Raw genomic sequence first — 113987 nt, 5'->3', positions numbered from 1 at the left:
ATGAATTGTCTATGGATTTTCTGTTTATCTGATCATGAGAAGGAGCACAGGGTGGGTGTGACTGGTCAACAGGGGATGCTTACTCTTCTATGGCACCTGATCCCACCTCTGATGTTTTTGGAGGTCCGTGTTTGCTCTGTTCCAAAATTGTATTGTTTCAATGGAGTTTTGGGCTTGATTGCTGTTCAGTATCTTCATATTTCATTTCAAACTTTTTAAAATTGTCAACGTTTAAAATTGTACAATAAAAATTTTCTCCAAATAAAGCGTGTGCTGAAATAAATAATTAACAATAATTATCTTTTGCTATAGTCATCTGTCACAGAAGTAAAATGCTTCAAGTGACGATGTAATACTTTTTATGAAATATGACGAGTGAAAATGAAATGTTAAAGAAATTGGTAAAGAAGGCAAACAGAATTGTTTAGAAATATCATGATTATTGTATAGTCCTCATAATTATGGAGTTTCAAGTATAAATAACAAACAATGAAATTCAGTGAACATGGCGGCATAAATAGCAATTGCTCTGCTGGCATATTTTCCATGATGTGCTAGCATGCATCATGGAATATGCCAGCAGTGCCTTGTCCACTGAATAATGTCGTTTATTTCTTAAATGAATTTAAGCCTTCTTTTATATCTAAATGAAATTAATTTCAAGAGAAATAATTTTAAAATTATTGAAATATATAAATTTGAAATAATTATCTAATGAATTTTATTTTGTTTCAGTGTGATCACGGGATGCACAACTATAGGATCAGGTCTGCAGTATGTGTGGAATGCAAAAGCATATTTTAAATTAAAAAAGAAACATTAGTCTTGTGTTTGTTATAAATACTTCAAATTGTCCTGAAATTAAATTCCACTTTCAGCTCACCTGAGCCAAAGGCTCAAGTGAGCTTTTCTGATCACATTTTGTCAAGCTTCCGTCTGTTTAGCTGTCTGTCTGTCCGTCTGTAAACTTTTCACATTTTTTACTTCTTCTCCAACCACTGGGCCAATTTCAAAAAAAATCTTAAACAATCTTCTTCTCAAGAACAGCAAAGCCTTCATCAGTCATATTTATGTGGAAGCATCCTTAGGTAGTGTAGATTCAAGTTTGTTCAAATCATGACCCCTGGTGTTAGGGTGGGGCCACAATGGACAATCAAAATGTAGGAAAAATCTTAAAAAATCTTCTTCTGAATAACAGCAAAGCCATGGTTGGTCATATTTATATCGAATCATCCTCAGGTAGTGTAGATTTAAATATGTTCAAATCGTTACCACCAGGAGTAAGGTGGGGCCACAATGAATGATTAAATTTTTATATAGGAGTATATAGGAAAAATCTTCTCAAGAACAGCAAAGCCATGATTGGTTGTTATCTCGTCAGGTAGTGAAGATTCAAGTTTGTTCAATCATGAACCCAGGGGTAGGGTGGGGCCACAGTGGACAAGCAAAGTTATACATAGGAATACATAGGATTTTTTTTTAAAAATCTTCTTCTCAAGAACAGCATTGCCATGATTGGTCATATGGAAGCATCCTCAGGTAGTGTAGATTCAGATTTGTTCAAATCATGACCTCCGGGGAAAGGGTTGGACCACAATGAAAGTTCATTGACAAACTTATAGGGAAAAAAAAGCCACAGTAAGTTTGAGAATTATGTAAGCATCCTAAGTTAGTGTAGATTCAAGTTTGCTTAAGTCATACCCCCCTCCCCTTTTTTTAGGGGGTAGGTCAAGACCACGTATGCATTTAAGCTTTTCAATACTGAACTGGTTTTTGCTTTTTTCCTAGCCACAGTGCTTAGGTGAGCGATGTGGCCCATGGACCTCTTGTTCAAGTTTACATGTAAGTCTTCCTTCAAACAATGGCATCAAAATCTATTAGTCTACTGTGGAATCATTTTAATTAGTTGGAGGCAATGTTTGCAAGTAACCAAAATTTTACTGGTTCTTGAGAGCCTAATTAATGGCTAACTCTTGACCAAAAAGTCATTGAAAGAGTTACTGTTCTTGGGGATATTAATTCATGGGAAGGATGACCAGCTAAATCCACAAGCCTTGGTCCTACATGAATGATGATTCCACAGTATGTATTCTTGGAATGCACTTCCTTTTCTCTCTCAGTCAGTAAAACTGGATCACATTTGTATTTGAAAGAAAAATTACTGGTTTATTTTATTTCTTTATTTATAACAAGAATACAGCACATTCCAATGCTTCACTTGGCATGATTAAAAAGCATTAATTTTTTGAGAATATATCAGCAATACATGATCCTTTTAAAGTCCTAACAAATTTTAAAAATTACATGATATCTTTATAAAGTCTGACACCCAAATATATTTTTGAAAATATATGTAGCATACAATGTAAATGTTTCAAAAATGCACCAAAATCATGTTCTTAACAGGCCATATTACAATTTAAAGGACATAGTAAAATAAGGGTCACAGATGTTCTTTTATTAATGGGAATAGTTACATATGCAATTGTTTGTAATTTAAAACCTCTATTGTTGTTGTTTAACGTCCCTCTCAAGAATTTTTCACTCAATGTGCAGATGCCTCCACTTGCCTGTAGAAGGCTGCAAATTTATACATTTACTCCGCACTCAGAGCCATTGAGCAGTGAGGGATCTTTTTCGTGCCAATACCTACTGTTACACGGGACCTTGGTTTATGTGGTCTCATCCGAAGGACCGGACTTAACATCCCGCAGTGGATTTGAACCCACGACATAAGGATCAGCTCCTTACTCCGCGACTCTAGAGCAGATGCTCTAACCACTGCGCCACACGGCAACAGAACCTCTATTGAATAAAGTCATCATTGAGTCACAGCAGTTAAATATAAGAAGTTCTATTATCATACACAACATATAAATGTAATTGCAGATAATATCATGAATGGAATATGCAAATTTGGTAGATAGGCTAGCATCCATCCACCTTGCGTTTTCTGAAGCAAAATGTAAAACGTGAAAATTTCATCCAGATTAATAAGACATTTAGAATAACTGAACATTAAGTATATAGGTTTCATTTAAATTTGGTACTAAATGGGTTATATAAACCATTACCGTGTATAAGAGACATTCAAAGGAAGGGGGATGCAAATAATTTTCATTAACCTACTTAATATTATAACCAACATACATGTTCTGTAGCACTCCACTCAGAAAATTGTACAGTGTACTTTGAACTAATGAAGATGCATATTTCTGGAATCAACAGAATTCTATTTTGACTTAATTTTCAATAAGACAAGATTTCAATAGGGATTTTAGGATTGTAAATAACATGACATTGAATTATTATACAGTTAAAGTATATGATTGAGGGAGTTAGCAAGATTCCAGTTCCCCAAGACCAGGGTTATTAAATACCACTGGAGCAGAAATAGTCCTGGTCGAGGGGAACTGGAATCTTGCTAACTCCCGCAATGATATACTTTTAACTGTTTTATTATACTGATACAAACGTCAAATTTAGAGGATTCAGATAGCGTGATTTCATAGTAGGGATTAGCTCACTGAACTAACACATGGGGATTAGTCCATTCACATATCATACCAATGTAAAAGTAAAATCTAGAGAATTACGGATAACTGGGAATTAGCTTTTGATGCAGGGGTTAGCCCACTTGACTAATGCACGAGGATTAGTCCATTCATAAAAATTTCTAGGGAATTAGTCACATCTAACGATCTAATGTTTTATAGGGAAAAATCAGTAGTAGTATAATAATATACCGGTATGTTAAAGTCCTTTTAAATGGAGTCTACCTCTAACTGTTGTAAATATGCAGTGATCCAAACAAAGACATCAAAACTTTTTCCAAAAATAAATTCTGTGTTTGAGTATTGTGGAATCGTCATTGTTCATGGGGGACCAATGTTCCTGGATTTTGTGGGTCACACTTTCCCCCGAAAATATATCCAATGTATCCATTATCCGTTCATTCGATCTTTTGTATCTAATATGAACTACCGATGAAACTCAATGTCTCCACAAACCAGTCAATTTTCTGTAACCTATGAACATTGGCCCTCAGAAATTAAAATGATTCCACAGTAAAAACTTAAGTACTAGGGATTTAGTCATAAAAAGAGATTCTAAGAATGCATATTTGATCCTCAATATGTTGCAGTATACTTGTAATTTCAATTCCCCCCCCCCCCCCTTCCAAAATCATCATTTCTTTTTTATGCAGCCATGCCATGTTCAAATGAAGTAAGTGAGAGCGTAATGAAATATGATATGGTCCCTCATACATGTACCTTTTGTATATATTTTGAGAGAGAAATATCTGGCATACAGATCTGTGTATTTTTCCCTCTTAGTCAAAGTGTTGATGATTCTGATAATTACAATGTATAAAAAACCAAAAATTTCATCCATGAAGGAGATATGGGATAATTAAAATACAGGTTGTTGACTAAACGCATGTACATGTCACAACAAACCATATCACTTCTTACACATAAAAGTCAACAACACAATAGTTATAATCCAGTTATCCACCCAATCTCATTGGAGGGGGACTAATATGAATGTTTGTAAACATACTGAACATAAATATTCTATTTATTAAATGAAAGTAGTTTAAACATATAATTCTATCAAAATAATTTAAAGTACTTAAATCCAATGGTGAAAGCAATTTGTAAGCTATACAAATTAAATAAATTGATTTACTTCTGTAAATATAGTACATGTATAAAAATTTCAATTTCTATCTACAAACTGGCACGTGTTGCATGCAGATTCATACCCTAATCACTATATTATATAAATCTTTAATGAAAAGTATAATATTGTGAGAAACAAGGCAAAGCAAATTTTGAGCTTGATGATAAGGGAATATAAACTAGAGGCCCATAGGTCACAATGCTCACCAGAGTCGCCATGGCCTTTCTGTTTTTTAGAAGACTTTAAAGGGTTTTTTTTAGCTATAAATTCTTAAGAAAATTTTTTTACCCCATCCCACCCCAGAAAGTTAATTAAATCAGCATGGGCCTAGAATCAGATCCTTTTTTTAGAAGATTTTTTCCTCCCAGGGTATATATTCCCAGTTAATCTTTGATCTATTGTAGCCCCACTTTATCCCCGAGTTTAGATTTGGACAAACTTATTTCATTATACTTGAGGATGCTTGCATACATTACTAATCCTGGTCATGTTCTTCTTGCAAAGGACATTTAAAAATTTCTTCCTATAGATGCCCATGTAAAACCTTCATCCCCTATTGTGTCCCCATCCTACACCCAGGGGCTATGTATCAACCAAACTTGAATCTGCACTACCTGAGGACGCTTGCATATTAATACTGTATGTGTATTTTAAAAAGCAGGTTTCATATTTTAGTGGCTTTGGCGCAGACAACGATGCACTTATTTATAAATACTGCTAAGAAATCTTATATATACAATGCACTGCCCGGACATGTGTAGCGCTTATTCATGATTACATCAACAACTCCATGCCCAGTGATTGCGCTAAATTTTGAATCCGCCAATTTATGTACACGTACAGTATCACTCATCATAGCCATACTGTTCTCAAGAATTTTCAAGGTATAAATCTGTTAAATTATATCATTTGATTTACTCTCAGAGACTGTGAGCTACTTAAGGTAGTGATCTATATGAGTGGATCAAAGGATCTGATTTTAATCAGATTGATTAATATTGCTAATAATTACCATGCTTACTTTTTCCTGCATATCCCAATGTAAAACTTTGATCCTCTATTGTGGCACAAACTTTACTCAATGGGCCATGATTTGAACAAGCTTAATCTATAATTCATTTGGAAGCTTTCAAATAAGTGTCATTCTTTCTGATCCTGTGGTTTTAATGACCCTCACCCTATTTAAGCCTTTTTTTGATTATCTCCCCTTGGAACGGCCCATGGTCAATCATTTGAAGAAACTTCAATTACCTTTACCCAAGGATATTCTGTGCCAAGTTTGGTTGAAGTTGGCGAGTGGTTCTCGAGAAGATAAAAATGTGAAAAAAATTATGACAACCAGGACAGGCAATGAGCAAATTTCAATCAGAAAAGCTTACTTTAGCCTTTGGCTTAGGTGAGCTAAAAATATAAATTAAATATTTCCACTGCCTAGATCTTTCTGATTCTCCAGAATACATATAATTATTAAGCACAAAAACAGTTGTTTTGTCCTTGAAGCTACATACATGGTCTGGACAGCCTTTATCATTTTAGTGCAAAAATTATTCTTTCTCGTAACATAAAATTCGGGGAAATAGTGACTTAGAATCCTAGGTACCCGTAGACAGAGAGATGATAAACAGATGGGTTCACTTAGAATACTATGAGATGTACAACATGTACAATGAGATTCACGTAACTTATAACTAGAAATATGTCCATTGGACATGAATGCCCTGCTAAGGGTATATTAGTGTGACATGAAAATTTGTATTAGTGTATGAAAATTGATGAGAATATCTTGAATAGTTTCTTTAAAATTGAAATCTAAAAATTTGGATATAGATGATAAATTCTCACCAAATTATGTATAAATGCACAAGCTTACATAAATACATCTTAAATGGTTTCTTTAAAAACTAAGCAAAATGCAAATTTAGAAAAAGTTACATCAAGGTCACAGAAAGTTCAAGGTCAAACATTTTTGATGCAGTTGAATACTTCTCACAAATACGTATCAGCATATTAAGTTTGATAAAAATATTTTGAATGGTTTATTTAAAACTGAGCTAAACACTAATTTAAAATAAATGAAGTTAAAGTCAAAGGAAAGGTCAAGGTCAAAAAATGTTGATGCAGTTGAAAATCTTACATCAGTATGTATAAGCATATGAAGTTTGATAAAAATATTATGAATGGTTTCTTTAAAACTGAATTAAACACAAATTGAGAAAAGTAAGGTCAAAGTCAAATAAAAGGTCAAGGTCAAAATGTTGATGCAGTAGATTGCTTACATCAGAATGTAATAGCGTAGGAAGTTTGACCCTAATTTAAGAAAAGTGAGGTCAAGGCCAAAGGAAAGGTCAAGGTCAAAAACTGTTGATGCAGTTGAATAGCTTTCCTCAGTATGTATTAGCATATGATGTTTGATAAAAATATCTTGAATAGTTTCTTTAATACTGAGCTAAACATTAATTTAAGAAAATTGAGGTCAAGGTCAAAGGAAATGTCAAGGTCAAAAATATTGATGCAGTTTAAGAGCTCTCATCAGTATGTATCAACATATGAAGTTTGATTACACTATCTTGAATGGTATCTTTAAAACTGAGCTAAACACTAATTTAGGAAAAGTGAGGTCAAGGTCAAAGGAAAGGTCAAGGTCAAAAAATGTTGATGCAGTTGCTTAGCTCTCATCAATATGTATCAACATATGAAGTTTGATTACACTGTCTTGAATGGTATCTTTAAAACTGAGCTAAACACTAATTTAGGAAAAGTGAGGTCAAGGTCGAAGGAAATGTCAAGGTCAAAAAAATGTTGACACAGTTGCATAGCTCTCATCAATATCTATCAGCATATGAAGTTTGATGAAAATATCTTGGATAGTTTCTTTGAAACTGAGCTTTGAACTGAGCTAAATGCAAAGCACGATGGAAGGACAGACGGAAGATGGACAAGACAAAGTAACACAACATGCCCCGGCCATATTCATGGTGGGGCATAAAAAATCTTAAGGATATTCAGAGTAATGAATTATGTTTCAGAAAAAGGTACAGAAAAAAACTCTGTAAACCGGTAATTGCATAAATTTACATTTACAAGAAGACAAAGTTATTTTCTTAATAAACATTCTAGTGGTTCACCAATTCATGTTAAGAAAATATATAAAAAAAGCGCTGGTAAAATAAAAAAAAAGCTTTCTTCTCTTCCAAAACGAAAAGGATCTCTACATTTTAAAGAATTCTTCAGAAATGAAATATTTCAAGGTCAGATTGTCCTTAAGGTCCTGTGGAATATCAAGTGAATTAACACAGGCAATAACATTCCTTCTAAATCTTCTTCTGAAAAAATTCCTACAGATGGCCAAGAGGCTGGGAGGTGAGGTGGCAAAATTATTCAGAAACATTTGCTGTTGTCTGTGCAAGATGGGACTGTTGGCAGGGAATTCTCGAGCCATGATCCAGCTCTCCCTGTAGATATTGTACCCAGCCAGAGTTAGAGTCATCAATACATCAATGTTAGTCTGGTGAGCGGCCACATATATCACAGAGCGTGGTTCTGGGTAAATCAAGGTAGCCACATCAGACTGGGCATGCTGATCAATTCCACAAGAGACCACCTCCAGCTCAACATTCTTAACAATTAAATATTTGATTGTTCTCAGATCATTTTTGTACACAGCGTTCCACAGAGGTGTGGTGTTATGCTTGTTCTTACAATCTGGGTTGGCACCAGCATTGACTAATTTGGTCACCATTTCCAGATTTTTGTTAAATGAAGCATAAAGAAGTGGGGTGTCATCGTCCTTGTCTGCATTGTTGACATTACAACCCAGAGGAAGCAACATATCAATCACAGTAGTATGGTTTCCATGGGCAGCCAATGATAACGGGGTATTTCCATCTTCAGTACGTGTATCATGACTCAATCCAGAGTCCAGTAGTAGCTGTACAATGTTGCAGTAACCATTCCAAGCAGCCACATGCAGGGCAGTATAGCCTTGTACGTTTTTAGATGTCACATTAGCTCCATGTTTAACCAGCTTCTGGGTGATATCATAAGCACCTGTAATGCTGGCAAACACTATAGGTGGAGTCCCATCACTTGACATAACGTTAGGGTCAGCTCCATTCTCAAGCAGGTATGAGACCATTTCTGTGTTCTCTGAAATAAAAGTTCTTTATCAGAGTATTCCATTTTTTTCCAAACTATAGCACAGAATGGGTTTTGTAATGCAAATGACTTGATAGAGTTTTCCATGACAGTACAATGATTTAAACAAACAACTTACCCAGGTGTAGGGCAAATGATAGGGCAGCCTGATCCCTGTGGTTTAATATATTAATTTTAGCCCCTTTCTCTATCAGTGGTTTGACATACTCCATACCACGGACCACACCCATCATCAGAGCAGTATTACCTTTCCTGTCCTGGATGTTACAATCGGCCCCTGCTTCAAGCAGAACAAGGAATGCCTCATGTAAGTGAAACTTGGCAGCTAGAATAAGAGGGGACTCATCCTTAGCATTTTTTTGGTTTATCTTAATAGTTTTGGCTGTTAATAGTTTTTTTAAAACATCCACATAACGTAACTGTATGGCCTCATGAATTGGACTGGTATTGTCTGTAATAAATGGAATATTAACATCAAGTCCTAAACCAACCAAGTAGTCTATGACACATAATTGCCGAGACCGCACTGCATACGAAAGAGGAGTTCTATGACATAATTCTGTTGTAGCATTCATGTTGCAGCCATATTTGTTCAACAATGAGAGAATTTTTGTGTGCCCAAACCCAGCGGCAGCATGGACTAACCGCAGGGAGGAAAAGTGATTTTTAAAGTGGCTTGGAATTTCTGCTCCACAGGAACAACTTCCTCGTGTAATGAAGTCCAACACAATATCTAAACCTTCTTCCAAGGCATTCCCATGATTTAAAGGATGGCTCTCAAAGAAGTTCCGGCCACAGTTACAGGTAAAATTTGAACCTAAAAAATCAAGTTGGCATAAATGAACATTATTTTAGTAACGAGAGAACCTGTAAATTTAAATATTACTAATTTAAAGCAAATTGCAACACAAGATAATACGTTAAAGGGGCATGGACACACTTGCATTATTGTTTACAATTTTGAATTTCTATTTTATTTGAAAAATAGCTTTAGCTTAATGATTTGAACTTACATGAAAATCCTTAATACTCAAAGACAATGGTATTTTTGATAACTGTGTTTGTAAACATTGGCAGAATCTCTGTTATTGTTGTTGTTTATGATTTACTGGTTGTGTTCGATTTGCCAACACTTCTCACATCACTGACCGCAAGCAGAAAATACTGATGACAATCAAACATACCTTGGATTTGTAGGTTTGTTGATTTTCAGATTAACAAAGTTTCTTATTAGGTTTTAATAATATTTTGATCTGAAACACTCTTGCAATATGCAAGTCCTGAAATCCTACCAAAAATTTTGAAAGTTGTAAATTTCAAATATGTATCCATGCTCCTTTTAGAGGTGATCCTCATTGTTTTCTCACAGATACAATCAATCACAGCATTTAATCACATCAATTAAAAATCTAAATAGGCAATAAAATATTTTCTTGCATCAAACTTTTTATGACTTTAGTGCTGATTGATTGAAAGTACCGTGTAGTTTAAAATAATGAAAGAAAAAGTTGGTCTCAGTGATGAAAATTTTGAGATATTGGTCAAAATAAGCGATTTTCAGGCTTTCTTAAAAGCTAATGAGAGACATACCTTAATATTAAGAGGCAGTGTTTTATAATTAGCATTTATAGATGTTTATGAGCTCATGACACTGTATGAAACTGTATGATATACAGTTACCACACAAACTGAAATTTGAAAATTATGAAAATACATCGGAATCGGTTTCTAAAAAGGATTGTTGTAAACTGACATTGCGGTAAAGACAGACTGAAATCTCTTTTGGGGGAAATATATATTGATCAATTTATAAAATTATTTTTTTTTTTATTCCTTTCAATTTCATTTTTCATATTTAGCTTTGAGAGTTAAGGAGAAATTAATCGTATTTTTGATGCAACACATGTATTCCTTGAAAAACTCTAGTGAAATATGCCAACAACAATAGCAATTAACTTATATTAAGGCTGAACATGATTTGTAAAAGGAATTTGTCCGTCATATTCTTTTATTCAGCCATAATATCTGAGGGCCCCTATATTAACCGTTCACATTAATATATTAATACAATATATTAACATACTCTAACTTAAATGTCATAACAGTGTTCCATAACATTTTATTTGTTCAGTAGAATTTACTTGGCGGGTTTAAATCCCGTGACGTTTTGTAGTCAGTTTGGGTGTAGCAATTGAGTAGAGCAGACAGACTTGACTTGCTCGAGTATTTATAGTAGTATTTTTCACAAAGATAAAGATTTGACCAGACTTTCACATCTCTTCTGAGATCCCATTTGGTCCAGGAAGCCATTCAATCCAAACAGTGAACTATCTTGAAATTTTAAATTTGTACAAAGCCAATAAAATTTGATTAATAATTCAAAAAACTTAGTCCTTGTTTTTGTATTGTGTGGCTACCAAGCGGCCTGCCAGCGACATTTGGTGTCAGAAGTGGGATGACGAACCAGGGATATTGATCCAAAGGTTATCGCTCTTAAAGATACACATCCAAAGATACTATCCAAAGTGTACTTTTCGGAAGATGTAGATTCAACAATGGATCCACTACTATTGAAAAAAAAATCATCTACCAAATAGAATAATATGTCTTAATCCTACAGAATATACCAACAGGAGATGTTCACATGACAATCCGCTGGATACAGATCTGTCTATAGGATAGAACAACAGGATACAGACAGAGGAAGAAAATAACTGACTTTACCAGGAATTGTCAAGAAGTGTTAAATTTTAAGTAAAATTTAGACATATTAAAAAAAACTGAAACTCTTCATTTATTTCAAATAGATTGTATTTTCTGATATATTTATTCTGTTGAAGGTAAAAAGTTTTGTATTTTTCAACCTATAAACTGATGAACATTATGCTTTTCCTATGAATGTTATCAAATTTTTCATTGTTATTGCTGTAATTTAAAAAAATCTGGTTGCGAAGCTACATGTACTTCAGAGTGTATTGTGGAGACTGGTCATGGTTATGTTGTAGTAAATCAGTTGAAATCATTAACAATTGTGTCACCCAAACTCACCAGTTCAGTATTATGTGTAGTAGTAGTATGTCATACGTGTGTAAAGAGTCGTAAGTTAGAAAATCCATTTTGTTGTGTACATTTAACATTTTTGTTAAGAATGGAGTCTTTAGATGAGTTGATTACTGCTGAAGAAAGACTTGGTTATAAAGACAATAGTTTATGTAATTATGTGAGCGATCAACAAGCTTTGCAGCATGAAGAAAGAGCGGCAGTTCGTCAAAAGGAGAAAGATGAACATGAGTATCAACTACAAAGGTTATTAAGAAACCTACGGATGTACAAGTAAGTAAGATGCAAGTAAAGCCTAAAGATCTACTGCAACGACCCCAGCATCAGAAGTCTACGTTCGTTCCAGTGATAGAGAGAAAATGTTACATTTGCGGTAAGCAGGGTCATATTGCTCCGCAGTGTCATAGATCTAAAGGTAAGATTTCAAGTGCGCTAGTCCATAAAGATGAGCGCAGAGACGTTGACAAAGTACCAGAGAATTGTTCAGCATTTGTTTGTAGTCAGAACTCGTATCTCTACTCTCAGGTATGTGACAAATCAACCACTTTAACTTCGGCATGTCACGCCACTATGAAACCTATGCCACTATTGGCTGGATATGTGGATGGTCAACCAGTCACACTTCTTCGAGATTCTGATTGTCAAAACATTGTGGTAAGGAGAAGCTTGGTGAAAGATGAAAGTTTAACATGTAAAAGTGATACTCGTATTTTAGCAGATAATACCAAAAGAGTTGTTCCAGTTCTCTGTATGTCACAGGTGAATTTGAGGTTTGGTGTATGGAAAACCCTGTTTTTGATTTAATTATTGGAGAGGTGCACGAGGCAAGGAAACCCCATGATCCCAACCCAGACTGGATACCAAAGACTGTCTTAGCAGTGGATACACGACATCAAGTAAGAGAAAAGAAGAAACCTTACCCAGCTCTTAGAGTTCCAGATATAGTTAAGGATAATATCAAACCCAAGGATATACAGTGTGAACAACAAGCTGATCCATCACTTGAAACAACACATCGGAATGCAAAGAAAGGCCGAATATCACGCGATGGGAAGGTAAGATGGTTAGAAAAAAGAGGTCTTTTGTATAGGGAGTATCAAGCATCTGAAAAAGAAGGAGGTAAGATCTTTTCTCAGCTCATAGTACCTTCTAAATTTCGAACGATTGTTACAAAACTAGAACATGAATCAGTTATGTCAGGTCATAAGACTATACCGAGGATTTTGTCAGATTTCTTTTGGCCAGGTATGCAATCTGAAATTAAGCAATTCTGTCAACCATACATGCCAGAAAACTGTTCCAAAAGTTAAGGTGAGCAAAGTCCCACTGGATAGAATGTCTCTGATTGATGTACCATTCAAGAGAGTGGCAGTGGATATCATCGGTCCATTACATCCGTCAACAGACAAAGGTAATCGATTTATATTAACCTTATATAGTAGATTATGCAACAAGATATCCAGAGGCTGTAGCGCTCCCAGGTATAGATACTGAACGGGTTACAGAGGCTTTGTTAGAAATATTTTCTCGTATTGGGGTACCAGAGGAGGTTCTTACAGACATGGGTACACAATTTACGTCTGGACTTATGATGGAAGTAAGTAGGCTTATTTCAATGAAACAGCTTACGACAACACTGTACCACCCCATGTGCAACGGTCTAGTGGAAAGGTTTAATGGTTCGTTGAAACAGATGTTAAAAAGAATGTGTATTGATCAACTAAAGGATTGGGACAAGAATTTGCCAGCCGTCTTCTTTGCTTATCGTGAAGTACCACAAGCAAGTTTAGGCTTCTCCCCATTTGAGCTAGTGTATGGTCACACTGTTTGAGGACCTATGAAGATTCTCAAAGAACTTTGGACAAAAGAAATACAGGATCCACAGGTAAAGTCTACTTATCAATATATATTTGATCTCAGAGATCGGTTAGAATCAACCTGTGAACTGGCCCATCAGAATCTGAAGAAAGCATCTAAGAGACACAGAGTTTACTTCGATAAGAAAGCAAGAAGTCGTAACATGAAGGAAGATGAGTTTTAGTTCTACTACCTACTGACAGTAATAAGCTGCTAATGGAGTGGAAAGGGCCATACCAAATTGTCAAGAAGATAGGTAATGTTGACTACCAATTAGACATAAATGGGAAGCTCAAAACCTATCATGCTAATGTGTTGAAACATTATACTGAACGTTCAGAGCCAGTGGTGCAATGTCTGTTGTCTGTTCAGATCAAATTGATGAACCAGACCAGGAAGATGAACAAGAAGGGTATGTAGATACATGTACATGTAAGTTAGAAACATACAAGGATGTAGATTTGAACCCAGACCTTAGCAAGCAGGAGAAGGAAACTTTGATGGAACTTCTACACAGTTTTAGTGACGTTTTGAGTGACAAACCAGCTAGGTCACACCCATGTTATGCAACAAGACATACGGACAACTACAGACAAACCAATTAGAATTAGTCCAAGGCAAATTCCAGTTGCAATGACAGAAACAGTTAATGAGGAGGTGAGTAAAATGTTGGAGATGGGGGTCAGATAGAAGAATCAGATAGTCCCTATTCGTCTCCTGTTGTATTGGTTGTAAAGAAAGACAACACTTATCAGTTTTGTGTTGATTTCAGGGGACTTAATCGCATAACTGTGTTTGACGCAGAACCAATGCCAGATGTGGATGCTATATTTGTAAAATTGTCAGGTGACAAGTTCTTTTCACGTTTAGATCTTTCTAAGGGTTATTGGCAAGTGCCACTTACTCAGTCTGCTCTTCCTTTAACTGCTTTTCAAACTCCTCTTGGGCTTTTTCAGTTTACTAAAATGCCATTTGGTTTAGTAACCCCACCAGCGACATTTTGTCGACTTATGCGTGAAGTTTTGCACAATGTTCCAAATGTTGATAATTTCATTGATGATATTCTTATATTCACTTATACATTTGATCAGCATGTTCTAGTGCTCTCGGAAGTGATTCAGCGTCTACATGAAGCAAACCTTACAGCTAGACCAACCAAGTGTTCTGTAGCTTACAAGATGGAGGTGACAAAGTGCAACCTCAACCCGACAAGGTATCAGCAATACAACAGGCAAGTCATCCAACTACCAAAAAGCAACTGCGATCCTTCCTGGGGTTGGTAAATTTCTACCAAAATTTATTTCAAATTTTGCACATATTGCACTTCCCTTAACAGATCTCACAAGGAAATTCTCGTCAAATAAACTTCTATGGACTGAATCACAAGAAATTGCATTTCAACATTTAAAATCAGCCTTGACAAACTCACCAATACTAAAATAACCAGATATTTCAAAAGATTTTATTCTTTAGACAGATGCCTCTGACAAAGGATTAGGTGCAGTTCTTTTACAGGAGGAAGATGATATTAAGTTACCTGTTACAGTAGCTTATGCAAGCCGGATGTTGAAACCGAGTGAGGAACACTATGCTAACATTGGGAAGGAATGTCTTGATATTGTATGGGCGGTTCAAAAATTCCATCGATATCTCTATGGAAAAGAGTTCGTGTTGGAGACAAATCATCATCCATTGGTCTACCTTAATAGGACTAAGCTTGTAAATTCAAGGCTTATGAGGTGGGCACTTCTTCTTCAGCCCTATGGATTTCACATTATTGCAATTAAGAGAAAGGAAAATGTCGGAGCTGATTATCTGAGTAGACAGCAGTACTAGTGAATCAGTGACAGTCAGTAACAAGTATATTATAAGAATAGTGTTTTTAAATTATTTTATCTCAATCAAAAAAGTAAAAAAAAAATGTATCTACTACATATCAAAATAGTTTTACTTTGTACATTAATTGTTGAGTTGTAAAAGTACTTTGTACTTCTTTAAATAGGGGAGGTACGTCACAATTAACGTCCAAACATGGTTCCATATATTTTAACATATAATTTTTCGCTATGTAAATAACTAACTTAAATGTCATAACAGTGTTCCATAAAATTTTGTTTGTTCAGTAGAATTTACTTGGCGGGTTTAAATCCCGTGACGTTTTGTAGTCAGTTTGGGTGTAGCAATTGAGTAGAGCAGACGGACTTGACTTGCTCGAGTATTTATAGTAGTATTCTTCACAAAGATAAAGTTCTGACCAGACTTTCACATCTCTTCTGAGATCCCATTTGGTCCAGGAAGCCATTCAATCCAAACAGTGAACTATCTTGAAATTTTAAATTTGTACAAAGCCAATAAAATTTGATTAATAATTCAAAGAACTTAGTCCTTGTTTTCATATTGTGTGGCGACCACGCGGCCTGCCTGCGACACTTAGTCACTGTTCAGTGTAATCAGTTGTCAACTGTGTAGACGTATGCTAAATATAGCTATTGTAAAACACATGGTATCTACAAAAATAACTGTTTACTTCTTCCACAGCAGGAGAGAAAGAAATCTTACAACTGTTGCACAGGTCACTGCTGTATACAAACAAACATAATAAGTTTTCAAAACTTGTGCCCAATTCCTTTGTAATTATAAATTACAATAAAATATGTTCAAATCAAAATACAAACACAAATACATGTCAACTGCTATAAAATGTAAACAAAGGTATTGTAAGATAACCAGCATGAATATGTGTTGTCCATTCCACTTGGGTACCCATGCAGGGTTCTCATTAACGCAAGAATCTGCGTCCTAGACGCAGCAGAATTATTTGGGACGCAAGGTTATTAAAAACGATGCGTCCGCAGACTCATGAGTGGACACGTCCTCGTCAGCGAGAAAATTCGGGTGCTTACGAAAACCGGAGATTTCAGATATTAGGATTTGCCAAAGAAATATTTAATCGAAACCTTCCTGTAACTATCATAAAGTTTATCCTAGAAACAACTTTTCTGGTACCTATTTCTATTTTTTTTTAGAACAGGGATTGATTATAAGATATTTCATGTTTATTAGTCCATAGTCATAATAGTATCGCATGCCAAACTCCGATTGCTGTAAACACAAAGCGGCTTTTTTTAAAAAAAAACACTTTTGAATCTGAGTTTTATCTAGAAACCATAATTATTGCTTGTATACACAATGCCGCTTGATTATCTCGTGAATTTCACCCAGTGCAGACGACCGACAGGATTAGTTACGCCTCATTGCACATGACACCTGTGATTGTATACAGTGAACTTTTGGGTACTGATTGATTATGCAACAATTAATTTTAGCTTTATAAACACCAAATTTATTTTTACGCGTGTATTTTAGAATATGGCTTGGATGCATCACCAGTTTACATATTTGAATATGTTAATATTTCGTAAACAAACTGTTAAAATAATGAAAAATTTTTTTTGATGTTAAATGGATGGAAGGATACTACAATAATTCAGTTGGGACTCAACATAATTTTTCTGGGACGCATCAAATTTAGCTGGGACGCAACCTTGTCAGAAATCTTGAGTCCTGGGACTCAAGTTAGCAAAATCCTAGTGAGAACCCTGTACCCATGACAATAAAGCAGTCAGTTGTAACAAATGCGAAAGGTATACCCCAGAGCTGATATTGAACATAGTGAATCTAATATGACATATGCCTATTTACGAGTCGTGTTCTGCTTTAAGTTTGTTTACTTTGTTATATAATGTTTGTGTATATGTGCTCAAACCCAGTTATTCTGTGATGGTTATCATCCTATACATTTACTTCTCCATGTAGACATGTCCGATTGTTTTACATATAATCTGACATGACCATTATAACTCAGGTGAATGAAGAAGTTGAATACGTACATACAATAATGTCCGTGTCTAGGATCCCTTTGTATTTCTGGAACAATAGTTCAATGTCATCATCCCCTCGAACCACCCTCTCATACAGGTGCGCCTGGGCACGCCTCATTTCTGTAGTTATAATTCATATCTTCATAAATATACTACATGTATATAATGCCGTTTCATTTCCATTTTGAATGCTGACAGAATTTACTTTTCATCGTGTTAAAAACATTACTGTAAAAAAGAAATTCATAGTTCATAGCGCAATTAATGTTTCAAGTTTTACCCATGTCATTCATTTTTTGGAATTTGACAGCAGCTTAAACAAACGGAACTCAGCAGGAAGAGTGGCCAGTTCAGCTCAATTCACGTCACTAGCTGTTGGCATCAACAGTTGTTTCAAAAAAAAGGTATTTGTTATGGAGCTTTGAATTAACAAACGTTACTTGAAAAGAAATATATTTCTTCCAACATCAGTTTCATCTAATGTTTACACTGTCAGTGACACCTCGTCGCGACTCGAGACACCTACTGAAATTAACTCTCTAACTGGAGAGTTTTCCGGATAAGACCAGAGTTATCGTTCTTAGTCTCTCTCTCTCTCTCTCTCTCTCTCTCTCTCTGAAGAAATGAATCACAAATTGTTTTTAAGTCCAGTTTCATTGTTCTTTCATACTACTCCGTAAATACTTTTGTAATCTTCAAGAAAGAATAGAAGCAAGTTTAGCTGGGGAAGGGGGGGGGGAGAAATGCAGAGAGAGAGAGACCGGCCATCAGACGTTATTTTTAGGTAGAACAGCCGTAAATGAACTTTGTTTTATATTGCAAATAAGTAGTTTATACTACAACAATTATTGCCTACCCAAGCATCCAAAACACCTAACCACCCTCGGTTTCTGGCGGCCTGACCAATATATAATTCATGAATATGATTCTATTATGTTTTAAACATTCATCAAATTAAATTCGATTCAAATAATTGAAAACACCTTTAGGTTAATTTAAAACACACGCTTTCATCATCAGTCGGTCAGTGTATTTGTGGGTGGGTGGTGGGGGGGGGGGTTTATAATTTTTACTCATCAACACTGTCAGTACTCGTTCGGGGTCTTAGCTTTTCGTGGTCAATTTTTTAAACTTACATAACTATATCCATATGAAGTTTCCACACTTTAGCTGAAGCCAAGAGTTCCGGTCTCAACATTATGTCATGCCTGAATGTCGTCTTTGTTTGTCATGAAAATATATGAGTTTGCAACCATACGTGAATTTTGGATTTTTTGTTGAAGATGTTAGAGATTTATCTGTTTATAATAAATCATCAAAAACATTGTCCGTAGCAAATATTGACTTTTCTGTTGAATAAAGAATTGACTTTAATTTTTCATCAGTCAGCCATTTTCGAATATTTATTTCGTGACTACAGTCTCCCGTTGCAGATTTACGTCCATAAACCAACAAGCCACCCAACAATTTAAGTCCCAATCCGTGAGCAACAATTATATGCTGTCCTTTACTTGTGGAAACGAAGACCCCCCCCCCCCTTCTCCTTCCTTACTTTGAAACTAAAACCGGACTGTGTAGATCCACCAGTTGGGTTTTCATTATGAACAGTGTTAAACCTGCATCGCAATTTTTTTTTATCTTAGATTTAATGGCAAAAACACTTGTCGCTGACTTTCTGTCCTCTTCCAACATTTTTCGCAATTTTACGCAGTATATAAGTATCCTTTTTTAAATATTTCACCACTTAACTGATCTGAGCTGTAATTATTACATTTTCAACAGTGAAATACTGTAATTTATTTATTGAATAAAAGTGATATTCTGACACAGTGTGAAAGGATGTCAAAATGGTATTCTCACAGTGTGAGAATATCAGAAGTGCGGCAAAACTTAAGATTTTCCTTCCCTTCACGAAGAGTATTTTTTAAAAAATCCCCGGCCTGTTATAAGATAGAGTTAATAAGCCATACTGACAGAGACTAATAGTTATACTGCCAAAGTTTTTTTTCCAAATATATCGTTAAAAATCCATGTTTACAACGTTTTTCTATCTCGCAATCGTCTCAACCGCTCAACTACGACATCACAGCCTATGAGACTGTGTAAGACAGAGGCAAAGGCATCGTCGTAAACCACGGCCAAATGTACGATCCTCTCCTTTTTTCTTTTTCTTTTTTTGATATTTTCACGAGTGCGAAGCGAAAATATAAAAAAAAATCCTGTCTCACTAGTGAAATAAATTCCATATTCATCTACAAAACATTGAATATCCTCTAATTATTTTTCTAAGGATTTTCTTGGAATTAAGAGAAAACGAATAAGTTGTTTTTGTTGCAAATAAGAATTTTTTTTTCATGAAGTACAAATGTGCAAGATCGTTTTCTTGTAATTACATCATTTTGAGTTCTGTGCAATTACCCTTTGTGGCTTTTGCATTTTACACCAATTTTAAATACAAACCTTTTATTCAACATGACTAAAATTTTTCATGCTGAAGAATTTTCCTCGAATTTGAATTTCAGCAACACGGAGGGAAAGAAAAAAGACGCGAGAAAATGGAATCTGTGGCCATCTTTAAATAGAAAAGATTGTTTGCTCGCCCTCTCTCAACTTAGGATGAAAAAAATCGAGTAGGTAGGTAAGGAGATTTTTTTTAAATTCAAACAAAACTTATTTTCTGAAATTTATGGTATTTATTGTCTGATCATGCTAATTATTACATGAAATATCCATCAAAGAAGTCTAAAGATGACCAGGGATAATCCAATTTGAGCTGTAAATATCACTTCCTGACAGAGGCTGAATTGACCAGGTTGGATAATCTGCTTATGACAAAGGGATTAATCTCTTTTCCTTAATTTTTATGACAATATGTTATAGCTTATATATTGCTGAATTTTTTTAATATTAGTTTTTCTAAAATTAGAATTTTCTAAATAATTTAATTTAAAACAAAAAAACGAATATGAATTTAAAATAGTTATTAATGGAATGAGAAAATTCTTGAATAAATAAATAGAATAATTGTTTCCAGGAGATTACAAAAGTTTTGAGTCGGCCGTTTTTAGTCAGTCGGAGAGGGCAAACAAGCATTTCTTTAAAGATGGCCTGAAGATCAATACCATGTATCGCAAAAACGGATAATACATGTACCTTGGAAGAGGAAATCTGTTGGGTTTGATGCTAAGAGCTTATAGAAATCAGAATGAAGAAATCAGTCTGAATAAACAAAGCTAGAATAATTTTATTTAATTAAGATCCCGAAGAAAATAGGATCAATGGGAAAAAAATCTGAGTATTTCCAATTCAATTATATATAAGCAGTTCCTGTGATGTGCAAACTACAAAGAAACAAAAGGGAAACCTTGCAGCCGACCAGATTTTCATTGACCACTGTTTCAGAATCTAATATCAGATTGGAAAGTACGCCTTTTGAAAAAGACCAGAGCAAGAACTTGTATAGAATACTGAAAAAGAAATGGACTACATATATTGAATTGAACATTAATATGGCTTGACAAAGGCAGTAAACAATATAATGAGGCAAGCCATAACAAAGAGAGAAAGCGAGGAAGAAAGGAACATTTGGCAGAGAAATTCGAAGATTTTTTTTTAATAAGAGAGAGTACGATCGACTTAAAATATAATACCCCTACAAAGATGGAGGACAGAAGTCATTCCTTATAGATTGTTTAAAAGAAATCCTTGTACTTTTTTTAGAAGACGTCTTTATCTGTGACTCATCGGATGGAGACACTGGTATGTGGTAGTTCTTATTTTATTATTTTGTCAATTGTACATGTATACTCATCAGATCATTATTGTATGAGCCAATTGCTTAGTTACATCTTGAATTCCAATATTGTTTACTGAAGTAAACACTTGGTATTAGAGACAACCAAGCTGTTAATACGATACAAGATAACTATAACAATTCTTTATGAAAGGAAATTCCGGACGGTTCCTGGTTCTAATGGTTCTCTGTCTGGTATATTCCACCATAAGTAATGGTGTTTGTCATACATTCATAACATAAGAATTATTATCACGCATTATCTGGATAATGACTTACTTAAATCGTTAATGGACGGATCTCTGGACCGAGTGATCGAATTAATATCTTGAAAATAATCAACATAGAAGTATTTGAAATGATACAGAATATGAGACTAACAATGTTGAAGTTGACAAGCAGCTCGAACATGCTTTCCCTGATTTACAAGGTTAAATCTAAGATTATCAATTGATAATTAATTTTCTTGGGTTTACGAAAGGAAAGCCTTTTCCCCCATCATAGCACATTTTAGTCAGAAATGTCACAACTGCTATAACATCTTCCTAAGGATTTTTCAACGCACTGACTGCAATGCTGTTTTTGATTTATAAAGAATTACAGTTGGGGGGGGGGGGGGCAACTAAACATTTTCAGTTTGGGGGGCACTACCAAAAATTCAAAATTTCCTGACAAGCAGAAAAAAAGGTCATCAGGTGTTATAAGTGAGGGGGCACAAACATATGTTAGCTATTTTTCTATAGTAGTATATACATGTATATCGGCAAAATAACTGGGGGGGGGGGGGGGGCGGGGCAGGTTTTCTCCGGTTCCTACGGCCATGGCTCTAAACTGTCTTGTTTTGAGTTGTAGTAATAATTAAAATTATTTAAACTTCGGCCATCTTTAAAATAATGTTTGTTTGCCCTCTCCCAACTCAGGGTAAAAAAAACTGGGTCGGTAGGTAGGTGGGAAAATTCTTTCTTAGAAAATTTCAACATACATATTGACGGGATGAGAAAATTCAGGAATAAATATCGTTTCCTGGAGGTTATAAAAAGTTTTGAGTCGGGCCATTTTTAGCCAGTCAGTCGGGAGAGGGCAAACAAACAACTTTTTAATGTTCGCCTTGTCCAATTGCCATTTCTAAATTCATTCCTTATGTATCATTCGATTCTAAACGAGTGTTGAAGAGAAACATCATTAAGACGTTGGTACATTCTTGCCGTGCGGCGATAGACGAAACCCCAAATTGTGTTTATTTCTAATATTTTATAAAGTATTGCATATACATTGTGTGAAATTTAAGGGCAAAGGTGAAGAAAAAAAAGATACAGGTACATGTATTAATATATTAAGTTTCGTTGAAAACTTTTGATTAGTAAAATTTTATAGCAGGTGTGACATTAGTTTTGGATCAATCCTCGTGTATACATGTATAAACCTTCAAACTGAATATTGGCTTTGAAAGGTAATCATTCAAAGTCAGTTAAAGTGCCCCAAACAGTTTCAAAAAAACGGCTGAGGATTTTCAACACGGAAAACAAAGGAAATGTTTTAATTTTGATAGAACAATATTCGAATGATCAGAAAACACATATGGTAGCTCTTGAAAGAAGAGATTATATTCAGCACACATATGGAACGAATCTAATCTAATTTGTGTATTACGTTATTTCTAAAGATGCTATTAAAAATTTTTTAATAATAATTTAAATAATTATTGTAGCTTTCAAAATGGTGTTTCAAGCAGTCGTATTTGAAAGAGATAAAATAACTATCCAATTAAAAAAAAACATAGTGCAATTGAACATTTACCAAAAATATAGTCCATATTTACACATAGAAAGAAGAATATGGCTTTCGAGAAAATGACATTTTATTTATTCTTTGATTAGACTCGCATACTTAAATTAACAAAGAAGTTTGTATGTATTTGTATTTGTATACCTTTTATAAAGAGACTCTCAAGTTTTTGTTCTTTGAAGTTCAAAACAACAGTTTATTTGAAACATTAGCAAATCGTCTTCTTTGTAACGTAATTCAAATTCATCCATAAAATGCAAACGAATGATTGTTAAACAACAGCATTTTTACAACTTAGAGTACAGAAAATGATTATAAATATTGCAATATACATTCGCGAACTAATTTCATTACTTCCATAAAAGAAATTAAATTAGGTTTCAATGTGTATTACTTTTTAAAGTAGTCCCCTCCGGTTTCAATGCAGATCTGTCTCCGTTCTGCCCATGCGCGAAACACGTGGTCCAGACTGCTCTTTAGCGTTCTGTTCACAGCAGCAAAAAAGATTTTTCCGAGTCTTATAATCATTACCATGCAGGTTATTTTTCATAACAAGAATATTCTATAATTTGTCATAAATGGCCAAATCTCGGCAATAGGATGGGTGGATAAGGATATCATTCACCAGAATGAGCATGGTGACCATCACAACCCGACTCCTCTGTCTTAGATGCGTCGTTTATGAGGCGCCGTTTTGGTATTTACTGCCAAAAAGTGAATCACCTATTCGAATAGGTAATATCACCTATTCAATTGGTGATATCACCTACATTCGAATAAGTGATATCACCTATTCAGCTTCTGAATAGGTGATATCACCAATTCGATTTGAATTGGTGATATCACCTATTCGAATAGGTGTTATCACTTATTCATGAAAAAAATAATTTAGAATTACCAATAAATAAGACAAAATATTGTATATAATAACAACAAAGGGATAAATAACTCATTTTACCTATAATTTCCTGAATACGACCACCCTTGTTTGTGACATCCTGTTTTGATCAAATTAGGCTGAGAAATCCTTTAATTTTGCAAAGTAAACTGGATCAATACTTCATAATATCTATATCTATAAATCGATCATACCTAAACATCAAATTTAACCCCCCAAACAACTAAGATGTGGGGTTTTGTCATCAAAAAACGTTTGTGACATCGAAAACTAGTTTTGACGCACTTTAACTGACTTTGGATGAATATGCAATTTAAAAGAAGGCTTTTAAACACAAATACTGTAAAAATGTCCATAATATGGTAGTTTCTTTCTACAAATATTCTATAAATATCTTACACACACATTCACACGCAGCCAAAATGAATGAATGAATAAATAAAAAGAACAAAGTGTCCATAAGTTTAAATCACGACTGTAGATATCGATCTTGTACAAGACTTTGTTGCAGAAGATGCATATTGATTTCATTTAAATTTATAGATGCTCTTTGTAATAAATTGGAAGCATGCAGTGCAAATTTTAATGTTCTTAAGCCGTTATTGTTCAATTCCATGATTTCGCCACTTTTCCTGTTCTTATAAAGGAGAAAAAAAAACATTTTGTTAATGCATAGCTGTACTACATCAATATATTTTACTGCTGTTGTTTTCCATCTCTTAACTTCGGCTTCAAAATCTGTAGAGAACACCAAGCTTTATAATCAATGTTAAGTAGTGTTCCAAAATGGAGTATGGACTTGGACGTATAAACATGATTTTTTTTTCCATATGAAATAGATTCTTAAAAGAATAATTTCTTTCTCATGGACTTAATAAAAATCGTTCCCGATAAAGGGTAAACTGTATCCAGTTTGCACAAAAAGTGCAAAACAAATATAAATATTATGGCACTGCAAACCCCGAATCTCATAAAAGAACTTCTGTAAACAACTGTTAATAGATGCCTTGGAAGTCTGGGAGAGCAAGCAGCACACTTCTGAGTGTGACAGGTAAGTCCTAGAGCTTTACAACCGTCCGCAACACATTAATAGCGTTTTACCTGACAAAACTATTGGTCTTATCAATGAAATAAGAAGGATTGAATTAGATATTTTTATCTCCCATGGTGACCTCATTTTAGATGAAATATTTATTAAAATTTTTAATGATACTAATTTTTTTTTTAAATGATGGTTTTTATATATAATCCAAATCTCTTTGTATTGAATTTTTAGCTCCCCCAGGTAGGTTTATATAATAGAATTTAAGAAGAGGGGCACGTGATATACAATGTATAAGAATCTTCGATTATTATAACACATGCAGTATTATTAGTATGTAATTGTAGAGATCACTTCTCATTTTGCATTTTAGTATTTTGTGAAAAAGCTGCCTTAGTTGCATTTCGTTTCCATTGCTATGCTAAAATATTAAACTAGATGTCAGGCTATAATTTGAAATTCACTGGATACTTAAAAATTACAGAAGGTAAATTGCTTTTATTATGTGATTTGTATTTCGGACATTTTTACAATGTGATTTCAATTTTTTTTATAGTTGAAATATGCTTAAAAATTACTGTCTCAAGAGAATTCTCTCAAATTTCGGCTGACATGCATACTTTGGCTAAAAAAAATTGAAATACCTTCGGGAACGATTTATATTTCTTCATTGAAATTTGCACTTTTAAATATAGATTTGAAAATGAATCAGTATTTAAAAAAAAATCACTTGCGATTGCGGTTGATAATCAAGTGCTGGTTTTCATTCTCTGAATGTCAATTTAAATAGAAAAGGCAATAAAAATACCACCGAAGAACAAAATGTATATATATTTATATAAATTTGGGAACATATATAGAATAAATGCTAATCTTCCGATGAAAAGTTTTGTCTTTTAGAATTTTACATTTCTTAGATAACACTATGAACTCTGTGACCTTAACCTTTCTTTTAATGACATTTGATCAGGCTCATGTCATACCATATATGATCATAAAAATCAACCCTTGGGTCATCTCAACCTTTGGCAGTTACTCCATTAAAAAGTAATGTTATGGACAAGAATTTTACACTCCAAACCCAGTGACCTTGACCTTGTCCAAATGACTATGTTGCAGTATTGTTGCACTCCATAAGTCACAAACATCCTTTGTGCCTAGTATAATCTAATTTTTTCACATCAAAATTTTGGTAACCGTATGACAATAATTTTATACATTTTGTTCTTGTACATTGGTGATCATGACCTTGTCCAGATTAGCCTGCAGTTGGATTAGGGTCAGGACGTAAAAGAACTTTCGTCTTAGGTGTAAGCTTCTACTGTGTTGTGGCTAAAGCAATAATTTTTTACTTAAGTACCCGATGACCTTGTCCAAAATGACTTTGGTACTGGGTCAAGGCACACTTCTGGTCAAAAGCTACCTATCTATTAAAAAATTCCAGAAGTTTCTCGATATAATTAAGTTAGCCCAGACAAGAATTTCACTCGTCTTATTCTTCTCAAAAAATTATGTACTTCGAAATCTTTGAAAAGACATAACTTTATAAAAAATTTGACAAATCAATCTGAAAATACCAGGTGCACAAGTTCTAAATGTGTGGTAAATATTGATCGGGCTCAAGATCCCAATATTCTTACTCTGAGTGGTTGTCAACTATAAACAATAAGTTCAGTTGCATCGTAGACCTGACAGTGTTAACACACCATAAATAACCTGGGAGGTTTTGCGGCTCTTTGAGTTCACCTGCATAGGTGTGCATAGGTGAGCTATCTCTTTTATATTTGTATATAGTTATACAAATACAACATTGGTGTCAGAAGTGTAGTTTGTCAATTAAATTACCCCGCATAGAAGATCGTGCATTTTGGCGCCGTTTTTAAAAATATTTCTCTTTGTCTCATAAAGACAATATTTATTTTGAGAAACCCTTTTTGTTTATTTTGTAGAATTTTTTGAACTTTCTCTTTGTCTCTTAAAGACAATATTCATTTTGAGGAACATTATTTGTTTATTTTGTAGTATTCTTTTTCTCTTTGTCTCTTAAAGACAATATTTTTTTTGAGAAACTCTATTTGTTATTTTCATAAAACACGTTTTTTTCAATTTTCTCTTTATCTCTTATAGATAATATTTTTTTTGAGAAATAATATTTATTGATTTTGTACTAGTCCGTTTGAAATTTCTCTTTGTCTCTTCTAGACAATATTTTTTTTGAGAAAAGCTATTTGTTTATTTTTTATAGATTTTTGGTGGGAAAGCAACTTATTTCTCTTTGTCTTCTAGCCTTGAAGACAATATTTTTTTTTGAGAAATAGTTTGTACATTTTTTTTCTTTCCCTTCTATTTTTGTATTTTTCATTTTTTGTGCTTTATATTTTTTCATTTTTTCCAATTCATTTTTCCTAGTATACACCTACATGTTTTTCAATGCAAACCAACATGACTAAATCGTCGGATTGTCTGATGATTTAGTTAAATAAACATCATTAGGAATCATACAAAACAGGTGTATACAGGTATAGAAGCAATTACATCTGCATTATGACTACCCCCATTAATATCAATGAGGCTTCACTAGAAACATTAAAAACAATCAGAAATATAGGAGACAAAAGGGCAAAAGCAATATTAGAGATCAGAGATAGAAAGGGAGAGATAACCTTGGAAGATCTAAAATTAATTCCCAATATCCCAAGTACAATCTGGGATCCTCTGGTAGAAGAAGGATTAATTATTGTACCATCCATTCTTAGACATTCTGACAATACAGAACAAATTTCAGATCAAACAAATACATCAGACATACAAACAACAAAAGCCTCAGAAGATCCCCAAAATAAATTGTTAGAAAAAATCCAAGAGTTAGAGAGAGAGTTATGGGCAAAGGATGGAAAGATCAGAGAAAGAGAGATTCTGATTAGAGAGAGAGAGGATGAAATTAAGAAGAAAGACGAGGAACTAACTTTATTACATAAGAGCACAATTGCTAGTCGAGAGAAAGCAGACCGAATGTTTGAAGAGATGCAAAAAAAGTTTGAAATGAAAGAGAAAGAAATGAATGAGAAATTTTCTATTAGAGAAAGAGAGTTAGATGAACAAATGCAAAGATTTGTAGATCAGAAAGAAAGGGTACAAAGATTAATAGATGAAAAAGAAAGAACAGAGAAAGAGGAACAATTCAGGATAAGAATGAGAGAACTAGATCTTAGAGAAAAAGAAATTGAAAAGAGAGAAAGAGATTTAAGACAAATGAAAGCAGAGAGAGAACAGGAAGAATACATTTCACACATAAATAGGTTAGCTCCCCAAAATGTTTACCATAACGGTGAAAAAACAGAAGATAAGAGAAGTAATGCGAAAACACCTTGCAGTCCAGCCACTCCCAAATTGTCAACTTATGATGGGAAATCAGAGTGGAAACCCTATTTTGTACAGTTTAACCATATTGCAAAGAAATACATGTGGAATGAAAAAGAAAAATTAGACAAATTGATAGAATGTTTAAGAGAGAAAGCTTTAAAATTCTTCAGTTCTAGACCAGAAAATGTACAAAAAGATTATAACATCTTATGCCAGAAAATGAAGGAGAGGTTCGACAAGAAAGATCAGCCCCACATCATCAGGCGGCAGTTACAAGAAATAAAACAGAATGTAGACGAAACATTAGAGGAATTCGCTGAAAGAATTGAAGAGCTTACAACTGAAGGCTATCCAGACACCCCTGAGTACTTTAAGAGCACCATAACTATTGATGCCTTCCTAAGGGGCTGTACTGAGAAAAGAGCGGCACTGGTCACATTAGACAAAGATCCGAAAACACTACATGAGGCAGTACAACATATGAAAAGTACCATCACTAACCAGAAGTTAATAATGGGGCCTAAAAAAGAAGTCAGAAGAGTTACCTTTGAAGAGAAATCAGAAGAAATTCCACCTATAATTACACACCAAGAGGATGCGAGCATAAGGGTTATCAACAGAACAATACCTAAAACTGTACCTTCACTGGAGACAAGAATGACAGCTCTAGAAAATGACAACATAGAGTTCAAGAGAATGCTTATGGAAATTTTAAAAAGACTGAAGGTGACTGAGGCAGAGAGGGAATCAAGACCAAGATACAGATCACAATCTCCTACAAGAGATGGTCAATCAAGATCATATAGTCCTGAAAGAGAGAGACCGGTGGAATGTTTCAAATGTGGTGAGATGGGTCACTACGCAAGAAACTGCTTACATCAAACATACTCTAGATCAAAAGTATCATTTCAAAACAGATCATCCCCACAATCAGATTTAAACTTTCAAGAGCTGAGGAAGTAGGCCATTCTTCAGCTCACATCAATACACCAAGGCCACAACCCCATACTAAATTTAAACTTTAACCCCTATTTTTTTTTTTCAGTCAAACCTATCACATCTGGAGATTTTAACAGTCACCCTGAAAATTTCATTTCTTTAGAAATTTTTAATTATGTAATGCAATTTTTTTTTTTTTAATGATCGTCAAGAATTGTTGGAGAATTTTCCATCACTGACGTCGGATAGTCTGATGTTTTTTGTTGGAGGAGTTTCTGATAATTCATCTTTAATAAAGCTTAATCAAAATATACTTTTAAAATCTAGAAAATATTTTATTAAGAGATTTTACACTTAAGATTGGTAAGTTTATTTTTAGGATGTTGTAATATAGATTAGGGAACACTGATGCCGATGATATACAGTCGGATCGTCTGATTGTTGTCATTTTGCATCATGTTTAATTTATGTTGATATTTTTATCATTTTAAAGAATTTGATATAATTTTTAGTGTTTTATCAAAATTTACAACAATATAGGTAAAAACTTTAAAATATGAGGGGGAGGAATGTGGTAAATATTGATCGGGCTCAAGATCCCAATATTCTTACTCTGAGTGGTTGTCAACTATAAACAATAAGTTCAGTTGCATCGTAGACCTGACAGTGTTAACACACCATAAATAACCTGGGAGGTTTTGCGGCTCTTTGAGTTCACCTGCATAGGTGTGCATAGGTGAGCTATCTCTTTTATATTTGTATATAGTTATACAAATACAACAAATGTATTTATTAGTTTGTAATAACAAAATTGAATAGTTTCAGAGATCGTCTCCTGACAAAAAATGCTTACAGACAGACAGTCATGGATATTCCAATGTACCCCAAAAGGGTATAACTACAAATATACTGCTGCTGCCTTAAATAATATTTCGGTATCATTTCTCATTCTAAGAGCATTTAATTTGATTAAAAGAAACCTGTGAATAAAATGGCAAGCCTAACTAAATACCCCCTTTCAATCAACCTGAAGACGAACAAGTGATCGGATCTATGGAACCTTCCTGTCTGCCAATTGAAATAAGACATTCTACGTACTGCTGCAAGTTTCTGTTTCCAGCCAAGGAAGGACGTAAATGTTCGTGTTATGTAGAAATGTTCGTTGTCTTTACTGTGTCATCAATGTGTTTTCAAGTTTTCTTTATGTTCTGACATCTTTATCCTAATTTGATTTCCTCATATTATAAATTTGGATGAAAATGAAATCTACAATTTGATTTAATAGTGTTTTCACTGACTGTATATGAAATAACGTGTACAAGAGATCGTATATACCACACCATAAACATTTAATGTCGTAAAAGGATATCTGTCAACTTGAGTTCAAAATCTTTTAATTGGAATTATTATGCTTCCTGTCAGTTTGTCTCTATATAATCAATACCCAACTATTTTCGCTTAGTGTTCTAAGGATTTATATAGCGTAAGCATACTATGCCGAAATAGTGCACGGCTGTCTTTTCTAGAGAAAATGTATGTAGCACCCACGCTGGGGATCGAACTCACGATCTCGAGAACGTTAGTCCAACGCGTTTTTTTTTCTCTTTTATTTATATTCAACGCGTTAACGATTACGCCTCAAACACCGCTACTTTAACGAATGTATTTTCAAGTATATAAACGTAGTTTTTATACATTTGTCACAAAACAAGAAATAAATGAATATAATTTCTAAAAGACTGATATTATTGATAAGGATCTTAAAGAAAAATTCTCTAACAAATAATCGAATTTTTCAGTAACCAAAATTGCAACGTAACATGAACTGGTTCTTCGGAGTCAATAAAACGCTTTTTGATATAACGCTTGATTAAAGAATGTTCAAGAAAATTTTCATTTAGATTTAACGTCTGCAAACAGGTTTGGGATTGAGAATTTAATTAAATTGTCGTATACAAACAACAGTCAGCATAATAATTATAATAGTGTTATTATTTGGATGTACTATGCCGAAATAGTAGTCAGGGTTTGACACATAGTGCACTCGCCTCCGGCTCGTGCACCATGTGTCAAGCCCTGACTACTATTTCGGCATAGTACATCCAAATAATAACACTATTATATAATTGGCAACCTTTCCTAATAAATATATTTATACACACACACTCTCTCTCTTCGAGTTGTGAGTTGATCGTCCTGTATATAACATGTCCGTTTGTCATTAATAGAATATTCTGATTTATCGATACTATCACATTCCTCATTAGGACTAAGGGTTGTTGCCACATATAAGCTATTTAAAATTGTGTACCCTAATGATGACTTTCGATTTGTAATGACAGAATAGAGAATGAAACCATCAGGGAATATTAACAAGTCGCTACAGGACAACACGACCACAACAACCCACCCGATAAAATGTCTTTACATTAATGTGATTGTTGAGAAATAGTATTAATTGTTTCCATCGGAACATTTCTGCGTCATATCTCATTTCTTTGTTTTTTTAAATAGTCTGATAATAGCTCCGTTCGCTAACACTGGGTAATCTACCTGAAGGTTAAAGTCCTTTTTTTCTGCTGGTGTTGCCATTTTCCCAGCAAGCAATTAAAATCCATATAACTTGCTGATATAATCCGCTATATTTCATAAAGTGAACAACAGTCATCTTGACTGTTTAATTATTATTCTCTTTGTAAAAGTCAATATGCCATTGGGAATCAAAATCAATTAAAGTAACTCGATTCTGTTTTGGATAATAAGAATTTTACAATGAGTGACTCTGTTTTAAGTAAGACACCAGTGTTCCCTTATAATTGAGTTACTGAGAAAATTGAAAATAAGTAAGTAAGTAAGTAAGTAAATGGTTTATTATAGTGACATGTGTTATGTACAATTACAACAACTTTCTACAAATATACATATAATAGGAATTTAAACACCCGTCCCATCGGGCCTATATGTCACTTTTAACGATATAACATTCAATAAGAATACTGTGATATTACACATTGCGTTTATTATAAATAATAGACTGTCTGTAAGTACATGTATATGCTGAGTATATGAATTTTCCGATTTGTCTTGGGAAATTTACTAATAGAAATTTGGTTAACGTTTTGTCTAAATCTGACATATTGCTATCAAATGAAGTTGGTTTAAATCCAATACTGATAAAAAAGATTGCTCTAAAATTTGAACATGATGTACAATGAAGCAAAAAGTGGCATTCATCTTCTACACTATTTGAAGAACATAGAGTAGAGAGTCTATCAGATAAAGCCTCCCCCTTATACCGTCCTGTTTCTATTCTTATAGGTAACACACCTCATCGAAATTGAACAAGTATAGAACGATGACACTTTGGAACATCCATTGTTACATATTTCTCAGTCTGAAAATCAAAATTTTGAAAATAAAAACACTCTGATGATACTATCTTATGAAAATAATTTCATGTTGGATTGCTTGACCTCTACATTATTCCAGGCCATCGCAAGCATTACTGAGTACTAAGCATCTCACAGATTTTGTTCTTTCCAACATTAACTGGTTAAATTCTGAAATTCATCATGACTTCTCATTTTTTGTTAATTACAAGTTGACAAGACTCAGTGGTGTATGTATACCAATACTCAAAGTATACAATAGGTTTCACGAAGAGTTCAAACAGTGAGGTGTCTAACGGTAAAACGTGTAACTAAGCTCTGTGTCCTCGGTTGGTCTGTTCATTTGGAGATAAAAATCAAAATTCATATTCCTTGTGCAGTGAGTGATTAAATTAAAATGTTTTTCATGGCCGAAAGGATGGTTAAAATAAAAATTCAATATGCCTCGTGCAGATTACTTTAATGAAAACTCAAAACTGCAATGATGTATATCAATTAATATTTTCAAATAATATATTACATGTACTATTGACATAATAATATTTATTTATGAATGAAATAGGAGAACAGACTAAGTCATTAGATTTTATTATAAATGTACAAGTTTATGGTTTTACAGAGTTCCGGTACATACGTGTATCATTAGAACAGACAAGTTCACAGAATTTCGGGGTATTTGGTTTGTTCAAAATGCCTTGTACAAAAATTCTTTTCTTAGCCACATAAAGTATTATATAGTAATTATAATGATATTCTTCTCCAATTTTCAGACGCTTAGTGTTTCCTTACTCTATTTATTACCCCCACAAACTACTTCGATTGAGGAGATTTTGATAATAAGTTCTGGTTTTATAACATAAATTTGTGCAGATTAATATTATAAAGGGTTTTGAAATAATGTTCACATCCAATGTTTCTTTGTATTCTGATCAATCGGACATTCGTCTTTTGACCTGAAAGTATCCAAACTTCATGTTCATTGTTTAATGTTGACTGAAATCTAAATTTGTGGACACCTAAATCAAATCACCATAACTGAGTGCGCTTCAGGATATCTCAGCAGGCGCAATCTATGAAGCAGATGTTCATGTGGAAATTATCACTTGGACTTATTTAACATTTGAAAACGAGATTATATAAAATCCATAGAGTAACATGTTGTGTGATGAACTTATATGCTTATTCTGTATTTATTCATTTTTTATTTGATATTCCAGAGATCATGAGTCTAACTAACGTGAATAAAACGAATCTGCAGAGCTTTTACAGTGTCATCTATGGATATATGCAGAACAATTACTACCCAGAATGGGAACACAGTAACGGAACGTCATTATGGTGGCTTAATGAAACCGAGGAAAACACACTTCTTCACAATGCTAGACTGTTTTATTCTTATTGTACACCCTTTGTAATAGTAATTGGAATTTTGGGGAATATCCTTTCGCTGTGTGTTTTTATGACAAAGAACTTGCGTAGTCTCTCTGCCAGTACGTATTTGTCTGTCCTGTCTGTCTCAGATCTCTTGACCCTACTATTTTACGTCACCGTGGAATGGCTTCGGCGGGGACTAGTCTACCTGGATCCAGAAATGAGGAATAAAATTCTTTTCTTTGATGAAAATGTGGTTTGTCAGTTTCAGCAGTACATGGCTTACGTTTCTAGACTTCTATCAGCATGGATTGTAGTTGCTTTTACATTGGAACGGTACATCGGTGTTTGTTGGCCGTTACTAAGAAAAATCATTTGTACCAAACGCGGAACTAAGCGCGTTATTGGTGGAATAATCACGTCTTCAACGATTGTTGTTCTCTACAAACCTATTTTGAGTGCCATTTATGTTAGTGCTAAAGGGAATCGCTACTGTACTACGGCAGAAAACTACAGCTTTTTGTCTTTTATTCTAGACAGTATTTACGCCATTTTGATGAGCATGATACCCTTCTTAGTTATAGTGGTTCTCAATATCCTTACCATCCGAAAGCTTTTGTCACGGAATAAAAATCGAAAAAACCATAATAACATAGTGACGGAGGAGAGTGTAATTCGACTGGAATTCACAATTATTTTACTGGTAGTATCATTCTGTTTCATCGCCTTCAACGTACCATTTTTTGTAGTTTGGTTGCGGACCTTCCTTCATTCCAAACATCTCTCCAATACAGAAGATTTAACCACATACGCGGACCCGGATTTCGATTATTGGCAGGGAATTCTATACATAACAAGAACAATTTTCAATATGAACTATTGCATTAACTTCTTCTTGTACATCATTGCAGGTGCTTATTTCCGACGAGAAGTTAGAATGTTGTTTTCGCGCCATTCTTTTCGCGATCTACCGTACTCTCTTTGTTCTCTGCGTCTGAACTCAAACACTCGGACGCCTAAGACATATCTTTGAGTCAGGTTCTTAAGTCTGGATGTCAATAAATCTTGTAAAGTTAGCTTCACTGGTTTAAGCTTCAATGCATGCAAATCATAAAGACATTTGATTTTTCACTTTAAAAAAAAATATTTTAATTAAACTATATCAAATCAAACACACCCTCACACACACACACTTGCACACCCTCTCACACATGTACACACACAAACACACTCACACATTCTACGAAAACTGTTTCAAAAGTTCGCGGACAATGTGAATTTTGGTTATGCTGGTTTTAAAATGAACACATTATCATATGTAACAACAACAACAACAAAAATCATGTGTAAAGTAAAACGGTGTCTCAATTTGAACCCGGATTAATACCTGGATTTTCGATCGACTGAGATTTCAGATATTGAGTCTTTTTTTTTAACCTTGGACACTAGGTTTGATATAGTACAATTTGAAATCAAAGTGTTGTTTATTACCAATCTGTGGTACTTCTCTTTTGATTCCTTCTTTGGATGTTCCAGAAATTCTCCATCTTCATGTAGAGAAATTCTTTTCATTAATGTTATTGTTAGTGGGAAAAAGTAAACTTTTTAAAGATGATAGCGCGCTTCTTTGTGTTTTAGTAGAGAATGACATGAAATCAAAAACTTAAATGAGAGTGTGCATAGCTAAGGAGTGGAAATTCACTGTACAAAAGGTTGACACAAAACATTGAGTTATCACGAAAAATGCATTACAGTCGAAATTGTCACATAAACTTCATGTAATCCAACCATAATTATAACTCATTGACAACTTTTGAAATGTGCCTTGCAATTATTTCAGAAAGATGATATTATAAAGCTGGAGTGTGAGTATAATGATCAAGTTAGCTTTGTACAATGATCAATAGCTTGATCTCCCCAGTGTTGATTTAATGAAAATCAACGTCACAATTAATACTTTGTAAATTGCAAGTACAAAATTTACAGTATGTGCAAAATTTATATTTTAACTACGACCAGTAATTTAAAACCCACGTGATATTTTTTTGTAAAAAGTTACAAATAAATTTGAGGGCAGAAAATATATACCACGTCTTGACAGAGACCAAAAAATCTGAACTTGTATCTTTTCTCTGGTTAATGAATATGATTTGTAAGTACTCTCAATTAAATATATTCATTGTTCAATATAATCGTCAAAGGCAATTTTAAAGATAATTTAAAACTTACAAAGCAGATTTCTCGTCACGATAGGGGCGCCTATTGTCTTGTTCCCTTTCTGTTTTAGTGTTCTCCTGTTTATATTTAGAAAATCTAAAGTCCTGGCTGATGAAATATTGACAGAATTGTCAGAATGCATTTTCAGCGTATTTTTATTGTTTATTTTCTATTATCCAACTGTCAAATAAAGAACAGAAAAAACTGGTTGATGATGATTTCGAGAAAGTTTCAAGAACGTGTTCCAAGCAATGCCAAATTGATAATCAAATTTAACGGCGATACACCATAAACTATTTATCTCATATTACTGTGATATTTTTTTCCCTTGCAGTATAGTTTTAACTCTTAACATTGTCTTCAAGTATAGTCTAAACAGCCTTGCTGCGCCTCTTGATTTTCACTGTAGTCTAAACACCGAGAAGGTTGCAAAAAGAAGTATGCCTGTTGTTTGTTCCCGATTCGTCTCCTTAAGGACCGTCAGTTAATTAATTATGTCAAGTTTTTGTTTTTTAAATTAAACCTCTTTAGAAGGCAGATTTTCAAATAATTGCTAGGCAATTGACATAAAAAAGTTGTGAAACTGGAAAGGTTACCAGCGGACACTGTACTGACATGACCCAAGACGATGAGGTAACAGAAGTACAATTGTTTTTATTATTGCTTGCAATATTTGTCTTGGTACCTCATCAACAGTTTAATATCATGGCTTTCTGAACATTAATGAACTTGTATAACGCTTTTCTACCATATAGATAAGGTTACAAATTCTAAAGTGCTTTCCTCAATATAGATAGATAGATAGATAGATATTAGGGATGGCAGTTTGTAACCGGTTAACCGATTACTCGGTCGGAACGATGGTAATAGGTTAGAAAATCTGTAATCGGTTAGTCGGGAAAAAATAAAATGTATGTAAATTTGAACGCGACTTTCTTAAAATTCACGTTTATAAATGAAACCTCTGCATACACGTTAATAATTTAATTTCGTTTGTATACTAGCCTCTGATTGGTTAATATCCAAAAAGGAACACAAATTATTTCTGTATAACCTGGTTTGGTATGGGGACACACCCCCCTGACAACCAGCTGAATCACCTGTATCCATGCAATCCTCTCATTTCCAGTCCTCGGGATTCATGGAAAATTCCAGATTTAATTAATGTACCTTTAATTTCAAACAATAATTCGATCTTACCACATGTAACCAAACAACATGGCTGCTAGGCCTATGTATCAGTTTTTACCTCCCCTCGATTCCCATCACTTCCGTTACTTCCGTTACTGTGGTTGTATTATTGAGCGGCAAATTTGAACTAATAAAAAGTAACGAAATTTTAAACCCATAGTTATTTAATGATTTTAAAATTAAATTATAAGGAAATAATTTAATTTTGTTTGTATTCTAGCCTCTGATTGGTTAATATCCAAAAAGGAACACAAATTATTTCTGTATAACCTGGTTTGGTATGGGGACACACCCCCCTTGACAACCAGCTGAATCATCTGTTTCCATACAATCCTCTCATTTCCAGTCCTCGGGATTCATGGAAAATTCCAGATTTAATAAATGTACCTTTAATTTCAAACGATAATTCGATCTTACCACATGTAACCAAACAACATGGCTGCTAGGCCTACGTATCAGTTTTTATCTCCCCTTGATTCCCATCACTTCCGTTACTTCCGTTACTACGGTTGTATTATTGAGCGGCAAATTTGAACTAATAAAATGTAACGAAATTTTACACCCATAGTTATTTAATGATTTTAAAATTAAATTATAAGGAATGACTCTAATCCTTGGCCAAATTATTCGAGTATAACCTGGTTTGGGTCAGTTTACGCTGTTTTATAATCCGCTTCGCGGATTATAAAGCGTAAACTGACCCAAACCAGGTTATACTCGAATAATTTGGCCAAGAATTAGAGTCATTCCTAAATGACTCTAATTCTTGGCCAAATTATTCGAGTATAACCTGGTTTGGGTCAGTTTACGCTGTTTTATAATCCGCTTCGCGGATTATAAAGCGTAAACTGACCCAAACCAGGTTATACTCGAATAATTTGGCCAAGAATTAGAGTCATTCCTAAAATAATTTAGCGTTTTCACATATGTCTCTGCGGATTGCGACCGCAGGGTAATTGGTCAGTTTGTTTAGTGTAAATTACTGTTTAAACACTACATGTATGTCGTTACCCTGACTGTCCTGTAATTCTTCAACAATATCATAATTAAATAAATCACCGTTGAGCAATGTGAATTGGTATGTCTATCTTTTGCAGTCATTTATCAAATTATTCATTAGACAAACATTGTAAATTAAGTGAAAGTTCCGACTTAGTTTTGTTTATGGCAACAATGCAGTATGAAATTGTGTGACGTTTGCTCTGGAAAATTTTCAATGTCTGATTTCTCAGGCATGTTTCACGAGTTTTCTTGATTTTTTTCTTGTCTATTGAAATTGAAATAAAATATATGTACATGTAGTTTCCAGATAAAGGTAAACAGAATGTTTCTTCTTAAGTTTTTTTTTAGTCTTCTTGTGTTTATATGAATAGAGATTCGTGAAAAAATATGTCAAAAAAATGTGTATTTTGATACGATTAACCGGTTAATCGGTCGGAACGTGTTGCGGTTAACAGATTGGCATTCTGTATACGATTGTCATCCGTAATATATATATATATATATATATATATATATATATATATATATATATATATATATATATATATATATATATATATATATATATATATATATATATATATATATATATATACATGTATATATATATGGATGTGCTTGAGCGATAATCCAGTATGGGATAGCACATTCATCGTCCATAAATGAAGGAATAACCTCGAACATAGTCAATGTTGTAGTTTTGCAATGCAGATTTTTGTTGAGCATGTTCTTCAATACTTTGAAAAAAAATCTCCATCTATGAATTTCTGTATTCTATCGACCCAGTCTCCTGCCAATTGCAAAGAAATGTATGATCCAGAAGAAAAAGTTGGCCTAGCTATTCCACTGTGTAGTAACTTTTTTACAATATGTACTTTAAAAAAAATCGATTGGGTTCTCTTACTATAGATTTCCTTTTAAGAACAGACTTTGTAACATGAAATCAAGCCAAACTGCTGTAACAACATGCAATGACACTAAACGAAATACGCGAAATAAACATGTAACCGAAATCCGGAATTTTTCTAGGTCCTGTCTGGATATGATTATTCAGTAAACAAAATAATAACGAAATATTACCATAGAATCAACGTGCAGTAACGAAACACTCAAAGAAAATGCTAACTACATGTGAATGTCTACACTGAGTGGTCTACCTAACAATTCTGTTGTTTCCCGACACAACCTGCAACTGTCTAATTAACACCTTATAAAAATACGAAAACACCTAAATTTATTTACTCAATCTATATATAATGGTAGATGAGGAACAAAATTTTTTAGACATACTTGTATCATCAGAGGTACATGTATATAGAACATGTATCCTCTATACTTAGATCCTTGGATTTTCCGATTTAAATATTGGTGTTGTATATCCTTCTAGCCATTTCTCTGGATAAATGCCAGTATTAAATATTGTGTTAAATAACTTTAGGAGGCAGATGTTTAGGTATGTATGTGATGCTTTCAACATTTCGTTTGTGATATTGTCTAACCCTGGGCTTTTTTCGGACTTCAAGGATTTCATACCTTTATGAATTTCAGCAGAGGATATTTTAAAATCTAACTGGGTGAAGGAAGTATGTAGTTGATTGTTTTTTTAATTTCAGGATATTATTTTCAATAGCTGCAATGCTATCTTTAAATTTTTCTGGTACCTTTGTTAAGGAGTGAAAATAATATGCATGTGCATTAATTGTCATCTTAGTGTTGATGCCCCCTACAGTACCACAATGTGTATGTGTATATATATATATATATATATATATATATATATATATATATATATATATATATATATATATATATATATATATATATATAGTGAAATTGTAGTAAAAGTCCAAGATCCAAGATAAACAAACAAGTTCACATTTAATTATTACACTAAGCGCTTTCGCCGTGAGGCTCTTCAGAGTGTAACAAAGTTTATAAAAACAATACAACTTGGTTGTTATGACGTCGTTATTGTGACGTCATAAAGGCAGCATTATATATTGGCGCAGGTAAATGTCATTAAGGCGCCAAAAGTAGAGAATTGAACATATGTACATTGTGATGAAATAGACTGCTAATTTTAAGCTATAATGTTCAATTTACATTTAGTTTAGGTTTAAATAATTTAACAAAGTAATCTTCCTTGGCTCTCCGTAATTGTTCATTATTTTCTAGAACTTTATAAAATGGAAATATTAAAAAGTTTCCATTCGCACATGAATCAAAATGTTCACTGCATGGCGTATTCCTGACAGAAGGGTCCCGTATTCGTTGTTTATGGACTCTTACGCGGTCAGCTAGTTTGTTACCGATCTGTCCAATGTAGTTTTCCCCGCATGAAGTACAAGTCATACAGTATATTAAATTTTTAGATTTGCATGACATATTCGCATTTACGTTAAATGTTTTACCACATTTAAAAGTAAACGTCTCTCCTGTTTTTAAATAAGGACAGGTTCCACATAGGGGGTCCATACATTTGGCCACTGTGCGTATGTCTTCATTTGACGAAAATTTGGCTCTTGTAAGGAGTTTCTTCAGGTTTGGGGGTTGGCGCCGGCTATTGATTATGTTCTTCAGGTCAATTAATTCCTTTAGATTTTGGGATTGTTGTAGAATGGGGAAGCACTGTTTTACGGAATTATACATATTAAGGTTCCGGGGGTTATGTGTAACGACAAGCGGGATTTCTTTATTGTTTTCCTGGGCCCCTGCTCTTGTAGAACTCCGGAGATCTGTAGTTGGTATTGACTTGGCCCTTTCAATAGCGACGTCTATTAGATCATTGGGATATTTTTGTCTAAGTAAAAAAGTTTTCAATTCCTGTAGACGGCTGTTTCTTCTGGTTTCATCTATGACAATGGTACAAACACGTCTTGCCATATTAAAAGGTATGTTACGTTTTACGTGTGAAGGATGGCAGGAATTAAATACAAGGTATTGGTGGGAATCCGTTTTCTTGTAGTATAAATCTGTTATGATTTTACGACCCTCCTTAATTATAAGGATATCTAAAAAAGGTAGTTCCAATCCGCTTTTTTCCACCGTAAATTTAATAGACGGGTGTAGATTGTTAAGAATTGAATGAAATTCTTGTAAATCTTCATTAGATCTGTTCCAGAAAATGAAACAATCATCTAAATATCGCTTCCAATTAAAGCGTATATATTGGGCAAACTGATTTCCAAATCTTCTTTCTGTTTCACTGATCAATTTTTCTTCTAAAAACCCAAGTACTAGGGTGGCATAGGTTGGGGCAACTTTTGTGCCCATCGCTGTTCCTTTTATTTGTAGAAAATTTCTGCTGTCAAAAACAAAATGGTTATTTTCTAATACTATTTTTAATCCTTCTAGGATAAAGTCTTTGGAAAATCTTTCATTTATTTCACTGCGGTATTTATCGATCCAAAAAGCGATTGCTTCCAGTCCCAGTGTATGTGGTATGTTAGTATAGAGGCTCGTTACATCAAAACTAACCATCTCTGTATTTATTTCAACTGTATCTGGGATGTGGCCAAGAAAATCCATATCATCCCTTACATAACTTGGTACAAGTTGGCATAGAGGCTTTAGAAGTATATCCAACAAGTTACTAATTCTGTGCGTGGGGCATGCAGGGCCAGCTACAATTGGTCTAAGCTTTAAATCTGTTGGTCGAGGTAATTTTATATATAAAGCGTTTTTACCTTCGAGTCCGTCCTGTATTTCTTTGGATTTGTGGATCTTTGGTAAACCATAAAAGTTACTAGATTTATTTTCGAAATTTGTTAAATAATCCACTTCTTTCACGGTTAAATTATCCGCAAATTTAGAAGTTAATTTCTTAATCTTGCATATGGTTTTACTGTCCTCATTAGAAACTAATTCTTTGTTGGTGTCCATAAGTTGGTCTAAAACCATTTCTCTGTAATGATCCATATCCATAATGACAATTGCTCCCCCTTTATCTGCTTCCTTTATAACAATAGAATTATCACTTGCGAGGCTTTTGATAGCTTCTCGTTCCAGTCTATTGATATTATCTTTAATACGGGTATTCATACAGAAGTCATTATTTCTTGCGGAACTTTGTAAACATTTAATAAATTCATCTAAATGTTTATCTCTATTAGGTGGTGGTTTGAAGTTACTTTTATTTCTTACAAGAGATTCGTCTATATTTTCTTCATTTTGAAAATATTCTCTAAGTCTAAGTTTTCGACAAAACTCCTCGGTATCTTTTATGAGATCCACATTATCCTGTTTTGGCGTGGGTGTGAAATTTAAACCCTTTTCTAGAATTTTCATTTCGTTTTCTGAAATATCTCTCTGAGATATATTAATAATTTTTACATCGATTTTCTGTTTTTGACTTCTGAGTTGTCTAAATTTGCAGAAATCGGAATGTTTTCTGTCGTCCCTTGTGGAAGCGTCCTTTCCACAAAAAATTATTCTCCGAATTGTTCCTTGTTTGATTTTCTTGTTTACTGTTAAAAACATGTAAACTGTTTTGTGCTGTCCGCCATCTTTGGTTCCTTTTAGGGGGTAGATTCCAGTGTTGATCCCTTATTCCGGCATTGTTGGGTTGTGTCAGCCGTTGATAATTTACATTTCTCACCATGTTTCCTTGATTGTTTTTCCTCATTTGGTTATCCTTGTTGCGAGTGTTATTTGGTCTGTTCTTATATGCATTGTTGTTGTTGTATGCCCGAAATTCGGATCTATGTGGTTTATCATTGCGTACGGCATCAGCGTAAGAAAATCGGTTTTCCTTTCTATATCCGGATTTTGTTTTCCATTGCTTTTGCCCCTACGATTTCTTTGTGTGTTCGGGGAATTTTTCGTCACTTCTTTCCCGTAATTTTTCTCATAACTATTAAGCCACTCCTGCTTTTTTTTCAAGAATTTTAGCAGATTTATCCATTTCATATTTCACTTCTGTTTTCCATAAATCAAGAAGTTTGGCTTTCATATTTACATCGGTTCTCTCTGAAATTTCTTTTTCCATTCTAGCATCACATTCCTCAAACTTGGTTTGATACTTCGGGACCCTTCTGTCAGGAATACGCCATGCAGTGAACATTTTGATTCATGTGCGAATGGAAACTTTTTAATATTTCCATTTTATAAAGTTCTAGAAAATAATGAACAATTACGGAGAGCCAAGGAAGATTACTTTGTTAAATTATTTAAACCTAAACTAAATGTAAATTGAACATTATAGCTTAAAATTAGCAGTCTATTTCATCACAATGTACATATGTTCAATTCTCTACTTTTGGCGCCCTAATGACATTTACCTGCGCCAATATATAATGCTGCCTTTATGACGTCACAATAACGACGTCATAACAACCAAGTTGTATTGTTTTTATAAATTTTGTTACACTCTGAAGAGCCTCACGGCGAAAGCGCTTAGTGTAATAATTAAATGTGAACTTGTTTGTTTATCTTGGATTTTATTTTAATTTATATATATATATATATATATATATATATATATATATATATATATATATATATATATATATATATATATATATATATAGAGGATATTCAATGTTTTGTAGATGAATATGGAATTTATTTCAAGAGTGGGACAGGATTTTTTGATATTTTCACGAGTGCGAAGCACGAGTGAAAATATCAAAAAATCCTGTCTCACGAGTGAAATAAATTCCATAGTCATCTACAAAACATTGAATTTTCTGTTTATTACATTTTCTTTGATTTTCCCTTTGCCTCTGTCTTTTCTTAACACAAGTGTCATAGCTTGGCTTGACGTCATAGTTGAGCGGTTGAGATGTCATAGCTTAGCAGTTGTGAGATTGAAAACATTACATAGCATGGATTTTAGCAACATATTTGGGAAGAAAATTGCAGTTTTAGCTCTCTCAAGATGTTTAGTTACTATCTCTGTCTTATGACAGGCCAGAAATTATTTTTTTACTTACTTTGATATCCTTTCACACTGTGAGAGAATATCATTTTGGTATTCTTTCACACTGTGAGAGAATATCACTTTTATTCAATAAATAAATCACAGTATTTAACTGTTGAAAATGTAATATATATATATATATATATATATATATATATATATATATATATATATATATATATATATATATATATATATATATATATATATATATATATATATACATTGAAGAGTCATATGTCTATATGTATATGTTTATATAGGTGCATGTATGTCTTAATGATTTTTTTTTCTTTCTCTCTTTTTCTCTCAACTATATTTTAGGCCTTTCTCTTGTAAGTTTGTTCTCTTTATGCTCATTTGGGCACTGAATTAGTAATAAAACGTATCTTATCTTATCTTATATACTGTACATATTTCAAATCTGCATTTCTTTATAGGATAGAAAATTCCACACTCGAAAATCCTACTTCGTTGGGGGGGGGGGTATGTGAGAACGGGATGGGGGTGGATGGGCAGGATCCAACTTTTTCGACAAAGAACAACAATTAAAACATGGGAGAAATTGACCATATTGCCATAGGCACTCCCCATCTTAATTGTTAAAAAAAAATATATATATACTATACTATAAACATCTAAAGTGTAGTAGATATATATATTTTTTAACAATTAAGATGGGGAGTGCCTATGAGGTTGAGGGCAACATTGATTTTGTTAGGCTTCAAAGGATGAAATACTGGAGCTATATAGAGAATATAGAGACTATTTTTTTTTTTTTTTAAATTTTTATTGAATATAACGTGAAAACGAAAATAACGAAAATACATGTATAAACATTTTTTATCATTCTATAAGACATTTTTTTTATATTCAGAAGAAAATAGTCTCTGTATCTTCTTTTTAAAGAACAAGTCAAAAGAGGAAGTCGGGATCGGGATGTAAACCTCTACTTTTCTTTTCTCAATACACCTCAACATGGACACAAAAGACGTGGTGCTATTGAAACTTAACGACATTGCAGAAGTTTCTGTTCACTTGCATGGTATTATTTTTTGTACTTACTTATAGACATTTGTAAGCTGAAAGCGTGTCAAGTTAACTTTTGTCAAGTATATAATAAGCCTAGGCATGCTCAACTTTCAAGTTTCGTTGTGAATCAATGCATCATTGTGTTTCAAGTATAATCAACAAGTATATTACTCATTGACTCAACAAATCAGACTAGTCACACAGGAACAGAAATACCGGTATGTAACATTGTAAATGTTACATTCAACAAACCTGATGTGATGGTAAACATGGTAAGCCAAGTTACGGTAAGGTCAGCTTTTATGATTGCGTTTACTAATTGCTGAAGGATTTTTTAGGAGCCACTATTATATCCTGGAAATGCAAGGCCCAAGAAGTGCTATTTGTCAGGTAAGCCAGGTAATTTTTTTCCAGTGTTTGGTTAATATTTACGGTGAAATCACTTGTTTTTGTGGGGCTTTAATTTTCCTTGTTTTTGGTTTTGATGAGACCCACAAATTCATACATCCACAAAATATAAAATTTCGTATAAATAACAACTCAACACTTCTTCAACCACAAAATCAAGTCCCCCCAGTGACCTTTTTCCCCTCAAACCAAGAAGATTTGACCCCTCAAAAATATGTGATTTTACGGTATGTTAAGTGGTTAATATACATAATATATAGCAGGGTTTCTTTACCAGGTGTAAAATTTGGCATTTGACATGCTCAAAGGTATGTCAATAATTTTGGCAGATCTAATTATGGTGGACACAGTGTTCAATGAAGTTGCAAGCCAGTAACATTGTTCTGTATTGCTCAACAGAAGAGTGTTTTTTGGGTAACTTAGATTATCTTCAAGTGAGCATTCTGTATATTTGAATACTGATTTACACAAGAGGTCAGAAAGGTATGATGTTCAATCGCTGACTGATGAAAATTATTTTTCTTGTGTTCAGCACTTTTACATAAGGATGGAAATTTAGTGATTGAAAATTTAGCGGGCTAGTACCAAACCACTAAAATAAGCCAAAGTTAGCATGCACCACGCTAAAAAAATCCTGCTATACGGTACTCAATGCATAATCTTATAATTTTGGTATATGGATTTTGGCATTGTGAATTTTAATCATTGACTAAATATTTCTCCAGTAAAAATGCTTTGTTTGACAACAAAAAGGCCATCCGTGGAGGAATACCACTTGTTTTCCGTAAGTAAAACCTCCTTACCTATTTATAGCTCACCTCAATGAAGTTGGGGGGGGGGGCTTATGCAATACTCTCATTGTCTGATTTCCAGGTTCAACTTTTTAGAGCAGATTATTTCAAGGTATTACTATGCCATATGTTGATCAGAGATGCATAGACAACATCCAGTATTTTTTATTGTACCAATCAGCTTTTGCATAGATGATACATCTAGGGTGGCATATTACCAGACTTGCTTCAGATGCTGGATCCGACCTACATTTTACAGGTGATTCAACTGTTAAAGTTTTTGGAGCATATCCATTCCAAAGTAACTGAAAATCCTGATCAAACTTGCATAAATTTTGCATCTAAGGATAAACACTACCAGAATTTTTGTTGTGGAACTTGGCCTTAATTAAAGACAATGTTCGTTGAGGTGAGCTATGTAATCTTTGATTACCTATGGTTGTAATGAATTGCTTCAGTGATATACCTTTTATTTTTTATTGATCATTGAAAGATCAGAATGAGCTAAATCTTGCATTACTTACATGTACATGTACCATGTTTACTTTAAAAATTATATTTAATGCAGTAGTAAAATGTTTTTTAAAGTTGTGGAAATATTGTCAAATAAGCTTGATTAAATTTTAACTAACTTAATTAGCTTGCTTTGGCCCATGGGAAAAGGGACCTCAACATGGATTTGCACGCATAAAAAGATGGAGACAAGATTCTGAACCAAAACAAGTAACTTTTATCTTACTTTATTGATTTATGACTTTCAGTTTAGTAACATTGTTAAACATCAGAAAGTGCTTTAAAGATTCTGAATTCTGATTGAAGATGTGGCTCCTTATTAAGATTTTCTTGGTATGGTAGTATGATTTCTATTTTCCGGAGTATTATGATCTAGTTAGTGCATGTTTTGTAGAATAATGGTAGAGCCTCCATGTCATTTTCATTGGAGGATGATGAAGAGACAAGAAAAATATGGGATTATAGGTAAGTTAACTATGTATTTATGACTTCAAGTTTTGATGTAAATTATCCCCACTTCTTCCCCTGTCATAAAATGAAACAACTTTTTTTCAGATTTAAACTTGTATACAATGTTGATCTGGGAGAAAATGATTTGAAGCTAACTTTGACTGTCAACAACAATGGTAAGTGATTCATTAAAGTGATTTTACCGGTAATCAGTATGGTTTCTTATTTGGAACGCCATTTGCCATGGTCAAGGATTGCTATATAACAATACTTTTTTAGATTCTAAGGCTTTTGATTTCACCACTCTGATGCACACTTACTTCAGATGCCCTGACATAGCAGATGTGAGGATTCATGGATTAGAAGGACTGCAGTACAATGACAAGGTTCAGAATGTCTTAGTAACTTTGTTGTAAATTTAAAGAAATGCTTGATTAAAAGTCACAAAAATTTAATAGAAAGTCATATTTATGCCCCCGCCATAAAATGACTGGGGCATATAGTGTTACCCTGTTCTGTCATTCTGTCATCATTCACTTTCCGTTCATTATCTCTGCAACAGTTGCAACCTTTCAACTCGAATTTGACATATGGATATGCCATAGGAATGTGCAGGTCATGTTTGAATTTGGTCATGGTTTGATGATTTTTGACAGAGATATTCCTCTTGAACTTAAAAAAAAAATAAATTTTCAATTTCTGCTTTCTAACTTTTGTAGGGATGTATGTATAAGGTTGAAATTGCATATGCAGGTATCTTACTAGAAAATACAGGTCAAGTTCGAATTTGGTTATCGTCTAATGATTTTTGTCAGAGTTATCCCTCTTGAAATTAGAAAAAAAAGATTTATTTCTAGTTTCCGCTCTCTAACTTTTGTAGGGATGTATGTAAAAGGTTGAAATTGCATGTGCAGGTATTTTACCAGAAAATACAATTCAAGTTCAAATACAAATTTAAAACTAAATATGGCATTTGAAATTTTGGCTGCCTGCGGGGGCATTTGTGGCATTACCACACATCTAGTTTTCATATACACTATTAAATGTTAATTTTTGTTCAAATCAGTATTTGTTGTTTGATGATTTACATAGAAATATATATTTATTTTAGCTTACTCCAATTTCGGCATTAATGTACATAGTTTAATTCTTACTGTTTGGCACAGTCATGATTGAGTGTGAAGCTAGTCATAAATAAGTGAAACATAAATCATGCTGAATATAAGTGCACATACAAAAAAATCATCTTAAAACTTCTTTTTCAAGGGCAAGAAAAAGACTTTTTTCACATTTTGAATTATGCAATTATCCTAAAATAGGGTAAATCCCAGTGTGAGTAGATCATGACCTCCAGTTCATTAAGGCCAAAAGAAGGTTTCCTTAGTTTATTTCTAAGTAAAAGTAAGGTTTATATGTGTGCGGGTTTAGTAGTCTTTGGTAAATTTTGCAAAATATTCTGTGTGTTGTATAAGTCTTTGATTTTCAGTTTGATTAGTAAAGAAGAGAACTACAAATTGTCTTATAAATGAGAAACAAGATACATGTATTTAAAATTCCTGAACAGGTAGAGGGAGGCAAGATATCAACTGAAGAAAGAAAAATGGTGACTATAGACAAGAATTATGATAGGTGAAAAATTTTAACTTTGCAAATAAATGAAATAATGTATTCCTACTATATGCATGTATAAAGCAAGATGCATTGCTTTTGTGCTTTGAAAGTCTTTGGTAATTATGTTAATTCTTGTTCACATGGGAGATATAATTCTGTGTAATAGAACAAAACAAACACAATGGAACATTTAAGAAAACTTGGATATATGTATACTAGATTTTATATTCATCATTCATATTTTTTTTTGACTTGTGTATATCTATAAATATTAAATACTTTTTTATTCAGGGTTTATATGAAGTGTGGAGGTGACAAAGTGCAAGTGGAAAGTATTGGTGATGGGAAGAAATCTGTCAGTTTGCTGCTGTCTAATCTCACAGATGTGGGTGAGTTGGATCTTAATTTTAAAATAAAACATAGTACTGCTATCTCAAAAACGTGAAAACAGGCAGTCTTGGCGATATATTAAAGGTTATCTGATTTTAAGTAAAATTGGTCAAGTGTTTTGAACCTTTCCAAGATAACAGGATCTTTATGGTTTATTTAAAGATCAAGTATTATGCTTTCCCATTTCTAGTTGTTTGGAATCCCTGGGAAGATAAAGCCAAAGCAATGTCTGACTTTGGGGATGACGAGTATAAGACAATGATTTGTGTGGAAGCTGGATCTGTATCACAGTCAGTCACTGCTCCAGCGGGGGAGTCAGTGCTCTTCACCCAGACACTGAAACTGCATTAACCTTGAGAAATTTAGTGTATTACTAAGTGCAATATGTTACACACGAAAGGACATTTGGACCATCATTATTCTTGAATGTTTTAGTTTTTTTTCTGCTTTGTTATTATATTTAAATTTGTATTTTTTCTTACAAATATTGATCTATTTTATATATTCCATATACAAAGGTTTATATTTATTAATTAATTAGAGTTAGTGCTCTTTGCATAGAATGTACCAATTTTCTCTCGCTAGCATTCCTAGACTATTTGCTAATTCTACATATATGTAGTCTGCGTCATTACGCAAACAGGTTTGGAAATGAAATTATTGAATGACTGTGAGTGTTGTCATTTAGTTGTATCAGGATACAAAACTCTTATAACAGGAAGTCAAGCTCTTGTAACAGGAAGCAAAATTAACGCAGGTAGGTTAAGGCTTCCCGTAGAATATGACAGTGCACTCTGTGCCTTCACATCTCTGAACTACCAAAATATGACGTCATAATGGAAAATGACGTCAGGTCACTGCAAACTTGAGGTGTTATGACGGGGAGAGTGTCATGAACTTTACACTTTATTTCAAACTGCATGTAAAATGCTAGCTAGTTATTGCAAAATTCACGGGTCGTTAAAGGTTTTTGAAGTCTTATATGTCCGAATATTTTAAAAATACACCGCTTACCTACCCTTGATTGAAATTCATCATGTTCAAAATGCTTATGAAAAATATACTTTTGAAATGTACTCTGTTTTATACCCGTGGTTGGAGGTAGAATTTATTTTGTGTGTATAAAAGAGTCTGGCGCATGTGATTAATGAGGATTAATCTGAGAATTTTTGTGGAAATCTGTAAGAAGAGGTTGTTCTCTAACTGAATCTTGCTTGGGAAAAATGTGTGTTGGCTTTGTTTTAATACAGATTACGATATTATGTGGAAAATACCCTCAAATTTGTAGGTAAGTTGAATTTCTCAGGAAATATTTTGTACCCAAGTAATACTATGACTTTTCCCAAGCACATTTCGGATACACAAGGATACGATGAGTTTATTTATATAACAAAATGTTAATAATTATTGTGTTAAAGGCAGAGATTTTTTACCGGGTGGTAAATTCCAGGTGAGGGAGGGGCTTATTTTGTACAGGTGTGAATGCCTTGAGGGCTAGCCGTCTACCTGTGGTCGTTTGTCCTCTAATCCCTATACACAGGAAGTGATTTAATACACAGTAGAATACCCAAGAAGTCAAACTATGAAACTTTACCCGTGTTGGGATTTTGAGATTATTTTAAATTAGAAATAAAAAGTTGTAATTAAAGTTTAATCTCAATATTTTTATTAATTTATAATTGAATGTGTGTCAAAACATTCCCACCCATTAAAACAATATTATTATTTAAAGTATTTGTTGAGCTTTGAAAAAAAAAATACCTAATTTTGATATAATATATTATCATAAAGAATATCACTATTATTACAAATACGAAAGGTGTATGTGTATATACATGTATTATCAAGCTAAAAATTCCATGGTATATAATACAGCTTCTCTGTTGTTTATACCATGTGTGGTAAATATCAAAGGATCAAAAGTTAATTGGAAAGTCACCACGAGTGCCAAACAAGGTGTACAGGGTATACACAGGGACTAGTAAGTAAGTGTCAATCAAGTTCTAGCACCCAATGATGTACCTTAATGCACTTGATTGACAGGGATACACAGACCAGGTATTTTCGAAGGCGGTGCTTAAAATCTCTGCCTTTAATCAGCTGCGCCGAAGCGATTTATATGAAACACTTCAAAAAATTATAAATGACCGTCACGTGATCAACAAAGTCATGTGATATCGTAACAAATATATAGCCGAGGAAAACCCGTATATGAATTGGAAGTACTTAAGTTCAATACTTATAAATTAAAACCAGAAACCGACCTCGCAATGACATATAATGCTTTGAGCGCATTTTAAAGCTTCGAGAAGCCTTAACATAGCTGCGAATAAGCCAACTTGCCTGTTAGTGGCAGAATATCTAGATACATATATGTAACTGTTAAAAACAAAAACAGGCAAATGTATTAAAGGGGGTGGGTTCCAAATATGATATTAATGTTTTACTCTTAAATATTTACATTTCCAATGTCTTTGTCCGAGATAAAATTACAAATTGTAAAAATACTTTATTTCTACATAAATCTACTGGCTCATGGAAAGGCGCGGTTAAAAAAAAATCACGTGCGGGGCGGGACAAATAGAGACAGAAGCGGGGCTATTAGCACGGGAATTTGCAGAATCAGGAGCATGTAAATATAAGGAATAACTGTCAGATTTTTTGGATTCATGACGATGATCCATCGAGTGGCTTGCGTGATAATTTTATGCATAAACGCCTTCGGCGTTTATGCAAATTATCACGCAAGCCACTCGATTGATCACAGCATGAATCCAAAAAAATAGACAGTTATTCCTTAATTTAATATAAATATGATCATTGAAAGGCCAATTTTTTGTAGTATCAAGTCAAATCCTCCCTGTTGATATATTCAAAATTTTGTTGCTTTTAAATATTAAGTTGTCATTAATTCCTCTGGCCGGTACCTACTCTCAAAAAACGATACTATATCCTGAAAAATAAACGAGAACACAGTTGAAAGTTTAAAAAAAATTTAATATTATTACGGAAGGATTTTATGGATTTTCAGAGCTGTAGTCCTAATAATCCTTTTCATGACATTCATAAAATTTTACAAGAAATAGTTTAGGAACAATTCCTTTTTTCTCAAATTTAATTTGGAGAGAGAATGTTATTTAACAAGCATAAAAAAATAAGTTAATGAAATAAAAGTGAAACAATTAGGGTACTGAAATTGATCTTGAGCAATGCATTTTGTTATGTGTCTTTAGAATAGATGCATGATCCATGCAAGATTAGGTTGGACTTAAATAAGTATTTGTCGTTATTTTACTATGCATCGGAACGGACTTGCTCCAAAAACACATTCAGATAATAATATGACATATACAATATCCGAAGCAAATCTGGTATATGCATCATTCTAAAAGAAGAAGTTGACCCATACAGTTTACATACGAAACAAGTTTCTGTTGGAAAGACGACCATGCTGACATAATGGACAGGACATCATTAGCCGACAATGGATAGAATGACTAATATCCACAAAGACTTAAGTGTAATCCAACGTAGGAACGAGGATAACAAGTAGTCGGCCATTTTTCCCAGTGTTGAAGTGAAAAGTAAACATTAATTGCCCTATTTTATTTGAGGTGTAATTGTGTGTCTTAACTTAACAATAAACCTGCTTGACAGACATGTTTCTCACGTCTGATTTTCTTTGAGTTTATTTACCCACATAATGTAGCTTTATGTGTACATAACCTTGATAACTGCCAGTGTACTTAAGGATAAAGAACACAAACAACTTTTTTTCAGAAATCGGCAATATTTTTCATAGGTTTATATGAAGTCACATATCTAAGCACCAAAGAAAACTTACGATTTCTTTATATTTTAGAGATTAGTTGTTTTTAATTATGTCATTTCTAATCAAAATCAGTCAAAAAATATATATATCAATCCATGCATCAATTTTTTGTTTGTGTTAAGTATCCTAAAGTGTTCAATAGGTGACGTGTTTTCTAAATAATTTTTGATCAACATTTTCTTGATAATTCTTACCTCCCGCAGAAAATGTAATTCGCAGATTTGGAAAAGAGGAGGATCTCAAAGCCTGAGCAGTATTTTAAACCAAGTGCAATCGATCATTCAGTACCCAAACAATAGTCCAGATAACATATTAATGAAAACAATAGAATCTAAGTGACATTTTAGAAGATACAACTAAGATGTATTCTATAAGAGGTGGTACGGGAAAGTTCAATTATATTATTATTAATACTTTTAATCGATAATAGATGTGCAAGAACTGTTGGTGTGAATTAATTATATTTATGATAGAATAATATGGCACGCCGATTGCTTCAAAATTATTTTCTGCACAACGATCACGATTTTATACACGAGCTTGATGAAAAATATACACGAGTAAAATAAAAATGCACGTATCGGTAAAAATTGCACATAGTTTGAAAGATTTTAACACAAACATAACGAAAAATACACGAATCCGAAATTTTTTACACGATTAATTGGTATAAAATGCACAAACGTAAAATCAAAAACTGCACGAGCAGAGGAAACTAAAAATTACACAAACAATTTTACTGCGCATATCATTATTATGCACATAGAATATTCATTGTGTTCTTGGTTTTCTGTACTCTTTATCTCTTCTAGATTGTTGGATGTAATCGAGAGAAAATGGCGTTGACGATGACATGCATGTTTGTTTGCTTCTTTATTTCTTTGCTAAAACTCGATCCGATTTCTAGCTAATGCCAATCAAACGAATGAAGTGTTTTCTTGTCAACTGTGTGAAAAAGATTAAAAGTTGTTCGGAGATATTATATTTTTCTTATATTGACCGAGATCCTAGCCAAAATATGGAGGTATTATATGATGCCGGATATTAATTGTGACAAGAAAGAAATCGCGTGTTTGTGTTATAATGCGGGGAAAAAGTACCATTGCATATGATGCACTCGACTCTGAACTAAAAGTAATACACAGCAAACTCTAAATTCCTAACGATGAACAGATCTTGCTTTAAAAAATGATAGAATTATTATTTTTTTTTTTAAATATACGCTCTATGGCCTTTTAAAATTATCTAACTTATAGATACAACTTTAACGGAAATTATTTGTATAAAATAAAAATTAACACATGCATAATAAAACGATTAATAAAGTGGATTCTTCATGAAAATGATGGCAGAATTATTGCTGATTATAATCATTAAATTGTAGAATTTATTTCGGTACTTCTCATTTGTATTAATTATGATTTCATTTTTTTCATTTGGGAGTTAGCTAGATATATATTTTTTATTTTCAAAAAGATTAAAAAGTGGGGATTACCTGACCTTAGATATACACAGTATGTTTTTAAAGTCAAACATAAAAAATATTTCTAATTATACATGTATCTTTACTTATAAAGTGAAAATATGAGGATATCAATTTTGGTTGGATATCTGTAGCCTACACTGTTATGAATTCCTTCCATGATATCGCATATTTTCAGTCAAAAACTACTCAATAAAAAACAAGACATTCCTAAGGGTAAGTGTTACCCTCATTCGTAATGGCGATTACTTGATAAATGTTTTCACTTTTAATAAAAAGGACCAGATAAAGGAAAACTATATACTCTATGTGCTTCATATACATGCGGTTTTGTGTTTTGTTACTTAAAATTTGTCCAAATGAAATAACAAAACTCTACTCAAATGATCCTGGCACCGGTTAAATTAATGACATTAGTGGCGGATCTGGTTCGTGGATTGATTGAGTCGCAACATCTGAATCTATGTATTTATTAAAGTTTCAAATCGTTGGACGATAATGACACGTCAGAAATTTTAAAACATAGTGTGAATTACTAAATACATCTACGTATAATGTTACAAATAAGAAAATGGGAATGGATATTATAATAAATAGAAAGAACATAGAACGCGTTTTATCGCACTTGAAAATTGCAAATAAATCATGTTCTTTATGGAGCTCGAGGATTGACAAAGATTTTCCAAGATAACAAATTTTCTTTACATTTCGAATTTGTATGCATAAAATTTTAATTATTATCCGAACACTTGTTTTTTTGTAATAACACTTTTTTTTACCCAAAGATATAGTCATTATAAAAAGAACATGACTGTATAATTATAAAATGAAAATAATCTTCAATAACATTCAAGGAACATATTTGATACAAGCTCCACTTTTTAAAAGATTATTCATGTGCATATATCTAACATTTTTGAAAATTCAGATTATGAGTTAAAAAGCCTAATCTATGCAATATGAATTTTGTACGTATATATGTACAAGTAATTAAAAAGTTAGCTTTATAGCAATATTGTAGATGACTGTGTATCACTGGCATCAACCAGGTCTTGTTTTTACTTCGAGCATGACGACGAATAGATATAAGAAAACATATGATGAATATAAACTTCAAGAAATTTTTGTTTTATTACCGTGTTCAAATTTATTATTGTCAAAATCTGCATTGAAAATAAATACGCATGAGTAGCCAAGTCCCAGCTAATTAAGTTCATCTTGTACATCTTCTTGAATTTGGTCTTACAATATCGTTACAAATCAGTTAAATTGCAATCCTGATTTCGATGGACTATTATATGTACCCTTAAATTCTTAGAAAATTTTTCAGGCACGTAGCATCAGAAGGGGCCTGCCCCCCTTTTTTCCAAACATAACCTACACTGAAAAGCTGCCCCCCCCCCCTTGTAGGATAGTTTAAATCAAAGTAATTTGGTATTATAATGTTTCGAAAACAAAGTGGAAGCCCCCCCCCCCCCCCCCGAAATAGGATTTTGGAGTTTGGACACTTTACCTTTTTTGTTGCTTGTCAAGGTTTTTTCAGGTAGGTTGTCAATCTGGCTGCCCCCCCCCTCCCCCCATTACTACGTGCCTGTATTTTATATTTTTAAATGTTCTTCACTCCTTTATATGCATTTTAACTACTCAAAATAGACTACCGCCGGTACATTAAAAACAACATAAAATTAAGCTTTAATTCACATAAGTAAAACGACTGCATAATTTTTATACAGTTTCGTGGAGTTTTATGAAATCATCACACGTTGGTCAAAAGTTAAGACTACATGTACTTTTTTGTCACATACATATATCAAAAAGTGAGATATGCGTTTCAATATTAAAATTTCAGTTGCGCAATTATTTGCTCGATTTTCTTTACTGTTGACTTCCAAAAAGTTTTCGGTCAAATTCCACAACCCAGATGATCGCAACATTGCTTCAAAATCTTTGTATGAATTGCCAGTAATCTTTAATCAAAAGGTATTATTGGTGTGTGAAATAGTTATAAATCGATTAGCGTACAGGTGTCTTTCGTTCCAGAATCAGCAGGGAGGGATCTCTATATGAAAAGGTCACGCATGTACATCCTTAATTATTACCAAAAGTACACTCAGTGGGTGGTGGAGAAGAGTTTGATTGATTTGATTTGAACATATTTTATTGCAATAAATATATACAATGGGATTGGGCACAAGTTCAAAAAACTTAATTCGCCCTCTCCCTACATGTTATATCACAAAAATTCAATCAGACGTGTCCAACAGCATGTACAAAGTAAATTAACTCACAACATAGAAACATATACTGCTAAATTATTATCTATACACATTTTTAGAAAAATCAATTAAATCTGCCTGAATGCTGAATATAAGATTGAACAATAGAGAAGAGATATTCATTTTCAGCAATACTGAGTGAGGTATCCCCCCAGAGTAAAGTATGAGTGTCAACAATATGAACTTTATTAAATCTCAAAAACTTATCGAAGAAATCTTTCCTGGCCTCAGTGTAATTAGGACATGAGAAAAAATAATGATGTGTGTCTTCTACCTTACCACAAGAGCATAATGGACTAGATATTATGTTACACCTATAAAGATCAATGTTTAGCACACAATTGTGTCGGAGTCTAGTGTGCAGTATATTGTAGCGTCTTTTTCCAAAACTGAAATAAGGCGGGGCTATTGTTATTTTTTGTGTGATTTTACTTTTAAAAGCAGATAAGGAGCTCGAGAGTCTGGTGTCTAGCGATAAAGAATTCCACTCGTTTACTACAGTTGGTACAAATGATGATTTGTATGTTTGCAGTCTACAGACGGGTATATTATAATTTTGAGAGTTTCTTGTTGTATACGCGGAAGCATTACATCGCATTTCAGGTATAATTTCACGTAGATAATCAGGAACTAAATTATTATGAATTTTATACATGGTATTCAATCTCTGAATCTTGCGTCTATCAATGAGCGGTTCCCAGCCTGTTTCAAAGTACAAAGAGTCTCTAGATGCAATTAAGGTCAAGCCAGTAACAATCCGTGCTGCGTGTAGTTGCAATTTCTCTAATTTTTCAGAGTCGATAGCTAGACAACCACCCCATACAACTGAAGCGTATTCGAGCTGAGGGCGGATAAATGAAGTATACATGAGTGAAAGAGTCTTTCGATTTATTTTAAATTTAAGTTTTTTTAATAGACCAATTTTTTTGTATGCATTAGACAGTAAGATTTCAATGTGAGTTGACCAACTTAAGTTATATGAAAAAGTTACCCCTAAATGTTTATGAGTTTGAACATATTCTGATTGGCTATCTTGGAATAGGAGTTTGGGAGGTTCTATGTTTTTTCTTGTGCTAAAAAATACAACCTTAGTTTTGGATGGATTAAATTTTAGTAACCATTTGTTTGACCACTCTTCAAGAGATAAAAGATCATTATTCAGATTACTTTCTATAGATTTAACACATTTAGATGCGTACTGCAAACTGTTATCATCAGCGAATAATCTACAAAAGCTTGACATCTTGTCAGATACATCATTTACATAAATTAAAAATAATAATGGACCTAATACAGATCCTTGTGGAACGCCGGCATATAAGGAAGCCGAAGGGGATACCAAATTTTTGTAAATAACTCTTTGTGTTCTATTTTCTAAATAACTTTTTAACCAAAAGTACATATTACTCTCTATGCCATACATGTTTAGCTTAAACAAGAGCCCTTTGTGCCAGACACGGTCAAAGGCCTTAGATAAGTCACAAAAAATCATACAACTGGATTTACCATCATCAATATTTCTAACAATATTATCGTATGTTTCTAACAATTGATAAACCGTAGAATGACCAGGCAAGAAACCAGCCTGGTATTTGTAAAAAATATTATTACAATGAAAGTAGTTATACAAGTGTTTAAATACAATACGTTCCATGACTTTACCAACACAACTTAACAATGAAATAGGTCTATAGTTTGACAAAACAGCTGGATCGTCTTTTTTAAAGAGAGGAATAACATTAGCTAATTTCCATTTTTGAGGAAAAACACAGTCTTTCAATGAGCGATTAAACAGTAAACATAGAGGTTTGACAACAGTAAGTTTTGTTGATTTTAACATTTTATGACTAATACAGTCTTCTCCAATGGCTTTGTTAACAGGTAATATAGATAAAATATCAAACACTTCTTGTTCACAAATAGAAATATTGTCAAAAACACTATCACACTTAGTAATTTCTTTAGGTAAATCAGACTTATCATCATCAACACGGGTAACTGAAGCAAAATAATTGTTAAGTACTGTTATCTTATCTACATCAGAAAAAGCAAAATTGACATCACCAGATGCAGATGTGTATTGTAAAGGAGGAATATCTGTAGTTGATTTAGTTTTAAGAGTTTGATTTGTTGTTAACTCTCCTGTATTATATCACATGTTGTTTTTATTTATTTTAATTTAGGCCTATATGTCATCGTTTTAAACTTTCAAAAGAAATTGCTATATAGAGGAATGACCTACTAAAAAAAATCCAACAATTAAACACACAACTGTAATATGCACCCCCCCCCTTTTTTTACGTTATCTATACATGTATTCTTTGTAGAATGTTTTTTTTTATTCGGGAGTATTCATATACTACAAGTTTAAGATTGTGTGCCTGTCAATTTATCTACATGTATAATATATGTTGTACATATTCTTGAGAGTCTAGCGAAATTTAAAAGAATCTTTTTTAAAAAGATTACTAACACTTTACTCCTCCTTTTGTATTTATAGTGTGTTTCAAGCATCCAAGCTACATTGACCCGTTTTCTAATGAATATTAATGAAATGTGCGCAATGAGGATGCGTTGCGTATTATGTCGATGTTGTATTCTCACTCGTGCAGTTTTCGTTTTTATGTTTGTGTAATTTTCTCACTATATCGTGTAAATATTTTGTTGATTGTGCAGTTCTTCAATAGTTTGTGTAAATTTCAATAACTTCGTGTATATTTTCCTCACTTTGTGTAAGTTTTTACTTACTCGTGTAATTTTTGTTTAATTAAGGTCGTGCAGAAAATAATTTTGAAGCAATCGGCGTGCCATAGAATAATTTCTAGCTCTCTGGATTGGCTGAGATCCATCATTGTGGAAATCACTCTAAGTTATGTTCACCTGCACCAAACTTACAAGGTGAAAATAATTTAACATTATTTTTTTCTGCATTGGTCTAAAAAAGTTCAAAACTTTTGAAGTGAAGGTCGTGCAGAAAATAATTTTGAAGCAATCGGCGTGCCATAGAATAATTTCTAGCTCTCTGGATTGGCTGAGATCCATCATTGTGGAAATCACTCTAAGTTATGTTCACCTGCACCAAACTTACAAGGTGAAAATAATTTAACATTATTTTTTTCTGCATTGGTCTAAAAAAGTTCAAAACTTCCAGATTAATACAATTATATTTATGAAATGTTATAATTTTACCTACACCCAATGAACATAACATTTATTTTCTTCTACACGTATTGGACAAAAAAACAACAACAAACAAACAAAACGTTGATTAGATTGGTTATCATAAATTGATAACACCCGACATTCAGGTTAAGAAATCATTATTTTTTTCCTGCATCACCCTCAAAAATTGGTGAGAAAATTCCAGTTTAATTAATAGAACTGGTCTTGTTTATATACAGGTACACATACCTTGCTTCTCAGTGCGTTCGGCAAGTACTTCAACAAGAAAGAATCGGATGGAAAGATTTGCTTACCGAGTTTGTGCCATGTTATTTTTGATTATATACGAGCAGTGTAGTTAAACAATTATTGCTGTTTTTATGTTTCACACAAACTATTAAATAGGCCTAGGGCTGCGCAATAATATCGATATTCAGGTATATTGCGATTCGTTTACAAAAAATACCGTACTGCGTTACGTTTATCCACCGATATTTCTTAGTATGTGATTTTCACTTTGACAAAACAAACAGGTCTCATTGGTATAAATTCTTTACCAAAAAATCACCGATATACTGGCAAAATGATTTGGCTTTAGATTTATGAAGTGAAATATGAAATTTAAGATGTCAGAAACGTTTTCAGTCGCGCCAAATAGTACCGAACGATAAAGGTTTCTGTTGTATTGTTGCATTTCGTTGCCAAACTGTAGTGAAATCAACTAGAACTTTTCTGTTACAACGTATTTACAAAAGTTTTATACACTCTGTTTATAAATGGAGGTTAATAAAATAAGAAACAAGATGTGTTTGTGAAACATTGATGCCCCCGTATGGCAACTTATTAAAGGTTAAACTTTTTCAAATGCAAATCAAATATGTTGGAACCCAAAGTAAGGTTTTGTCCCGAGGAGTATACCTGTGAAATATGAAAGCCCTAGCAGCAACCATTGAAAAGATATGGAAAAAGGTTTAAGTTTTTCAAAAGTAAGCCAAACATCAAGGTCAAAATTAATAGTGCCAGAGGAAAAGCTCTCTCACAAGGAATACAAATGTGAAGTATGAAAGCCTTAGCACCAACCTCCGAAAGATATGGCCACGGTTAAAGTTTTCCTAAAGTAGGTCAAACTCTAAAATCAAAGTTGTTAGTATCAAAAGTAAGGTCTTGTCACACGAATTACATACGTGAAGTATGAAAGCCCTACCATAAACTGTTCAAAAGTTAGGGCTAAGGTTCAAGTTTTTCAAAAGAAGTCAAACTCCAAGATCAAGGTCAATGAGTTACAATTGTTGGTATCTAATGGAAGGTCTTGCCACAAGAAATACACATGTGAAGAATGAAAGCCCTAGAACCAACCGTTCAAAAGTTATGGCCAAGGTTAAAATTTTCCAAAAGTAGGTTAAACTCCAAGGTCAATGTCAAAGGGTCAATGTTGTTGGTATCCAGAGGAAGGTCTTGTCACAAGGATTACATAATTATGTGAAGTATGAAATCCCTAGCACCATCCGTTCAAAAGTTATGGCCAAGGTGAAGGTTTTTCAAAAGTAGGTAAAACTCCTAGGTCAAGGTCAAAGTGTCAAATTTGGTGGTATCCAAAGGAAGGTCTTGTCACAAGGATTACACATGTGAAGTAAGGAAGCCCTAGTACCAACTGTTCAAAAGTTATGGCCAAGGTTAAAGTTGGGTAAAATTTTGTAAAACTGGGTCAAAGTTCAAGGTCAAAAGGTCAAATATGATGGTACCCAAAGAAATGTCTTGTCACAAGGAATACACATGTGAAATATGAAAGCCATAATTCCAACCAATCAAAAGTTATGAGCAGTGTTAAAGTTTTAGTGACAAACAGACAGACGGACGGACAAGGCAAAAACTATATACCCTCGAATCTTCGACACGGGGACATAAAAAGCATTTTAATTTTTATTTAAAATATTGCAATACATATCGCAATACAGTTCCAAATATCGTAATATATCGCAAATACGAAATTTTCAACCGATACCCAGTCCTACTATAATAATTATAGATACAGTATCTTTATTCTAAACATGTACTGATACATACTTATGAGAACATACCAACTGTGCCCAATTTTATTAACTTGACCTTCCCTATGACCTTTGACATGACTATTTATTGTTCTTATTTTAAAACAGTTCTATTCAGGTTATTTTCATCAAACTCTTTCCATAATACATTTAAATTGGTAAGAGCTATTCAACTGTGTCAAAATCTTCCCTGTGACCTTGACCTTACTATTAATCAATTACCCTAATCTGAAACAAAGAAGCAAGGTAAATTTCTTTTCTTGTTGTATTCTTAACCACCCCTGGACGGGGCATTTACTTCCTATGGACATATTTCATTCTTTTTTTTTAACAGTCAATACAATGATTTAAGGAGTGCAATCATCGTATCGACCGCAGAAACAGCAATTATTGTATAATGTTGATATGAGTAAAATACAGAAAATATTACCGAAAGTGTTACTATATGTCTCGGACCATGTTCTTCGTCTTACTAGCTGAACATGTAACACTTAATTTTCATAAGATAAACAAACCAGATGCATTAAATTTATTAGACATGCAGCATCCTAGCTCTCCTTAATTGTCTTAGCTGCCATTAGGCCTACGAGATAAACGTACGGTTGCGCACTCATGACACTGGGGATATTAGAAAAAATGATATTCATGTGCATACTTTGCCTTCCTTCTGAAGGTCAGTAACGAGATTGTGTTTTAATATGAGGAGTAAATTCTGTAAAATTAGTGGCTGTTTTGTTCTGATCTTTATTATTGTGAAATGGCTCCTCGGATACAGATCCCTTCATCCTTCACGAAGAAAAGAACCCTTTATTGAGATGACACATAGCCTTAAACACTGTGACAGCGTGACTGTTAATTCATGCTCAGGATTTCAGTTGCAGAGAAGAGAATTGTGCCTCGCTTCGAAAATCAATAAAAATATCCAAAGCAATGCAAACAAAATTCAAAGGACAGATGTTACAAATGATACGACCATTTTATCATTTTTTACGGAAAAGAAATTAGAGAATCTAAACTTATTACTTCATTCTTTTATTACAATTTGCAAAAAGGAAAATATTCCATTCATGCTGTATGGAGGTTCGCTGCTGGGAACATACCGCCATCACGGTAAAATACCGTGGGACGATGATGTTGACGTCATTGTTAGTTCAAAGGTCAAACGAAGACTGCGACGCATTCTGGAATCTGAAATGCTTCATTCCCTCAGTGTTTGGGGAGAGATGTCAACACAATGGAAAGTGTTCAGAAAAAATGATAATCAATGGCCGTTTGTCGACGTCTTCTTTTATGATGAAAATAAAACTCACATTTGGGATACGGTTCCACAATACCGAGGACGTTTCGTATTTTTCAAGAGTGATATATTTCCGCTGGCTTACCGTTTATTTAATGGCATGTGTCTTCCAGTTCCAAGAAATATGAAAGTGATTATAGAACAAAATTACGAAATTGACCGATGTCAAAGTCCGAAATTCGATCATTTTACCAATGGTAGAATTCCGCCCAAGAAAAGATTAAACATTCCTTGTAACAAACTGTACTCCCGATTTCCTTTTGTATTTCGTGATCATGTTGATCAAGTGGTTTCTAATAATGAAGTCACATCTTCATTTTTTATCGAACGCACAAAAAAGGCTGGCCAAGGTCAGAATGTGTTAGCAGAGACATTAAAGTTAAATGACAGTATCATTCTATATTATCAAAGTAATACTTAAAAAATTATGTGAACAAGGCCTAAAGATTTTTTTCTGCAATTAGGTAAATTATTTTGCATATTTACATACCTTTCTCGCACGTTGACATAGTTTATCTTGCATTGTTTTTTTTTTGGGGGGGGGGTATGTCCCTTTAAGCTCGGTCTGTATAGATCGCAATAATTGTAAACGTTTCCTGTATACAAAAAGTGAAGAAGAAATACACATGTACTGTAAACGCGGAAATTTACAAGTGGGGTTAATTTAATTATATTGCTCTCCAACACCTTTAGACTTGTTAAAAGTTGTTTACTTTCAATAATATTTTAATCCCAGTATCGCTTACCCCATGCGTATTGTTCTTGCTCATAATTTTTTCGCGTAAATAATAACACAAGAAATATCAAAGTTTACATTATGCAGACTCAACACATTTCTGTGTATCCCTTTGTAGTTCCTAATCTTCCTATTGTTATTCTACCACGTCGTGATAAGGTTTCGTGTGTGCTATAGGGGGTGCCTGTTGAATTTTGTAGATTTCCAATGGATTTCATAAACATTGCATTATGGTGTGGCGTATTTCCTACGCCCCTCTAAACCCAATCCTTCACAAAAATGTTGTTTAAATAAATAAAGTCGAAATTCTAGGGATGCGCGATTTTATCGGTATACCGATATATCACGATTTTTTATTGGTGATACTTATCGTGATACGGAGACTATAATACCGGTATTTGGTACGTAACTATAAATTCCGGAAATTATTCATTTATCTGTTCAAACCATTGAATGACAATTACAAGAAGTGTAAAAAATGTTGAAAACAGTTAAACAACGGCATCAAAACATGCTTTATATAAAATATCTGAAAATTTAAAAAGTAAAGTTATGTTTTTATAGCATATTTTAAAGAAATATTATGGAAATTCATTTGAAATTGTAGTAAAAATTGTGTGTAAAAATATCACAATTTATCGTGATATTTTTGGGGAAAAATCGTGATATATCACGATACGAAATTTTTGCCGATACCCATCCCTACGAAATTCTTTCCTTAATCTGCTTCCCTGTTATTGATGAAGAGAAGTAGATCTGAAAGGCAATCGTATTCCTTTAATTTTGATTTATACAGATCATAACATGCCACTTAAGGTTACAATAAAAGTTAATGAAAGTGTATAATTTCCTTCTAGTGATTTAAAGCGGTCGTTACACATAAAAGCATTATCATTTTCACCCCTGGGAAACCAAAGTGCCTGAAACAGTGAAACTGCTACATAATGGAATTCTTACTTCTTCAACCTCAATCAATGCACCTAGGACGTTATTGGGGAACTTTGATAGTGATGGCCAATGGAAATGATATCTTAAGAATGATCCATGATTCACGGACTGAAAATGACAATCAATGAAAGCACATTTTACACATTATTGTAACGCCAGAAATATTGCAGATTTTATAGTACATGGCGACACACTTATACAGGATGTGCCAGAAGATATCGACAGAAGTCTGAAAAAAAAAACTTCTTGCGACTCTCTTTTCTTGAAAGTTCTGCTAATGCCAAAATTAAGTCATATGACGTATTGTCAGTTTTCCATTTTCGTGGAATTGGACATGTAATCAGACGTATTGTAATATGAAAGCTTCGGCCAATGTAAATGTAACCATATTCCTGGAAGACCTTGCGCCAGATGACAGCATAAAGATCGAAAGACTTAGAGAAACTCAAGCCATTCTGCAACAAAACAAAATCAATAATGGAGATCAACGTCTGAAGGTAAAGTGAATATTTTTTGTGCTTGATATTTAGCTCACCTGAGCAGAACCTGAATATTTTGTTGTTTGTGTACTAAGGCAATGTTTATCCGAGGTGACAACAGGCAAGTCAAGTCACCAAACATGGTAGAAATGATCTGGATTCCGTCAGCGTAGCAATATTTCAGATCTTTCAACATTGCTAAAACAGTTCGACCTTATAAAGCAATAATGTTTACAAATTGATATATGTAAGGGAATTTTCTTTGCGAACACTCTGTATATGGTCGTTTTAAGCCTCAGCTATTTTTCTGGTAAAAGCCAGCTTTCGCTAAAATAACAACTGCCTTCTATTATGTAACATTGTTTCATGACATCGATAATCTTAAGATGAAACAGATGAGTGTTTTGAACAATATTGTATACTCCCGATTTGATTTCTTTTGTCTTTCATGAGGGAAGAAATTGGTCCAATCAGTGGACCGAAAGACAGATAATTGCAAACGAAAACATTGCTCTGTCGCCTACCTCAAAGTCACTTGTCAAAAGTTAACATATATTCATTTGAGATTTAATATTAATATAAATATTTACATGAATTTTCACATTAAACATAACTTATTTGGAAAAAAGTGAGATAACTCTATAATTTGGTTAAACATTATTTTTATGCCCCCAGATCGAAAGATCCCGGGGGTATATTGTTTATGTCCTGTCTGTCTGTTTGTCTGTTTATCTGTTTGTCCGTTTGTCTGTTTGTCTGTCTGTTGTCAACTTTAACCTTGCCCATAACTTTTGTTTGGTTGGAGCTATGACTTTTATATTTCACATGTGTATTCCTTGTGACAAGACCTTTCTTTGGGAACCATCATATTTGACCTTTTGACCTTGACCTTGGAGTTTGACCCAATTTTGCAAAATTCTATGAGACTTTAACCTTGGTCATAACTTCTGAACAGTTGGTGCTTGGGGTTTCAAACATCACATGTGTATTCCTTGCGACAAGACCTTCCTCTGGATATCACCCCCTTTGACCCTTTGACCTTGACCTAGGAGTTTAACCTACTTTTGAAGAACTTTAACCTTGGCCAAAACTTTTGAATGGTTGGAGCTAGGGCTTTCATACTTCACATATGTAATCCTTGTGACAAGACCTTTGTTTGGATACCAACCACTTTGACCTTTTGACCTTGACCTAGGAGTTTGACCTACTTTTGAAAAACTTTAACCTTGGCCATAACTTTTGAATGGTTCATGCTAGGGATTTCATACTTCACAGGTGTAATCCTTGTGACATCACCTTCCTTTGGATACCAACCACTTTGACCTTTTGACTGTGACATAGGAGTTTGACCTACTTTTGAAAAACTTTAACCTTGGCCATAACTTTTGAATGGTTGGTGCTAGGGCTTTCATTCTTCACATATGTAATCCTTGTGACAAGATGACAAGACCTTCCTTTGGGTACCAACCACTTTGACCCTTTTACCTTGACCTAGGAGTTTGACCTACTTTCGAAAAACTTTAACCTTGTTCATAACTTTTGAACCGTTGGTGCTAGGGCTTTCATACTTCACATATGTAATTCTTGTGACAAGATCTTCCTTTGGATACCAACAACTTTGACCTTGACGTTTGACTTTTATTTAAAAAACTTTAACCTTCGCCATAACTTTTGAACAGTTGCAGCTAGGCCTTTAAAATTTCACAGGTATATTCCTCGAGACAAGACCTTTCTTTGGGTATCAACATGTTTTATCTTTTGGCCTGGATTTTGACTTGCATTTGAGAAACTTTAACCTTCGACATAAGCTGCCATTCGGGGGCATCAGTGTTTCACAAACACATCTTGTTTACTATAGAAATCAATGAAAAACGGAATATATTTTCACCCCACCCCCACCCCCACACTCCTTGTAACAAAAAATCCCTTTTACAGGTATTTTAAATTGTTATTTATCAAATTCATGCCAAAGCTTTTTCCGTTTCACGGGGGGGGGGAGGGGGGGGGGGAGGGGGCTTCTTACCAAAATACCCCTTGTCTAGGGTTAGTTCACAATAAAGAAATTAAATTTTCTTAGTAATATATAGGTAAAAATATTCAAAGATTCTTCTTCTCAAGAAAAGAAAGACTCTACAAGTAGGCATATTAGTATATAACCCGGATCCCGGAGCTAGGGTAGGGCCGAAGAGAGTCAAAGTTTTGTTAAAATTTTTCTTCTCAAGAAGAGAAGGACTAAAATATGATTTTTCAGCAATCTCGGTTACTGTAGATTAAAGTTTGATCAACGTATACGATCAGGGCGCCGAAATGTGGTTGAAATACTGTCGACTAGGCCTTAAGCATTCAACAACTGGAAACATTAGTTTACCACTGAAAAACATTTTTTTTTTTGCACGGAACAATAAGATTACAATTTGTAAAGCTGATATTAAGGAAATGGGATACTCAAAAATAACTTGACATGGTATAGAAATCTGCAAAAGTTATTTATTACTCCATATCAAACTAGCCTTATTTCTTTCTGTCTCCCAAAATCTATGTACTCAGTACGTTTATGTAACTATATTGGAATTCAATACAAAAACAAGAAAAAATAAAATCCCCCGATATAAATAGAAATCTACTCTACTCTACGTTTACCATGTAACAAATTAATTTGAACCTGATAAGACACTACACATCTATTTCATACTTGGATGTTTCACTGACTATAGACGATACGGACAAACTAACAACTAGTACAAATACCATTTCTGCTTGAACTTTCAGTAAGGCGTGATATTCTCGGCTATACATAATAAGCGTCTCTCATATATATGGTTTTTGTACTAAACTGTATGGCAAACGAGATGACCTCAATTTTTTCTATCATGTGACCGGACGACAGGTTATGCTTACTTCTAGGCACTTGATCTCACCTCTTGAATTTCCAGGGATCCGTGATGACTTCAACTTTTCAATCGTCAACTTCCCTTACTTATGTAGCGATATACCATTATCACCTGCATATGGGTTTATATCTCTCAGTTGATTAGATACGCAAGAGCATGCTCTACGTAGGAACAATTTCTAAAACGAGGCAAGCTATTGACAAACAAGTTGATGAAACAAGGATATCAACAGTCTCGTTTGAAGTCATCATTTTGCAAGTTTTATAGTCGATACAATGACCTTCTCAGCACATACAACCTATCATTGAGTTAAATGCTAACTGACGTTTTTATACTAATTGTTAGGCCATTATTTATACACTGAACTTTCTACGGATTTTACCGGGTTTTTCCCCCGATCATGACAAAGAGCACACGGCAGGTATGACCGGTCGGCAGGGGATGCTCACTCCTCCATGACACCTGGTTCCGGGGCCATAAAACTTAGACAAGCTCACTTTTGATCCCAGTCTCACTTTTACAAAAGGAATTATTAGTGGAAAAGTGAGACTGAGATCAAAAGTTAGCTCCTCTAAGTTTTATGACCCCGGAGCCAGATCCCATTTCTAAATTTTGAGGTCCGTGTTTGCTCTGCTCCAAATTTGTATCCTTTCATTGGACTTTCGAGATTGAATACTGGTCGTTATATTTCATCCCCTGCATGTTCACATACTTGTATTATTTGTAGTTTTTTTTTTTTTTTTTTTTTTTTTTTTTTTTTTTTTTTTTAGATAAATGACTGTTCGTTATCTTCACCTATTTTATTAAAACAGCAAGAAACAAGATGTGTTTGTGAAACACTGATGCCCCCGTATGGCAGCCTATGGCGAAGGTTAAAGTTTCTCAAATGCAAGTCAAAATCCAAGCCAAAAGATGAAAAATGTTAAATTTGAAAGCCCTAGCTGCAACTGTTCAAAAGTTATGGCGAAGGCTAAAGTTTTTTAAAAGTAAGTAAAACATCAAGGTCAAGGTCAAAGTTGTTGGTATCCAAAGGAAGGTCTTGTCACAAGAATTACATATGTAAAGTATGAAAGCCCTAGCACCAACCATTCAAAAGTTATGGCCAAGGTTAAAGTTTTTCAAAAGTAGATCAAACTCCAAGGTCAAGGTCAAAAGGTCAAAGTTGTTGGTATCCAAAGGAAGGCCTTGTCACAAAGAATAAACATGTGATGTTTGAAACCCCAAACACCAACTGTTCAGAAGTTATGACCAAGGTTAAAGTCTCATAAAATTTTGCAAAAGTGGGTCACACTCCAAGGTCAAGGTCAAAAGGTCAAATACGATGGTACCCAAAGAAAGGTCTTGTCACAAGGAATACACATGTGAAATATAAAAGTCATAGCTCCAACCAAACAAAAGTTATGGGCAAGGTTAAAGTTGACAACAGACAGACAGATAAACAGACAGACAGGTAAACAGACAAACAGACAGACAGGATAAAAACAATATACCCCCGGGATCTTTCGATCCGGGGGCATAAAAAGGTAGGATAGAATCTCACTTTTTCTGGATTCTGGGCGTCCTATAATCTTGAGCCTCGGTTTACTGTACATTAAAACTGTTTTAATGACGGATTTCAATTATGAGATGACAGAATTTTACTACACCTACATTGACATATTCATTTGTCAAGAAGAAAATTGTGCTTCAGGTGAGCGTTGTCGCATATGGGCCTCTTAGCTCACCTCGACGAATCTACTGTGAGCCCTATGGTGACCAAACTGGCATGGTTGATGCATCTAAAGACGCACACTACCAGATATGCTTCGGATGCTGGATCAAACCTATAAATTTTGGATGAATGACCAGGTTAAAGTGTTTAGGCAGGTCCATTCCCCAGTAATTATAAGCCTTATAGAGACCCAACTTGCATGGTAGATGCATCTTGGAATGCACACAACGAGACATGCTTCGGATGCTGGATTTGACCTATTTTTTCTGTATGAGTGACCATCCAGTTAACATTTTTGGAGCAGTTTCATTCTCAAGTGACTACGTGTATTAGCTCTAAGGTTACCAAACTTCCATGGATGACACATCTACTAAAGGTATGCACTACCAAACTTGCTTCGGATGTTGGATCTGAAGTACATTATCAACATGTTGAATGACCAGGTTTACGAAGTATTCCAAAGTATCTCAAATCATGCATAGATGATGCATTTAGGGATGGACATTACCAAGCAGACTTGCTTCAGATGAGCACTGGATTCGACTCAAAATTGACGAGATTTTAAGTTTTTTGGAGCAGGTCCATTCCCAAATAAGTATAAACCCTATGATTACTAAACCAAAGGAAGATGCACGTAAGAGTGCGAGTTACCAGAATATTTATTTTTTGAGAGACTTTACTTGTAGATAACATTTGTCAAGGTGAGCTTCGTGATCTTTGTTTTGTTTTAACTTTTTTTTCAGGTTGACGAGAAAAAATCGAGCAGCAACCCCAGAGGAATCAAAAGCTACACTCCTCTAATCGTGGCTATCACCTGCATTATCGTCTTCATAGGCGTTGTTATTTTTCTCTTTCATGACTTTATATTATGAGTTTGAAATCTAAGGAGAGTATTGACACGTAGGGATCGTTATACCCATTAAATTACTGAAGTTCACGCAGTGCTGTATCCATAAACCAAAATGTAACGAGATTAGAAGACGATATTAATAACTCAACATGAGTAGGTTATGGATTCTCTATAAACCAATAAATGTTTTGGACATTTAGAAAAAAAATTTTATACTCAGATTAATTATTTTACTTTTAACATAGGCTACCAGTTATTTACTCGCAGGAAAAAAATGTTAAAAGACAATTAAGTATTGATTAGCAGAAATCAATGTTGCTTATACTTAAATGGGGGAAATAAATGCATAATTATTATAATAATTATTATAAATCAATTGAACTATTGATTTCTCTTAGCCTCAAGCTTGAATTGATTACAAAATGAGTACCACGCTGTACATTTCATTTTATTTTATTGTAAATCTAAGGGCAGTATTTTTAATTTGAAAATTTAACAGATGGTTAATATGTACCCTAATCAAAAATATTATATGAAATACTTGATACGAAGACATTGTTTTGCATCGGAGTTTAACTGTAATTAAAATTATAAAAATCCATTAATTATTACTGATGTTATTATTTTGTTCTACTCATCATTGGTAAATTACTGTAGTGTTAAATTCTGATACCAATCTGAGATTTCTGTTTATTCAATTCAGTGATTGACAGTTTGGAACATTGCGAAATCCTACCTTCGCTTCGCTTCAGTTCACTCTGAGGTGGTAAAAGTCAATTATAGTTCTGCTGTCACGGAATGTGGACATTTTGATATATTGGTTCTGAAACAGGTTAATCTATTCTATGATAAATTAATTAACCAATTATACAATTTTATGTATTAAGTGTTTTGTTTTTACTTTTTTTTTATTGGAGATACATATAATGTACTCTACAAGAAGTGACATTAGCTGATTTCTATTCATACCCCTTGTGAATAGGTGGTATCTTTAAACGCCTTAGAGTGAATTATAAGGAGAAAATGACATCGCGTTCTGGACTAGTGCGTCTCTTTGGACAGTGACTCGCGTTTATGAAATGGCGGACCATCAGGTTCTTGTAGTCCTGACACGGATAACACTATGTCTATCCTGTTTAATTTATTGTGGTGTTAGTCAACCGAACGAAGCCTCCAACCGCTTATCAGCAGATATCAAGAAAAACTACAACAAAATGATTCGAGGAGTAGAAGATATGAGAGAGCTTACCCCTCTGTATTTTTCGTTTAATCTGATTCGCATTGCGGAATTTGACGAAGTGAACGGAAAACTATCAGTAGTGGGATATTTTGTTGTATATTGGATTGATTACAGGATGAAATGGGAACCAGAAAAATATAATTACACTTATAATATTCTTTTTGAGGAAAAGGAAGTATGGAGACCCCTAGTTGTTTTAGCTTCACCCCAAGATGAGTTCAAAAGACTTGGGGACGATGACAATTTCTTTATTAGATATAACAACGAGGGTCGCGCAGAATGGTATCCTGGAGATATTTGGGCATCATCATGCACACCAGATATGTACAAATACCCCTACGATACACAGTCTTGCTTGATATCCTTTGTCATTTGGGGCTATAGCACACAAGAAGTCACGGCTATTGCTTTATCCGACAAAATCAGTTTGCACGTGTACTCTTCTCATGGTATGTGGGATTTGATAGACACATCAGTGAAGTCCGGCATCGACAGTGAACGGGGACTGACGTTAATAGAGATTACTTTATTCTTGAAGAGGATTTCCACCTTTCACATGATTAACATGATTCTTCCTATTGTGTTTGTTGGATTGCTCAATATCCTTGTCTTCCTTCTTCCTGCTCAGTCCGGAGAAAGAGTTGGTTACTCCATCACAGTGTTACTTGCCATTGCAGTTTTTCAAACAATCGCGTCTGACAATCTTCCAAGCGTTTCTAAGCCTAATCTGTCTTTGCTTTGCATTAAACTGTTAGCAGACCTAATTCTGAGTGCTTTGGTGATGACGTTGACAATAATAACGTTATATTTTTATCACATGCCAGAATCTCGCAGAGTTCCTTCGTGTATTGCAGCTATAACTAGATTTGTGTTGTGCAGAACATGTTGTAGAAACAAGGCTAATGACACTACCAAAGACAAGTACGACGAACACATAATCGGAAATGGAATCGTCATGAAAGAATCTGTGTCAAACAGTGGTCACCATCAGACTGAGGTCACATGGACAGATGTTGGTAAAAGCAGTGATATTGTCTTTGCTGTGTTTTCTTTATTGACCTTTATAGGGTCAAATATCGTATTTTTGGTCTATGCAGTGTTTTAAAAATTTAAAAATTTTGTCAATAAGTCTCTGCCTGCAATGTTACTTATCAGAAGCGTCGTCTAACTAAATGTGTATGAAGCCAATGAGACGCTGTACAATTGTTAATAATAGTAATACGAAAGACATTACCTGATAAAGAATTTATTAATTATGGAGGCAAAATTTGCTGCATGCGATCAATTTATATTTCATTTTCAATGCAATAAGAAATGTATTTAGGAACATTAAGGAAATCTTTTTTTGTGTGTGTGTTAATTATGGATGTCGCAGTAAGTGCTGGCACGAAAAAAAATTGCCGGTGGAAGGCTGCAAAGAAAAAGCTATGGTTTCAAATGAGGTAATATAGACCACATGCATCGACCACAAATGTTTTGACAAATGTGATTTTTCAAAGAATTTTACACAATATTTACAAAAATTGAAGTGGGCGACGGCTGTGGAACTATTTTCTTAAGGAAAAGTACACCTGAAACGAGTCAATTTAAGGTTTTTTTAACTAAGAAAAATGTTATTTACATAAAAAAAAAACATTAAAATGATGCATGTGGTCTTTATTATCCGAAAGAAAATTCCACTGAAAGTTGATGTCTTCTGGAACTTTGTAAAAAGAATTATAGGAAAATTCAAAATTACACAACGTCACAAATAGAATTTAGAAGATACTCTGAGAAAATAAAATGGTTTCTATGATCTTACTGCATATGATTTCAACGATTCAGAAAGCATGATTTTCAATTACTTACATCACTGTAATATTTAAGAAAAAATACAGGGCCAGATTTGAATTGAAACCATACCTTTTTCTTTCCAACCCTACACCGGCAAATGGTGGCGTCTCGATATGAATGGAAAATTCTCAAAGGGACGTCAAACAAGCAAACAAACAAACAAAAAATTGCCTTCCAGAAAAAAATGTAAAAATCAACAAAGTATGATGAATAGAAATTATTTGCTTACTTAAATGTGGGAAAACACCTAACTAGAGTATTCAGTTATTCTTTATCTTGGTTTAAAATGTTAAAATACTTCAATATATTACAAGTTACAAGTATGTAGAACCATAGATTTCAGTTTATTCAAATTTAAGGAAGTCCAATTCTCAGGTTCTGAAATTCAACTTTTAAGTAATTGAAAATGCTCACAAAAATGTCTCTGATTTCACATAGTAACATGAATTTACCCATGGAATTTCTTCAAAGTTCATCATTACAGTTAATCATATTATATAGGGAAAATTATCAAATCTCAAATACATTTTCAAGAAATGAGAATAAGAAAACCAGCTATGCATTTTCTAATTGAAAATTGATTAACAGATATAATTTGGGTTAGAAAAATATAGGTATCCAGGCATTTGGAGAAAATTGTATCTTTTTTATGCTTATACAATATTTTAGTTCTTCTTTTTAGTTCAATTCTCATATGATACATAATGTAAAATGTTTGTGCTATCATTGCTAGACATCACATATCACATCGAATTTCATATCATGCTAATAAGCAGTCGTATCTAATGCTAGACAAAAGGAACTTCAATTTCTCTAGAAATGAATTAATTTTTATCTTTTATGGGGTATAAATGTCAACTTTTTACCTGACCGTTTCTAAGACTTCAAAGAACCTTGAATCATATCAAGATGCATCAAATGAAAATTGTTGCATGAAAAGATTTCAATTTCAAGCTTTATTTTGAGACTTTTTAAATAAAATAATAAATTTAAGAGTAATCCTTCTTGGCTGAGTATCGGATATCCTTAAGGACACTCCATATACGATAATTTTTTAGGGACATAAGGAGTTCTGTAAATATTGAGTTTATCTAATTCAATAATCAACATAGAGCACCGGCCATGAACCACCAGAGAAAATGTTCACAGACCATGAAGTATTGGTGTTGCCTATTTAAATGGGAAATTAACATGCAAATAAAGTGTTTAATTAATTTATAAAGGCATAATGACATGATAAGAATTCTGGAATTGATTACAAATTTGATAATAAACTGTGTACATTGCAGACTACTCAGTATTTCATTGTCAAGAAAAATTGTGGTTCAGGTGAGTTTTGTGGCATATGTGCTCTTTTTTGTCACACCTTGAGGAAGTTGAGATGAGGTTATGCTATATCCCCGGCGTCGGCGTTAGCGTTGGCATCCTGAATAAAGGTTTTGGAGCAAGTCCATTTTTTAGTAACTATGAGCCTTATTGTGACCAAACTTGCATGACTCATGTATATAAAGACCCACACTACCAGATATACTTCGAATGCTGGATATAACCTAAAATTTTTGGTTGATTGACCAGGTTAAAGTTTTTGGGCAGCCTCATTCCCAAGTAGCTATAAGTGTTATGGAGACCATCCTCACATAGTAGATACATCTAAGAATGCACACTACCGTACATGTTTCGGATGCTGGATCTGAGTCATCTGACCTATATTTTCTGGATGAGTGACCAGTTAACATTTTTGAAGCAGGTTCTTTCTCAAGTACAGTAACTATGGATCAGGTTCATCCTCAAGTACAGTAACTATTAGCTCATACATTTTCTGGATAAACAAGCAGGTCAAAATTTTCGGAGCAGGTCTATTCCAAAGTATCCCTAAGGTGACAAATTTAAACTTGCATGGATAATGTATTTAGGGATGGCCACTACCAGCAGACTTGCTTCAGATGCTGGATCTGACGCATAATTGTTGAGATTTGAAGTTAATGGAGTAGGTCCATTCCCAATTAAGTATAAACCCTATAATTACCAAACCAAAGGATCATGTACGTAAGAATACATTACCAGATTTGCTTCGGATGCCGGATCTGACCTACATTTTCTAAGTGAATGGCCAGGTTAATTTGTTGGAGCAGATCCATTCCCTAGTAACTATATGTGTCTCATGGTGACCAAAATTGCATGGATGATATATCTGGGGATACATGTTACCATGCAGAACATTTACAGTGTATTTGGTGAGGGACTTTTCTTTAACTATAGATAACATATGTTGAAATGAGCATTGTAATCTTCGATTACCGGTAATTATACCCGCACTTTCTAAAGAAAGTTCGGGTATATTGTTGTTACTCATGTCTGTCCGTCCGTCCGTCCGTCCGTCCGTCTGTCCGTCCGTCCGTCCGTCCGTCCGTCTGTCACACTCTTATTTCTCAAACTCCTCTTACATTTTACACAGTAGCCTAATCATCTTTTGGGAGGTGTTTGGTGGTGTCATGTAGATGTGCAGTAAAGTTTCGGAATTTTCATGTTCACCCTGGGGGTCAAATGGGGGTCGAAAAATGACGTTTTTTATGCAAAAAGCCCCTGGTTCCCTGAACTCCTCTTACATTTTACACAGTAGCCTAATCATCTTTTGGGAGATGGCTGGTGGTGTCCTGTAGATGTGCAGTAAGGTTTTGGAATTTTCATTTTCACCCTGGGGGTCAAATGGGGGTCGAAAAAAGACATTTTTTATGCAAAAAGCCCCTGGTTCCCTGAACTCCTCTTACATTTTACACAGTAGCCTAATCGTCTTTTGGGAGATGGTTGGTGGTGTCCTGTAGATGTGCAGTAAGGTTTCGGAATTTTCATTTTCACCCTGGGGGTCAAATGGGGGTCGAAAAATGACGTTTTTTATGCAAAAAGCCCCTGGTTCCCTGAACTCCTCTTACATTTTACACAGAAGCCTAATCATCTTTTGGGAGATGGTTGGTGGTGTCCTGTAGATGTGCAGTAAGGTTTCGGAATTTTCATTTTCACCCTGGGGGTCAAATGGGGGTCGAAAAATGACGTTTTTTATGCAAAAAGCCCCTGGTTCCCTGAACTCCTCTTACATTTTACACAGTAGCCTAATCATCTTTTGGGAGATGGTTAGTGGTGTCCTGCAGATGTGCAGTAAGGTTTCGGAATTTTCATTTTCACCCTGGGGGTCAAATGGGGGTCAAAAAATGACGTTTTTTATGCAAAAAGCCCCTGGTTCCCAGAACTCCTCTTACATTTTACACAGTAGCCTAATCATCTTCTGGGAGATGGTTAGTGGTGTCCTATAGATGTGCAGTAAGGTTTTGGAATTTTCATTTTCACCCTGGGGGTCAAATGAGGGTCGAAATATGACGTTTTTTATGCAAAAAACCCCTGGTTCCCAGAACTCCTCTTACATTTTACACAGTAGCCTAATCGTCTTTTGGGAGATGGTTGGTGGTGTCATGTTGATGTGCAGTAAGGTTTCGGAATTTTCATTTTCAAGTTTTTGATGCAGTGGAAGAGCTCTCACTAATACATATCAGCATATTAGGTTTGATAAAAATATCTTGAATGATTTATTTAAAACTGAGCTTAACACTTATTTGAGAAAAGAGAGGTCAAGGTCAACTGAAAGGTTGAGGTCAAAATGTTGATGCAGTTGAAAAACTTATATCAGTATGTATTTACTATTAGCATAGAAGTTCAAAAAAAATATCAGAAATGGTTTATTTAAAATGTAGATAAGGCCAAATAAAAAAATATGTGTGGTTCGGGTTACCCGACCTTCCCTATTTTATACCCCCGACCCTAAACTTTTTTTTGGCAATTTTCATATTTTTCCGGAATTTCCCCCAATTTCCATCAATGGCTCCAGTTTAAGTTTTAGTTTCAGCAATGACGGCCTCCTTGCAAAACATAGTGCAAGTGTTTAATAGTGTTAAATCCAAAGCAAGCTAGCATGTAGGTGTCCCCTACCAATATTGACTAGTATATTATCACACCACATCTAAATGCCATTTGCAAAGCAGTGATAGGTATTATTTAGAAAAAAAAATTAAGAAAATCATTTTGTTAAAAAAAAAAAATTTAAAAAAATAAAAATCCCTACCTACCTACCCTAATTTTTTTGGAAGTGTAACCGGAACCACACATATTTTTTTGTTTGGCCTAAACACTAATTTAAAAAAGTGAGGTCAAGGTCAAAGGAAAAGTCAAGGTCAAAAAAGTTGATGCAATTGATATCTCTCAGCAGTATAATTATATCAGCATATGAAGTTTGATAAATATATCTTGAATTGTTTATTCAAAACTGATCTAGACACTAATTTAAGAAAATTAAGGTCAAGGTCAAAGGAAAATTCAAGGTCAAAAATTTTGATGCAGTTGAAAAGCTTACATCAGTATGTATCAGCATATGACGTTTTATTGAAGTCGGACATGACAAACACTATATGCCTCGGCCATATTCATGGCAGGGCATAAAAAACTTGAATCTACACTATATGAGGATGTTTCCATATCAAAATGACTAACAAGCAAATTCAAAGAATTGTGGTCCCCTGCTTTCCGTGTCCTAGTGGATGGGATGCCATTATTTATGACATATTGTTTCAAATATGCACGCCCTATCATATGTCATTCAAAAGTAATCACCAAAGTTAAAATTTTTGAAAATTAGGTAAAACATCAAGGTCAAGGGGTAAAAAATCATAGCATGCTTGGAAACATCTTGTTACAGGTAATGTACATGTCAAATATAAAAGTCCTATCTCTTCTCAATCAAAAGTTATAAGGAAATATAACATTTTTGAAAAGTAGATTAAACTTCAAGGTCAATGTCACAGAGTCAAAAGTCATGATATATTTAGAAAGGTCTTGTCACAGGTAATATACATGTATAATATGAACGCCCTATCTTTTCTCTTTCAAAATGATCATTTGAAATAATGTTAAATTTTTTGAAAAGTAGGTCAAACTTCAAGGTCAAGGTCATGGGTTCAAAAATCATGGTATGTTTAGAAAGTTCTTGTAGGTAATGTACATGTGAAATATGAAATCCCTATCTCTTATTATTCAGAAGTTATGACCAAGGTTAAATTTATTGTGACAGACGGACAGACTGACAAACGGACAGACTGACAGACAAATGAGATTTAATGTCCCCTAGGTCCCTTTCGCGAAAATGGATGACGATAATGCCCTTGCTATTCATGAGAAGAAGATTTATGATGGAAAAAATCCCCTGCATTTTTCTATGTAAATCATTGGATCCCCATATGTGGCCCCATCCTACCCCAGTGGGTCATAATTTTAACAAATTTGAAGCTACACTGTCTATGTAAAGAAAGTTTCAACTTTTTGGGCCCAGTCAGTGGTTCTTGATAAGACTTTTTTAAAATGATACCACCAAATTTTCACTAATTCTTGATTATCCCCCCTTGAAAGAGGGTGTGACCCTTCACTTGAACAAACTTGAATCCCCTTTACCCAAAGATGCTTTGTGGCTGGGTTGGTTGAAATTGGCCCGGCGGTTCTAGTGAAGAAGACAAAAATGTGAAAAGTTTGCAGGCAGACAGATGGATGACAAACAAAATGTGATCAGAAAACCAGAAAAACTCAAGTGAGCTAAAAACTGATGATCACAAGTACTTGGAAAGAGTTACAGTATTTGAAAAGCAGTTTTTTTTTTCATGCATTAATTGTTTTCAGAAGCTGAAAAGGTATGACTTGTATCCATGTTGAAAAAACTTCACATTTCAGAAAACAGTATGATTAAAAATAGTTAATCAAGGTGCTTTGAGTAGCAAAATAAGCTAAACTGGTATAGCTAATTCAACCACAGAGCTTAGTGAATTTTAAAATGCACAACCTTTTCAACTCTTAATCATTCTTAAAATATTTATATCATCATTTCTGATTCAAGGGAGAACTAGAGATATGATCAGAAGTATATCCGTTGACTAATAAACATGTACATGTATATTGTGTTTTTTAAGTCATTAATGTTTGTTTGTTGTTAAATGTCCCTCTTGGGAATTTTTCACTCATACGGAGACACCACCACTCAAAAATAATGAAGACGTACAAGTCGGATTTGAGGTTAACATTCATTTTAGGAATTTTCAACAATTAATTAAGACGTAAAGAGATAACTCCTTCCCCTTGCCCCTTCCCCTTCCCAGACCCCAGTTTGTTCATGTATGCAAACTAGTCTAATACTTTGGTTTGACATAAAAAAAAATGTGAATACATACAAATAGTTTAATGGTCCATCTCTTTGAATGATTTTCATTCCTAATTCTAGGTTGACCCAAATTCATGAATGAAATGTCAAGTAATCTTATCATTGATGCACTTCTATTTAATTTGATGTAGTCATATTATGAACAAGAGAGTGGGGATGACCTCAAGGGTTCATAACCTTAAACCATTAGATGTACATAACATAATAGCACAAGAAACAAAATTATGTATAGTCAAATGGAAAAATTTTCTACTATTTAGGAGTCGCATGATCATTTGTCATTTCAGGGACAGGGAGCGGCTAGGGAGATTGGAACCACCCCCCCCCCCCCCCCCCCGGAATTTGCAGAGTTATTTAAATAGGACTATATACTGATTTACAGAAGCAAATAAAAAATGACTTTGGATGCCCTCCCCCTTTAAAAACATGGACCCCACCATCATTGTTTTTATTTTGTTTGTTTGTTTTTGTTTGTTTTTTTTTTGCTCCTCAGGAAATTCTGGGCTGGAATTTTTTTGGACCGAGGTGTGGACCCCCCCCCCCCCCGGAAAAAAATTCCCGGATCTATGCCTGTAACTGAATGTAATGTCGACAACGGGAGATAACTCTTCAGAATGTGAAATTCGTCTATTGTGGCATCGATGATCCACTCTCTACGATCGGCTCATACATTCAGTGTCTGAGAGAGAAACGAACGACAACTCTGCATAGGAGATTGCCGATGATCTTTGATCCTTTTTAAACTTTAACCTAACCATTTGCATTTCGGTTTATTTTACCCCAATCTATACTTAAACTTGTACTTACCGACTGTCATAGGTCCTGTCAACTTCATGAAATATAATCCAATTAAAACACAAAATGAATTAATTTCCACTGATATACATGTAACACTGCACCATGTCACATGGCATGTGCAATCTAAAAATGATAATGGTAAAACTAGTACTAGTACTGGTAGGGTGACGCAAGCCCAATGTGATGTAGAAATTTTCAAAAAGGTGTTCACATACATGTACAGTACAAGAACAAATTTTAAATTATCATAACAAACGATGTTTTAACATAACTTTGCCATCTAGGCCTATTTCCAAAAACAGGCAAATTGTGTGTGTGTGTATTGGGGGGGGGGGGGGGGGGGGCACATATAAATTGATTGGGTATGGCTTTTCAAGGAGGTTTTTGCCTAATCAAATACTAAAAAAAGTTTGCACATTTTGATAAATTCATCAAAAACGCTTTGTACTAAAATAATATTATTTGTTGTTGAGAAGATAAATTTAAAAAGTTCCAATTATGGGCCAAAAATTTATACCCCCCCCCCTTTTTATTAAAACCTAATTTACAACATTAATTAAATTCTGATATTTCAGACTGGTAATGAATTAAGTATATGAAATGCGTATAAGAGGTTCATGGGTCACATGGTCACCTGAGCATTTTATGCTCGATTTGACGAATACATGTACTGTGTAAATTATAGAATTATTTGGACTTTTTCCTTGGTAAGCCCAATATGAAGGAGTGTGCATTTAGAGGCAAACACCTTAGTGCGGGTATTACTGTCTCATGACAGCATCTAGTTATGTTTAAACTTTATTTCAAGTTGACGAGAGAATCAAGGGGTCCAAGGGCCTTAACGGTCACCTGATTCAATACAACAATTTAGAAGGTCCATAAACTGATAAATGAAGCTTTGTTGCCCTAAAGCAAGAAAAATAGTGTGATTAGGATCAACAAAATAATTGGTCTAGTATCTATCTGTCGCCCATTTATCACTATTACCATGCAGACTATTAACAAAATATTTTTTTAACCCCATATTATTATCCTCACATTGGCCTCTCTTGGCCTTTGAAGTACATTTAAAAAGATAAGTTATTTTTGTCTCATTTTTATTCATCTATTATTTCCAAGTCTACCTGATCATTAAACTCTGAAAGAACTTTTTGTATTATACAATAAAAATTCTTGTATAATTCTCTTATTCTATTAACCTTTCAAATGCATTATTTACAGTGATTAATTATCAAAGGTGAGTGGCAAAGGGGAATAACTTTGCTCAGCAGAATGAAAATTAATAGAGCCCTGGTCAGGACCAGAACACTTGACTAAATGGTTCAGGTGTTCAAATTTCTGGTAAAAATACCCTTGCTTATTAAAACTTTTACTGTTTGCCCCCAATTGGCAATGTGCCCAGAAGCATAGAAGATTTTCAAAGAAATGCATTTTCACTATATTATCAAATAAATAAAACTCCACCCTTACACCAGAACATCTGATCCAGGGGCTGCCATGAACTCACAATTCTGGAAGAAGCACCCTTGCTCAACATAGCTATACACTTGTTTCTTTGCTTTGTAACCAGAAGTAGAAAATATATTTTGAAAGAAATTATGCATTTCACTATATAATCGATAGAGCCCTCCCTTCCCCTTCAACAGAACCCCTGCTTAGGGGTCATGGATTTCACTATTTTGAAAGAGGCATTCTTTCTTTTCATAACCATGCACTTCCTTTGTTTAAATAATACCCAGAAGCAGAGAATATTTTCAAAGAATTTATGAATGTTCCCTATATAATCAATGGAGTCCTGCCAAAACACTAGAACCCCTGACCCTGGGGCCATGGAATTCATAATTCTGAAAAGGCAGCCTCGCTCATCATCTATGTACTTAATTTATTTAATATCCAGGAGCAGAGAAGAAGATTTTCAATGAATTAAGCATTTTCACTATATATATCATGAAGGCCCGCCCCAACATCAGAACCACTGACCCAGGGGCATGAAATTTACAATTTTGGAAGAGGCAACAATGCTAATCATAACTACGCATTAAGTTAGTTTACTTAATACCTCGGAGCAGAGAAGATTTTCAAAGAATTAATGTATTTTCCCTATATAATCAATAGCGCCCCGCCCTAACATCAGAACTCCTGACCCTGGGGCTATGAAATTCATAAATTTCGAAAAGGCATTCATGCTCATCATAACTATGCTCTAAATTAGTTTATTTAATACCCAGGAGCAGAGAAGAAAATTTCAAAGCATCAATGCATTTTCACTATATAACTAATAGCGCCCTCTATAACACCAGAACCCCTAACCCCGAGGCCATGAATTTCATAATTTTGGAACAGGCACTCTTGCTCATCATAACTATGTACTTAGTTAGTTTATTTAATACTTAGGAGCAGAGAAAAAGATTTTCAAAGAAATAATGCACTTTCACTATATATACATGTATCATATAGCCCCACCTCTAGCTCCAGAACCCCTGATCATGGGACCATGAATTTCACAATTTTGGTTGAGGGCTCAATACAATCATGCCAACAATTTGACTGCTTGATGTCCAGGAGTAAAGAAGATTTTCAAAGATTGCATTAATTTTTGTGGTTTTAGCCCCACCCCTCAGGCCACAGGGGTGCAGGGACCATAAAATTCACAATTTTTGTTCCCCTTCACCCATAGATGCTATATGCCAAATTTGGTTGAAATAGGTTGAGCGATTTCAGATAAGAAGCTAAAAATGTTCAAATGTTAACGCACAACGACAGACAAAAACGGATAGCAATAAGTCACCTGAGTGACTCAGGTGACCTAAAAAAAATCAAGCAGCAGCCTCAAATGAATGAAATGCTGCTTTCCTCTATCGTCGCCATCGTCTTTACAGGCGTTGTAATTTTACATTTCTTTTTGCAGTAGTAAAACCCATCTTTTTGAATACGATTGATTGTGTGCTAAGAAATGCAACAAGGCTTTGGAATTTCGATTCTCCTACCCCCATCTCCGTAGGAGGGTGTCAAAAAGCGTCTTTTTTCTGAAAAAACCTGTTCCTTGAACTCCTCTTTCATTTTTTTTTTTTTTTTTTTTTTTGCAGTAGCCTATTCGTATTTTTTAATGTGATTGAGAGTGTCTTCTAGATGCGTTATAAGGGATTCGAATTTAGATTTTACCTTAAGGGACGACTGGGGTAGAAAAAAACGATGTTTTTCTACAAAAACCTGTTTTTCTACAAAAACCTGTTTTTCTGAACTCCTCTTACAGTTTTTGCAGAAACCAACTTATCTTTTGGAATATGATTGATGGTGTCCTGTAGATGTGCAATAAGGTTTCAGAATTTTAATTTTTCACCGTGGATTAATTAATTAATAATCTATTAGCGGTTACTGATATGTCATCATTTTGTACTACATCATTGGTGAATACTGTAGTAATTACTTCTGAAACCAATCTGAGATTCCTGTTTACTTTTTCAATTCAGTGATTGACAGTTTTGAACATTGCGAAATCTTCACTACCTTCATTTCAGAACACATTGAACTAGTACAAGTCAATAGATCTGCTGTCACGGAATATGGACAGTTAAACATAAGTACTGAAACAGATTTACGTATTGACTAATTAATTTACCAATGATACAATTTGAAGGGGTTTTTGGGGTAGATTTAAGGCACACAACAAGTATATTACCTTGTGAATAGGTTATCTTAAACGCTTTGGAGAGAATTAAACAGAAATATCGTGTCCTGGACTAGTGCGCCAAGTGGCAGGTGACGCGCATTTAAAAAATGGCGGACCATCAGGTTCTTGTGGCCCTAACACGGATAATACTATGTCTATCCTGTTTAATTTATTTTGGCGTTGGTCAACCAAATGAAGCGTCCAACCGCTTATCAGCAGATATCAAGAAAAACTACAACAGAATGATTCGAGGAGTGGAAGATATGAGAGAGCTAACCACTCTGTATTTTTCGTTTAATCTGATTCGCATAACAGAATTCGACGAAGTGAACGGAAAATTATCACTGGTGGGATTTTTTGTTGTAAATTGGATTGATTACAGGATGAAATGGGAACCAGAAAAATATAATTACACTTATAATATTCTTTTTGAGGAAAGGGAAGTATGGAGACCCTTGGTTGCTTTAGTTTCATCCCATGATAAGTTCAAAAGACTTGGAGACAATGACAATTTCTTTATCAGATATTACCCCGAGGGTCGCGCAGAATGGTATCCTGGAGATGTTTGGGCATCATCATGCACACCAGATATGTACAAATACCCCTACGATACACAGTCTTGCTTGATATACTTCGTCATTTGGGGCTATAGCACACATGAAGTCACGGCTATTGCTTTATCTGACAAAATCAGTTTGCACGTGTACTCTCCTCATGGTATGTGGGATTTGATAGACACATCAGTGAGGTCCGGCGTCGACAGTGAGCGGGGACTGACGTTAATAGAGATTACTTTATTCTTGAAGAGGATTTCCACCTTTCACATGATTAACATGATTCTTCCTATTGTGTTTGTTGGATTGCTCAATATCCTTGTCTTCCTTCTTCCTGCTCAGTCCGGAGAAAGAGTTGGTTACTCCATCACAGTGTTACTTGCAATTGCAGTTTTTCAAACAATCGCGTCTGACAATCTTCCAAGCGTTTCTAAGCCTAATCTGTCTTTGCTTTGCATCAAACTGTTAGCAGACCTAATTCTGAGTGCTTTGGTGATGACGTTGACAATAATAACGTTATATTTTTATCACATGCCAGAATCTCGCAGAGTTCCCCCGTATATTGCAGCTATAACGAGATTTGTGTTGTGCAGAACATGCAGAAACAAGGCTAATGACACTACCAAAGACAAGTACGATGAATACATAATCGGAAAAGGGATCGGCGTAACAGAATCGGTGTCAGATAGTGGTCATCATCAGACCGAGGTCACATGGACAGATGTTGGTCAAAGCAGTGATATTGTCTTTGCCGTGTTTTCTTTATTGACCTTTATAAGTTCAAATATCGTATTCTTGGTGTATGTAATATTTTAGAAATATTAAAATGTTGTCAATAAAACTATGGTATATGAAGTCAGCAAGGCGCTGTACAATTGATAACACTTCGAAAGACCTGACATGTTGAAGATCTTATTAATTAGGAAGGCGCTGCATGCGTTCCATTTATAAGTCATTTTCAATGACAATAAATTTTTTGAATGTTGAGAATATCTTTAAAGTCCAAAATTCTGACGCTTAAATTAATTTACAATTGTTATTATTAAATATAAAGATTTAAATAAAGTTCTTATATTTAGTAGAAATTTATAATTAAAAAAATTGATTTGACAAAAGGCAAACGCTTGATGCGACCATTCTTGTGTTTTGCTACAAAGAATATATTTACGTCACCTCACTTCTGTCCTAATCTAAAAATTTCACAATAAACTGCCCTTCTGACATTACTGTACAATTATTACTGTGATATCCTGCGAATTCTGATCAATAAGAATAATTAATTATTATCTCCGGCTTTGGAACACTTGTCAGTCTGTCGTCTGTGATTGAATCTGAATCAATTTACTGTAGTTCATGTAAATAATATAAATTAACGTCTAAAAAACGATTATTATTTAAAAGCGCTATCCATTCCAGTGCAAGTACCGAAGGAGAGAAGCCATTCCAGGATTCGGTACGAAGCTTTCCCTGAGTGGCGGACAGTATATAGTGAACTTAGTATCACTTTTCCAGTGATGCGGTAGTCTCTCTCGATTTCAGACAGGTTAAACTACAGAGAGTCTGTGGAGCCCTTGGATGGGTGGCCGCTTCACGATTTAGAATTGGTGGTACCGGTGGGATTCGAACCCACGCCTTCTAAGAGAACATTCCCACGCTAAGGGAAGCTTCGTCACGAAGATTAGCCTGAGTTCTCTCTTAGTGTTCGGGCCTCTTTGGTAATGGTTATCTATGCCGTCTACAGATACTAAGTCTGTAAATGGACAGAGAGTCCTGGCCCTAGAGTCCTTACAGGTTACAAAAGGCCAGAGTCATTGTGCCCATCCAAGGGCGCCTGAAATAGAGGGAGACTCTACCACACCACCAGAAGCACAGTACAAGTTCCTTATATACTGTCCGCTACAAATTATTAAAACACGTGTGTATTTATAAACATGGACGATCAAGTTAGAATAAAAATATTAATTAAATCATTGAAATAACAAATCATACCTTAAACATTTTCAACAAAGGGTATCTGTCAATATATCCAGCTGCTCGTATGTCACGTACATGTATGCTGAATTTTCAGTTTTATCAGATGTATATTTGTATTAGTTTTGTTTTCTCCTCTGCATATTTTTATATTTAATAACATTGCTACAAATTGTTTAACAGTTATATTATGCATATTTTACATAAAGTTTTATATGAGTATCATACATCCTTCTCTGTATACAAGTAGAACTGCGGCATACTTAATCAGGGATACCACCCCAATTTTATACTCCTTTAGAGTTTGACATGTAGCTATTGTAAAATATGCTAATATTCTTTACTGATAGACTGTATTGACCGATCGAATTAACTATTGTCTTCTAGGAAAAATGTTAAAAAACAACAGAGTATTGACGAACAGAAATCTTTTGCTTAAATGGGGAAACGCGCACAAGTAACGTATCCATTTACTTTATCTTGGTTTAATATGATGTTAATAATAATTAATATTGATTACAAACTACATGTACAATATGTATGTATTAACCGCAGCTTTCAGTTTATTCAAATTCGATACAATATGATCTTTAAGTACATTAGTACTGTAAATATTGAGTTTCTCTTGTATTCAACATAGGCACCGGCCATGAACCTTCATGGTAAATGTTCGCAGACAATGAAGTATTGGTGTTTCCTACTTAAATGGGAAAGTACTATGCAAATAAAGTGTTCTTTTAATTTATACAGGCTTAATGACCAGATAAAAATGCTGGAATTGATTACAAATTGAGTAATAAACTGTACAGATTTCAGCTTACTTTAGATCTAAGGACAGATCACTCCAACTGCATAAAAATAAATCTTTAATTAAGCGTGCATGTATTGAGGGTTCTTAAATCAAATGTACTTTTGGAAAGGGCTTATACATAGGCAAAGCCTGCTGCCCAGTCCATTTATGTTTTATTACATTATAACATAATTATGTTCAAATCAAATCAAGGGCAGATCATTCAAATTCCAAAAAAGTACCATGGTTCACTTGAAATCTGTTCGAAAGGATTTTTACTTGATATTTCTTCTTAAAAAAAAAAAAAAAAAAAAAAAAAAAAAAAAAAAAAAAAAAAAAAACAATCGCACACACTCAAAGACACACCCCCCCAAAAAAAATAAAATGTACTTGAATAAAGCCATCTGAATTCAATTTGACTTTGGACGAGGTAGTAGTTATACATCTTAAAAATTTATCCTTGGAACAACCTAAGTCTCTGACAGTATGGACGATCGCATAAGCTTCCCCAGACTTGGACACAGACTACCAATTCTTTTGCTATACATTCCTTTATAATGTAAAAATTAATCTAAAAAATCACACCGGATCAACTTATCTCAATCTTGGCACAGAGTTAGAATAATTCAAGTCCAAAAAAATTTTCAGACTCTCGGGAAATTTCATAGTCTACAAGCCCAGCTATGGCATCGCAAATAACCCCAACCCTGCTTATTTCACTTTTCCTTCGAGGAAAGGGTAAACATGGGCCTCTTTACACCCTTCCTACTACGCACTTAAAACACAATTTCTAATTATTATCAATTTTATAATTTTTTAGACCCTCTCCTTTCCATCTATGCCCTAAAATAACCCGATTCCACCCCATATACATGCCCAAGAATTTTTGAGAAAAAACCTCTATTTTTAAACTGGCACTACTTGCGTGGTCAATGAAATAGGGGTAAAATTTGTGGCCTGTAGCCATTTCTCCAAATAAAGAGTACGTACTTGTTATCATGTACATTGTATTTTCATTCGAATGTGGAATCTATTAGTTTAAAAATGACAGGAAAAGTCTGATCCTGATCGACCGATATTATGTGGAAATATTTTACATCTTTAGTTAGTTCATATCATGTTAAAGTTTCATTTCTGCACAATAAAATAACTGAATTTATTGATAACTTCCTCCTTTAGTATAAATTTGCTAGGGTAAAGTCAAAGTGAGGAATCATCAATACTCCTATTGTCCATTGTTTTCATTGTTAATTCAATATCCATTAACTACTCATGTTTACATCCATTAATGATTAGAACATAGCTGCTACAATCCAGTTACAGAATCTTTGATTGTGATCCATATATATTTCCTGTAAATAGGGTTAATGATCAGTGGGTCATATTGACTGGCACTACAAGGATCATATTTGGAACTATGACAGAGTGTCAAGCACTGTTGTCTATGACACGGATATTTTTATGTTTATCTTTAGCAATATATCCTCACTTTGCACAACCAAATGAAGCTTCTAATCGCCTTTATAGTACACTTCAAAAAAATTACAACAAAATGATTCGAGGAGAGCGAGATATGAGAAAAATAACGAAGTTGTATTTTACGTTTAATCTGATTCGAATTACAGAATTTGATGAATTAGATGGAAGATTATCACTTGTAGGTTTCTTTGCCTTATTCTGGATAGACGGCAGGATGAAATGGACACCAGCACAATATAATAATACAAACACTATTATCTTTAATGAAAAGGATGTATGGAGACCCCTCATTTTTTTAGCCTCTCCCCAAAAAGAATTCAAAAGACTTGGAAATAACAATTTCTTTATAAGATACAATGCCAGTGGTCGGGCAGAATGGTATCCAGGGGATATTTGGGCGTCATCATGCACACCGGATGTCTACAAATACCCTTATGATACACAGTCTTGCTTGGTGTCCTTTGCCGTATGGGGCTATAGTTCGGCTGAAGTCATGCTGAAATCCCTAGATAATAAAGTTCGTCTGCACGTATACTCTCCTCATGGCACATGGGATTTGATTGACACCTTGGTATTGTCCAACGTAGACACAAGAGGATTGGTTTTAATGAATATTACTTTAGTTATGGAAAGGATTTCCACCTTTCACATGATTAACATGATTCTTCCTATTGTGTTTGTTGGATTGCTCAATATCCTTGTCTTCCTTCTTCCTGCTCAGTCCGGAGAAAGAGTCGGTTATTCTATCACCGTGTTACTTGCAATTGCAGTTTTTCAAACAATTGCGTCTGACAATCTGCCAAGTGTTTCTAAACCTAAACTTTCATTGCTTTGCATCAAACTGTTAGCAGACCTAATTCTGAGTGCTCTGGTGATGACGTTGACAATAATAACGTTATATTTTTATCACATGCCAGAATCTCGCAGAGTTCCCTCGTGTATTGCAGCTATAACAAGATTTGTATTGTGCAGAACATGTAGAAACAAGGCTAATGACACTACCAAAGACAAGTACGATGAATACATAATCGGAAATGGGTTCGGCGTAACAGAATCGGTGTCAGATAGTGGACATCATCAGACCGAGGTCACGTGGACAGATGTTGGTAAAAGCAGCGATGTAGTTTTCACCGCGTTTTCTATCTTGACGTTTTTGGGTTCAAATGTCTTATTTATGGTGTATATTGCTTTTTAGTTGGAGTAAAGTTTAAATAATATTTTAACTTTCAAAAGTAAAGATAAAATGTACATTAAATAAAGTGAAGAGTGGTTAGTTGTTTAATCCACATTTATAAAAATTGTCTTCATTGTTATCATGTTTCTGACCAGAATACCTCAGTTAAAATAGTTACAAATGGAATATCCTTCCCTCTTTACCTTTGCAAAGAAGTGCGATCAATCCCTTTTTGTCTGTCTGCAAGATACATATAGGAAAAAAGGATGATCACGTGTTGGGGGTGTTAAGTACGAGCAAGATTTCTTTTCCTCATTATTTGTCCAAAAATGTTAAGGATTTCAAAGTAATTTTGGGAGAGGATTAAGATTAGTTGCTATTCAATCCAATTCGGTATATATTTCTTTTCTAAATATATTGAATAAAATTTTGTAAATTTTAATAATGATACAAGTTTTTGACAGCATTTGGTAAATGAACCGGATACATCTATTTTAATTAGGGGGAAATGACCGTGAGAAAAAAACAAACATACGAAATATAGGGTCTAGTTGAGTCCCAGTCTAATTGACTTTACTTGTCACCCTATTGCATGCTTAACAACAAAACATGTGTGTAAATATTTCAGGATTTTTGTGAACTCCAAAGAATAGTTATTCATTTTAAATAGTTATTTATTTTATATTCGTTTTATTTAAGAAAGGTATATTAACCTGCAAAAAATTTTCATTATGAAATAAAATATTTTATTATATAATTGAATAATTTCTAGATCTCTGATTGGCTCAGATCCAAACCTATAGAAAAAAAACTACGCTATGCTCACCTGCATGTGACCTTTCAGGTGAACATAAGGATTTTTTTTTACATTGGTCTAAAAATAGATTGAGAATTTTCAAATTAATACCATTAGTTCTAACAAGTTATTTCATCTGCTCCCGACTTCCACACATGCAAACATAACATTAAGGCACATAGAATTGAAGGGGGGGCGCCGGGTTACAGGAAGCCGCCCACATTTTTTTTTCTGCACATAAATTATTACCATTATTTTAGCATGAAGATGTTCATTGAAAGGCAGGTTGCACCCCACCCCCTTCATTTTTGATACAGTATAGTCAAATCCCTCCTGCGTTACTGGACCCTAACACCCCCCCCCCCCCCCCCACACACACACATACACAAAATAAAATTTGGAGCTTGGAGAACTCGGCTTTTTTGTCAAATTCATTACCTTATACCTAATCCCCCTTTTTTTAAATTGATGCTACATGCCTGACATTTATTTTTCTACATCTCACAAGAAGTAAATTATGAAATTCTAAATAAACTAATTAAAACGTCTTTAGTTTAACCCCATTTCTCTCGCTGCGTTAGGTTGGGACATCAGCAAATGTTAATAAGAAAGATGACATGCATGGTTTACTTAATCATATAATAAAACAATCTTTGCTGTTTTGTACCCCGCTTTCGCGAAAGCGAGGGGGTATTAAATCTCATATTCATCCCTGAGTCTGTCCGTCTATCTGTCACAAAAACTTTGATCTTGGTCTTAACTTTTGAATGAGAAAGGGCTTTCATATTTCACATGTACGTGTGACAAGACGTGGACTTTCGAACTTAAGACTTTTTTCTACGGCATGTCATTCTTACTATCAAACTGTGACGACCATATTTTTCTGCAAATAATTTTTTTTCTAATTTAGCATGTAAAGATAGTTTCATATTTTAGTATGTAAAATTGCACATTTTCCGAACATATTTTGGGCAAAGTTCTAACCTTGCGCGATAAAATAAAGCCTATACTGTAAAAGGGCGAGATCCGCTCCACCTAAAAATATCATCTGTTTTCCATTTACTTTGAGGAGAAGCTTTAAACAATAGGCAGTTGAACGTCAAGTACCTATATCGTTATGAATCATATTATTATATAGGTATTAAAAAAATTCTATTGTCTGCAAATTGTATAAGTACATGTATTATAACATTTTAGAAAGATATACTTAGAATATAACATCGACGAATATTCGAATACGCATAGAATAGTAGTCCCGAATACTCGAATATTGATATTTGCTGCTTACTTTTGAAGAAGGGAAGATAGGGCATTCATATTTAACACGTGTGTGACGGTGCACATTTTAATGTTTTTGAATTCTGACGTAATTTTATATAAATCAATGATAATCAATATTTATTTTATTCTTCTAGCTAAATTATAAGCAATTTTTATTTAAAAGTTATGATTTTGAAAATAGGAAATATTTAGAATTAAGTATACCTGCTAAATAAATAAATTAGTTTAATTTGTTTGGATCAACATTCACGCATAGGTTCTCTTTATTTGCATTGCATATTTGAATTTTAAGATTTTTCAGCTCAGTTCGTAGAACACACGAATTATCACATATTGAACGAAACTGACTATCCCGAAGAAAACTGAATGGCAATTCTCGCAGAATTCGTTTATTTTCGAGATACTTGCACAGTCGTTTCACGTCTCGCGTCTTTTTCCTGTTAGGAACCGGTCCTTTGCCCTTACTTTTTGGCTTTGATTCTTTAATCTGCGTGAAGCACATCCTAGAATAATGTCCAATTCTTTGACATCTGTAGCACTTCTGGTTAAACGCGAAACATAAAACGTTAGGGTGTACGTTTCCACACCTTCCGCACACTGGATGCTGACACGAAGGGAAGATGAACTTCTTCTGTCTCCACTGCGGGTATAGCTGAAGCCTTTGCACGTCACTACGAACAGATTTACACCCTTTCAGAAGACGATGCATTTGATGAAGAATTCCGTCTGTATATTGAAAACAGATATAAGCTCATTGAAGAAGAATGTACAAAGATGTCTGGAGATATTCCCGGTGGCCCTATCACTTCAGAAGAGATATCACTCCTCGTTAGCAAACTCAAAAGAAGGAAAGCACCGGGTCCTGACCAGATAACATACGAACACATAATTTTTGGTGGGGACCGGTTATGTCAATGTCTTGCTAAAATATTTAATGCAGTTGTACTACATGGAAAAATACCAGAGGCCTGGAAGCAAGGACTTATAGTTCCCTTGTACAAAGGAGGAGATAAACCAAAAACAAATTCGAATAGCTACAGACCGGTTGCCTTACTGTCATGTTTCCTTAAGATCTTTGAAAGCATATTGAATTGTAGAATAAAGAAACATATCCTTTTTGATCATTTGTTTCCAAATAAACAACAGCAGGGATTTCAGGAAAATTTAGGCTGCTTAACCGCATCATTTAATTTACAAGAAACCATATATTATTACTTAGAGCAAGGAAGTAATGTTTACGTAAGTTTTTTAGACAGCTCCAAAGCCTTTGATACCGTTTGGAGACACGGTCTTCTTTGCAAATTGTACAATTTAGGTATAACTGGCAGGCTCTGGTCTGTTATCAATGATTGTCATTATAGAACGTCAAGTGCTGTAATTGTTAACCAAACACAGTCGAGATGGTTTTCTGTTCAACAAGGTGTAAGACAGGGCGGTGTTTTGTCTGCATTTTTGTACTTAGTATTTATTAACGAATTGATTAACACGTTAGAACAATCCTCAGCATGTACGAAATTACTCAATGTTGCAAGCAATTGTCCCTCACTGGCAGATGACATCTCTTGTATAGGATTAAGCCCCAACTCTCTACAAATCATGTTAAATGTTGCATATGAATATTCCAGGAAATGGCGCTTTAAATTCAACGCATGCAAATCTTGTATTCTTCGATTTCGAGCTAAAGGTAATAAAACTAATCAGCAACTCATTTGGACTTTAGGTGATGTTCCTATTCCCTGTCTAGATTCCTGTAGTCACTTAGGAATTATTCTAAACAGAAATTGCTCCTTAACAGATCGAATAAATGCTGCCTGCAGGAAAGGAAGAAACTCCTTTTACGCTCTCACAGACATTGGATCTCCTTACCTTAATCCATTAACCTTAGTTCACCTCTACAAATCGGTCATCCTGCCTTCCGTATTGTACGGCTGCGAACTGTGGAATAATCTATCAGCAACAGATTCTCAACGTCTTCATGTCTTTCAACATTCTATATGTAAGACTTCACAGAACCTTCCACGTCAGTCTAGATCCGATATCTGCGAAAGCCTCTTCAACGTCCTTCCAATAAGTGCTGAGATAGACGTAAGGAAACTCTTGTTCTTTGGACGTCTCTGTCGTATGAACTGTAATTTTTTGCCAAAGAAAATATTTTTAGTCCGTTCATTTTCCTTCCTTGCAAAGCTAAGCAACTGCCAACAAGGATTTGTTCCAGATGTCGTTAAATTACTGTTTGCATATGATCTTGTTCAATTCTTGCACGAGTGGGTAGCTGATGGCGTGTTCCCTTCCAAACTTACTTGGAGAAACATTGTGAGATCCACAACCAGCAGAAAACAGAAGGATCTTAGACAACGTCGCATGGCAATCAACATAGATTTTTCGAGGTTTCTAGCAGTTTTCAGTGATAGTAATCCATCTCCCTTCTGGCAAACGCCAAAAAATTGTTATGAAATCCGCTTATACAAGTTTATATGCAAACTCCTTTCCGATCCACCGCGTGATTCACTGAATATCTGCCATTCCTGCGGGGCTACATTCCATGACCTGTTTGTTCATGTCAGCTGTTCGTGCCTCATCACTTTGGACATCCGGAACAACTGGTGGAGTGACATAATTAACACCTTTCCTATTGAACTGTCAGCTGAACTGTGTGCGCTCACCGAAGAAGATCTATACGTAATACTCCTCGGTCGCACTCCAAACACCAGGATAGAAGCACACAATATTGTAACTTTCAAAATAAGGAACTATCGACTTATACGGGATGCGTCGGCACATTACTATAGGGTAATGCATCAACATATGCCAGTGGGGGGCAATTGGTAATCAGAGTACAATTATTTGAAGTAAAACACTGACAATTGTATATAACATTGTTTATTTATTTTTCATTTCTGTTTTCTTTTTCCTTTTTGTTTGGTTGTTTTCTTTTCTTACTTTGTATATTTTGTATAATGTATAGTTGATTTTGTTCTATATATTATCTCATGTCATGAGGAAATAAAGAATGAATGAATGAATTCTGACGTAATTTTATATAAATCAATGATAATCAATATTTATTTTATTCTTCTAGCTAAATTATAAGCAATTTTTATTTAAAAGTTATGATTTTGAAAATAGGAAATATTTAGAATTAAGTATACCTGCTAAATAAATAAATTAGTTTAATTTGTTTGGATCAACATTCACGCATAGGTTCTCTTTATTTGCATTGCATATTTGAATTTTAAGATTTTTCAGCTCAGTTCGTAGAACACACGAATTATCACATATTGAACGAAACTGACTATCCCGAAGAAAACTGAATGGCAATTCTCGCAGAATTCGTTTATTTTCGAGATACTTGCACAGTCGTTTCACGTCTCGCGTCTTTTTCCTGTTAGGAACCGGTCCTTTGCCCTTACTTTTTGGCTTTGATTCTTTAATCTGCGTGAAGCACATCCTAGAATAATGTCCAATTCTTTGACATCTGTAGCACTTCTGGTTAAACGCGAAACATAAAACGTTAGGGTGTACGTTTCCACACCTTCCGCACACTGGATGCTGACACGAAGGGAAGATGAACTTCTTCTGTCTCCACTGCGGTCGGAAAGAATATTCCATTGCTGGTCCTAATAAGTGTACGTTTGCTTCATCTGTATCAGCACTGTCAAAATCTGGGGAAACTCGCTATTTGGTTTTTTTGTAGAGGTCCAGGATCTCACTACTACAAAATATATGTAGCAGTCCCGGGTGTCGCTACCCTTAGGTTTCTCACACCAAGTTTTACGGGATGAATTTGTCCGTCAAATTCTGATTCTGGGCCAACCGTGAGTTTTCCTCTTATTGTTGAACCCAGATTCATAAAACCTCCAATAAGCCAACACGCGTTATAGTTTTAGTACTTTTATATAGAATCAGCATGGAATATACTTTTACATGAGTTTGGGATGTATCAGCACCGAAGGTCTGATTCCAACTGACTATAATTTTTAACAACAAAACATACATACTGAACAAAGATATGACAAAATAAAGGGATTAACAAGAACGTATAAAGAAATCAAGTATCAACAATTATTGAGCGACTGGTGACATTTTAGCGGCATGTATATAATAGAATTAAAGAAGATGAAAGATTAAGTGACAATAAATATAAACAGAAATCAATTAGGGCTTCCACCCCCCCCCCCCCCCGACTCTCGCCATGTGTTCATAATTATGTTTATTTTGTGTATGCTGATGGGTCGTATGGCTTAGAGTTATTTAATAAAGAATAAAAGATATCAGAAAGATATATCATTTTTGACTTCCTGATCTTGGCCTAGAATTTTGACCTACTTATCAAAAATTTTAACTTAGGCCATAATTTTTTTTTTTTTCATCCAGAAGAGATAAGGCTTTCATATTTTTTTCACATGTGCATTACTTGTGACAAGATCTTTCGGATTGCAATATAATATTTGACCTCATGACCTTGATCTTGAAGTTTGATGCTGTTTTGAGAAGCTTTAATCTTTGCCATTACTGTTATTTAATAAAATTCAATAATTTATTTTCATTTTTATCTATTTATTTATTTATTTTTGATGCACAGACAAGACAGGAAACAAAAACAACACAGTTAAAATATGCTGTATAAATAACTGCATCCTAACCACTAAGACACCGAAAGCGAGGGTTTATTGCCTGACGCCACGTGCGTCATGCAGTATAAGGCAACAGTGGCTGTCAGCTATCATCCGCAACTGTACTCGGCAATGCTGGTACCGGACATCCATGACTGTACCTGCTCACTAATATCAAAAACGGAATGTCAGAGCAAGACTTTCCGGATTGTTCAACGTATTAAACTGTATATATGTTGTTAATTAAGAATGGATTGTTTTTTTTAATGAAACATACGAAATGTGTTAATAATTAATCTACTTTATGGAAGGCTGTAATCGCCAAAACGGTAACGATAACTAGCTTAGTGAATATATCGCGGAAAATATATTTGTAAGCTTGACTATGCCTAAATCCATTGCATAGATCGCTATTATCTCTAAAAAGTAACATTTACTACAGCGTACATTTTGTATATCTATGACTGTATACCTGTGCCTGATATACAACATCTGCGACTGTACCTGTGCCGTATATACACACTACCACTGACTCAACCCGCGCTTGATTAACTTAACCCGCGCTTGATTAATAACATCCACAACAAAAAATTCTGTGGATTTTCTCCGATTTAGATTTAGACTGAATTCAATCAAAGCGCAATTAACGCTTATCTTTATATTACCCATGACAGTGATACCGAGACAAACGATGTCAGCAGTTATTAGGGAAGGATCCAAAACTTTTACAGATTTAAATTTAAAGCTTTATGTACAGAGTACAATATGAGCCAGGTCTTTAATTTTTTTTTGGGGGGGGGGGGGGGCGGCTGGGGGCATGATTTCAATATCGTACATGCTCAATTTATTAATAATGATGAATTTAAAATGAAACATGCTAGTATAATTATAGAAAATATACGAGTAAACAATAAACAAAGTAAAATAAAAAAGGAAATTAAAATAATTGGAATTAATTTGTAATCTTTAATTTTATGTTAGAAAGTATAAGTACGTCACAATATTATTAATTTCACCCATTTCATTGATCACGCAAGAGGTGTCAATGAAAAGCACAGGTTTTTTCCCATAAATATATGTCTTACGATATTTACGAGTGGAATGGGCTGATCCACCCGTTTTCAATGTGTTATATATAAACATCTCAAGTGCACTCCAGGAAGTAGCATCCTATGCCCTGAAAAAGAATAGTTCCTGACAAAAAAAAAAATTATTTATTTACAAAGTACATAAAATTTACTGTGCACAGGTAACAAAGTTGTAAAAATAGGCTGGAATACCCCCCCCCAAAAAAAAAAATTCTCAAAAGAAATAAAAATTAATTTCATATGCATAAAACAATTAACATCTTGACTGGTCGATAACCGTGGTGTGATACCTGGAATATGTAGGGTATGGTATTAAAATAATTGCTCATATTAAAGGAAATTAATCCTATAATTATCGATAACATCCGAAGAAAATATTTGTATAAGTAAATATTTTTATTAGATCCACCTCTCTAAGATTCTGCTGTACTGTCAAGACAACTCTAGAAATTTTACACCATGACTGTACCGGTGCCTGATTGACAACATCCATGACTGTACCTGTCCAGTACACACACTTTATTCTACATCCATGACTGTACCAGTGCTTATAAACAACATCCCTGACTGTACCCATGCCTTATAAACAACATCCCTGACTGTACCTGTGCCTTATAAACAACATCCCTGACTGTACCTGTGCCTTATAACAAAAATCTCTGACTGTACCTGTGCCTTATAAACAACATCCATGACTGTACCTGTCCAGTACACACACTTTATTTTACATCCATGACTGTACCTGTACCTTATAAACAACATCCATGACTGAAGCTGTGCCTTATAAACAACATCCATGACTGAAGCTGTGTCTTATAAACAACATCCACGACTGTACCTGTACCTTATAAACAACATCCATGACTGTACCTGTGCCTTATAAACAACATCCACGACTGTACCTGTCCAGTACACACACTTTATTCTACATCCCTGACTGTACCTGTGCTTATAAACAACATCCATGACTGTACCTGTCCAGTACACACACTTTATTCTACATCCCTGACTGTACATGTGTCTTATAAACAACATCCACGACTGTACCTGTCCAGTACACACACTTTATTCTACATCCATGACTGTACCTGTGCATTATAAACAACATCCATGACTGTACCTGTCCAGTACACACACTTTATTCTACATCCATGACTGTACCTGTGCCTTATAAACAACATCCACGACTGTACCTGTGCAGTATACACATCTTACTCTACATCCATGACTGTACATGTGCGTTATAAACAACATCCATGACTGTACCTGTCTAGTACACACACTTTATTCTACATCCCTGACTGTACCTGTGTCTTATAAACAACATCCACGACTGTACCTGTCCAGTACACATACTTTATTCTACATCCATGACTGTACCTGTGCTTATAAACAACATCCACGACTGTACCTGTCCAGTACACATACTTTATTCTACATCCCTGACTGTACCTGTGTCTTATAAACAACATCCACGACTGTACCTGTCCATTACACACACTTTATTCTACATCCATGACTGTACCTGTGCTTATAAACAACATCCATGAGTGTAACTGTCCAGTACACACACTTTATTCTACATCCATGACTGTACCTGTGCATTATAAACAACATCCATGACTGTACCTGTCCAGTACATACACTTTATTCTACTTCCATGACTGTACCTGTGCTTATAAACAACATCCATGACTGTACCCATGCCTTATAAACAACATCCCTGACTGTACCTGTGCCTTATAGACAACATCCCTGACTGTACCTGTGCCTTATAAACAACATCCATGACTGTACCTGTCCAGTACACACACTTTATTCTACATCCATGACTGTACCTGTGCATTATAAACAACATCCACGACTGTACCTGTCCAGTACACACACTTTATTCTACATCCCTGACTGTACCTGTGTCTTATAAACAACATCCATGACTGTACCTGTCCAGTACACACACTTTATTCTACATCCCTGACTGTACCTGTGTCTTATAAACAACATCCACGACTGTACCTGTTCAGTACATATACTTTACTCTACATCCATGACTGTACCTGTGCTTATAAACAACATCCACGACTGTACCTGTCCAGTACACACACTTTATTCTACATCCTTGACTGTACCTGTGTCTTATAAACAACATCCACGACTGTACCTGTCCAGTACACATACTTTATTCTACATCCATGACTGTACCTGTGCCTTTTAAACAACATCCACGACTGTACCTGTGCATATATACATACTTTATTCTACATCCATGACTGTACCTGTGCCTTAAAAACAACATTCACGACTGTACCTGTCCAGTACACACACTTTATTCTACTTCCATGACTGCAACTTTGCGTTATTAACAACATCCAAGAAAAGTTACTCAAGGCTCTACTAAAAGTTTGTTCTTTTGTCGTTTGTGACCCGAACCCCCACCCCCAATGCAACCCCCACCCCGTCAAAAAAATTGAATCATATATGCCTGCAAGAAAGCTTGGGATTTAGTCTTTTTTTTTTTAAGAGGAAATACTCCTTCTTTCGATATACTCCATCCTCGCCTTCACAACTTCTGCCAAGTTTTATTATTATTGTAGAAGAGTTTATAGGTAATGGATTAATTATTTTAAAACCATTGTCAAAAAGTTAACTGCTCATTTAAAACTCTTCTCATAAAGAGGGGGAAGGGTTAGACAATTTTATAAATTGAAATCGGGTTTTAAACATAACAAGTGATCCAGATTTTCAAATACTCATGGAAATGGATAAATAACCATCAAATCTCTCCGTATGTTTAACTTATGTAAAAGTCAACTGACATATTAGATTCATTGGCAATAAAATGACTATTTTTGCTGCTTTTAGTATGTAAATATATGTTCTACACCCTCATACCCCCCCCCCTCCCCAACAACCCACTCCCCTGAAACAAGAAACAATTGGTATAAATTTGAATTTCTGAAATAACAATTCATAATACTTTAAAAGGAATTGTCATTTCAGTGAAGGGGGGGGGGGTAAAAATATTTTCCGTTGATTTCTATAGAGATGAAGTTTTACCAAAATTATAGACTTATCTCTCTTTGTTCTCCCAAGTAAGTTATGTTTTTTGATAAAATTCACATAAATATTCGGTATATGAATATGAAAAAATCATTCGAATATGTCAACTTTCTAAATTAACTCTGCGATAGGTGGCAGAATTTTACTATCATTCTTGCTATCATATGGTTTATTCAAGCATGTGTATTAGAGCTATTGAGACAAGCTTTCTGCATTAACAATACTAGTCCACTACCGGCAAGTGTAATCTGGTTCCCATTAAAAATTGAAAATGCTGTAATTCTGTCAAAAAATCATTGAAGCGGAACATAATGCAAACTTGATCTGTGACTCATCAAGATACACTCATATACCAAAAATCAACTCAATATCTGCAAACGTTTGGGGAAAAAGTGTGGAAAACCCTTAAAAATTAAAAAATTGTAATTCCCTCAAAAATCAATGAAGCAGAACGAAATAAAAAAACTTGATCTGTAACTCATCAACACACACTAACATACCAAAATCAGCTTAATATTTGCAAGCGTTTAGAAAAAAGTGCGGAAAACCAAGTGGGACAGAGTGACAGAGGGACAGCTAGGCGGACAGTTTGACAGACAGACGGACGGACAGACTCAGAGGAAACCTATCGTCCCCTCCGGTTTCAATTTATTTTATTAGTCCCCTACCGGTGAAGCCGGAGGGGACTATAGGTTTCCTCTGAGTCTGTCCGTCCGTCTGTCGGTCTGTCCCACTTGGTTTTCCGCACTTTTTTTCTAAACGCTTGCATATATTGAGCTGATTTTTGGTATGTGACTTTACCTTGATGAGTTATAGAAGAAGTTTGCATTTCGTTCCGCTTCATTGATTTTTGACGGAATTATGGCATTTTCAATTTTTAACGGGAACCAGATTACACTTGCCGGTAGGGGACTAGTATTGCTAATGCAATACTCTCATAATGCTTGTTCTTATTGAAAGGGCAGATTACTCTATTTGCATAAATGTACCACAAAATTAGAACTCTTTAGTGTGCAGTGTATAGAGGGCTCTTAAGCACATGAAAAAAAGTCCAACTTTTTCCTCATTTTCCCCTCCTGTTTATGTCATGTTTCATCATTGGGTTATTATACCCCCGCTCCGAAGGAAAGGGGGGGTATACTGTTTTACCCTTGCGTGTCTGTCTGTCTGTCCGTCTGTCTGGTCTGTCCGTCTGTCTGTGTGTCAGTCTGTCTGCCTGTCCGTAACAAAATTTTCGTCACAGTTTTCTCAGCAACTACTCATCGCAGATGCTTGAAATTTTAGCACACTCTTTGTTTAGGCATGCCATATTGTGGGATTCATTTTTGTACGAATCTGATGTCAACTTCTTGTTCATTCTTGTCTCTGTCCATAACTGAACTTGTGTACATTCACGTCAAAGCGGGGGTATTACTAGTGAGCATTGGCTCACAGACTTCTTGTTTTTTTAATTCTTTTGAATGCCATTTAAACATTGAATTGTGAAGTGTAGATACATGTAGTATTACATGTACTGCAATAATAATTATTTTCGATAGGTCTTTCTTTGTTAACACGATAAAATGCACTATTCCATCCTAAAATGTTTTCAACTATGAAAACATTTTTACACCTTCTTCTGTGCCAACCCCAAAGTTGCGGGGTATTATTATCATAGTTTACAACTGATTATACGTCAAACGTATACGACAAATGTTTATTAAAATTAATTAAAATTAATAATAGTAATTGGCTATATGTTGACTTATAGCTTTGAGTTTTCCACCTGTACACTGATGATTAATTGTGTCTCGAACTTGATTCTAATTGATTTTCATGGTCAAATTTTAGGAGTCAAGTACACACTTAAAGATCAAAATTTGTGAGTGAAAGAAAATTGTTTAAATATTGTTGTTTTTTATGGTAGGATGGTCCAAATACAGTATACAATACGTACCTCTTAAACCCTGAGAAGTTTATTGTGTGTAAATCTTGATTATAAGGCATAGGTACAGTCATAGATGTAGTGTGTGTCATACGCAGGTAGTTGTGGATGTTGTTTATAAGGCACAGGTACAGTCATGGATGTAGAATAAAGTGTGTGTACTGCACAGGTACAGTCGTGGATGTTGTTTATAAGGCACAGGTACAGTCATGGATGTATAGTAAGATGTGTGTACTGGACAGGTACAGTCGTGGATGTTGTTTGTAAGGCACAGGTACAGTCAGGGATGTAGAATAAAGTGTGTGTACTGGACAGGTACAGTCGTGGATGTTGTTTATAAGGCACAGGTACAGTCATGGATGTAGAATAAAGTGTGTGTACTGGACAGGTACAGTCGTGGATGTTGTTTATAAGGCACAGGTACAGTCAGGGATGTAGAATAAAGTGTGTATACTGCACAGGTGCAGTCGTGGATGTTGTTTATAAGGCACAGGTACAGTCAGGGATGTAGAGTTAGATGTGTATACTGCACAGGTACAGTCATGGATGTTGTTTATAAGCACAGGTACAGTCATGGATGTTGTTTATAAGCACAGGCACAGTCATGGATGTAGAATAAAGTGTGTGTACTGGACAGGTACAGTCGTGGATGTTGTTTATAAGGCACAGGTACAGTCATGGTTCTAGAATAAAGTGTGTGTACTGGACAGGTACAGTCATGGATGTTGTTTATAGGGGACAGGTACAGTCAGGGATGTAGAATAAAGTGTGTGTACTGGACAGGTACAGTCGTGGATGTTGTTTATAAGGCACAGGTACAGTCATGGATGTAGAATAAAGTGTGTATACTGCACAGGTGCAGTCGTGGATGTTGTTTATAAGCACAGGCACAGTCATGGATGTAGAATAAAGTGTGTGTACTGGACAGGTACAGTCGTGGATGTTGTTTATAAGGCACAGGTACAGTCGGGGATGTAGAATAAAGTATGTATATATGCACAGGTACAGTCGTGGATGTTGTTTATAAGGCACAGGTACAGTCATGGATGTAGAATAAAGTGTGTGTACTGGACAGGTACAGTCGTGGATGTTGTTTATAAGGGACAGGTAAGGTCAGGGATGTATAGTAAGATGTGTATACTGGACAGGTACAGTCGTGGATGTTGTTTATAAGGCACAGGTACAGTCAGGGATGTAGAATAAAGTGTGTATACTGGACAGGTACAGTCATGGATGTTGTTTATAAGGCACAGGTACAGTCAGGGATGTAGAGTTAGATGTGTATACTGCACAGGTACAGTCATGGATGTAGAGTTAGATGTGTATACTGCACAGGTACAGTCATGGATGTTGTTTATTAGGCACAGGTACAGTCATGGATGTAGAATAAAGTGTGTGTACTGGACAGATACAGTCGTGGATGTTGTTTATAAGGCACGGGTACAGTCATGGATGTAGAATAAAGTGTGTGTACTGGACAGGTACAGTCATGGATGTTGTTTATAAGGCACAGGTACAGTCATGGATGTAGAATAAAGTGTGTGTACTGGACAGGTACAGTCGTGGATGTTGTTTATAAGGCACAGGTACAGTCAGGGATGTAGAATAAAGTGTGTATACTGCACAGGTGCAGTCGTGGATGTTGTTTATAAGGCACAGGTACAGTCAGGGATGTTGTTTATAAGCACAGGCACAGTCATGGATGTAGAATAAAGTGTGTGTACTGGACAGGTACAGTCGTGGATGTTGTTTATAAGGCACAGGTACAGTCATGGATGTAGAATAAAGTGTGTGTACTGGACAGGTACAGTCGTGGATGTTGTTTATAAGGCACAGGTACAGTCATGGATGTAGAATAAAGTGTGTGTACTGGACAGGTACAGTCGTGGATGTTGTTTATAAGGCACAGGTACAGTCAGGGATGTAGAATAAAGTGTGTATACTGCACAGGTGCAGTCGTGGATGTTGTTTATAAGGCACAGGTACAGTTAGGGATGTAGAGTTAGATGTGTATACTGCACAGGTACAGTCATGGATGTTGTTTATAAGCACAGGTACAGTCATGGATGTTGTTTATAAGCACAGGCACAGTCATGGATGTAGAATAAAGTGTGTGTACTGGACAGGTACAGTCGTGGATGTTGTTTATAAGGCACAGGTACAGTCATGGTTCTAGAATAAAGTGTGTGTACTGGACAGGTACAGTCATGGATGTTGTTTATAAGGCACAGGTACAGTCATGGATGTTGTTTATAAGCACTGGTACAGTCATGGATGTAGAATAAAGTGTGTGTACTGGACAGGTACAGTCGTGGATGTTGTCAATCAGACACCGGTACAGTCATGGTGTAAAATTTCTAGAGTTGTCAGGACAGGTACAGTTGTGGATGTTGCATCCCAAGAAATTCCTTACGATTTTCTTTGAGCTGAACACAATAAAGGTGCTATTAACGCTGTTCACCGATATTCCCTATAGATTGATTCCAGAAAATTGATTGCAGAATCTTAGAGAGGCGGATCTAATAAGAATATTTACTTATACAAATATTTTCTTCGGATGTTATCAATAATTATAGCATTAATTTCCTTTAATATGAGCAATTATTTTAATACCATACCCTGCATATTTCAGGTATCACGCCACGGTTATCGACCAGTCAAGATGTTAATTGTTCCATGCATATAAAATTAATTTTTATTTCTTTTGAGAATTTTTTTTTTTTTTTTTTTTTTTTTTGCGGGGGGGGGGGGGGGCTTCCAGCCTATTTTTACAACTTTGATACCTGTGCCTAGTAAATTTTATGTACTTTGTAAATAAATATTTTTTTTTTTTTTGTCAGGAACTATTCTTTTTCAGGGCATAGGAGGCTACTTCCTGGGGTGCACTTGAGATGTTTATATATAACACATTGAAAACGGGTGGATCAGCCCATTCCACCCGTATATATCATAAGACATACAAATGTATATTTATGGGGAAAAAAACCTGTGCTTTTCATTGACACCACTTGCGTGATCAATGAAATGGGTGAAATTAATAATATTGTGACGTACTTATACTTTCTAACATAAAATTAAGGATTACAAATTAATTCCAATATGTATTTTAATTTCCTTTTTTATTTTACTTTGTTTATTGTTTACTCGTATATTTTCTATAATTATACTAGCATGTTTCATTTTAAATTTATCATTATTATTGAGCATGTAGGATATTGAAATCATGCCCCCAGCCCCCCCCCCCCCCCCCCCGAAAAAAAAATTAAAGACCTGGCTCATATTGTACTCTGAACATAAAGCTTTAAATTCAAATCTGTAAAAGTTTTGGATCCTTCCCTAATCACTGCTGACATCGTTTGTCTCGGTATCACTGTCATGGGTAATATAAAGATTAGCGTTAATTGCGCTTTGATTGAATTCAGTCTTAATTTAAATCGGAGAAAATCCACAGAATTTTTTGTCGTGGATGTTATTAATCAAGCGCGGGTTGAGTCAGTGGTAGTGTGTATGTACGGCACAGGTACAGTCGCAGATGGTGTATATCAGGCACAGGTATACAGTCATAGATATACAAAATTTAGGCATAGTCAAGTTTACATATATTTTCCGCGATATATTCACTAAGCCAGTTATCGTTACCGTTTTGGCGATTACAGCCTTCCATAAAGTAGATTAATTATTAACACATTTCGTATGTTTCATTAAAAAAAACAATCCATTCTTAATTAACAACATATAGTTTAATATGTTGAACAATCCGGAAAATCTTGCTCTGACATTCCGTTTTTGATATTAGTAAGCAGGTACAGTCATGGATGTCCGGTACCAGCACTGCCGAGTACAGTTGCGGATGTTAGCTGATAGACCCCACTCGTATAAGGATTAATTTTTTCAAGATCCGAAACTAAGCGATCATTCTAAATAAACTAGATTTTCTGGAAGCTGATTTACACTGGAATTTGTTACCTGCATTTAAACAAATATAGTTTGCTGAAAAAATAATCGTATTACTGATGCAAAATAATGATGTGTTTAATTCCTTCAGTTTTCTGGCATGCACATGTTTATTCTTTGCGATTCTTTGTACGGGCATGTCCGTGTAACATTTTTTCTGCGTTTCTAAACTACTGGATCAGTCCATTTGCCTTCTACAAAAGGGGTGACACAATCATTTCGCGCCAAATGTCACATCTTCGCGCCTTTTTCTTGGATTGTTCTATTGAATGGGTGTGATAACTTCTATGGAAATAAATAACGTTTATTCTTTTAACCTGATTCTTAAGCTTCAGATTTTTTATTAACAGTAAATTTAATCTCATTTTTAAAAGAACACATTGTATATGGGCAGGCAACACTAAAGCAATGGATTTGCTGATTATTCTTACTATTTATCCCATAAGTGAACTAGTTCCAATCATAAGCAAACTCCCTCGACCTAGTAAATGGGACATCCCTTCTTCATTCAGTTTGTTTCCCACCTTTACTTTCAATATTACATTTATTAACAATGTACGTTACAAGGTTAGGTTTTTAAATAAGCTTAGAAAGTCAGCCAGTAGCATATTATTTCATGCTTTGTGATGAACAAGGATAGTGACAATAGTAGGTCAGTACCCATAAAGGAATGGGCTTAACTCCCGTAAGGTTCTAAGCAAAGAATCGGCAAAATGAAGAATACATCATGATCTGTACTAGTTTTCATTTCATATAAAAGCACGTTATTATAATTATGAGAAAGGTCCTGAAATCGATTGAAAAGAAAAACTAAATAATTTTAAAACTGCACATAAAGATTTATTTTAAAATAATTTATAATACATGCATATGGTAAGACCATCAGCGCGTGAGTTTCGTCCGGGGGGAGGGGGGGGGGTGTTATTAGTATCTTGTTTTTCTCTAGCTATAAAGTGTACAGTCCATTTACTTTGAGTTCTAGAGCAGCATTGAAGCATTTTTGTCTCAAACACTTCAAGAAAAGGCAGTTAAAACTGTTCATAATTTACTTCGACGTCGAGAACGACGGAAAACAGACCAGTCTATAAAAAGAGGCCGTCTCATCAATCTGTCACTGACCAGAGAAGTGCATCCTCTAGTAAGAGAGTACGTGTAATATGAATTTCTTTAGAATCATCTAACTATTTTCCCCAAAATTATAATCTACTCTATCGCACTTAGGGCTTCATCCCAACGTAACTTGTCAGCCCGTGGGCTAACTAATAAATGATTGAATAGTGGCATGTCTTAGATATTCGTTAATCTGTAGTATTTGGTTATGACATTTGAGAAAGTCAATTGTACATCTTGTGTCCAAATCTCGCAACTATGTCGCTCCTTGATGACGGAAACGTTTAGCACCTCTCTTGCATATACGTTCCATAGATATTGATTGATTAGTCTGGCAAGCTTTTTGAAAAGCTATTACTTGTAATTCTTTTAATTTGCTTGTTTTTTCAGGGTTTTTTTTTTTTTTTTAGTCAAAAACAGAAATAACTGTATAATTTGCTAGCTGTTTTGAAACATAAAAAGTACCAAGGAACTCTCAAAAAAAGTTTCACAATTTGACGGTATGCGAAAATTGCGTCTTTGTTGGTCAAATATAATCTAAGCCTATATTTTTCGTAAATCCATATCGAGAAGTAAAATATGAAAAATATTGTATTAAAAAGCAGTTTTCAGATAAGTGTTAATTAAATGAAAAAAAAAATGTAATATCTCATGGTCACATTAAAGCGTAAACTGAATTAATTGTCATGAAACCCTATAATCTTTCATGCTTTCCATGTTTGAATTATATAATTTTTTGTTGAGAATATATTGTTCTTTAAGAGAAATATGAATTTTCAGTCGTCAATAAATGCAAAATAAATAAATAAATGAAAATAAAACATTCTATCGATCTCTCTCTCTCTCTCTCTCTCTCTCTCTCTCTCTCTCTCTCTCTCTCTCTCTATCTATATCTATCTGTCTAGTCTATGGAATTCAAAATTTCCATTTTTTTTAAGAGCCAAATAATCATCTGTTTTGTGAATTACGTTACGGTAATTTACGTTGCATTCGTTTTGTGTTACACTGTATCTAGGGCAAAATTTTTCTGTCAGCGATTTTAAATAATATATGTTATCCAAATATTTTATTTTTTCATCTCATCAAAATTTGACATACAGAAAACTTCCGAAAATGTTCTCTTGATTTTTAGATATGAAATATAATGGACATTTTTAAATGGCCATTGGCACAGCTTAACTGAATCTGAGCGGTAAAACTGTTCATTTCTTTGTATTATCTTTACTTACGACCTAATTTTCTTTTGCTGGTACTAATTCAAGTCCTGAACCACGGATAAAGTGTAAATGTTTACCACATGAACACAACCCTTGACTGGGATTTAATTTACGTGCGTAATTTGGATGGTTCCTAAGAATGGAACTAGAATGATCTCCCAAAGCTACCAAATCTAGTATATTTTACAAATTGTGTGTGGCATACCCACGCCAAACCTTATACGTACATATACCAACAATACAACATTAAAAACGATTTTTAAACATTTTAAAGGTGAAAATTTGTAACTTTCGTGTTTTGTAACATCTTTTAAGATTTGCATAAAAGCATCTCAAACAATTAGAGGCTTTTTTCAAAAATCACCCTGATTTTTTTTTTTTTTTCTTTTTTTTTTCTTTTTTTCTTTTTTTTTTTTTTTACAATGGGATCAATCCGTTGAATATAAGCAGTTCGGTAAATGTTTAAATATATACTCTTTGGATTCAAGTCTTGATCTTCCGCGTAAATATTTTCACAAGGAAATGTATTATGTTGTTAATGTATACTAATATCGTTTATACATGTTAATATCCGGTACACGTAAAATGCAAAAGGACAACAAAACGGAGACATATGAGAAGTTTTAGCCGAGTAAAAGCTTTTTGTTTGCTTTCCTAACACGATACATTTAGTAAGCTATTTAATGTTCTTCTTAAGAAATAATAATTCTGATCCTATCAATACACACCAACAATAGTAGTGAATTGCGAAATCATTTAAGCACAGATTTCACTACAATAGGCATCGGTACAAAGGTTTTATTAATATTTTCAGCTCTTCTGAACCATTAGAAGTAAGTGGAGTGAGTGATCTTTGAATAAATATTAAAATTTCAATATCAATAATTTCTTTAGATATATCTTCTTGATGATATTGGGAAAAAAGTTCTTTTGTTTCGGTAAAATAAATAAATTAGAAATCATCAATTTCAGACCAATACCTTCAGACCAATACCAATCAAACGACAGGTACTTCCTCATGCCCCATGCAAGTCGAACAAACAAAGGCATATACAAGTAGAATCTTTTGCACACGCCGAATGTTTCCTCATTATTCAGAGAAAAGTAACGACAGATTTTATCAGGTCTAAAAATTCTGGTCTGTTTATTCAGTTTTTGAATTTAAAGCTACGCCTAAATTTATAGGACTATCTCTCTGATGTCAATTTCAGGTACAACATCAAATGTCACATAAATGATTGTTGATAGACTAGTGGAGAACTGTTACAGTGTTTTCATTGCAATCGATGACAATTACCAGTGAATTGGACGTTAACTGTCCTCAATAATACCTGTGATTTAACTCCAGCAGAATATTCAAGCTTTTCTTTATAATGCAGGATTCTTGAAGCGTAACACAGGGCAATCTCACTGGATTATATGACACCGTGCAGATGAACTCTTTAGCAGTGACAAGCGATAATGAACAAAATTCCAGTTTTCATCGTTTTACTGATCGGGACTGTAGGTTCTACTTACCACGATGATGTGTATCAGCTATCCAAAAAACTACTTGATGGCTACAACAATATGATCAGAGGGAGCGAGAATTTGTCGCGGAGAACTTATATCGCATTTATGTTTAATATCATAAAGATTGCTGAATACGACGAAGTGAACGGAAAACTCGCCGTAGTCGGCTTCTTCTTCTTGCAGTGGGAGGATTATCGAATGAAATGGAACCCAGATCACCACAATGGCACTAACAATGTTATGTTTGAGACTAAAGACGTCTGGGTACCAAATATTATTCTCACCACTTCTCATAGCGACTTCCGGAAACTCGGTACCGACGATGTACCCGTTAGGTACGATTCCCAAGGGAAATCCTACTGGTACCCGGCGGATGTGTTCTCGTCTTCTTGTACGCCAAACATTTACTATTATCCATATGACACTCAAATCTGCAGCATTTATTTCAGTTCGTGGGGATACGGTATACAAGAAGTGGGATTTTACTCCATTCGTGACGATGTCAACACTTACGTGTATGACGAACATGGATTATGGAACCTTACCGACACTTCCGCATTTGTTCATGAAGACAGTACAAATCAGATTAACGCTATGGTTATCCAACTGACATTGACCAGAATGCCAACGTTTTATCTCATCAATATGATTCTCCCAATCATTGTCATTGGTTTATTAAACATTCTTGTTTTTCTCCTGCCCGCGGAATCTGGTGAAAGAGTTGGTTACTCTATTACAGTGCTTCTCGCCATAGCAGTGTTTCAGACAATAGCTTCTGACAAACTGCCACATGTCTCCCGTCCCCAGATTTCTCTACTGTGCATTAAACTGCTTATAGACCTCGTTCTGAGCGTTCTAGTGACTACATTAACAATTGTTTCCCTGTATTTTTACGACATGCCAGACTCGAGAAAAGTACCTGTATATCTTCAAGCCATCTGTGGCCTGATTTTATGCAAGAAATGTTCTCCGAACAAAAGCGAAGATAAATATGATAACGAAGAAACGTACAAGGTCTATAAAATTGTAAATGGTAAGCAAATGACGACTTCGATTTCTCTGAGTGACGTCAGAAAGGCAGAGAAAACTGATGTCATCAATTGGACAGATGTTGGAAGATGTAGCGACATTGTTTTTGCTACTTTCTCGTTGCTAGCGTTTATTGCCTCAAATGTAGCATTTGTTGTACTTGTGATAGTAAAATAGTAAATTGTTGCTGTAAATCATTTTATGCCTTCAATAACAAATTTCATTCGATATGCAGCGACATCTTTCGGGAAAATTACAAATCTTGATTGCTCAACCAATCACATTAAGCCTATGGAACGCCGGGACTGTCTTATATGAGGATAAAATATTATATGCAGTGTTCTCTTCATTATAATTATGTGGTACTATTTTAATTATATGAAATAGTTTTTACAGTATATCGTGTGCAACTTCCATTATATACAGTACTTCTTTCATTATATGATGTAGATATGTCATTATATTATGTACATAATACTGTGTCTACATCATAACGAAATGCAAAATCTACCGCACGGAATGCTAACAGGACCGGACATAATATTTAACGATCAGCATCATCATAATAACAGAAATACAACATATAATGATGAATATACTGTATATAATGTGAGAAGTACATAATATATTGTTGTGTTCACTGCATATAATGTTAGATCTACCGCATATAATGTAAAAATCACTTCATATAATGATAAAACCACTTCATATAATGATAGATGTACATAATATAATATGTCTACATCATATAATGAAAGAAGTACTGTATATAATGGAAGTTGCACACGATATAATGTAAAAACTATTTCATATAATTAAAATAGTACCACATATAATGAAGAGAACAATACATATAATGTTTAATCTTCATATAAGACAGTCCCGGCGTTCCATACTTTCGGTGATAAACAAAGCGTAACATGTGCAGTTTGGGTGTCAACTTATTCATTTCTGTTTACATTGTCTTTACTTTGCTTCTCAATGAGATATCGAATGAAATTTGTCAGGGGTCCAACGGCAACGTGTTGACTCAGGACTTCTGACGTTGTGAGGATGAAGTTTATCATGACAACATAATTCTGACCATTGGTCTCGAGCATTTGAGCCTAAGAAACTGAGGGGATAAGCCGAGCCATATGCCTACATAACGATCGATAAAAAATCAAAAAATTCAATTTACAAAAATTTCA

At 34.5% G+C, this 113987-nt stretch overlaps 9 protein-coding genes and 1 long non-coding RNA gene across 10 annotated transcripts; 8 read left to right on the top strand and 2 right to left on the bottom strand.

The window, feature by feature from the left end:
• Positions 1-7870: 7870 nt before the first annotated feature.
• On the bottom strand, positions 7871-18055 carry LOC133182082 (serine/threonine-protein phosphatase 6 regulatory ankyrin repeat subunit A-like). Its single transcript, XM_061316801.1, has 4 exons — positions 17920-18055; positions 17649-17759; positions 8960-9658; positions 7871-8832 (listed from the first exon to the last, which is right to left on the bottom strand). Exons 1-4 carry the CDS (start codon positions 17930-17932, stop codon positions 7895-7897), a joined length of 1761 nt encoding a protein of 586 aa, XP_061172785.1. The 5' UTR covers positions 17933-18055; the 3' UTR covers positions 7871-7894.
• Positions 18056-34070: 16015 nt separating this feature from the next.
• Positions 34071-35255, top strand: LOC133182578 (P2Y purinoceptor 1-like). Its single transcript, XM_061317424.1, has one exon. The coding sequence runs from the start codon at positions 34071-34073 to the stop codon at positions 35250-35252; it is 1182 nt and encodes a 393-aa protein (XP_061173408.1). The 3' UTR covers positions 35253-35255.
• Positions 35256-40709: 5454 nt separating this feature from the next.
• On the bottom strand, positions 40710-42916 carry LOC133182577 (uncharacterized). The gene is made up of 2 exons (XM_061317423.1): positions 41041-42916; positions 40710-40714 (listed from the first exon to the last, which is right to left on the bottom strand). Exons 1-2 carry the CDS (start codon positions 42914-42916, stop codon positions 40710-40712), a joined length of 1881 nt encoding a protein of 626 aa, XP_061173407.1.
• A 2560-nt stretch (positions 42917-45476) lies between these two features.
• Positions 45477-50413, top strand: LOC133183496 (uncharacterized). Its single transcript, XM_061318446.1, has 10 exons — positions 45477-45594; positions 45920-45971; positions 46715-46773; positions 47421-47503; positions 47688-47758; positions 47849-47919; positions 48023-48129; positions 49308-49372; positions 49646-49743; positions 49935-50413. Exons 1-10 carry the CDS (start codon positions 45528-45530, stop codon positions 50093-50095), a joined length of 834 nt encoding a protein of 277 aa, XP_061174430.1. The 5' UTR covers positions 45477-45527; the 3' UTR covers positions 50096-50413.
• Positions 50414-63335: 12922 nt separating this feature from the next.
• LOC133182576 (uncharacterized) lies at positions 63336-64263 on the top strand. The gene has a single exon (XM_061317422.1). It carries the CDS (start codon positions 63361-63363, stop codon positions 64261-64263), a length of 903 nt encoding a protein of 300 aa, XP_061173406.1. The 5' UTR covers positions 63336-63360.
• A 1451-nt stretch (positions 64264-65714) lies between these two features.
• Positions 65715-72062, top strand: LOC133183495 (uncharacterized). The gene is made up of 2 exons (XR_009720655.1): positions 65715-66023; positions 71351-72062. It is a non-coding gene; the product is annotated as an uncharacterized LOC133183495 (long non-coding RNA).
• Positions 72063-72278: 216 nt separating this feature from the next.
• Positions 72279-75799, top strand: LOC133183494 (neuronal acetylcholine receptor subunit alpha-3-like). Its single transcript, XM_061318444.1, has one exon. It carries the CDS (start codon positions 72537-72539, stop codon positions 73800-73802), a length of 1266 nt encoding a protein of 421 aa, XP_061174428.1. The 5' UTR covers positions 72279-72536; the 3' UTR covers positions 73803-75799.
• Positions 75800-85340: 9541 nt separating this feature from the next.
• LOC133182575 (acetylcholine receptor subunit beta-like 1) lies at positions 85341-86615 on the top strand. The gene has a single exon (XM_061317420.1). It carries the CDS (start codon positions 85353-85355, stop codon positions 86613-86615), a length of 1263 nt encoding a protein of 420 aa, XP_061173404.1. The 5' UTR covers positions 85341-85352.
• A 3362-nt stretch (positions 86616-89977) lies between these two features.
• On the top strand, positions 89978-91234 carry LOC133182574 (neuronal acetylcholine receptor subunit alpha-7-like). The gene has a single exon (XM_061317419.1). The coding sequence runs from the start codon at positions 89978-89980 to the stop codon at positions 91232-91234; it is 1257 nt and encodes a 418-aa protein (XP_061173403.1).
• Positions 91235-111441: 20207 nt separating this feature from the next.
• On the top strand, positions 111442-112991 carry LOC133182080 (neuronal acetylcholine receptor subunit alpha-6-like). The gene has a single exon (XM_061316799.1). The coding sequence runs from the start codon at positions 111718-111720 to the stop codon at positions 112972-112974; it is 1257 nt and encodes a 418-aa protein (XP_061172783.1). The 5' UTR covers positions 111442-111717; the 3' UTR covers positions 112975-112991.
• Positions 112992-113987: the final 996 nt, after the last annotated feature.

The sequence above is a fragment of the Saccostrea echinata genome, unplaced genomic scaffold, assembly GCF_033153115.1.
Source record: "Saccostrea echinata isolate AGI-Se365-2 ecotype Australia unplaced genomic scaffold, CSIRO_AGI_Sech_v1 ptg000009l, whole genome shotgun sequence".
Classification (NCBI taxonomy): domain Eukaryota; kingdom Metazoa; phylum Mollusca; class Bivalvia; order Ostreida; family Ostreidae; genus Saccostrea; species Saccostrea echinata.
The sequence above is the reverse complement of the archived record's forward strand: the minus strand, read 5'-3'. Positions and strand labels throughout refer to the sequence as shown.

Excerpts from the sequence above, each read along its gene's own strand:
- LOC133182575 (XM_061317420.1), top strand. The coding sequence starts at position 85,353 with ATGGCGGACCATCAGGTTCTTGTGGCCCTAACACGGATAATACTATGT.
- LOC133182082 (XM_061316801.1), bottom strand. Across the intron at positions 9,659-17,648 it reads AGACACGGACATTATTGTAT|GTTCAAATTTTACCTGTAAC; the intron begins GTACGTATTCAA and ends TTGATTTTTTAG. Across the intron at positions 8,833-8,959 it reads ATCATTTGCCCTACACCTGG|AGAACACAGAAATGGTCTCA; the intron begins GTAAGTTGTTTG and ends CTTTTATTTCAG.
- LOC133182577 (XM_061317423.1), bottom strand. The coding sequence starts at position 42,916 with ATGAAAATTCTAGAAAAGGGTTTAAATTTCACACCCACGCCAAAACAG.
- LOC133183496 (XM_061318446.1), top strand. The coding sequence starts at position 45,528 with ATGGACACAAAAGACGTGGTGCTATTGAAACTTAACGACATTGCAGAA. Across the intron at positions 45,972-46,714 it reads CAAGAAGTGCTATTTGTCAG|TAAAAATGCTTTGTTTGACA; the intron begins GTAAGCCAGGTA and ends ATATTTCTCCAG. Across the intron at positions 47,504-47,687 it reads AAGATTCTGAACCAAAACAA|AATAATGGTAGAGCCTCCAT; the intron begins GTAACTTTTATC and ends CATGTTTTGTAG.
- LOC133183494 (XM_061318444.1), top strand. The coding sequence starts at position 72,537 with ATGGCGGACCATCAGGTTCTTGTAGTCCTGACACGGATAACACTATGT.
- LOC133182578 (XM_061317424.1), top strand. The coding sequence starts at position 34,071 with ATGAGTCTAACTAACGTGAATAAAACGAATCTGCAGAGCTTTTACAGT.
- LOC133182080 (XM_061316799.1), top strand. The coding sequence starts at position 111,718 with ATGAACAAAATTCCAGTTTTCATCGTTTTACTGATCGGGACTGTAGGT.
- LOC133182574 (XM_061317419.1), top strand. The coding sequence starts at position 89,978 with ATGACAGAGTGTCAAGCACTGTTGTCTATGACACGGATATTTTTATGT.
- LOC133182576 (XM_061317422.1), top strand. The coding sequence starts at position 63,361 with ATGACACATAGCCTTAAACACTGTGACAGCGTGACTGTTAATTCATGC.